Genomic DNA, 144,179 nt, shown 5'->3' on the forward strand with positions numbered 1-144,179 from the left:
AGGATTTCAGTGGAGATTTTGATACTGTTTCTCACAACAACCTTCTGGACAGAATGTTCTGCATATGGCTAGACAGAAACACAATGTGGTGGGTGAGCAGTTGGCCAGTAGGTCAGTCCCAAAGGATTATAGTCAGTTTTTTCCATCAGGCTGGTAGATTGTCACTGTCGGGGTCCCCAGGGTTCCATTTTGGGGCCACTTTCCTTTCATGTTTATGCAGATGACTTGAATGCAGGACTAGAAGACGTTCTGAGCAAGTTTGCTGATGAGACCAGATGAGGAGGTGCTGTTGCCTCCACTAAGGGTGGAGAGGACTTGCAGAGAGATGTGGACAAGTCAGAGAAGTGGGTACCAGTTGGTACTAAGCACCAAGTGCATAAAGTATAACAAGAACAAGTGCCTGATTGTGCACCTGGGTAGGGGCAATGCTGGACATACACACTGACTGGATATGGGACACTGGAGAGGATTCTGACTGGAAAGGGTTGGGGTGCTGGTCAGCATCACACTGAATGTGAGTCAGCAGTGTGCCAAGGCAGCCAGGAAAGACAACAGTCCCCTGGAGTGCATGAAGCAACTTATTGCCAGCTGGGTGAGGGAAAGGGTTGTCCCTCTGCTCTGCATTGCTACTGCCTCACTATGTTCTGGGCACCACAGAACATAAAGGACTTCAAACTCTGGGAGAATGTGCAAAGGAGGGCACTGAAACCGAGAGATCTGAAGTTCAGAGTTTCACAGGGATTGGCTGCTTGTTCAGACTGGGCCCTTCTCACATCCCTGCTCACATCCTGCAATGAAACATAGGTCTCATATGGGACATGAACCTCACAGCGTCCTTGCACCACATGTAGAGCCTGGGATCTTCTGTCCCCATGTCTTTCATTTAACATCATACAAAATTCCAACACATTGCCCCAGGAAATGCCCAGAGCCAACATGACATACAGGACCTCTCTACCACTGGTCTTGCAATCAGGGCTTGACCTGTCTGCTTTGAAAGGCAAAGGAGAGGTTTCTTAGCATGCCAGTGCCTTTGCCTGCCTGTAGTCATGACTTCCAGTTATCTTCTCTAACAAGTCCCTTGGGAAGCTTACTTGGTAATGTTCCTCAGCGGGCCCATTAATACTCCAAGAAACTTCACTGTTACTTCTGACTTTGTCTTGTTGAGCACTTTGTGCAAACTTCTCTCTGCACTAGAGGCTGATGAACTCAGCATCAAATGCACCCTGGGACCATTATAACCTAAAGAATCTCCTGTGCTTTATGCCATCTTGTTATCTTCTTCAGGTTATCAGAACTTGTTCAGCAAAAAGGAGGGATATCTGGAGAGAGCTTAAAGAATCCAGTATAAATTTATTGTCTATTTATTTATAGTTGGGTTTAAAGAAGACATTAAAGCAGCACTGTGCAACTGATACCAATCCAGGATGTCCCAATGAGTTCTGTACTGTTACTGTGTTGACAAAGGTCCTTCTCAACCTCCCCACCCAATTTCTGCTCACAATGGACCTATGGGACTTGCATCACTTTTCTTCACATCACTCTTCTCCTCTGCATTCATCCGCTCAGTGTTAAAACTGCTTTGCACCAACTCCCACTGGCTTTCCTCAGAGAACCAGCTACACATGGAAAAGGAAAGATTTCTCTTTTTTATCTGGCCAGCAAATGGAAAGAAAGGTGATGCAATTGAATGAACAGTAAAACACAGTGATCAACTGCATGCCATGTTCAAGCTGCATCTATTGAAGTTTGTCTTTCATATGGAATACTTTTAAAAGAAATGATTTATTCTGAGGTAGGATAGGATAGATTGAATCACAGTGAAGTAGTTGACAACAGAGGCCATCAGACTCTGGTAGATAGAGCAAATTCCAGTAATCTCCCTGGGATAGATCAGCCAGGTAGTTGAGAGGTATCAACTTAAAACTGATCAGGACTTGTGAGTATTTCACACATTGAGACGGGTTAACACATTCTCACTGATTCTCAGACTTTGGGGAGATGGAACAAATTCCAGTAATCCCCCTGAAAGTCAGAAATCAGACAGATAATTGGGAGGTATCTGACTGAACAAAGAGCAAGGGATGGAGAAATCTGGAGGGCAGTGGGAGTAGTTTGTGCCCAAATGGCCTGCTGAAAACATGCCCTTAACCATGGCCATTTCTTTAGGAGAGCTGAAAAAACTTGGAGGATGAGACACATCAAATAGGCAGCAGGGAAGAGTAGTGCTGGGCACCGGGCTATAGTCACAGGGCATTGGCACCTGCACCACTGTCTGTGTCTCTGAATCTGAAGACATTTGTGTCCAGCGAACACAGTTCTGGAAAACATTGTAGTTTCAGTAAAAGAAAAAAAAAGACATCAAATCACCTCAAAGATTCATATTTACAACTTAAAATGGAACAAGACTCATGAGAATTTTTCATGTTGAGAAGGGTTAACACAATTTCAATGATTTCCATCTTTGTCTTCAATTATTTGTTTCAGTTTTATTGACATTTATGATCAACTATTAAGCTTACAGCCTCAAAATAAATAAATAAAAAGAGATACATTTGCATCTTGCACGTGGCCTGATGCCCCTTTCACCTTCGCAGTTCCCACAAGTCCTTCCATGCCGGAGAGTATGAGATCCAGCAGAGCACCTCTCCTCTTTGGTTCCTCCACTGCTTGATCAAGAAGCTGCCATCTGTGCTCTCCATGGATCTGCTGGATGCCACATGCCCTGCTGTGCTGTCCCTGCTGCAGATAATGGAGTGACAAAGGCCACCAAATGGGACAAGGGACAGACAACATCAGATTCCCATCTGTCTGCAGAGGGCACCTTCCATTTACTCTCCCTGATCAGGAAGACAGGAAAAGACACTGATGGTCTCCTCTGTTTGCCATTTCCATTAGCTCTGACCTGTCTGCTCTTCCATCCCCAGGCAGAGCTCAGTGCACTCTCACAGAGGGCATTCACCCTTCTTTATCTCCTCGCCCATCCATCCTAAAGACTCGGTATCCCCCTTGTGCTACAGTGCAGTTGTGGAAACCATTAAACTGTGTCCCCATGGTCCAAACAGGAGCTCAGGCCTGCAGCTCTATCAAGATTTCTAGCTTCTTGTGTGTTGGTGTTTGCATTAGTGCAAAACCACAGAAGTAAACATCCTAATTGGAAAGCATCACTGGACATAGCCTGACTGGATAGCTAATCTATGGTATCAGTGTGCAGAAGGTGGCACACAAACATTAGACTGATCGTGGGCCTTGGAGTTGACACAGCAACATGGTCACACCATGGGCATGGCTTTCCTGAAGGCCCTGTGCTGCTCTTGCAGCTGTGAGTGAATTCACCAGACAGCCAGTGCTATCCCCTCTCTGGCCCTCGGCTGATGCCCAGGAAGGAGCTGTCTATCTCAGGGATTTCCCACATGGTTTACAAGCACTGGCACACATCAGGAGCAGCCCAGGCACCTTGGGCATCACCCAGTGTCTGTGTGTGAGCAGCTGCCTCCCAGCTGAAGGTCCGAGGACTCAGAGCAGGAGCTCACATGCAGGCAACTCCTTGTGCTCTTCTGAACTGAACCAGAGGAATCCCAGCTCCTGTGGGTGTGTAGGGAGCTGAATCCCATTTCAGCTCCAGGATTTCTGTCAAGGGATGAGACTCCTGCACTGCCTCAGCTGGATCACTGCCCTGCACAGGGAAAGTCCAAACCTTGCCTTCCTTGTCTGGTTGCCCTTATTGTTTCATCAAACGATCTCTGGGAGCACTCCCCATATGTCTCCAATCAGTCACTGACCACTGGACATGTGGTGGTTAATTGAGCGAATTTCAAAGCACAGTCATGATGCTGTTGTCTTTCAGGAGCTGTTGGCCATGAGGACCCAGGGACATGTCAGGGGAGACAAGTCGGAAAGATAAAAATGACATAATCTGCTGCTTGCCTGTCCAGGCTCCTGGGACACAGGGAGCTCATAAAAGTGTGCAGGGCTGCAGAGAGACAGCTGTGCCCAGGAGCAGCTCTTGTGCACAGCACAGCCTGCAGGTGACAGAAGGAGAGGAGAGAAACTGAAGAGAGCTTGCAGGATGTGTGTGGTGTGAGCGGGCTGTGAGCTCACTGCAAGAGCATTGCTCACAGACCATGACAGGGTAAGTCTCACTGCAGACCATGAGCTGCTTTTCATAGAGGGTCAACTTAATTTGGGACATCCCATAGGAGATCTGGATGCAGGCACTGCATGTTTCTTTACTGTGGAAAAAGCCTTCTGCTCCAGCTGAGGGCTTCCATACTGCAGTATGAAATCACAGCCCTGAGGGCTGCATGTCCCAGCACGGCTGCAGGCTGTGCAGCCGGGGCTGCAGGCGGGTGCCCAGGGCTGTCCTGCAGAGCAGGGTCCCTGCTGTGCCCCAGGGGCTGTGTGCCGGGTATGGGACTCTGCCGCCTGCCAGGCTCAGCACTCAGCCTGCCCGGGGAGCTGCCCAGGGTGCTGCAGGGAGACGGGTGAGGGGAAGGAGCCCCCCGGCAGGGCTTGTGCTGCCACAGCTGCTGCCTGGGGCAGGGGATCACAACTCCACTGCACAACGGAATGTTTCTGAGGGCACTTTGCAAGAGGAGAGCCAAGGCAGGGGGTTTCCATTTCCTGTTCTGAGGCAAAGAGGTTTGGAGTCAGAAATCTAAAAGGGGCAATAAGAGTTCTGAGAATTTTTCATCAATCAATTGCTTGTTTTGTGAACACTCACACATGATGTGCTTTCAGTCTCCCCTTTCTCGAAGGATGGAATTATCATCATTTTCTGTAGGCATGAATAATTCACTTATCCTACAAACAGGCAGCATTTTCTAACTGAAACTGAAGGCCACAGAAGCTCGGGTAGGGGGCTCTAAGAGCACTTGGGGTAAAGATATGAGACATGAAACAGATGAAAATATCCAGGGAGAAGGCATAAGAAAATAAAAGGAAGGTTAGAGCTCCATATGCTGCTTCTGCTTAAGGAATGCTGAAATACATGAAATTAAATGCAAGTAATGGTGCTAAATGTACACTGTTGTAAGAGAATAAAAACATTTAATATTATAGCAGGAGGAGTGTGTCTGAGAATGGTCTGGACTTGTCATTATCTTCTGCACTCTGAGCAGGACTCCAAGCCCAACAACAGCAGATGTCCAACAGCAGCTCCATCAGCGAGTTCCTCCTGCTGCCGTTGGCAGACACGCGGCAGCTGCAGCTCCTGCACTTCTGGCTCTTCCTGGGCATCTACCTGGCTGCCCTCCTGGGCAACGGCCTCATCAGCACAGCCGTAGCCTGCGACCGCCGCCTGCACACCCCCATGTACTTCTTCCTCCTCAACCTGGCCCTCCTCGACCTGGGCTGCATCTCCACCACTCTCCCCAAAGCCATGGCCAACGCCCTCTGGGACACCAGGGCCATCTCCTACACAGGATGTGCTGCCCAGCTCTTTTTCTTTTCCTTCTTCCTCTCAGCAGAGTATTCCCTTCTCACCATCATGTCCTATGACCGCTACGTTGCCATCTGCAAGCCCCTGCACTACGGGACCTTGATGGACAGCAGAGCTTGTGCCACCATGGCAGCAGCTGCCTGGGGCACTGGGGTTCTCTATTCCCTGCTGCACACTGCCAGTACGTTTTCACTGCCTCTCTGCTAAGGCAATGTTGTCAACCAGTTTTTCTGTGAAATCCCACAGATCCTCAAGCTCTCCTGCTCTGGCTCCTACCTCATGGAATTTGTATTTCTCTTTTTTGGTGTCAGTTTAGGCTTTGGTTGCTTTGTTTTCATAGTTGTGTCCTATGTGCACATCTTCATGGCTGTGCTGAGGATGCCCTCTGAGCAGGGACGGCACAAAGCCTTCTCCATGTGCCTCCCTCACCTGGCTGTGGTCTCCCTGTTTCTCAGCACTGGTGCTTTTGCCTACCTGAAGCCCCCGTCCATTTCCTCCCCACTCCTGGATCTGACAGTGGCACTTCTGTATGCAGTGGTTCCTCCAACACTAAACCCTATTATCTACAGCATGAGGAACAGGGAGATCAAGCACGCTTTCAGGAAGGTGTTGCAATAAGCACTATTCCAGCTACAATAAAATGCACAACTTCCTCAATAGGATTCCCAGTGGTGGTTCTTTATGTTTTATGCATCTTTGTCTGTTTGATTATGTGAGATATAGGAATGTGCAAAAAAAAAAATGTTATTGAACTTATAAATAAAAATGTATTTAAATTCTTTCCTACCTAATTTCCATTTTCTCACTCCAAGAACTCATGTAAACATGGAACCAGATTCCCTGAATATGTTATAAGATACCTAAAAAGCTTTCAAAATAGACTTACTTAGATTTTCTTTCTTCCTACTTTGCCTGGATTTGGGGAGGTACAGCCACAGACAGCAGCTCAACGTGCTCTTTTCATTCATGTGCTCTTACCAGTGCTGCAGTGCTCTTGAGTCCTCTCATTTGTGCAGTCCTGAAGGTCTTGTGTGTCTCACAACAGTCCTGTTGCCTCTACAGCAGCAATCCAGGGCTGCAGTCAGTAGCCGGCAATATGAACAGGTCTGTCAGAGCTGGTCTCCTTGCTGGCACTGCCATAACAAGAGGGCCCCTTTAGAGCAGGACCAGAGAACTGGAGGGAGGCCTCTTCCAAAGCTGGTGTAAGGAATATACCTCAGGAGCTGCTCCCTGAGAAAACCTTGAGATCTTCAGGTGCTCTTCACTGTGTGACCAGATCAGATTGAATAGTCCCAAGGAGATCCGTAAGCATCTCAAGGCAGTGCTGTGGTTTAAGGTTTATGGGTTGAGACAAAGAGAAAAAGAAAAGGATAATAATTATGACAAATGTATTTATACATATATAATATATTTAGTGTATTTTCACACATATACAACATATGCAGTTGCAAACATATATGAACTAATCCCTATGCGCATCTGTCTGCAAGTCCAGGATTAGTTGCAGGGGTTTTAACAGCCACAGGGTTCACTGTAGGAGCTGAAGTGGCTGTTGGGCTGTTGCAGGAGTTGAAGTGACCTCAGAGTCCATTGCCAGAGCTGGAACCACCACAGGACCTGTGACTATGTTGGAGCAGCCACTGGGCTCATTGGAGGGGTTGGAGCCACCGCAGGGCTGTACTTCCTCCCTTGGGAGGAATTTGTACCATTTTCTTATTACCATACTTGGAACAGCTACAGGACCCGTAGCAGGAGTAACTGCAGAGCTCATTATGAGGGGTGGAGTGACAGAGGGATCTGCCCAGAGCTTGGAGCAACTGCAGGACGTGTAGCAAAACCTTGGAGCTGCTGCATGGTCTGTGCCAGGAGTTGCAGAGGCTGCAGCACTGTCAGCAGATCCAGCTCTCTGGATCTGGCACACTGCAGTCATTTGTGCCTCTTGGGGGTTACCAGTGCCACAGCAGACCTGCCCCCAATATTCTACCAGTTTCTCAGGATCCTGCAGTTGCTCGGAAATGAAGTTCCAAAGCCCTGGGGGTGCCCACCACTCCAGGCAGCTGCCCAGACCGTCCCACACCCTCTGCCATGCAGAGCCTTCTCACCTTGGGGCAGATCTCTCACTGATATTCCTGAATACTTGTTTAACCTCAATCATAGATTCATAGAATCACCAAGGTTGGAAAAGGCCTAAAAGATCATCCAGTCCAACCGTTCACCTATTACCTATAGCTCCCACTAAACCATGTCCCTCAACACAATATCCAGTACACCCCCGGACTCACAGAGGCGACAATGTAAATTGTGTAATTCCTAATCATATGGACAATATTACTTCCAAAACCCAAAGATGACCGCAGAGCTGAATGTGCACAAAACTTCACTTTGTCAGCTGCCAATTTTATCGTGGTACAAACTGAGGTCAAACAGCATAGCAAAATAAATACCCTAATGCAGCATCCAAGCACCAAGTAAGGAGCTGTGCAGTGAAGCTTCATGAGAAGACTCAACAAGCTCCACACATAGGGAGCACATCCACACATATCAGCACCATGGCCTGCACTTCTCCAGCTCCCACAAAGCCCTGTCCGCTCTGGACAGATGTGCTGCTATCTCAACCCTTGGAGCCTCACATCAGGCACCAAAATGACAGTGGTTGTTGAACCCAACATGTGGCTCAGCAGCACACAGTGCTTTGTGCACTGCCCAATTCCCAGTGGGATGGGGATGAGAACTGGGAAAAAGAGTACAACTTCTGGGATGTAACAAAGCAGTTTACTAAGAGAGATAAAAGAAGTGGAGTAATAGTTATCACTATATATCCGTTGATATGGAATTGTATGTAACAACTGATGCACAAGCACTTGCTCAGCACCACCAGACTGATGCTCAGCTGGACCCTGGGCAGTGAAGAGACTGAGATGAACTCCCACCCCTTTCAATACAATTTCTGCTTGCTGTCAGCTGATAGAGAACGTCCCTTTGGCCACTATCAGTCAGCTGTTCTCACTCTGTTCCCTCCCAGCTCCATGTGCCCTCCACTGACCATGGCCTTGGCTCTGTACAACACTGCTTAGCAGCAGTTGTAAACATCAGAGTGTTATCAATGGTTTTCTCCTAGAACCAAAACACTGCACCACAGCAGACAGTCTGAAGAAAACAATTCCATTCCAGCTGTAACTCAGATTCCTGCCTGTCCCCTCTTCTTGTTCTTCCTGATCAGGAAGCAAGGAACAGAATCTGCCGCTCTCCTCTCTGAGCCCTTTCCATCTGTTCTCAGCTGGCTCCTCTGCCATCCCCAGGCAGAGCTCAGTGCCCTCTCATGGATGGCAGCAGCCTTTTCTCTTCTTCCTTGCCCATCCGTCATGCAGAATCTGTACCCCATTTGCTACAGTACAGAGCTGAGAATCAACCCACCATGTCTCTGTGAACCAAACAAGACCCTAGGCCTGCAAAGGCACAGAGATTTGGAGTTCGCTGAGTGAATGTTTGTGGTCCTCTCATTAGTGTAACGACTCTTCAGAAAGGATCCCCTTCCAGAAGCATGTTTTGATTTTGCCTGGCTGGGCCTTGCATCTACACCGTGCTACTGGTGTTCAGAAGATGGCACACAGGTACGAGACCCATTGTGGGGCTCACAGTTGTCCAGTGAACATTGTCACTACCCAGGGCATGTCTTTCCTAAAGGTCCTCAGTGGCATTTGCCAGCTGGCTGGGGGTGTGCTGGAGACCCCAGGGAACTGCCATTCTGTTGTAATACAAGAAGAATTTTACAGAGCAGCAGCCATGGATCAAGATAAACACTTTACAGAGCAGCAGCTGCAGAGCAGGATAAACAGCATGAGAACCAAGGACACCTCTAGCAAAAGAGTGAAAGGCTCGTGGCTTTGAAGCGGGGTTTTAGGGTTCTTATTGCAGAAGCTTTCTTCCAATTAGTACGTGTGATTTTTGAACACCCTTGTTTGTTTGCTATAAAAGTACGGCTCTTCAGGCAATAGATGGACACAGCTATATTTAACTATATTGGTGTGTGGTTGTTTGTCCTAGAACGCTGACTTTTGCCTTCAGGTTCGCCAACACATGGGGGCCCGCAATGTCATGGGATTTAACTCTTGAACACCTGTGGGATCCCGAGAAACTAAGCCAGTATTTGAGTCAGGGATGGCGCAGCCTAGATAGATCTAAGGGGGTATGATTTATTTGGGGCTTGGCTTGTGCTTACCGTGCTCTATATAACACTGTTCCGAAAAGAGAGAATTTCCAAGCTGAGGTTCTAGCCAAAAAGGGAAATCCCCAAGTCAATTTTGATCAGTCACAGGAGGCACCAGTAACAATATCAGTTGCCCTTGTGGAAGGCAAGAAATGGAAATGGGTGTCCTCACGTCTAGAACGGAAAAAAGAAGTGGAGGAGGAGGCAACAGAAGATCCAGGTGACAGGTCTGGATAAGTACCGAGAAAGGAAAAAGGAAAAGTGTCATGAAGAAGAGAGTGATGAGGAGGAAATCTCTGTTACTGTTTGTCGATCCCTGAAGATGACTGAAATCGAAGGCGCAAGAAAGGAGTTCACACGGCACCAGAATGAATCTCTTGTTACCTGGTTGCTTCGCTGTTGGGACAGCTGGGACGGTAGCTTGTTGTGATGTGACAGGCCCTTCCCCATATTCTGGAAGAATCTTAGTGTAATACAGTGGGTGTAGACAAAAAGGCGTAGGTTATATAAGGATGTGTCTGTTTCAATAAATCGCCATTTTGCCACTTCATCTCCTTGGTGTCACTTGGTAATTGGCCTAGCTGCTGCTTCAGTTGAAGGCGAGAGATCGTAAAGAAATTAACGACCATAAAGCCTTCATGTGTATCATTAAAATTCTCAGCTATTAGACACAAGCGCTTTCCAGATTGAGCAAGGAACAACAGTAAATTGCACTGTGTGTTTCCTTGTGGTGTTACCTACGTGACCACAGAGAAGACACGAGGAAGTGGCATGACCAGCCTACTCCTGTACTATGAGCACGGGTGAGGGAACTACAAAACAGTCCAACCACCAGTATGGCTGCTCCAGTTATCACAGGTAACCAATAGAGGGGCCCTGCCCTCATTCAAGGGAGTGGAAGGGATAATAGAGTTTATTGGACTGTGTGGATTTGATGGCCTAGCACATCAGAACCACAGAAATATAAGGCACTGGTGGATACTGGTGCACAGTGCACCCTAATGCCCTCCAGTCATGAAGGGACAGAATCAATCCATATTTCTGGATATCTCTCAAGAATTGACTGTGTTGGAGGCTGAAATAAGCCTCACTGGTAAAGACTGGAAAAAACATCCTATGTGAGTGGTCCAGGGTTTCCGTTCATACTTGGTATTGAGGATACCTCAGAAGAGGGCATTTCAAGGATACTAAGGGGTATCACTGGGCCTTTGGAATCGCTGCTGTAGATATGGACAACATTAAGCAGCTGTCTGTTTTGCCTGGCCTGTCAGAGGACCCGTCTGTTGTGAGGCTGCTACGAGTAAAAATAAAAGAGCAGCAGGTACCGATTGCTACAAAGACAGTGCACAGACGGCAGTATCGCACCAACAGGGATTCCTTGCTCCCCATTCATGATTTGATTCGCCAGTTGGAGAATCAGGGAGTGATCAGTAAAACTCACTCACCTTTTAACAGCTCCATATGGCCAGTGCGTAAAGCCAGTGGAGAATGGAGGCTGACAGTAGACTACCGTGGCCTGAATGAGGTCACACCCCCACTGAGTGCTGCTGTGCTGGAGAGCAAATAATTCAAATTCTTCTATGAGCCAGTTTTGCTATTAAGTGAAGCAAAGTAAAAGGGCCTGCCCAGGAAATTCAGTTCTTAGGTATAAAGTGGCAGGATGGATGTCATCACATCCCAACAGTGATTGACAAAATCACTGCCATGTCTCCACCAACTAGCAAGAAAGAGACACAATCTTTCCTGGGTGCAGTGGGCTTTTGGAGGATGCACATTCCAAACTACAGCCTCATTGTAAGCCCCCTTTATCAGGTGATGCAGAAGAAGAATGATTTTGCATAGGGCCCAGAGCAGCAGCAGGCTTTTGAACAGATTAAACAGGAGATAGCCTGTGCCATGGACCTGGGGCCAGTACGGACTGGACAGGATGTAAAGAACATCCTCTATACTGCTGCTGGAGAGAAAGGTCCCACTTGGAGTTTGTGGCAAAGAGCCTCAGGAGGGACCCAAGGCCGACCCCTGGGATTCTGGAGCTGAGCGTACAAGGGGTCTGAAGAGTGCTACACTCCAACTGAGAAGGAGATCTTAGCCGCGTATGAGGGGGCTCGGGCTGCTTCCGAAGTAGCTGGTACTGAAATGCAGCTCTTTCTGGCACCTCGACTGTCAATGATGAACCGGATGTTGAAAGGGGAGGTTCTCTTCACCCATCATGCTACCGATGCCACCTGGAGCAAGTGGATTGCACTGATTAGACAACAAGCGCGGATGGGGAACCTCAATCGTCCAGGAATTTTAGAAGTGATCATGAACTGGACTGAAGATAAAAAGTTTGGAACATCACCAGGAGAAGAGGTGTCATGTGCTAAAGCGGCCCCACCATACATCGAACTACCAGAAAATGAAAAGAAATATGCTCTTTTCACTGATGGATCATTTCATATTGTAGGGAAGCATCGGAGATGGAAAGCTGCTGTTTGGAGCCCCACACGACAGGTCGCAGAGGCCACTGAAGGTAAAGGAGAATCAAGTCAGTTTGCAGAGGTAAAAGCTGTCCAGCTGACCTTAGATGTGGCTGAACGGGAGAGGTGGCCAATGCTTTATCTTTATACTGACTCATGGATGGTGGCAAATGCCTTATGGGGGTTGTTACAGCAGTGGGAACAAAATAACTGGCAACGGAGGTGTAAACCTATTTGGGCTGCTGAACTGTAGAAAAACATAACTGCTCAAAAAAAAGATATGATTGTAAAGGTGTGTCACGTGGATGCACACTTGCCCAAGAGTCGGGCTATTGCAGAACAACAAAACAACCATCAGGTAGGTCGAGCTGCCAGAATTGAGGTGGCTCAAATAGACTTGGACTGGCAGAACAAGAGTGAATTATTTCAAGCTTGATGGTTCCATGAGACCTCAGGCCATCAAGGAATGGACATAACATATAATTGGGCTAGAGACTGAGGGGTGGACTTAACTATGGATGCTATTGCACTGGTTATTCATGACTGTGAATCATGTGCCATAATTAAACAAGCCAAGAATATGAAGCCTCTCTGGGGGGAAGGCCAAGGCAAAAGTATAAATATGGGGAGGAGTGACAGGTGAATGATGTCACCTTGCCAGGATCTCATAATGATAAGCGTTTTGTGCTTACCATGGTGGAAGCAACCACTGGGTGGCTTGAAACATACGCAGTACCCCATGCTACTGCCAGAAACACAATATTGGGTTGTTAGAAACAAGTCCTATAGAGACATGACACCTCAGAAAGAACTGAGTCTCATAATGGGACACATTTCAAAAATTCCCTTAATAAATACTTGGGCCAAAGTTCATGGCATTGAGTGGATTTATCATATCCCCTACCATGCACCAGCTTCTGGTAAAATTAAAAGATACAATGGGGTGTTGAAAACTATGTTGAAAGCAATGGGTGGTGGAACACTGAAGCACTGGGAAAAGCATTTGCATGTGGTGCAAGGATGCTGTTAAAGTTCATATCCCACATGTGCCCTGTGTCTCATCACAGGATGTGGGGTGTGAGAAGGGCCCAGTCTGAACAAGCAGTCAATCCCAGTGAAACTCTGAACTTCAGATCTCTCAGTTCCAGTGCCCTCCTGTGCACACTCTCCCATAGTTTGATGTTCTTTATGTTCTGCATTGCCCAGAAGTGCACCCAGTGCTCCAGGTGAGGCAGTAGCAATGCAGAGCAAAGAGGGACAAACCTTTCTCCCACCCAGCTGGCAATAAATTGCTTGATGCACTTTAGGGGACTGTTGGCCTTCTTGGCTGGCTGGGCACACTGCTGACTCACTTAAAATTTTATGTTGAGCAGGACCCCCAATCCTTTTCAGTCAGACGTCTCTCATGTGTCCAATATACAGACAGTGTTTATGTCCAGGGTTGCCCATACCCAGGTGCACAATCAGGCACTTGTTCTTGTTATACTTTATGCACTTGGTGCTTAGTACCAACTGGTACCCACTTCTCTGACTTGTCCACATCTCTCTGCAAGTCCTCTCCACCCTAAGTGGAGGCAACAACACCTCCTCATCTGGTCTCATCAGCAAACTTGCTCAGAACATCTTCTAGTCCTGCATGCAAGTCATCTGCATAAACATGAAAGGAAAGTGGCCCTAAAATGGAACCCTGGGGAGCTCTGACAGTGACCATCTACCAGCCCAATGGAACCCACTGACTATAATCCTTTGGGACAGAACTACTGGCCAACTGCTCACCCACCACTGCTGGTGAACCTGAAAGGCAAAATGTCAGCGTGCTGGGTCAAACAGAGAAACACCAATATAGTTACATATAGCTGCATCAATTTATTGCCCGAAAGCCAGACTTTTATAGGAGACAGACAAGGGTGTCCAAAAATCACACACGCTAGTTGGAGGAAAGCTACTGCAATAACAACCCTATAACCCCCCTTCAAAGCCACGAGCCATTCATTCTTTTCCTAGAGATGTCCTTTGTTCTCATGCTGTTTATCCTGCTCCGCAGCTGCTGCTCTGTGAACTCCTTATCTCAATCCATGGCTGCTGCTCTGTAAAATTCTTCTTGTATTACAACACACCACGTTCTGTTTCTGTCTAGCTGTATGCAGGAATTTCTGTCCAGAAGGGTGCTGGAGAAATAGTATCAAAAGCTCTACTGAAATCCTCAAGGATTACATCAACTGCCTTCCCTTGTTCAGCTCAATGGATAAAGGTGTCATAAAAAGACCTGAAATTAAATAGGACCTTCCCCTCTGTATCTTGTGTTGTCTGTGACCTGTCCTTCAGTTGTTTTTCCATAACTCCCACCATCATTTTCTCCATAATTTTACCAAGCACTGTAGTGAGACTGACAGGTCCATAGTTGCCCGTGTCATCTTTCTTGCTCTTCCTTACAATGAGACAACATTTGCCAGCTTCCTGTCAACAGGTATGACCCTAGATTTATTAGATGCCATTGAAATGCGAGCCCAGAGCATGCTAAAGTGTCATCAGTGCAAGAACGTAGATGTGCCATAGCTTTGCAATGCCTTGAAATCCAGACTATGCCACAGATGGAGCAGAGAGGAAGATCTGCCTCTTCTGTTCTGAGCTCATCCTTTTGATAAGCTGAATATCACTACATACTCCATGGGGTCAGGTGCAAAAGACACAATGGGTGCCCTAAGCACGTGGCTGAGGTGGTATTTAGGATGGCCAAGAATACCTCCCTTCTGGCCCTCAGCTGATGCTCCAGAAGGAGGTGTCTATCTCATAGATTTTCCGTCACAGTTTACAAGCACTAGCACAAAACTAGGATCACCCAAGGCATCTTGGGCATCACTGAGAGACTGTGTATGAGTAGTGCAGTCCCTGTGGAATAAAAACCAAGGATTCAGATGAGGGACTCACACACAGACACCTCACTGTGCACATCTGAACTCAGCTAGGTGAACTTGTAGCTCCTGTGGTTCTTTGAAAAACTGATCCCAATTCAGCCCCAGGGTTTCCATCTGAGGATGAGATGCCTAACGCTAGAATAAGGATGGGATGGTCTGTTGATAACAGGACAAATGGAAACGGATTTAAATTAAAAAGGGGAGACATAGGTTAGATGTGAGGAACCTATATTTTTACACAGCAACACTGGAAAAAGTTGCCCTCAGAGGCTGTGCATGCCCAATGGATGGGATCCTGGGTTTACTCTGGGTTTACCCTCACGTCAGTCCATGTTTCTACTCATACTTTTGTCTAGGTGAACTCTCACTTTACTCAAGGTTTTACTCACAGTTTACCATCAGGGAGTGTGATCGGGAGATGGGCTGGTGGAGTGACTTGCTGGCATCCCCGAGGGAAGGCTGCCAGGCAGATACCCCCAGAAAAGTGGTTGACTCCCTGCCCTGTCACAGTCAGACAGACCTGACTGATGAGAAGGGTTGGAAGAGAGTCCCAACTCAACATCACAGGAGCCCCCCCATGCCTGCCTAGCCCTCGACCCCTGATCCATCTAAGCAACAGGTTTGACACTCTGAAATCTGAAGGAGATAAGAATGGGGAGGCAATGGAGGATCTGCCTAGGAGGAAACCTAATGCAAGGCAGTCACTACCAAGCCTTGTGACTTCCTCTGCCATGAAAGAAAGAAGGGTGGCCGTGGTGGGTGACTCCCTTCTCAGAGGAATAGAGGGCCCCATTTGCAGACTGGACCCCAGTTGTCAGTAAGTCTGCTGCCTTCTTGGTTTCAGGTCAGGGACATAATGAGGAAACTCCCAATGCTGGTTAGGTCCACTGATTATTTTCCACTACTCATAGTTTAGGTGGGCAGTGATGAAATTTCTTAGATAAGACTACAAACTATAAAAAGAGATTTCAGGAATTTAGGCCATTTAGTTCACAAAGTGGGAGATCAAGTGATTTTTTGTTCTATACCTTCAGTGGCAGTGAGGGACACAGAGCAGGCTTGGAAAGCAAAGCAATGAACAATTGTCTCAGAGGTTGGTACTGAGCCAGAAACTTTGAGTTCTTTGATCACAGGACAGTTTACTTGGCCCATGGTCTGTTATCCATGAATGGAACCCAACTGTCTCAAAGGGGGAAGTGAATCCTAGCATAGACGGTAGCGGGGCTTATCGAAAGAGCTTTAAACTAGCTACGATGGGGGAGTGGACAAAACAGGGCTTACCAGAGATAAGCCTAGGGAAATGCTGTTTGAGCTGGGAGAGAGGCAGATGCCTCAGCTGAAGTGCATCTACACCAACGCACGCAGCTTGGTCAACAAGCAAGAGGAGCTGGAAGCAACTGTGCATCTGACAAACCATGACCTAGTTGCTATTACCGACCCATGGTGGGACCACTGCCATGACTGGAGTGCTGTGATGGATGGTTACAAGCTCTTCAGAAGGGATAGAGGAGGAAGGAAGGGTGGTGGTGTGGCCCTTTATATTAAAGAGAGTTTTGATGTTGAAGAGCTTGGGCTTCAGAATGAAGTGCATGTTTGTAAGGATCGGGGGAAAGGCCTGTAAGTGTGACATCTTGCTAAAGGTTTCTTATAGACCGCCTAATTGATGGGTGAGGCATTCTATGAGCAGCTTACTGAAGTCGCAAGATTGCCAGCACTCATTTTCTTGGGAGACTACAACTTCTCTGATATATGCTGGGAATATAATAAATAGCAGAGGAATCAGTCCAAGAGGTTTATAGATTGCATGCAAGACAGCTTCCTTACACAGCTGGTATGAAGTCCTACCAGGGGTGGTTCCTTGCTAGACCTGCTCTTCACTAACAGTGAAGGACTGGTAGGAGTTGAGAAGGTTGGGGACTGTCTTGGGCAGAGTGGCCATGAAATGGTAGAATTCTCTATTCTTGGAGATGTCAGAAGGGTGACTAGCAAAACTACTATCCTGAACTTCTAGAGGGCGGACTTTGACCTGTTCAGGACACTTGTAGCACAGGTCCCTTGGGAGTCGCTCCTTATGGGTAAAGGGGTCCAGGAAGCCTGGACACTCCTCAAGATGGAAATCTTAAAGGCACGAGATCAGGCTGTCCCTGAATGCCATAAGGTGAGCCATAGGGGAAGAAGACCAGTGCAGATGAACTGGGAAAAACTATTGAGACTCAGGAAGAAAAAGAGAATCTCCGTCCTCTGGAAGAAGGGGCTGGGTACTTGGGGAGATTACAAGGAAGTTGCTAAGGCATGCAGGGAGGAAGTTAGGAAGGCACATTAATTCCCTGTCCCTTAATCCATGCCCAGAGCTTCTCAGCCATGTCACTGCCAACTGTAAGCTCCATGCAGAGTTCAAGTGGGACACAGAGGGCACAGCCTTCTGCTGGGTGGATGCAAGTGTTGGTGGAACCAGATGGGACAAAGCCCTCCCACCATGCCCTCCTGGGAAAATGGCCACCCCAAGAATGGCAGTCTGCCTCCTCCATGACCCCATCTGAAATGCTCCTGCACTGATTGATTATAGGGCTTTAAACCAGGTCCAAATGGGGAAGGGTGGGGAATTGGATGTGACAGAGAAGGGCTGAGGGATATTGTTGCTGTTGGAGATTGAATGGAAAGCCTCTGAGTTGTTCTATAGGATTGTGTGAGGATTCCTCAGAGAAAGTCTTGTTGCCAATACCCCGTCCTAAATCTTACTGTGTACCCTCTGGGGGTAACCCCAACCTACTGCTGCCCTAAAGTGCCTGTAGACCAGTGCGGGTAGCATGGGAAATAAACGGGACAAATCAAGAGAAAACCACAGAGCTTTTCCTTTCATGCAGGCTGCTGATTCTGAGCAAGGCCCTGAACATCAGTACCACAGTGTAGATGCAAGACCCAGACAGGCTAAATCAAAGCATGCTTCTGGAAGGGGATGCTTTCTGAAGAATCCTTACACTAATGAGAGGACCACAAACATTCACTCAGCGAACTCCAAATCTCTGTGCCTTTGCAGGCCTAGGGTCTTGTTTGGTTCACAGAGACACGGTGGGTTGATTCTCAGCTCTGTACTGTAGCAAATGGGGTACAGATTCTGCATGACGGATGGGCAAGGAAGAAGAGAAAAGGCTGCTGCCATCCATGAGAGGGCACTGAGCTCTGCCTGGGGATGGCAGAGGAGCCAGCTGAGAACTGATGGAAAGGGCTCAGAGAGGAGAGCGGCAGATTCTGTTCCTTGCTTCCTGATCAGGAAGAACAAGAAGAGGGGACAGGCAGGAATCTGAGTTACAGCTGGGATGGAATTGTTTTCTTCAGACTGTCTGCTGTGGTGCAGTGTTTTGGTTCTAGGAGAAAACCATTGATAACACTCTGATGTTTACAGCTGCTGCTAAGCAGTGTTGTACAGAGCCAAGGCCATGGTCAGTGGAGGGCACATGGAGCTGGGAGGGAACAGAGTGAGGACAGCTGACTGATAGTGGCCAAAGGGACGTTCTCTATCAGCTGACAGCAAGCAGAAATTGTATTGAAAGGGGTGGGAGTTCATCTCAGTCTCTTCACTGCTCAGGGCCCAGCTGAGCATCAGTCTGGTGGTGCTGAGCAAGTGCTTGTGCATCAGTTGTTACATACGATTCTATATCAACGGATATATAGTGATTACTATTACTCCTCTCCTTTTATCTCTCTTAGTAAACTGCTTTGTTACAACCCAGAAGTTGTACTCTTTTTCCCAGTTCTCATCCCCATCCCACTGGGAATGGGGCAGTGCACAAAGCACTGTGAGCTGCTGAGCCACATGTTGGGTTCAACAACCACAGTCATTTTGGTGCCTGATGTGAGGCTCCAAGGGTTGTGGTAACAGCACATCTGTCCAGAGTGGACAGGGCTTTGTGGGAGTTGGAGATGTGCAGGCCATGGTGCTGATAGTTTCCCTATTTGTGAAGCTTGCTGAGTCTTCTCATGAAGCTGCATTTCACAGCTCCTTGCTTGCTGCTTGTTTTCCCTGCTGCATCATTTGTCAACTCTGGATGCTGGATTAGGGTATTTATTTTGCTATGCTGTTTGACCTTGGTTTGTACCACGATAAAATTGGCAAAGTGAAGTTTTGTGCACATTCAGCTCTTTGGACATCTTTGGGTTTTGGAAGTAATATTGTTGGTATGATTAGGAATTACACATTTTACACTGTCGTCTCTGGGAGACCAGGGGTATTCAAGGAGAGACTGGATATTGTGTTGAGGGACATGGTTAAGTGGGAGCTATTGGTAATAGGTGAACGGTTGGATTGGATGATCTTTCAGGCCTTTTCCAGCCTTGGTGATTCTATGATTCTAGGATTGAGGTTAAACAATTATTCAGGAATATCAGTGAGAGATCTGCCCCAAGGTGAGAAGGCTCTGCATGGCAGGGGGTGTGGGACAGTCTGGGCAGCTGCCTGGAGTGGTGGGCACCCCCAGGGCTTTGGAACTTCATCTCCGAGCAACTGCAGGATCCTGAGAAACTGGTAGAATATTGGAGACAGGTCTGCTGTGGCACTGGTAATCCTAAAAAGGCCCAAATGACTGCAGTGTGCCAGGCCTGGCCCACACCTACTGAGCTGTCTTCAACACTATTCAGCATCTTCAAGGGGAAGAGAGCTGGATCTGCTGACATTGCTGCAGCCTCTGCAACTCCTGGCACAGTCCCTGCAATAGCTCCAAGTTTTTGCTACACATCCTGCAGTTGCTCCAAGCTCTGGACAGATCCCACTGTCACTCCACCCCTCATAAGGAGCTCTGCGGTCACTTATGCTACAGGTCCTGTAGCTGTTCCAAGTATTGAGATAAGAAAATTAAGCAAACCACTGAGTGCTGCTGTAGAGACGACGGGACTGCTGTGAGACACACAAGACCTTCAGGCCTGTAGAAATGAGAGGACTCGAATCCTCTGTGCACTGTATCAGTGTAAAGAGAGGAGGAATGAAAAGAACTAGTTGTGCTTCTATCTGTGGCTGTACCTTCCCCAAATCCAGACAAAGTTGGATAAGAGAAGAGCTAAGGAAAAGCGTATTTTGAATGCTATTTATTTATCTCTTAACCTATTCGGGGAATCTGGTTCCATGTTTACATGAGCTCTTGGAGTGAGAAAATGGATAGTAGGTGTGAAAGAAGTGAAACAAATTTTTATTTATAAGTTCAATAACATTTTTTTGCACGTTGCTATATCTCACATAATCAATCAATCAAAGATGCATAAAAGATGAAGAACCATCACTGGGAATCATGCGATGAAGATGTGCACTTTATTGAAGCGGGAATAGTGAGTATTGCAACACCTTCCTGAGAGCGTGCTTGATCTCCCTGTTCCTCATGCTGTAGATAATAGGGTTCAGTGTTGGAGGAACCACTGAGTACAGAAGTGCCACTGTCAGATCCAGGAGTGGGGAGGGAATGGAGGGGGGCTTCAGGTAGGCAAAAGCACCAGTGCTGAGAAACAGGGAGACCACGGCCAGGTGAGGGAGGCACGTGGAGAAGGCTTTGCGCCGTCCCTGCTAAGAGGGCATCCTCAGCACAGCCACGAAGATCTGCACATAGGACACAACTATGAAAACATAGCAGCCTAGGTCTAAACTGATAGTAAAAATGAGAAACACAACTTCCCCGAGATTTGATTCTGAGCAGGAGAGCTTGAGGATCTGGGGAATTTCACAGAAAAACTGGTTCACAACATTGCCTTGGCAGAGAGGCAGTGAAAACGTACTGGCAGTGTGCAGCAGGGAATTGAGAACCCCAGTGCCCCAGGCAGCTGCTGCCATGGTGGCAAAAGCTCTGCTGTCCATCAAGGTCCCGTAGTGCAGGGGCTTGCAGATGGCAACATAGCGGTCATAGGACATGATGGTGAGAAGGGAATACACTGCTGACATGAAGAAGGTAAAGAAAAAGAGCTGTGCAGCACATCCTGTGTAGGAGATGGCCCTGTTGTCCCAGAGGGCGTTGGGCATGGCTTTGGGGAGAGTGGTGGAGATGCTGCCCAGGTCGAGGAGGGCCAGGTTGAGGAGGAGGAAGTACATGGGGGTGTGCAGGCGGCGGTCGCAGGCTACGGCTGTGCTGATGAGGCCGTTGCCCAGGAGGGCAGCCAGGTAGATGCCCAGGAAGAGCCAGAAGTGCAGGAGCTGCAGCTGCCGCGTGTCTGCCAACGGCAGCAGGAGGAACTCACTGATGGAGCTGCTGTTGGGCATCTGCTGTTGTTGGGCTTGGAGTCCTGCTCAGAGTGCAGAAGATAATGACAAGTCCAGACCATTCTCAGAGGCACTACTCCTGCTATACTATGAAATGTTTTAATTCTCCTACAACAGTGTACATTTAGCACCATTACTTGCATTTAATTTCATGTAGATCAGCATTCCTTAAGCAGAAGCAGCATATGGAGCTCTAACCTTCCTCTTATTTTCTTATCCCTTCTCCCTGGATATTTTCATCTGTTTCATGTCTCATATCTTTACCCCAAGTGCTCTTAGAGCCCCCTACCCGAGCTTCTGTGGCATTCAGTTTCAGTTAGAAAATGCTGCCTGTTTGTAGGATAAGTGAATTATTCATGCCTACAGAAAATGAAGATAATTCCATCCTTTGAGAAAGGGGAGACTGAAAGCACATCATGTGTGAGTGTTCACAAAACAAGCAATTGATTGATGAAAAATTCTCAGAACTCTTATTGCCCCTTTTAGATTTCTGACTCCAAACCTCTTTGCCTCAGAACAGGAAATGGAAACCCCCTGCCTTGGCTCTCCTCTTGCAAAGTGCCCTCAGAAACATTCAGTTGTGCAGTGGAGCTGTGATCCCCTGCCCCAGGCAGCAGCTGTGGCAGCACAAACCCTGCCGGGGGCTCCTTACCCCACACGTCTCCCCGCAGCGCCCTGGGCAGCTCCCCGGGCAGGCTGAGTGCTGAGCCTGGCAGGCGGCAGAGTCCCATACACGGCACACAGCCCCTGGGGCACAGCAGGGACCCTGCTCTGCAGGACAGCCCTGGGCACCCGTCTCAGCTGGAGCAGAAAGCTTTTTCCACAGTAAAGAAACATGCAGTGCCTGCAGTCAGATCTCCTATGGGATGTCCCAGTTATAGTTACCCCTTAATTAAAAGCAGCTCATGGTCAGCTGTGAGACTTACCTTGTCATGGTCTGTGAGCAATGCTCCTGCAGTGAGTTCACAGCCCGCTCACACCACACACATCCTGCAAGCTCTCTCCAATTTCTCTCCTCTCCTTCTGTCACCTGCAGGCTGTGCTGTGCACGAGATCTGCTCCTGGGCACAGCTGTCTCTCTGCAGCTCTGCCCACTTTTATGAGCTCCCTGTGTCCCAGGAACCTGGACAAGCAAGCAGCAGATTATGTCATTTTTATCCTTCCCACTCATTTCCCCTGACATGTCCCTGGGTCCTCATGGCCAACAGCTCCTGAAAGACAACAGCATCATGACTGTGCTTTGAAATCCGCTCAATTAACCACCACATGTCCAGTGGTCAGTGACTGATTGGAGACATATGGGGAGTGCTCCCAGAGATCGTTTGATGTAACAATAAGGGCAACCAGACAAGGAAGGCGAGGTTTGGACTTTCCCTGTGCAGGGCAGTGATCCAGCTGAGGCAGCGCAGGAGTCTCATCCCTTGACAGAAATCCTGGAGCTGAAATGGGATTCGGCTCCCCACAGAACCACAGGAGCTGGGATTTCTCTGGTTCAGTTCAGAAGTGCACAAGGAGTTGCCTGCATGTGAGCTCCTGCTCTGAGTCCTCGGTCCTTCAGCTGGGAGGCAGCAGCTCACACACAGACACTGGGTGATGCCCAAGGTGCCTGGGCTGCTCCTGATGTTTGCAAGTGCTTGTAAACCGTGTGAGAAATCCCTGAGATAGACACCTCCTTCCTGGGCATCAGCTGAGGGCCAGAGAGGGGATAGCACCGGCTGTCCGGTGAATTCACTCACAGCTACAAGAGCAGCACAGGGCCTTCAGGAAAGCCATGCCCATGGTGTGTCCGTGCTGCTACGTCACCTCCAAGACCCACGATCGGTCTAATGTTTGTGTGCCACCTTCTGCACACTGATTCTATAGATGAGCTATCCAGTCAGGCAATGTCCAGTGATGCTTTTCAATTAGGATATTTACTTCTGTGCTTTTGCACTAATGCAAACACCAACACACAAGAAGCTAAAAATCTTGGTAGAGCTGCAGGCCTGAGCTCCTGTTTGGACCATGGGGACACAGTTTAATGGTTTCCACAACTGCACTGTAGCACAAGGGGGATACCGAGTCTTTAGGATGGATGGGCGAGGAGACAAAGAAGGGCGACTGCCCTCTGTGAGAGTGCACTGAGCTCTGCCTGGGGATGGAAGAGCAGACAGGTCAGAGCTAATGGAAATGGCAAACAGAGGAGACCATCAGTGTCTTTTCCTGTCTTCCTGATCAGGGAGAGTAAATGGAAGGTGCCCTCTGCAGACAGATGGGAATCTGATGTTGTCTGTCCCTTGTCCCATTTGGTGGCCTTTGTCACTCCATTATCTGCAGCAGGGACAGCACAGCAGGGCATGTGGCATCCAGCAGATCCATGGAGAGCACAGATGGCAGCTTCTTGACCAAGCAGTGGAGGAACCAAAGAGGAGAGGTGCTCTGCTGGATCTCATACTCTCCGGCATGGAAGGACTTGTGGGAACTGTGAAGGTGAAAGGGGCATCAGGCCATGTGCAAGATGCAAATGTATCTCTTTTAATTTATTTATTTATTTTGAGGCTGTAAGCTTAATAGTTGATCATAAATGTCAATAAAACTGAAACAAATAATTGAAGACAAAGATGGAAATCAATGAAAATGTGTTAACCCTTCTCAACATGAAAAATTCTCATGAGTCTTGTTCCATTTTAAGTTGTAAATATGAATCTTTGAGGTGATTTGATGTCTTTTTTTTTCTTTTACTGAAACTACAATATTTTCCAGAACTGTGTTCGCTGGACACAAATGCCTTCAGGTTCAGAGACACAGACAGCGGTGCCAGTGCCAATGCCCTGTGACTGTAGCCTGGTGCCCAGCACTACTCTTCCCTGCTGCCTATTTGATGTGCCTCATCCTCCAAGTTTTTTCAGCTCTCCTAAAGAAATGGCCATGGTTAAGGGCATGTTTTCAGCAGGCCATTTGGGCACACACTACTCCCACTGCCCTCCAGATTTCTCCATCCCTTGCTCTTTGTTCAGTCAGATACCTCCCAATTATCTGTCTGATTTCTGACTTTCAGGGGGATTACTGGAATTTGTTCCATCTCCCCAAAGTCTGATGGAATGTGTTGTCAACTCCTTCACTGTGATTTGATCTATCCCTTCCTATCTATTCTTTTTCTTTTTCTTCTTATACTTTTTCTTTTTCTCAATCACTGTCTCTTTTTTATTAAGGCACGAAGTCTGAAAGATGTTCATTAATGTCAGTAAAAGTGAAAAACAGAGTTGGAGACAAAGATATAAATCAATGAGAATGTGTTAACCCATCTCAATGTGTGAAATACTCACAAGTCCTGATCAGTTTTAAGTTGATACCTCTCAACTACCTGGCTGATCTATCCCAGGAAGATTACTGGAATTTGCTCCATCTCTCAGAGTCTGATGGCCTCTGTTGTCAACTACTTCACTGTGATTCAATCTATCCTATCCTACCTCAGAATAAATCATTTCTTTTAAAAATATTCCATATGAAAGACAAACTTCAATAGATGCCGCTTGAACATGGCATGCAGTTGATCACTGTGTTTTACTGTTCATTCAATTGCATCACCTTTCTTTCCATTTGCTGGCCAGATAAAAAAGAGAAATCTTTCCTTTTCCATGTGTAGCTGGTTCTCTGAGGAAAGCCAGTGGGAGTTGGTGCAAAGCAGTTTTAACACTGAGCGGATGAATGCAGAGGAGAAGAGTGATGTGAAGAAAAGTGATGCAAGTCCCATAGGTCCATTGTGAGCAGAAATTGGGTGGGGAGGTTGAGAAGGACCTTTGTCAACACAGTAACAGTACAGAACTGATTGGGACATCCTGGATTGGTATCAGTTGCACAGTGCTGCTTTAATGTCTTCTTTAAACCCAACTATAAATAAATAGACAATAAATTTATACTGGATTCTTTAAGCTCTCTCCAGATATCCCTCCTTTTTGCTGAACAAGTTCTGATAACCTGAAGAAGATAACAAGATGGCATAAGGCACAGGAGATTCTTTAGGTTATAATGGGCCCCAGGGTGCATTTGATGCTGAGTTCATCAGCCTCTAGTGCAGAGAGAAGTTTGCACAAAGTGCTCAACAAGACAAAGTCGGAAGTAACAGTGAAGTTTCTTGGAGTATTAATGGGCCCGCTGAGGAACATTACCAAGTAAGCTTCCCAAGGGACTTGTTAGAGAAGATAACTGGAAGCCATGACTACAGGCAGGCAAAGGCACTGGCATGCTAAGAAACCTCTCCTTTGCCTTACGAAGCAGACAGGTCAAGCCCTGATTGCAAGACCAGTGGTAGAGAGATCCTGTCTCTCATGTTGGCTCCTGGCATTTCCTGGGGCAATGGGTTGGAGGTCCGTATGATGTTAAATGAAAGACATGGGGACAGAAGATCCCAGGCTCTACATGTGGTGCAAGGACGCTGTGAGGTTCATGTCCCATATGAGACCTATGTTTCATTGCAGGATGTGAGAAGGGATGTGAGAAGGGCCCAGTCTGAACAAGCAGTCAATCCCTGTGAAACTCTGAACTTCAGATCTCTCAGTTCCAGTGCCCTCGTTTGCACATTCTCCCAGAGTTTGAAGTCCTTTATGTTCTGCGGTGCACAATCAGGCACTTGTTCTTGTTATACGTTATGCACTTGGTGCTTAGTACCAACTGGTACCCACTTCTCTGACTTGTCCACATCTCTCTGCAAGTCCTCTCCACCCTCAGTGGAGGCAACAGCACCTCCTCATCTGGTCTCATCAGCAAACTTGCTCAGAACGTCTTCTAGTCCTGCATTCAAGTCATCTGCATAAACATGAAAGGAAAGTGGCCCCAAAATGGAACCCTGGGGACCCCGACAGTGACCATCTACCAGCGTGATGGAAAAAACTGACTATAATCCTTTGGGACTGACCTACTGGCCAACTGCTCACCCACCACATTGTGTTTCTGTCTAGCCATATGCAGAACATTCTGTCCAGAAGGTTGTTGTGAGAAACAGTATCAAAATCTCCACTGAAATCCTCAAGGATTACATCAACTGGCTTCCCTTGGTCAACTAAACGGATAACTGTGTCACAGAATGAGCTTAAATTAAACAGGACCTTCGCCTCACAAACTTGTGTTGGCTGCAACCAATGACAGAATTGTCCTTCAGCTGTTTTTCCATAACTCCCACCATCATTTTCTCCATAATTTTACCAGGCTCTGGACTGACAGGTCCATAATTGCCCATGTCATCTTTCTTGCTCTTCCTTACAATGAGACAACATTTGCCAGCTTCCTGTCAGCTGGCATGACCCTAGACTTCTTTAGATGCAATTGAAATGACAGCCCAGAGCATACTAAGGCGTCATCATTGAAAGAAAGTAGATGTGCCATAGCTTTGCAATGTCTTGAACTCCAGAGTATGCCACAAATGGAGCAGAGGGGAAGATTTGCCTCTTCTGTAGTGAACTCATTCATTTGGTAAGCAGAATAACACTACCTGATACATGAGGACTGTGTCTCTGCTCTGCTCTGCTCAGCTCACAGGGCAGAGGTTCAGGGTGTTGCTCTCATGTCAGTGCAGGTAAACTCACTTTAACCTTTTTTCTTCTGTAAATGCTTCCTCTGTTTGTATGCTCAGATACACTTCCACATTCCCTCAAGTACACTTCCATATATCATTAACAATTACACTTTCTTATACCATCAAAAGTTTGTCAAAACGTACAGTTCTTCAGTTCACATAAACTCCCTTAATACAGTCTGTATTCTTCAGTTATAAACACTGTGCCACAGAACCAGCACTGATTGAACCACCTCCCTCACACACTTCCTCGCAAGCAGTACATAGTATTACATAAATGGGTTGACACTCATTGGTCGGGTGGAATGTACACCTCTCCTCAGGACAATCTTACTAATCTACAGAGTACAAACTCCCGTCTTCTTACATACAAGCAGAAAGTACATATGAGTGGACAGACAACACAGTCTTTCACTTTGTCCGTGTCTGGCCATTTCCCTCACAGGAGGAAGGAAACATGGATCGGGACTCGGCACTCACCCTGCAGCTGTTCTGTGTCTCACTCACACCACACTCACTCTGACATTTAGATCAAAAACCATGGTTTATTCATACTACACAATGCTGACAACGTTTTCTAGCTGGAATCTTAATAACACTCATACTCTGGTCGACCAGTTGCAAACGTTAATGTTTTTCCCAGAGTCGGCTTGACACACGGTACCAAACACTTAAAGCAGATGATAATATTGAACATACAACCTATAACCCCCGTGATTACAACTTGGAGAACCCAGGCTACCATTTGACAGGCTATCCACTATATCCCATACCCGTAGGAGAGACCAACCTAGGTCCCTCCTATTGTCACCCACCTGGGAGAGGGTACTTGTTCTTGTTTCCATTCATATGACATACAGTTCCCTTTCATAGGAACTCACCCAAGGAGTCTTCCTACCCAGCTGGCAACCAAAGCCATGAGCTCTCCTCCCTGGGAGCAGCACGTATGGCTGTAAACTGTGCAGGATGTCTCCTCAAGACATATGGGCTCCACTTACCATACACATACCTGGTCCACCTATGGGTGGTCCTTGTCTGTCCCTGCAGTGATCAGGTGAGGAAGGGAGTCCTTCAGAGAAATCTCAGGGTGCGCCAAAAGTGTCTCCCTCTCAGCTGGTCCTGCAGCAAACAGAGCTGGTCCCACCTGGGCCGCCAAATTGACTACAGGAATTGAACTCTATAACCTCTATAACTGATACAGTCTCCCATGACATCCTTATAACAAAGCTGAGGAAGTATGGGATAGGTGATTGGACAGTGAAGTGGGTCGAGAATTGGCTGACTGGCAGAGTGCAGAGTGTTGTCGTTGGCGGTGCAGTGTCTGGCTGAGGGCCTGTAACGAGCGGCATCCCCCAGGGGTCTGTGCTCAGTCCGGTCTTGTTCAACATCTTCATCAATGACCACCCTCAGCAAGTTTGCTGATGACACGAAGTTGGGAGGATTGGCTGACACACCTGAAGGCTGTGCTGCCATTCAGCGAGACCTGGACAGGCTGGAGAGCCGGGCAGTAAGAAACCGGATGAGGTTTAACAAAAGCAAGTGTAGAGTCTTGCACCTAGGGAGAAATAATTGCATGCACCGGTACAGGCTGGGGGAAGAGCTGCTGGGGAGGAGCTCTGCTGAGAGGGACCTGGGCGTCCTGGTGGACGACAGATTAACCATGAGCCAGCAGTGTGCCCTTGTAGCCAAAAAAGCCAATGGCATCCTGGGGTGCATTAAAAAGAGCGTGTCCAGCAGGTCGAAGGAGGTGATCCTCCCCCTCTACTCTGCCCTGGTGAGGCCTCATCTGGAATATTGTGTCCAGTTCTGGGCTCCCCAGTAAAAAAAAGACAGGGATCTCTTAGAAAGAGTCCAGCAGAGGGCCACTAAGATGGTGAAGGGCCTGGAGCATCTCCCCAATGAGGAGAGACTGAGGGAACTGGGTCTGTTTAGCCTTGAGAAAAGAAGGCTGAGAGGGGACAGGATCCAGGTTCTATAAATATTTGAGGTGTGGGGGGCAAAGTGTTGAGGCCAGACTCTTTTCAGCAGTGTGTGGAGACGGGACAAGGGGAAACAGACAGAAACTGCACCATAGGAAGTTCTGCACTAATGTGTGCAATAACTTCTTTACGGTGAGAGTGACAGAGCACTGGAACAGGCTGCCTAGGGTGGTTGTGGAATCTCCTTCTCTGGAGATATTCAAGACCTGCCTGGATGCTGAGCTGTGCAACGTGGTGTAGGGAACCTGCTTTGGCAGGGGGCTGGACTCAGTGGTCTCTGGAGGTCCCTTCCAACCCCTACAATTCTGTGATTCTGTGAATATCATGGAGTTGTTTGGATGGGGAAAGACTACCCCTTTGAATGACCTTTTGTCAGGGCATGTCCTGGGATTCCTAGGATCCTCAAAATGCAGCACTGCTTCTGTCACTGAAAAATGGGGCCCTGTGTGGGACGGAGGGAGGGTCCATGAGTCCCTGGCCCACCTGACTGAGTATTTCCATGGTCTTAGCAAAGACATACTTACAACTTGAGAATGACAGTTAGCTGTGTTCATGGTGGCATGGCCACTTTTAATGGCCTTGAACTGTCTGAACATAACTGAAGAGGCTCAGGCTGATGCAAATCAGCTATTGAATGATAGTGTTGAAAAACTGGAAAGACAGGTGGCAGTTTTGATGGGGAAAAAACCTAATTCAATCATTCTCCTATGGAAGATCAGGAACATCTCTCTGGAAGACCATGGGGACCCTGTACAAGGGAATCTGTATAAAATGGACTCTGTAAATGAAGGCACTAAAAGGTCAGATTTTGAGGTTCCATTTGGTCTAGATCTATTTGAGATCTGACTGATTGTAACCCAAAAATGAAAAAAAAAAATAAAAAAATGCAGGATAGGCTGGTGGGAGTGCCCTGACCAGTATCCAACCCCCCAAACCCTGCTGCCCATAATACAGCAGCTGAACTGATGGATATAGTACAGTGGTTTAGACAGAAACCAAGAGAGCATGCCAGCATAGCTGCTCTGGTTATGGGACATGGAGGCAGAAAGCGCTGTGGTGAATGGACTGGAAATTTCAAAACTGACATCCATTACTACTCACCCTGCCCTCAGGCAAAGACTGTATGCTCTGTCCAACATAATGAGGATAGCCATTTGATCAGTGAATGATTTATGGCTGTGTGTCATATAACATGGCCAAATAAGAATGACATACCATTAAATATCAGCCTGTGGTCCTCTATGGAGGACTAACAAAATTATATTAGAGAATTAGGCATGAAAGAGGCAATCTATGAAGATGATTTTGAGAGCCCAGTCAATAAATTTTTCATCAGGAACGAGGGATCTCATCCTACAGCCATCACCTTTACATCAGTATGGGTCTATGTTATCCATACTGAACCCCCCAGTGGCCCTCAGGTGCTGTAATACAACAGGCTGCCCAATTGATGGGGAGACAAGAGTGCCTACGGCCAGATGCAGGCTCTGAATGGTGGTGGAAAGGTCTGAGAAAGGCAGAGAACCATCTGCTGCCATGACTTAGGCGTCCAGCCCCTAAGGTAATCCAGTCTGGACCCATTAGGGTCTTGAGACAACAAATGTTTAAAGACCAGATTAGAGCAGGAGTTCAGTTTAAAAAGATCGATGGACAGCATAATCAGGAAAAAATATCTGTTAAACAGGCCCAAGCACTGAGTATTTATAGTCCAACCTTTTCAGCCAAACTAGATGTGAATGTAACTCAAGAAGGGTCTGGATGGGGGCTCTGGCAGAGCCAGAGTTCTTTGTGAACCCCTATGAGGTTTTGGCCACAGGTTTGGCATGGAGCAGAATAAAGATACATCACAGTTGAAAAGCATTTATTGGCTACCTATTCTACACTACAGGTGGTAGAACCAGTAGCTCAGATTTCAGAGGTTATTGTTAAACAACAAGGCCAGTCCAGGGGTGGGTAAAAGATCTAACACACATCTCTATGATGGGGGTGGCCCAATCACAAGCAGTGGTGCGCTCAGTTGTTCTGCTTGCCTGCTCCTCAAGGAGTTAAGAGAAATCTATGCCTGTTGCGTGTTCGAGTGCATGCGCAATGCCATGTGGAGGGCTTATCACAATAAAGATTGGCGGATTTGCTGCGTAGACCGGTCAGAACTCAGATCTGCGTTGTGCTTCCTGTGGCACCAAACGCCCAACAGTGGCAGTTCCGTGTATTGGCCAGCAGGTGGCAGCAGAGACCACGGAAAGAACGTCTGCGGGACAGACCCTGGGGATCCGTTCTCTTTTGATTATAGGGGAAGAACACAAAGATGGAAGAGGAGGGAAGGGGGAAAAAAAAAAGAAAAAAAGAAAAAACCAAACCACAGCAAACAAATAAAAACTTCTCCAAACGTAGCAAACTTGAATGTCTGTCAATAAATAAATGAGTAATTGAATTGATGTCCGTTTCAGACAGTCCCCTGTAGAATCAGGGTAAGGGTTAGGATTAGAGTTACATTGCAGGTTAATGCTGTTATCTTTACAGCTCCTGTGAGGGTTGGGGTCTGGGTCAGGTGTTTAAAAAATGAAATGAAAAAAGAATTAAAAAAATATATTGAAAGCTTCAGATTTCCTTAATCTTTGTGGGAATCATATAATGTGCAACTCAGATCTACCTCTTCGTACCTCTTTTGTGGTGTAGGGAACCTGCTTTGGCAGGGGGACTGGACTCAGTGGTCTCTGGAGGTCCCTTCCAACCCCTACAATTCTGTGATTCTGTGAATATCATGGAGTTGTTTGGATGGGGAAAGACTACCCCTTTGAATGACCTTTTGTCAGGGCATGTCCTGGGATTCCTAGGATCCTCAAAATGCAGCACTGCTTCTGTCACTGAAAAATGGGGCCCTGTGTGGGACGGAGGGAGGGTCCATGAGTCCCTGGCCCACCTGACTGAGTATTTCCATGGTCTTAGCAAAGACATACTTACAACTTGAGAATGACAGTTAGCTGTGTTCATGGTGGCATGGCCACTTTTAATGGCCTTGAACTGTCTGAACATAACTGAAGAGGCTCAGGCTGATGCAAATCAGCTATTGAATGATAGTGTTGAAAAATTGGAAAGACAGGTGGCAGTTTTGATGGGAAAAAACCTAATTCAATCATTCTCCTATGGAAGATCAGGAACAACTGTCTGGAGGACCATGGGGGCCCTGTACAAGGGAATCTGTATAAAATGGACTCTGTAAATGAAGGCACTAAAAGGTCAGATTTTGAGGTTCCATTTGGACTAGATCTATTTGAGATCTGACTGATTGTAACCCAAAAATGAAAAAAAAAAAAAAAAAAAAATGCAGGATAGGCTGGTGGGAGTGCCCTGACCAGTGTCCACCCCCCAAACCCTGCTGCCCATAATACAGCAGCTGAACTGATGGATATAGTACAGTGGTTTAGACAGAAACCAAGAGAGCATGCCAGCATAGCTGCTCTGGTTATGGGACATGGAGGCAGAAAGTGCTATGGTGAATGGACTGGAAATTTCAAAACTGACATCCATTACTACTAACCCTGCCCTCAGGCAAAGACTTTATGCTCTTGTCTGGAGGGCTTATCGCAATAAAGATTGGCGGATTTGCTGCGTAGACCGGTCAGAACTCAGATCTGCGTTGTGCTTCCTGCGGCACCAAACGCCCAACAGTGGCAGTTCCGCTTATTGGCCAGCAGGTGGCAGCAGAGACCACGGAAAGAACGTCTGCGGGACAAACCCTGGGGATCCGTTCTTTTGATTATAGGGGAAGAACACAAAGATGGAAGAGGAGGGAAGGGGGAAAAAAAAAAGAAAAAAAAAAAATCAAACCACAGCAAACAAATAAAAACTTCTCCAAACGTAGCAAACGTGAATGTCTGTCAATAAATTAATGAGTAATTAAATTGATATCCCTTTCCCCCCCCCCCCCCCCCCCCCAACTTCTGAGATGAAAAAAAAACACTTCTTTTAGAAGAAAACAGAGTAGTAACAACTTCTGTACCTACATTCACCACTCTGAGATCCTGTCTGGGTCTCCCAAGGCTTGTAAATAACCACTGGGTCGGTTCTGATGTCGCGTGATTTGTTGTCAGTTCTCTCATGGTTCTCCGGTCAGTTCTCCGGTGCCAGGATCTGCCACAGGGCATTCTGACCACGGGCATCATGTTTCTACGCTGCCGCCTGCATTTAACAGGCAATGGGACTGCCCAGCATGTGCAAGGCAGCACCTCTTTCACACCACCAGAATGTTTAAGGCTGTTGGGATTGTTGTTAGCGTCCCATTAACACTGAGGCTAGAGATACCCTTAGGATTGACATTACTATTAGCATTACTTTGATGGTGCCCTATCTGGGTCATTTCCAGGGGATGTCAGGAGTAAGGCACAGTGTCAGGAGAAAAAGAACAGACTCTGTTACTTTATAAACGTGATAATAGAGAGAGTTCATTGGAAAAAAATACAACTCTTAAATAATGCAAAGCATGCTTCTGATTGGATGCAGGCATCATCTGGGCTCTGATTAATATTACTCTTAAGGTAAAGATTATTGTTACCATAATGATTTTTTTTTTGGATTATGATCAGGGTTAAGGTTCCTTTTGCTACAAACTTCTAGCATCATTTTTGTTGTTGCATTTGGAGTTAGGGACGATTTTAGAATCAGGGTAAGGGTTAGGATTAGAGTTACATTGCTGGTTAATGCTGTTATCTTTACAGCTCCTGTGAGGGTTGGGGTCTGGGTCAGGTGTTTAAAAATGAAATGAAAAAAGAATTAAAAAAATATATTGAAAGCTTCAGATTTCCTTAATCTTTGTGGGAATCATATAATGTGCAACTCAGATCTACCTCTTCGTGCAGTGACTGCCTGTAAATTTGCTGGAGCCTAATATAATATGGCCTTGTGCTTTCCACTAACTCACCTTCATTTCATTTTCATTACATTTGCTTGGTAGTCAGATTTTGGTGTGTGGATATTTTAAAACAATCTAACTGACATTAGCAAAAAATTAAAAATAAAATTAAAAAAAATGCACAACAGCATCGTATCAATTTTTATAGATAAGATAAAGAAGAGCAGTTTCCCTTAGTTTTCTGTGCCTCTTTACTTTCTTACCCTCTCCCCTTGTGTGAGAAACTCTCAAAGTCAAAGATTTCTAGTTAGGCAAAGATGGCAGCGATAGCAGCAGTGCTTATTCATTATTGCAATACTGCGCGCACATCCCCTATTGGCAAGGGAGAAACTGCACACCAGTCAGTGAAATCAATTCTGTTCTGTGCCCTAAACCCACTGCAGGTGATGCTCTCATGGCTCTCATTGGTTGAGCATCTCAGGCTCACAGACTCCTCGAGACTGTGGCTAGGATTCATTTCCATAGAAGGTCAATTACCAACCTCTTGTTTTTAGGTCTGCCTTGTACTTTTCTGCGGACAGAGAAGGGCAATGTTTCCAAAAGTCAGTACATTCATTCTGTCCTGTGCTGGGCTCTACCCACCCTGTATTTATCTTGTGCTTGTCTCAATTCTCCCCATGTCAGAATGCCCCCAGTCTGAACTTAATTCTGTTCAGCAACTTTCTTGGTGGAAAAACTACTTATACAGCTGTTTTACAAGAGGGTTATACATTCAGTTAGGGCCTACACTATGTACTGAAAATACTGGAAACTTCCACTGCAAAAACACAATCTACCTCTCCCATCTGTGCAGCCTTGCAGACCCAGAGCATGCCAGGTTATTTCTGCTTTCATAGCATTTGCATGCTGTAGGGTGAGCACAAGGTTCTGCTGCTTGATTCTTCTGCAAGAGCTGCCTACCGGCAAATGGTTGCAGGGATGGAGGATGTGACAGAAAGCATTTGTCTCCACAAGAGCAGAGTTACATTCAGTGCAGAGTGTGAGAGTCAGGTTGGTGTGGAAAAGCACTGACACGCTGGGGATGATGCAGTGCTCACATGTCTAACACTCACAGACATTACTGTCAGAAGGATGGTGCTGTGTTGTGCTTCTACCTTTGGCAGCCCCTGGAGAAATGCTATGGCACACAGAACACCTTTGTATTGCACTGACTGCTGCCATGCAGCATGGATTTAACACACCAAATCCAGAGGAGCATGACTGCATCTAACTGCCCTGAGAAAAACTACTGTAGCTGAAGAGATGAGGAGGCAGCTGCTCATCTGCAGAACAAGCAGTACTGCCAGACATTGGGCCAGGTGAGCACCTCCTGCTGCAGCGTGATGATGACAGGGCTGGAGATGATCTGCAAAGCCAGCTTAAAAGTGGGAGACGTGAGTCAACATGGCAGGAGGGCAGAGGTGTTAGGGAGCAGCCAAGGCATCAAAGAGTATCAGAAGGCTTTGAAAAGTATCACAAAGTGACAGCCAGGAAGACTGGGATATATCATGAGCAGCAACCTGGATGCTAGAGATTATTTGCTCCCATACAAAATGGTAGAGATCTTGCTGCAGACATCCCAAAGCCAGGCAAAATGGGAACCCAGAGCTCTGCCTGCACGAACCCCACAGCCATAGCATTGCAAGCTGAGCTGCCTTGCTGTTTGTTGCATTCATCCCAATCCCTGTGATTGAAGACTCAGAATGCAGTCGAGGCGATGACTGAGCATGAGAGTGACTTTATTCAATAAAAGACAGGAGGGCTTGAGAGGTCAAGGGTGAAGATGGGACTCCTCTTGTCAAGATGAGAGTGGCTCAGAGCTGGTGCTGCTGCCTGGTGCCTGGGACTGGCAGCCTGACTCTAAGTCCCCATCTAAGATGCTCAGCTTCACCTCACTGATGCTGCCCTGCTCCTGCATGGTGGTGCTGCTGCTGGGACACTCGGGCTGTGCTTGGGATGGGCAGCACTGCAAAGGCGCTGGGTCACAATCCAGGCAGGTGACTGCTGTGTCTGGCAGGCTCAGGTCAGGAGCTTCAGCAGAGCCAGGAGATATGAGAGCATGAACGTGGATGAGCCCCTTGTGTCCATCACTGTTACCATGTGGAAGGCTGTCATCCGAATTGCAGCGATTCATGCTTAATAAGAACTCTCCATTGATGGAAAGACACTGCTTGGTTTGGATCTTTGGGGTTGACAAGGGCTCGAATCACCTAGGAAGGCATAGAAACACAAGGGTTAGTTTCAAACATTTGCAAGTTGAATCATGAAAGGTTGTTGATACTTGGTAATAGAGTGGCGGCAGGAAGAAGCAAGTAGGCTTGAAGCAGCATAGCCACTGTCTTGAAAGTGATCCTCATTCAGGTCCAGCTCGTGTGTTGTTTCACTGTAATCTGCTTCTTTGGGTCTACCTAGTGGGCAGCAACACTCGAGCTGTTACTGATATCATTGAAAAGAACTGGAGACAATTGTTCTATTCCTAAGAGCTTCAAGGTGCCTAGAAGCACAAATAGAAACCAGCAGTATTTCATCACTTCACCAAAAGGAAGGTCAAACACCTGAGCTGTGAAGAGCAGTTACAGAACCTATGCATAAGATCACACCAGACATACTTTGTTCTAACAACAGTTATGGCACATAGTCCATTTCCTTCAATATTCCCAAAATGAAATGATGTGGAGCATTACAGGGAAAGAAACACTGCACACAGACACTATGACCCTGATTAGACTCAAGCAGCAGACTTAAAACAAGTCAGAGTTTTTGATTCCAGGATATTTCAGGACCTATCGTGTGAAATTCAGTTACACAACAGTGCCTAGGTGCCTGCGTTTCAAGCAACTTTCAGATCACAGCCATGTAAAATAAAAACAAATTCAGTGCAGAAATAGCAAGCCTGTACCTTAATACTCATGAGATTATCCATTTTTTACAGCACTCTGACTAAGTTCTAAAACTTGCTCATCCCAGTTCACTTCAGCAAGTTCCACCAATTCAAGCAACGCAGTTCTGAGATCCTGTGTATGTTGTGCAGATAGAATTGAACAGTGCAGAAATAATCTCTGACAGCTTTAAGAGCTCTGTTCTGCTTACAAACTCTCAGTCCAAAACTATTCTCAGTTTTAAGGAAATGAACACCTGAAGCAGTTGGATCATCTGCCATTTGCCGCATTCTGCTTCTTGGCATCATGATTAGCACAAAGGGTTTTCTGCTGTCCTGCAGAGATGGACAAAGTCCTGCTTACAAATGGACCAAGTTTCAGTGTACAGCAGAGTTTGTACCAGACTAAAAAGCCACGCCATTCAATTCATGTGCTCAGGTTGTTATGCACTCCGAAAGGAAACAGAACTAACTGTTGGATTCTGAAGGCAATCTGTGGGGTCCTACATTACCTCCTGATTCTGGAAGAGGAAATTCTAATAGCAAATGCAGAACTTTGATCTTTGTAGACATGAGAAGAGCTGGCATTTAGGAACATTCATTTCAGGGAAATCAAATGATGTGTCTGTATTTTTTACTACAGATAGTATAGGGAGCAGCCAGTTGAAGAACCAGATACAAAAAATCCAGCCCATTGGCAAGAAAATACTTCTCCTTAAATTCTGTATGCTATCATGGTACAGAATTAGGCTACAGTGCCACATAGGCCAACCAAGTGTAGAACCAAATCCACAAAATACTGGTAGACAAAGCAGCAAAAACAGGGACAATATTCAGCAGACAGGCCTTTCTACCCACAGCTCAGCATGTTCTGCCATCCGAAAAGCAAGGCCTCTTGTCAAGCTCAGCTATTTCCCTTCTCAGTGTATTCTAGCACCACTGATACCCACTGGTATCCTCCTGTAGAGTGCCATCATATTGTCATCATCCAAAGGGAAAACCCACACAGCAGAGCATACAGCACTACACCCATGCTCCAAACATCCGCCTGAAAAACAAAAAGACAAGCTTACAAACCTGAAGCACCTCAAATGGCTTCCTGACAGACTGGATTGTCTGCCCTTGCCAAAGCCCACATATAGCCCATGAAAAGCTGGCTCTTTCCCTCAGGAAATAAAACCTTATCGTCCCAGAGAAAGCATATAACCCTCATTCAATTGCCCTTCCACTCAGCTTAGAGCACTACTAAAACCAGCATCTTCACCTTAGCTCATCACACTGCTGCACTTCCTTTTACAAGGATTTCACTGGCAAAAATGAAATCAAAGCCGTCACAAGGGATTTAGCACAGTTACGTGTTACTGGCTACGAGAGCTGTCAGCACAGTCACCTGTCTGGCTTTGCTGCTGTTCGGTTCTCTTTATGTAGAGGCACAACAAGGTTCAGACACAGTGCAGTTCTCACTTTGACTGTAAAGAAAAAGGAGGCTTGAAAAGCAGTGTGTGGAAAACAAAGAAACAAGAATTAGAACAACAGTGGGGCCATGGCACTTGTAGGAATTGCTCCGCCTTTAACAGCGATTCAAGAAGTACGAGGGCATTCCAAACCAGACCAGTTTGGACAGATTAACAACTGCAAGTAGTGGGTTCCAAAATTCCAGACATGAAATCAAAGCTGGAAAAACTCTTCACATTTTCATCTCTCAATTTTTAGTACATTGTGCATTACAATGGAAACAATTCTTCACATACAACTTGGAAGCTAAAGACAAGTCTGACAAAACAGACTGCACAGAAATGATGGATAATTAACAGAGCAAATTGCTCTTTCAAACACTTAGTAATAGAAAGAGATCTCTGAAGTTGCTGTTCTGTAGAGCACCAAAGCAGTCGCTTGAGGCAGTTCAGGATTAGCCTGAGACGAACCAGCCAGCTGTGAACTGAGACCAATTGCACTTTTCTAGTCTGTGGCCACTGACAGCTTCTGAGAGCTACCAAGCGATGCAACCTAGCAGAATTCAGAAGGGAAACCAAGAGAGCCTACCTGAGCTCCACTGCCTTTAAATGCTCTGTGGAGAGGGAAGGGAAAGAGGGGAAAACAAACACCGCTCTACATCCCTCTGAGCCAATAGACACTTTGCCCTGGATTAGCTCTGGTGCTGCATAAGCTGGGCTTCCACAGCATGTGTTCAGGCGGTAATCAAGGCCTGCCTGGAATAACACAAAAAATAGAGAGAAACGTTTGCTTTAACAGAGTTTATGTCTTCTGGTCATAACACTTGAGAAGCCTCAGAGGCTTCTTCTCCTGTGCATATTTTCATTCATCTTAGAGTTTGCTTTCATTCAATGTGACCTCTCTAGGCAAATATTGTCTAAGACCATGAGCATCACATAAATGTGCAGATCTCAAGCTGCTCACTTATCTAGTACCCTTCGCATGATGCTTTATTTTCCTCAGCTGATCATCTAGATTGTGTCTGTTGATTGTGTAACAACAGCCTGTTGATCTCGATTACCTGTGAGAGGCTCTAACTTTGGCCAGGAAAAATCATTTGAGGATAAGTAATTATCTGGGACTCAGTAAGTCTTCCCATGCTTTCATAACAGCAGAGATACACACACACACAAACTCGTGGAACCCCACTGCTTTGCACAATCCTGTGCACACTCACGTGTGTCATGCACTGATTTCCCAGCCAGTCCTCATAGGGTCTCTTACTTAGGACGGGAGTGTAGGGGAGCAGCCAGAAGCTGTTTGCATTCCCTGCTGTCTGCTGGGCAGCTTTGCTGGAGATGCTTGGGTTGCTTTGTTTTTCCTTGGGAGGTGGGAAGGAGCTTTGGGTTGGAGGCACATCCCGTGCCAGAGCATCCCAATGGCACGTGTGGGGCACTGATCTGCAGCAGATGAAGGGGAGGAGGTCCCAGCACAGCTCTGCACCATGCTCTGCCACACTGGGCAGCTTGTTCCTGGCTCAGCAGCGTCATCAGACAAGAAGCAGGGAAGGAAATCAAGGATGGGGGGTACCATCAAACGCAGTTAGTGCATGCCTGTGCAAGACAAACAGACCCAGAGCTTGCAGGTTGTTCCTGCTTTTGTAGCATTTGTGTGCTGTAGCTGAGCAAAAGGTTCTGCTGCTTGAATCTTCTTCTGCAAGAGCCACCTACCGGTAAATGTCTGCGGGGATGTAGTCGGTGTGCACGTCTGAAGCCATTTGAGAACCTAGTCGTTCTTGCTGCAGGACCCCTGTCTTCTGTTAAAAGCTGAACGGTCCCCAGAGCACCCGTTTCCATCAGCTACCACCATCCAAAGCAGCCAGCCTTCTTACAGTCACCTGGCCCAAACATTCCTTTTGCTCTACACTTGATTCCTGCAAGAGATGGGAGCTCGGCACGCACACCATCCTTCCAACACCCCATCCCTGCAGCAAGGGATCACAGCGCTGGCACAGCTGAAACAAAAAGGGTGTGCGAGTTTCCTGTTAGCACTCAGTGTGAACCAATCTACCACTGAGCAACACCGTGAGTCCCCACTCACCTCAGCACAGGTCAACCTGTAACCCCAACCTTCCCCTATCCATGTGCACACGCACACCCATTCACCACCCTGCCTGCTTTGCACACCCCCATGCACACTCTGCATCGTGTGCCCTCCTTTGCATTCACAGACGTGTGCAAACCATCCCTGGGAACACCTACGTGCCTACACCTTCCACAAACACCCCTTTGTGTGCACCTGTGTGCAACCCAACTCCTCAGCACACGCACGCGTTTGTGCCACCCTGTCCATGCACTCACCACGTGCCCTCCAGCAACCAAAGATTGCAGAGATGCTCCAGACTGTGCCAGAGATGGAATCTCAGAGTGCTGGGACATTATTGATCACTAAGGAAAACACTTGGAAGCATATTCAATCTGCAGAAGCTGTAATTACTGGGCACAGTTAGCTTTCCTATGGCTCAGCTGGAGGAGGCGGGTGCTCTCATACATCTGAGACACTCGCACAATGTTGGGATCATTCTGATGGAAACTATGTCTTCAGATATCATGGTTAAAACCATCCAAGATGATCATGCAGAGCCTTAGCTCTTGAGCAGCACTTCCTCCCCACCCTTCACTACTCCAAGCAGCTCCAACAAACTTCTCAGAAGAAATCCAGGCCAGCACAGACCTGGCAGACCAGAACCAAGTGCAGCTTGTGGGACGGCAGTGCCCACTCCTTGCTTCCACCCTGCTCCAGCAGGTTAAGGAGTCTGAGCCTCACTGGCCTTTGACAACTCAAGACTTTCAGCACCTCATGCCAACATTTCTCACTAAGATACACCTAAGGCATTGAATTCTCTTCTCACTACCTCCTCCCAGTCCTCCCCTAGGAACAGAAACAATTCAGATTCTACAGCAAACTACAGCATCTGCACTGCAAGAGCACACTGAACCACCTGCAACAATGAAACATGGTTTTGGAGAGTGGGTATGAAAACACACCTTTAGACAGCTGTCTCCCTGTAGCCAAAAGGAAACCAAGAAGGAAAAGTCCAGCCTGAAACATGCCCATGCTACTAGCCCAGGTTTTTCACAGTCAATGCAGAATCCATCCTGTTCTTGAGGTAACAAACGACCAGTGAGTCTCCCGTCTCTCCACCCCTTCTCCTTCAAAGCCTGAAAAAGAAAGAATAAACAAGCAGAAGAAACCCAGACGTACCTTTCCACACACAGAGCAGAAAGTGGAACAGCAGTTGTCTCCTTCCTGAGACATGGTGGGGAGCATCCCAGAGGAAGCCCAAGTTCTTTGCTTCTCTCCACAGGGACTTCAAGCACTCTTGGCAAGAGCTGCTTTGGTTCTTTCTTCAATTGCTTCCATCACCAGAATCTCCTTTGGAAAAGGAACCCGAATGAAAGAATCAGCAAATGAAAAAGAATGAGCAATAGCCACTTTACCAGCTTTCTTCTGACACTCAATTTAGACTCTTGACTCGGGCAAGGTCTTAAAATCAACTGGTTACAAGAACTGTCCCAAAATATATCCAGCTTCTGTACAGCTGCCATTCTTTCTGACAGCGAGTGTAATCACAGAATCATAGAATGGCCCGGGTTGGAAGGGACCTCAAGGATCATGAAGATCAATCACCTCCCTGTCCCTGCTGGCCATCCCCTCTTCTGATGGAGCCCAGGGGACCATTTGCTCTCTGAGCTGCAAGAGCACGCTGATGGCTCACGTTCTGTTTTTCATCCACCAGGACCCCCAGGTCCTTCTCTGCGGGGCTTCTCTTAAGGACTGCTCCTCCCAGTCTGTAGAAATGCCTGGGATTCCTCCAGCCCAAGTGCAAAACCTTGCACTTTGCTGTGTTCAACCTCATTAGATTCACGTAGGCCAACCTCTCGGTTGAGCTCCCTCTGAATGGCATCCCTTCCTTCCACTGCGTCAGCCGCACCACTCAGCAAACAGCAGAAGGTGCACTCCATTGCATCATTGGTGTCTCTGATAACCATGTAAAAAAGCACTGGTCCCAAGACAGACTCCTGGATGACACCACTTGTTATCGGCCTCCACCTGGACATAGAACCATGAATCACCACCCTCTGTCTGTGGCCTTTCAACCAATCCCTTATCCACCAGGTGGTCCACCTGTCAAATCCACATCCCTCCAGTTTAGAGATAAGGATGTGGTGGAGGGCAATGTCAAAGATCTTGCTCAAGTCCAGGTCAATGACATCTGTTACCTTCCTTTTGTCCACAAATGCCGTCACTCCATCATAGAAGGCCACCAGACTGGTTAGGCATGGCCTTCCCCTGCTAAAGCCACGCTGCCTGTCTTGGATCACATGCTCATTTCTTATGTGATCAAGCATGTCTTTGAGGCAGATCTGTTCTTCACCATCTACATCAGTTACACATTTGAATCAAATAATTGGTGTTCCTGTCACCAAGAAAACCTCTTTGTCTTCTACTCCTGCTGCACTTCTGTGCTTTCATCAGAAGCAAAGGAAGAGACCACCTCCTAGATCCAAATTTTAAGAAACCAACACCCAATAGGTGTCATCTGAAGTAAAATAGCAGAGAAATTAAGATGACTCTTCTGCATCCAGCTTGGATCACTCCCTCACTCAGGCACACCACCATCAGATCAAGGAGATGCTGCCTTCAGCTTAGAGACTGTATGGGAAATCACAGCTTGAACCTCTGATTAATCAGCTGAGGCAAGTATTGGGTCAGCTGCGGGAGCACAGGTGAGAGTAATCTAGCTGTGCTCCCAGAAGGGGTGGACCTCGACTCAACCTCCTCTGAGACCTCATTTAAAGGCTGACCACCACTGAGACAGCATGTCTTAGAGATTGCTCCCTAGTTGAGGCTGCCTCAGCTTTCTAGTCAAGGTATCGATATTGGTGAGTTTCCCTTTGCTAATAACCTTAGGCTATTTACCACCATCTTGGTTAATATCTTTTTATTAACCACCCTTACAGAGACCATAAGGGTTTGGGCTTCCAAACTCTCAGCAAGCATTTGGATCAGCCAGCTTCCTGCCGAGGAGCCCCCTGCATCACTGCTGCCTATTCTGGTACCGGACCCGCAGATGCTTCAGAGCTCATTAGCATGGACTTCCTTCCTCCCCTCAGCAGCTGCTCCTGCACTCACCTTCATTCCTACTCAGATACCGGCCGCTTCCAGCACCAGCTGACCTGCAAGACACAGAAAGGAAAGGTGGGAGTCATGCAAACGCACAAGCCCAAGGCTGTGTCACCACCACACATGGCAGCCTCGGGAAGTCAGCTGAAACTACAGCCTTTGTCAGAATGGAAACAGGCACCGTCAATTAAGTGTGACCTCTGAACTCATTGCCACCATCAGAAATAGGCACTGAAATCGCTCACTTCACTGCAGCTGGTTAACACCAAATTCTTTTGCTTTTGGGAAAATGCGGACACGGAATTGAAGGACACCAGAAAAACGACATCTACTTCATTGTAGGTGGTTAAGCTTGGAAGCAGGACTTGAGCAAGAAATGCTTCTCAGCTCCTTGAAAGGCACTAATCCTGACCTCTGCCACAGGTGGCTGAGTGACACAAAAGTTGAGCTGCCCATTCAGAAGCACATGGAGCAGGCCATGGAGCGGTTACATACCAACACATGAACAGGCACTTTCCCATTGGAAGGGAAATCCCTTCTCCCTGCCATGCCATGCCCACACCGCTCCTCAGGGCTGCACTGACAGCACAGACAGAATTGAAACATCTTTTGTCATCATTGTGGTTTTTCACAGACCCAGACAATGAGATACTGGGTTGCTGTGTGGGTTCCCAGGCGGCACTGCCATTTCCAAGCCATTGCTTCCTAGGGGCACAGAAAGGAAAACTCCTGAACAAAATTTCACCCAGAGATTGCTATTTTACCATTCTTCCATGCAAAACAGGAGGACAGTACAGCGGATTTGTGCAGCTGCATCAACACCCTGGGTGCTAAAGGAATGCAAAGACAGAAATATCAAAACTACAAGGAGGGAAGCTATGTTTAGTAATATCTTTTCTCATTTACAACAGGCAGTTGGCACTACTAAAGGAAAATCCCAGGCCTCAGGTTCTGACAGTGCGACGATCTGGCACGGACTCAGATGTGAGTGATCCAAATGGTTTATTCCAGGTTCTAATACCACTTCTGTGAATTCACACGTTTTCTCTCTTAACTTTCCCACAGCCTTCACATGTCCACAGAACATCCCACAAACTCTCCTTTACGGCGCACGTAGGCACTCATCCCACCAGAGCCATCAGTCATTCCTAGCCATGTGCTTCTCCTCCAGTCACGGACAGTATCACACGGCCATCATGCATCTTAAATGACTTAGTTTTTCTGTTCTTTCTGGAGGTGTCCTTGGTTCCTAGCCTTACCTTCTCATGCCGTTCATCTTCCTCTGCAGCTCCTGCTCTGAAGAGTCTTCTTATGTTCCCACATGACAGGAAGAAAATGAAGACACAACCCCTGCCACCAAGGTCAGCTCTGCAGCACACGTTACCTGAGGAGCACTTGGCTACTCATGCAAACTGCACAGTGCCAGGAAGATTGTTACATGTTGCACTTCTTCTTCTCCTGGCTCAGAAATTAAATTTTCTACCTAGAAAATGGAAAACAAACAAACAAGCAAACAAAAAACAACAACAACAAAAAACACCTCACCTGACATAAAGGAGACATGATTGTTACTATGGAATTCCGGAGGGCAAGGTATTTGCCCTCTCTATGAAGAAGCTGACTGCAAAGGACTAAGAACAGCCACGATCACGTTGAGAACTTGCGGGTAAAATTCGGGACTGAACCAATAATGGGCTTCTGGAGGTGAGGGTCTGCTCCAGGCCGCCTGGTCAAGGGAGCCTGTTGATGGGCCCTGCTTACTGCAGCTACCAGAAGCACCGCGCTCACTGACTCTCAACTTGATGGGGGATTCCAGTCAGGCTGGGAAATCAGCATGGCTGGCTGCAAGCTGTCTGAGAGACTGCTGGACTGCACTGGGAATAACTTTGTGGGCCAAGCATTAAGCACACCAAGCAGAAGGGAAGGTATTGGACAGACCGACCAGAGGTCAAGCGTTGCTGGACCTGCTGCTCACCAACGCTGAGGAGATCATCAAAGGCGTCAAGGTTGGAGGCTGCCTGGGCTCCAGCGATCATGCCCTGGTTGAGTTTGTGATCTCAAGCGATGTGGGCCTGGCAAAGAGCAGGACCAGGATGCTCAACTTTAGAAGAGCAGACTTCAAGCTACTCAATGGAATGCTGGCCAAGATCCCCTGGCGCGCTGCCCTCAAAGATAAGGACGTTGAGGAGAGCTGGCTACTGTTCAAGGATGCCCTCCTGGCAGCACAAGAGGTCTCCATTCCCCTGATTAAGAAAGTGGGCAGGAGAGGTAGAAAACCGGCATGGCTCAGCAAGGACCTGCTAAGAGAACTGAGGGTGAAGAAAGGGGTGTACAAGCTCTGGAAACAAGGCTGTGTCACCCGGGAAGAATACAGGGATGCCGTCCGAACTTGCAGATGTGGGATCAGGAAAGCCAAGGCTCAGGCAGAACTGAACTTGGCGAGGGATGTGAAAAACAACAAGAAAACCTTCTACAGGTACATTGGCCAGAAGAGACAGGCCAAAATGGGCGTGCCTACTCTGGTAAATTTAAAAGGAGAAATGGCTTCAACAGATGAAGAGAAAGCTGAGGTGCTGAATGAGTTCTTCACCTCGGTCTTCACTGGTGGCCAGGATTCTAGTCTTTTTCACGTCCCTAAGTCTTGCACCCCCATACCTCCATGTGGGGACCAAGGAGGTAAATCCCTCCCCACTGTAAGGGTAGAGCAAGTCCGAGAGTGCCTCCTTAGACTGAATGAGTATAAGTCTATGGGGCCAGATGGCGTGCATCCCAGGGTCCTGAAGGAGCTGGCTGAGGTGGTTGCTGAGCCGCTCTCCATCATATTTGAGAAGTCGTGGCTGTCAGGTGAGGTCCCGGATGATTGGAGGAAGGGTCACGTCACTCCCATTTACAAGAAGGGGAGCAGGGACGACCCGGGTAACTACAGGCCGGTGAGTCTCACCTCTGTGCCTGGGAAGATTATGGAACAGATCCTCCTGGACAACATGCTTGATCGCATAAAGAACAAGCATGTGATCCGAGACAGCCAGCATGGCTTCACCAGGGGAAGGTCATGCTTAACTAATCTTGTGGCCTTCTATGATGGAGTGACGGCGTTGGTGGATGAAGGGAAGGCGACCGATGTCATTTACCTGGACCTGAGCAAGGCCTTTGACATGGTCCCCCATCACATCCTCATCTCCAAATTGGAGGGAGGTGGATTTGATGGGTGGACAACTAGATGGATAAGCAATTGGTTGAAAGGCCGCAGACAGAGGGTGGTGGTCAATGGCTCTATGTCCAGGTGGAGGCCGGTAACGAGCGGCATCCCTCAAGGGTCTGTCTTGGGACCGGTGCTCTTTAACATCTTTATTAATGACATCGATGAGGGAATGGAGTGCACCCTCAGCAAGTTTGCTGATGACACCAAGCTGAGTGGTGCAGTCGATACGGTGGAGGGAACAGATGCCATTCAGAGGGACCTTGACAGGCTGGAAAGCTGGGCTCGGGTGAACCTAATGAGGTTCAACACAGCAAAGTGCAAGGTTTTGCACTTGGGCCGGAAGAACCCCAGGCACCTGTACAGGCTGGGAGGAGTTGTCCTTGAGAGCAGCTCGGCTGAAAAAGACCTAGGGGTCCTGATAGATGAGAAACTTAACATGAGCCAGCAGTGCGCTCTGGCAGCCCGGAAAGCAAATGGGATCCTGGGCTCCATCAGGAGAGGGGTGGTCAGCAGGGATAGGGAGGTGATCGTCCCTCTCTACTCTGCTCTTGTGAGGCCCCATCTGGAGTACTGTGTCCAGGTGTGGAGCCCTCAGTACAAAAAAGATATGGAAATTTTGGAAAGGGTCCAGAGGAGGGCCACAAAGATGATCAGGGGGCTGGAGCACCTCCCCTATGAGGACAGGCTGAGGGAGTTGGGTTTGTTCAGCCTGGAGAAGAGAAGGTTGCGAGGTGACCTCATTGCAGCCTTTCAATACCTGAAGGGAACTTACTCCCAGGAGGGGAGTAAACTCTTCGAAAGGGCTGATAATAGCAGGACTAGGGGAAATGGTTTTAAGTTGAAGGAGGGAAGATTTAGGTTGGATGTTAGGGGAAAGTTCTTTACTAGAAGGGTGGTTAGGTCCTGGAACAGGCTGCCCAGTGAGGTTGTGGATGCCCCGTCCTTGGAGGAGTTCAAGACCAGGTTGGACAGGGCCCTGGGCAACCTGATCTAGTAAATGTGTATGTTTGGTGGCCCTGCTAGGCAGGGGGGTTGGAACTACATGATCCTTGAGGTCCCTTCCAACCCGGGTAATTCTGTGATTCTGTGAAGGGAAGCATTACTGGACATGCTCCACAGCAGGGGTTAAGACTGGAGGTGGTCAGGGCTGTAGTGACCATGCCCTCCTAGAGTTCCTCATCTCAAGGAATGCGGGCCTGGCAAAAAGCAAAGTCAGGACCCTGAGCTTCAGGAGAGTCAGCTGCAGGCTGTTCAAAGAATTCTTGGACGAGAGACACTGGAAAACTGTTCTTAGGGGCAAAGGGTTCAAACATCCCTTTGTGTGCACCTGTGTGCAGCCCAACTCCTCAGCACAGCCCTGTGCAAGCACACATTTGTGCCACCGCATCCACGCACTATGTGCTCACACACACTCACACAACCACATCCCTTAGTGCAGCCCTGTGCGCACACACACTCACACATGTGTAACCCCTTCCTTTCACTCCCAAAGTGCACGCACACACCGGTACCACAATGTCCTTGTGCAGCTCCAACACTCTGCACACCCCTGTGCACGTACATATATGTGCATGCTCGTCCTTGCACACATACCCACAGACCTACACACACCTGAGCAACACCACTGGTTTGTACACTCATGGACACAAATGTGTGTACAACACCATCCATGCACAAATACACACACACACACACACATGGATCCCCACTGCTTTGCACAATGCTGTGCACACTCACGTGTGTCATGCACTGATTTCCCATCCAGTCCTCGAGGGGTCACTTACTTAGGACAGGAGTGCAGGGGAGCAGCCAGAAGCTGTTTGCATTCCCTGCTGTCTGCTGGGCAGCTTTGCTGGAGATGCTTGAGTTGCTTTGCTTTTCCTTGGGAGGTGGGAAGGAGCTTTGAATTTGAGGCACATCCCGTGCCAGAGCATCCCGATGGCACAAGGGGGATCAGGGCCCCTCTATTGGTTACCTCGGTGGCTTGCAGCAACTGGAACTTTTTGCCTATTGAGAAAGCTAAAAAGTGTGAGTTCCTCCTGACCCATATCAACAAAAATCTCAACCATAAAAAAGAGACGTCTTCGTATTCAAGCAAATGACAACAGTAAGACCATGCATGTTGTTTTGTTGTATTTCCTCTGTAATCATGGGGAGGATATGAAGAAGTGGTATAATTCATCCACTTCTGCACTTCAGGCACAAGTTCCTTAGAATTGGAAGAGACCCTTAAAGGCCATCTAGCCCAGCTCCCCTGCAATAAAAAGGGACATTCACAGCTAGATCAGGTTGCTCACAGCCTGGTCATTAGTCATCCCAGAGGCAAAACACACACTGAATGATCTCTCCTTGAGTCATAAATCCTTGGAGACAACAGCATTGACACTGCATGTTACTGAAGCAGTAAAAGAAATTGCTCCTGTAACTCTCCTTGTGTTAAGTAAAATGATGATAAAAAGCAATGGAATGCTTTGGCAGGACACCAAAACCATCCTCCTTCCTTGATATCTGCTGCAATGGAACCTTCCACTGGAAGAAAGCCTCTGATGACTTGTCACCCCAGAGAGGTCAGCTTTAGAAGCAGGACTGCTGCACAATAGAATGAACTGGAGCTCCTTAGCATCTCTTACATCCAGGAGGGGTGTGATCAGACCCACCTATCACCTTCAGGTGCGCTTTCTGACACCTTGTCTGACTTCACTGTCACTGTGCCAGCATCCTCAGGCTTAACCTGCTTCATTGTCAGTGTGCAGCAATTGCCAACGTTCTTGATGTCATTGTAATTGTTGGTGTAAAGGAGGTTGCCATTCAGGAACCATTCCACGTCCTCGTCATTATGGGACAGCTCGCAGGAGAAGACAGCAGAGCTCTCTTCTTCAATTTCTACATCCTGCAGGTGCTTCGTTACTTCTACATTGCGGGCTGTGGGGAAACAAGGTGAACTGTTACCACTGTTACTATAAATCATACTGGGATGTGGTAGAATGCTTGGACTAGATGATCTTTGTGTAATCATCTATGTGAAGATAATACATGTATAAAGTTAGCAGGAGAGAACGGCAGAAGTCAACCTCAAGAAGAGAAATCTGAGGTGAAATAGGACATGGAAGAGGCCACCCTCCCTGCTCATACCTTCAGCTGTCAGCGTGGCCTCAGTCTCTGCAATTCCTGCCTTGCACTTGTACACACCAGCATCATCGGGCTTCAGCTTCAGAATTCTGAGCTCTACTGAATGCTTATCCCTCTTGATCTTGTACTTCTCAGAGGGCTCGATGGGTGTGCGGCCCTTGAACCATTTCACAACCTTTGGAGAAGGCCTGAAGTCACAGGACAGGATGACAGAATGACGTTCCAAAGCTGTCTTGTCCTCCAACTTCCTGGTGATTTCTATATGGTAATCTGCAAAGCAGGGGTGGAAGAGAAGAAAGGATGAGGACAATTGGAAGAAGAGGAAAGTCTCTTGCGTGTATTCCATTCCAATTAATGTCAAGTTCACAATGGTTCTTTGAACGACTCTAAAGATAAAACAAACGATTGTCTATAGGGAATGCCATTGACTACATTTCTATGAAGTAATACTGTACAGTATCTACCAAATGCAAGGTCCAGCTCTTGTTCTGTGCTTATTAAATTGCTCCCAATTGTTGAGGCTTTTATTCAAATAAGAGTGAGTTGAAAATATAACAAGTACTTTAGGATGTGAATGGATAATCTTACACTGGGGACAACAGCAGATAAAAAGCCTGCAAGTTTCTTTCAGATGAAATCAATGACAAACCGCACCAAATTTAGGTGCTACCAAACTTAAACTTGTCTAGTTCAGAAATACAATTAATTTCACCTGATTTGACTTCTTTGCTATAGCCAAGGACAAAACCTCAGCTCTGTAAATCTGAATAGTAAGCACATCACAGCTATTCAAACACATCTTTTACTGAGATGCAGCTGTCTCATTTAGTGTCCAACGACTTTGAACTGGAAATGGAGCAGACCAAAGCAGAATCTAAACATGGCTTCTACAAGGACTGATCAAATGCGGCCACCGTCAAATTCAAAGTATCTGATACAGAAGGATCACACTCACTGTCAGACAAAACCTCTTTGGAGAGGTGAACTGACTGCCCTGTTCACCCCCACTTTGGAAATAACTGCACTCATTTCCTACCTGCTCCCAGCAGTGTGGGATGGTGGGATAGCATCACACGTCCCACACTAAGCATCCCACCATGTCACTTGTTCCACCTAAACCTCAGTCCCAAAACAAAAGGGGAACTCGCTTCTGAACCCTCTTCACTTCATTTCAGATGTCTTATATGCTTGATCTCCAACCCACCCCCCACTCAGGAGAAAGACCCCCCGCTTACACCCTACCATCTTGTTGCATTCTGATGTTGTCATCAGCCTTCAGCTTGTTGTCCTCTTTGTACCACTGGGTCTGAACCTCATCGTGTGAAATCTCACAGACAAAAGATGCACTCCCATATTCATTCACTTCCACATCTTCCAGTGCTTTAACAATCTTGATATCTCCAGCTGTGAAACAGTAGAGATATATTTGTCAGGGTATTTCCAGAACTGAGTGCAGCATCTTTTCCTTACACATATTTGCATAGAAAATAAGTAGGATTATGTTTTATTCTAAACCATCATCCATTCCTGAGTCATTTCTCTCTTCAACACAGTCAATGCATTATTGCCCTTGAACTTAAAGACAGACCTACTAGCTACAATGGAGCTCCCTGCAAACAGTTTTCATGGAAACCAGAATCTCATTTATTCTAAAACCTTTCAAGCAAAATTAAGGGTAGAAAAACAATAGAACTGACTGAATCTTTAAGGTCATTTAGTTCCAGTCCCCCTGCTATAGGCAGGGACACCTCCCTCCACACCAACTCTTCTCCTCAGGGTCAAGGCTTCTCTCAAATCATTCTCCTCTAAGCCTGTGCCTGTGCTTGGGATTGCCCTGACCCAGGTGCAGGGCCTTGTACTTGGCCACACTCAAGTTCATGAGGCTGCCAAGGGCCCACCTCTCCAGCCTGTCCAGGTCCCTCTGAGTAGCATCCCTTCCCTCTAGCACATCAACAGCACCGCTCAGCTTGGTGTCATCTGCAAACTTGCTGAGGCTGCATTTGATTCCACTCTCCATGTTGCCTACAAAAATGTTAAATAACACTGGTCCCAACACCACCCTCCACCTGGACACTGAGCTATTGACTGCAGCTCTCTGAGTGTGACCATCCAGACAGTTCCCTATCCTGCAACTGGTCCATCCATCAAAATCATTTTTCTCCAGTTTGGTGACCAGGATGTCATGCAGGACGGGATCAAATGCTCTGCACAAGTCCAAGTAGATGATGTCAGTTGCTCTCCCATTATCCACTGATGCTGTTACTCCATCATGAAAGGCCACCAAGTTTGTCAGACATGGCTTGACCTTGATGAAGCCATATTGGTTACCACCAATTACCTCATCTTTATTTTCCAAACTATGCCAAGGAGAACTAGACAGAACTCTACAGTGTTGTGTCACTACAAACCTGTCTGAACCATTGGCTTCTCTGCATGCTCATCACTAGTCTCTCCTTAGCTTGTGTGCCTACAAACAATGTATGGGGAATGTCAGCCACAAATCTTACCTAGGGGACATCTTTGCTTCAAAATCCTTTGAACATCACACAATCCCTTTTAACTCTCCAGGTCTGCATTTAGTTATGTCAGAATCAGGCCATATTTCTGTGCTGCTATATCCCTTTCCTTCTGAAGGGCCTGGATACAACTTGGATTAACCTCAGGAGAAGAGTTCCTGCATAGAATCATAGATTTACCCAGGTTGGAAAAGACATTGAAGATCATTAAGTCCAACCGCAGCCTAACCAGTACCCTAACTCTAAAAACCCTACACTAAATCATATCCCTGAGTACCACATCCAAAAGGCTCTTAAACACAACCAGGGATGGTGATTCAACCACCTTTCTGGGGAGCCTATTCCAGTACCTAAAATCTCTAGTATCTAAATCTCTCTAAAAAAGCACAGGTATTAATCTGACCAGAAAGGTTCCTGTTTGTTCATAAAATGAGCCTTTTCCGCTCCATCTTGCATAGGCCACTGGGCACAGGGTAGCTGGGAGACCACAGAAAAAGTGGTTCTGTGAGCAATAGGGAAACTACTGCCTAATCCAACTCCTCCAATCTCTGCGCTCTGCCAGCATGTCTAAATAGGGTGGCAGATACACACAGGAGATAAATATTTCCACTTCCCTCAGCCAACACTGCTCTGAATTTCTATGGGACACACAGTTAGATGAAAAGGCATTTGACAAAGAAGGAAATGAAAGAGTTTAATCTGCTGTGTCATTCTCTCGGTAGCCAGAATAACTAACCCTTGCCAGTGTTAGTTCAAAGAATAGGCAGATTTTATCTCCTGACATGAGCAGTAATTCAAAGAAGCTGGTATATGATCCAGTATCCTGCATATTCACTGCAGGCAGGCAAAGACATTATGAGATAAGGGAGATCTACACATCACTTGTTATGAACACCTCATAAAGATAAAACCACACACAAGAGGAGAGTTTAGGAAGAGGACCACTCTTGGACTACTTTCCAAGAGGCATCAATTAGTAACTCTCTTCGCTCATTTTTCACACTACTCCACAGTGTCCTACTGAGCCCCCTTACTCCTGTTGCCAACTGCTGATGCAGGGAATCCTGAGGAACCAAGGATTCATAGTTGTTCCATCAGTAGTCCTTGGTCAGCTCTCCCTCCCTGCCCCTTCTGTTTTGATCCCACTAACCAAATTTTAGTTAGTCTGAAAAGAGGATGGAAACCTCCGCAGCAATTAGTTTCTAAATATCTTGCAATGGGCAGCTTGTAGGAGCCCCATCTCAATGCCCACAGCACAGGAGGCAGGACTGCTTAGCCCATGCACTAGTGCATTTACCAGCACAGATGTAAGCCCAGATCTATGCACACCAAATACAGGCTCTCAGTTTGCACAAGGAGGCATCCATGGAGCTGAAGTATTAGGCAGATATTGTGGTGGGGCAGCAGTTATTGAGACGCCAGACAGAAAGGACACAGATAACGTGGCAACTCAGCTTTACCATTATGACTGATGATGGAACATCTAATTTCACTGCTCAAAAGAGAACTTCCATATAACTGGAAAGAATGAAATTCACAGGGGAAACCACACACAGACACACACAAAAGCAATACAAAGGAGATGAAGGATGGTTCACATACTAGTGATTCACTCTGAGACGCAAGCAAATGAAAGAGTATCCCCAACCATTTGCCTCCTGAAATGCTAAGTATATAAACTCATTGCTGTGATAACTCTGCCAGACGTGAGTCATACACTGTAAAACCTTATGGGGTCAATCAGTTTAACTTCATAAATTCATTACACCAACAAAAACAGACCATCGTGTCCAGGCTGGTTCATTTCAGCTCTTCAAAGCTGTTGGTAAAACTGCCTGAGAGCTGAAATGCTTACCAGCAAAAGCTAAAAACTGTAAATCAAATGTAATAGGCTGGCTTTGTCTACTGTATAGAAATGATGCCTGAAAAAAAGAAAATAAAAAAGAACGTAAACCAGAACAAATGGAATGGCTACATAAAACAGCCAGTACTGAAACAGCAACCCAACCTGGTTGCAGAATGAGGGAGAAAATGAGAGTTCACCAAAGTCATGGGACAGGACACATGTTCATGTTCATGCTAACACTGAACCCAAGTGGCCACATGAGGACAGCATCTAGTAGGAAATCAGAAAAAAGCATCATTTCATACGTCCCTTGGGAAGGTGGCATCTACCAGGGCACAGCAGACCCGTGTGTTCAGTAACAAGTCTGATGCTTCAGAGCCCAATGATGAGCTACAAACTGGGGTTTAACCAATGCAACACATGGAGGGAAAATCTGTCTTGAGCATAAAGAAGAAAGAGAAAGGTATCCAAAAGGACTAACCAAGAAATGCCCAAACTGCCCATGAAGCATTTCTTCCCGTGGTGCAAAATACCACAAGAGGATTTATTTGCTCTTTCAGTTAAACATAAAATGAACCTTTAGGGTAGCTGATGTCTTGTCTTAGGCTGCTCAGCATGTGGATGTTCCCTGATCTTCATATTCACACTTGTGAATAATGAGACTTCTCTTATTTCCCTGGGAAGTAATGCCCACTTTTTTACTTTGACAGAGCTCCTTCCCATCCTAGAAGGGAAAATATCAAGTCAGATCTCCATTAGTCCTTCCATCTCTGCACTCAGCAAAGGGAGCCTTCAGATCTATGCTTAATTCACCCACTCCCCTAGAATTAATGGAACTGTGCTTACTGGAACATATGCTGAAGCTTAAGCACAGTGCAGTGTTTTCAACATGAAGGAATGGCTATAGAACATGCATAAATTCTGGCTGACCTATGACAGCTTAAAGCACTGCGGAGGACTGTTAACAAGCCTGTTTGGACATCACCTTGAATAAATGACGTTATCCCCAAGTAAGGGAAGGAACAGCTGAGCACCGTGGAGGTACACAAAGTGCCAGAGCAAATTCTCACACTGTCAGGTGCAAAGAAAACTGAGATTTCACCCCAAAAACCCAGTTCACAACAAGGCTACAAAATCCCGGCTGAGAATTTCTGTGTTAGACTTGAAGCTCAAGACTGTACTGTAGTTCAACCAACAATATTTTGTGCAGCATGACCTAAAAAGTTCACAATAAAACCAAAACAAACTTCAATTTCAACTTGATAAATGAACTCAGGACATAATAACAAAGAGTGCTGATCTGGGCAAATAAAAGAGCATAAAGAAAAGAGAGCAGTGAAAAAGCTATCAAGGAAAAGCTCAGACTCGCATCCCTTGGAAGTGAAATTAAAGGCTCTCATTCATTTCCAGAGAAGTCAGAAAGGAAAATACCATTACATGCCATACCTTGAACCACTTGACGTCCATGTTGGGCCTGGACAGCTCACACTCAAATGTGACCTTGTCCTTCTCAATGACGCTACTGTCTGCCAATGGTTTGCTGATTTTCACAGGCAATTCTGAGAAGGAGAAAGAAGAATGTGGATTTAGTTGGGAACTTAGTTTTGTTCATAACCAGGTCCATGGGTGCTGTTAAATGGATCCTTCCAGATGGAAAAAACATTTCAGGTGGCCTCCTAGATTTTACCCCTTTTTGTGTTGCACGCAAGACTGAAAAAAAAAATTACTTCTGCAAAGTTCTTCTTGTCATAAGGAAACAAATATTTGGGGAATGGCAGAACCAGGTAAAATTTTCCTTCACGTCAAGAAAGTATAAATTTCACTCTCATGCTCTTGGTGTGGTTTCTGCTATGATTATTTGGACTAATTAAGCTTCTCCCTGATGAAAGCCTAGAAGTATATCACAAGAAGGACCAACTTACCCGTGACCTTTTATTTGTCTTACTCAAGCATCTCCTCCTGACCAAAACTGACAATAAAAGATTCAGCCAGACTACAGGTTTGAGCAGCTGAGTTGTTTCTAGGATCTCCTGCAATCTCAAGCTTGGAACACACACTTGTCTTTTGACTAAGTGTCTCTTATAGTGCAGTAAAACAACAGGTTTTCACACGGCGATTCCTCATTTACCTTGATCTGAAATCATTCTCAAACCATGTGGGATCAGTCCAGGGAGAAGGGGAGGAGAGGGGAAGGGAAAGGGGAAGTCCACAGTCCTCTAAAATCAGGCTTCTTAGCCTAAAGCGCAACAGCAAATAGCAGTCCACTTCCCCACATTGCTAGACTCCGAGCATTTAAAGAACATCAGCTGACCTCATTATGAGCTCTAACATAGCCAAAGGAATTCATATATTCAAATATTCTCTTGAGTGATGAGAAATATGGAGCATAACTTCAGACTTCTGCTGTTAAACTCTCACTTCTATCATAAACCAGAGTAAGAGTTCAATGCTGTTTTAGATGGAGGACTCATATTTTAAATAACTCATCTCATTAAGGCTTGGATTCCCTACTACAATTAGTTAAATTCCAGTTTGGATCATGCTTCACCTTGGATCACTTAGGGCTTCAGCCACTTACTGGAACTAACTCAATTTGTCTACAGAGAAGCTGTTTTCTATAGCAACAATAAGCTGTGATTGCAACTGGATGTCGGGAGAGCACAAATCCCGCAGTTATCCTGTACCAACATCCTCTCCTTCCATCAGAACAGCAAGTTTTTAAACCAGACTCATGCAAGCTTGCATGACACACCTTGTGTAAAACTGTTGGCAGCCATCAGGACAGCCAGTTGCTTCCTGTATAGACACTGTTCCATCAGTTTTGGTTTTTTGTCTCGCTAGAACAACAGCCAGTGTCTGAAAACTCCCACAACTGAAGCAACCACGCTGATATACCGCAGTCACTGGAGGTGCTCAAGAGCCACGGGTATGTGGCACTGGGGACGTGGTTAGTAAGTCCAGTGAGGGTGGGCTGGGTTGGACTCAGCTATCTCAGTGGTCTTTTCCAGCCTTGGGTGCAACTTGTAAGAGGGAATGAAGCAGCAAACTGCCCAGCACTGAGCTGCATTCTTCTGACACATGGTATCAGTGAACTGCTGTATTTCCCTATCTTCTCTGGAGCTATTGATCTAACCTAACTGAAAAAGTAAGCCTGAACCTAGATATAAATCAGGATCATAGTCACCCATGGTTGCTTATATATTCAGAAAGACACTCCAGAGGGTAATTCAGCGCATCTAGAAATTAAAGTAGAAGTTCCTTAGTCAAAAATATTCCACAGCCAGATTTTCACCTCGCTACCACTACATTAAAAAGGAGAATCCAACTTGTGGTGTGGGTCATTGATGTTGTTCCGGGGGGAATTGTGGCTGTTCCATGCCCACAGGGTAGAAGACAGCCAGTCTTCCTCTAAGCCACATAAAAAGCTGCTTAGTGCTCCCAAAGCGAATGCTCACCAGTTGATTCCAACTTGAAGGTCATCTTCTGGCCAGCAGCCTCGCAGATGTATTCTCCAGCATCTTTCTTCTCCAGCTGCTCCACAACCAGACGCCGTGTTTTGCCCACAGATTCCATTCTGAACTTTCTGGAGGAGGCAAGCAGTCTTCCATCCTTGTACCATTTTACTTCGGTTGGATCCTGTGCTACTTCACAGCTGAGGGAGGCACTTGCTGCCAGGGCAGCACTCACCTCTTTCTGCACCTGCTCCTGGTTTATAAACACAGGTTTTGGCTCTGAGGGAAGAAAAGAAAAAGTATTGACTGAGGGACCGAAATGAGACCAACTTGCAGGTTTGTATGTACAGGTTGGAACAGGTTTAGGTTACCACTTGTGCCCAAACTAATAGCCTTCACTAGAGAATATCAGCTCTTCTGTTGAAACAAAGTGTCAAATCTAGGCAAGAAAGAACCTAGGAACTGAAGGAACCAAGAGGGTCCTTGAACACCAGTCCCATGGTTGCAAGTCACTATGCAAACATATTGAACCCAAAAGAACATCTGTCCTGCAGGCAACCAAAACCTGAGTTCCTTTTACTTAAGACCCACTGTGAAACATCAAAACACATAAACATGTGATAGTCAAACCACTGGCTGCCTTTTCATGACCCAGAACAGTACTCCTGGCTTCCTGAACAGACTCCTCATGGCCTCTACCATTGCCACAACTGTGACTGTCAAAGGCACAAAGGAAATATGCTCACCAACGCAGTCCTTTGTTCTTTGTGTGTGATTTGCAGATATCTATCTTACTTTGAGCTCTGGCAATAGTCAGCTCTACCAGGTCTCTTACTGGGAGTAGCAGACTCACCTATCCAGATGCAGCCTCCAACATAAAGGCATAGTAAAAAGGCAGTGTACTACTAGGAGAAGTTCCTGCTTCTCCTGCCATGAAAGGCTGCACGTAGAACATGCACTCCAGCCTCACTGCACATACTTATCTTAGTCAAATGTTTAGGTGAACAAGAATTACAGTTTGGGATCTCAGGCACAGGAGAGATTTGAATAATATCTTGAATATTGCTTCCACTGTACATATATTACTAATTATTGCTCTACAGACAGACTGAAACAGGTCTTTGTGTCATACTGAAACCAAATACTTTCTACAAACCCAGGCAATCAAGTCTAGGGAAAAAACCTCAGCACAGACTACAGTGATCCAGGTGCAGTATAATAGAAACTAGATTTTACTTTACTGTTCTCTGCTGTATTTCATACAACACCTGTCTTACCTGTGACATGAATCTTGAAGGTGAGTTTCTGGCCAGCAGCCTCGCAGCTGTACTCCCCTGCATCTTTCTTCTCCACCTGGCTCACCACCAGCCGACGCTGTTTGCCCTCTGACTCTACCTTGAACTTCTTGCTCGAGGTGATCAGTTTCCCCTCCTTTTATCACTTGACCTCTGTGATAAAATGTTTGCTCATTAAGACCGGGATGTGGTAGCATTGTGGTGGAGTGCTTGTTCATTAGGACCGGGATATAATGGTGGAATATGGAGGCCACAAAGGTTGCAGAACACTCTAATTTTATGGGTAGATTGTGTACTCTGCGTAGTTACAGGCAAAGCGCGCCCCGATGGATACAAAGTTCCACGGAAGGACCAACCAAGGAACGACACACCAAGTCGCACGATCACAACCAACCAATTAAAGGACAATACGCTCGGGATGGACAATACAAAAGAAGTTGCAAGGGACGGGACGGCGCGGCAGTTGGAGGAACAATAATCCCCCTGTCGCCCAGCGCTGAATTGCCTTTTAGTTTTACCCGCTACAATTAATAAAAGTTTATAATTGGAACATTATTGGCTCATTGCTTATAAATTGATGACAACCTCCATCTTCTCCTGGGCCACCTCACAGCTCAGCGTGGCATTTTTCTGTTGTTGCAGCCTTCACCACCTTCTGTACCTTCTCCTTGTTTGTAAATACAAATTCTGGCTCTGAAAAGAGAGAGATACATTAGTTTGGCCTCTTGAAAGAAGAGCAGGTTTTGGGGAAGGAGTCAGAAAAATGAATCAGTTCTCCCAGTCTGATGCCCCAAGAGAATGATGTGGAGAGAAGTTGTGCAATTTATGGATGCCCCATCCCTGAAAACATTCAAGTCTAGGCTGGATGGGTGTTAGAGCAACCTAGTCTCAAAGAATGTGTTCCTTTCCAGGACAGAGATTGGAACTGGATGATCCTCCAGGTCCCTTCCAACAAAAGGCATTCTGTGATGCTTCTTGTATGACTCTCATGACTCTTTCGTCCCCTAGCTGCCATTTACTTATGTCTTCAAAACATCAACTTATACAAAACATTCCTGTAGTATTCTCTCCCATGCTAAATGAGCCCTTCCAAGACAAAAACATGTTACATAGAGCACACCCCCTAGTGCTTGACACAAAGCCCCTGTTCTGAAACTTCCTGAGACGCAGCTGCATTGCAGAGTTGTTCTAGTGGTACAGGCACGTGGGAATGGAGAAGTGCAATCAGAACTTTCTTGTCTATGGCCTCATTCCCACAGCAAAAGGAAATTCCTGAAGATTTTAAAAGATGGAGCTGCCTCACAACTGTATTTAGAATAATTTGTTCAATTTCCTCATCAGAAATTACCCACCCCAAGGTTCAGCTCCAAAAATTTTAAGCATAGCAGGGAAAACTTACAAACTAATGACCGTTTTCTAAAACATTCTAGAATGAAAGGCCAAAATGTGTTCTCTCTCACCTGTGACATGAATCTTGAAGGTGAGTTTCTGGCCAGCAGCCTCGCAGCTGTACTCCCCTGCATCTTTCTTCTCTACCTGGATCACCACCAGCCGACACTGTTTGCCCTCTGACTCCAACTTGAACTTCTTGCTCGAGGTGATCAGTTTCCCCTCCTTGTACCACTTCACCTCCATCTTCTCCTGGGCCACCTCGCAGCTCAGCGTGGCATTTTGAGTCAGTGCAGCCTTCACCTCCTTTTGTACCTTGTCCTTGTTTGTAAACACGTCTTCTTTCTCTGCAGGGACATCACAACAGTCACACCATTTTGCTGTAGTCTGCTGCAGAGCTTACTCCAGTTCCCCATTTTCATTATACTTGCCCTTCACAGGGACCATCATGATGCCTCATTAAGACAGGAAAATACTTTCCCCTCTATTTTGCCTTGGGAAATGAATAGGCATATCATTTCATATCATATCATAAATCTAAACATTTCGCAGTCTGATAGCAGATTTGGACATGAGATTTAGAACACCTGCATGCACTGCTGAACCTCCTCCCTTCTCTTTGTTTCTTCTGATGTCTCTCTACATTTCCAGTAAATCAGAAGGGAATGGCCCTCTAGAACAGGTTGCCCAAGGAGACTGTGGATGCTCCATCCCTGCAGGCATTCAAGGCCAGGCTGGATGTGGTTCTGGGCAGCCTGGGCTGCTGGTTGGCAACCCTGCACATAGGAAGAAGGGGGTTGGAACTGGATGAGCACTGTGGGCCTTTGCAACCCAGGCCATTTATGAGTCTGATTAGTGGCACTTTCCACCTCATTGTGTCATTCAAATTTTGTAACCAGATCTCATCAAACACCTCCCCTTTTCTCACTCCTTGCATGCCTGGTGTGCTCTTGCACTGTAACCCTGCAGACACCAGCTGACTACAAGAGCTGCACAAGTTACCCTCTTTGCCTATTGTTTGTTGCAGTAATTCATTCCTGGATGGAAAAGCACATGTAGAAAAGTGTTGCTATGACACTAGATGACAAAGAAAGTCCTATAGCCAAAATGTTTTGCACCAGAGAGGCTGTAAGTTGATCCTCCAAATGCAAGACACACAAAATGAAGTGTTCCTTTATCTCTGGGATTCCAAGCATTTTCTCACCTCTGACTTTCACTTGGAATGTTGCTTTGTCATCTTTTGTTTCACAGCTGTAGCTCCCTTGGTCTTTCAGGGTCACATTTTTGACCATGAGCTTGCGGTGCGTCCCCTGGGAGATGATGGTTGTCCTCTGGTCCTGCTTCACCTCTATTTGATCTTTCTTCTATACGACAGCTCCGCTTGCAGCTGACACCTCACACACCAGCTCCAGGTCTTCAGAAGGACTGACTGATATTTCTGGAGTCGTTTTGGACTTGCTGACAAAATTAATGGCTTCATCTGAAGAAAAAAAGAGAAAGTGGTTTACATCCTGACTCAGGCTTATTCAGCACAGCATTAAGATACAGTTAGAACTGATTGTAATGTCTCTGCTCATTACATCTGGGGGATCAAGTTTCACCTCTGGAGGTACTCACATACAAACGTGTGCTTGATTCTCCTGTGTAAGGAAAGAGTAAGTTCTATGCAGACAGTTCTTATTTCTTCTAATCAATTCTGTATTCTGCACATGTTCTTCTGAAGCTAAAATGAAGGCAGCTAAGTAACCTGTTTGCAATACATGAACAAACCAATTCAACACCTTGTCTCTAAGCTAACAAGCAGCGTTTGATGAGCACATCAGTATTTCATGCCCTTCATTCCATCCAGACTGTATTGGCAATAACTATGCTGGTATTAACAAGGATAGCAATTACAAGCAAAATGGTAGAAATACAGAAGATATAAGGAAAAGGGAACTCACCAGAGCTGAGGCGATCCTCCCTGGTGAGCGATCTCCAAGAGATGCTGCCTCAGTGAGGGTCAGCCCTTAAATGAGGTCTCAGAGGAGGTGGAGTCGAACTCCACCCCTCCAGGGAGCACAGCTACATAACTTTCACCTGTGCTCCCACAGCTGACCCCACACTTGCCTCAGCTGATCAATCAGTGGTTCACATTGTGATCTCCCATACACTCCACCCCTTCACAACGTGAACCAATGATTAGGTGAGTTCCCCTTATTACAGAGACCCAATCACGACGCTGATACAATCTCCCGTCGCATTAGATGTTGATATTATTCAAATGATGATGATTGGATGGGTGTTTATGATCTTCCATGGGCCAGTGCTTGATAGATGTTACCAGAGACAAATCATCTTGAAGTGCAGGTCCGTCTGCGTTTCATCAGTCCAGAGTAATGGTCCTAGAGGCTTAGAATCAATCTTAAGGGGAGTAATATAGATGTTTCAAGGGTACTAGGAGGGGAAGATCCGCCCTCCAGGGCAAGATACAGGCCGTATTCTTATCTTGGGTCAATACTTCTGCTTGTACTGGATTATGTCCCGGCCTCCGATACCATACCCTCTGGCCAGATATCTGTGGCTGTATAACTATATCTGGCACCAGAGGAGGAGTCTTGATCTGCCATAGGGACATAATAGGTGTTCCTTTAGCAAAAAAGGCCGGAGTATTGACCACGATGTCAGTAGGCCATGTACCTATCACCGAGGGGGTGACTGAACCTCCCACCTCCAATAATCTCCCCCAAGATGCAAGTAGGCCACACCATTTGGGTCCTACCTGCACCTTCCAAGGCCAATTTATCTTATGGATTCCCGGTTCTAAATTCTCAGGGGCAGGGAGCAGAAGATTATTTTCAGTACCAACCTGCGGTTTTACCTTATTATCGGTGCCTGTAATTTGGATCCTAAGAGGGGAGGCCCATATAGTTTGTAACATTTTCAGGGCACTGGGTCTGCCATCCCGAGGTCTTTCATTCAGGTCCCGCACGGTTTCATATAATCTTTTTGTCCACCCCTGCAGGGACTGAGAGTCTGTTTTCAGGGCAGCCTTAAGGATACCATTATAACGTTCAATAAGGCCTGCCCCTGTTGGGTTATATGGCAGGTGGAATCGCCATTCAATGTTGTTTTCTTCTGCCCAGCGCTGTATCATCGCTCCAGTGAAGTGAGTCCCTTGGTCACTCTCGATAACTTGAGGTGTCCCGTATGCAGACATCAGTTTAGTAAGTGCCTTAATTGTGTATGCTTGATTTGCCTTTGGTACAGGATAGGCTTGCAGCAGTCCACTTACAGTGTCAACGCAGGTCAGGGCATATCTCGCCCCCTCAGACCGAGGGAGGGGCCCAATGTAGTCGACCTGCCATCTCTGAAGAGGACTATATCCTCTAGCAATGTGGGATGTTGTTTCAGGCAACGGTCTCGGTCTCATCTTTGAGCAAGCATCGCAATCCTGACATGCTTGAACGATATCAGATAGTTGTACAGGCAGCCCCCATGCTTTAGCAGCTGCCCACATTATCTTCTGTCCAGCATGCCGTAGCTTCTGATGTAACCAACGGGCAATATTTTCAGATTGTGAATTCTCAATCCATCGGATTCGGGCCAGTGTGTCAGCTTCATCATTTCCTGGTGACTGCAAGGGTTGATGACCAGAGACATGGTAGACACATACTGTCCTGTGTTTGACCGTATTCCAAATGTCTACCCACATGTCTTTACCCCAAATCGGTCGGGCGTGGATAGTCCATTCCTGGGTAGCCCATTGCGTAATCCACAGAGTGAGCCCCCGGTACACAGCCCAACTATCTGTACAGATGTTCAGGACGCCGTCACCAGGTTCTTTAGTTATAACCATCCACACGGCTCGCAATTCTGCCCATTGGCTGCTTTGACCATCCCCCTCATCAAACCAGATGGTCTCAGTAGAGGGATGGTATGCTATTGCTCGCCACTTGCTCGGGTTGCCTCTGCTGGACCCATCCGTATACCAGGCATCTTCAGGAATAGGATATCTTCCTTCCTGAACGGGACTCTTCTCTGGTGGAGCAACCATCGGTTCTTTTGATGTATCACTGTGATACGTCACTGGGCCTAGGATCTTCTGTAGTTCTTCTTTAAGTGGAGATGAAGACAGACTGCTTCTCTGGCTTAGATAGGCGACCCATCGTGCCACCGTTTGTGCTTGGGCCACCCCCGTCTTAGGAAGGTGAGTCAAATCTCTCACCCACCCCTGGATTGGTAATGAAGTCTTAACTATGACCTCTGCTGTTTGCGTTATCGGCTCTACTGCTTGTAATGCCGAATAGGCAGCCAATAACTGTTTCTCAATCATGCTATATCGTTCTTCTGCTCCGTGCCAAACCTGAGACCAGAATCCAATGGGGGTTCGAACAGAACTCTGGCGTTGCCACAGGCCCCAGCCAAAACCATCTTGAGTAACATGAACATCTAGTTCAGCTGGGAGGGTCGGATCAAATATACCCAACGCTTGAGCTTGTTTAACTGCCAGTTTTGCCTGTTGGAAAGCATCCTGTTCTATCTTTCCCCAATTCCATGATTGACCCTTCTTTGTAAGCTTGTATAATGGCCTTAATAGCTGAGCTAAATGAGGTATAAAGGAGCGCCAATACCCCAATATACCCAAACATTCTTGCAATTGTTTTGATGTTGTAGGGACTGGAAACGCTTGGACTTTATCTACTACCGCACTGGGTAGTACTTTGGTTTTCCCAGACCAAATTACTCCCAGGAATTTTACAGATAGCCCCGGACCTTGCACCTTCTGTGGGTTTATAGCCCACCCTCTTTTCTGCAGGTAAGCTATCAACAAATCTGCTGCTTGTCTCACCGCCTCTAACGAATCGGATGTTAACAGGAGGTCATCAATATAATGATATAAATTGACATTATTTGGCTTTTCCCACTTAGCCAGATCACGTGCCACTAAATTATGACAAAAAGTGGGCGAATGTACGTACCCTTGGGGTAGGACCTGGAAAGTCCATTGCCTCCCTTCCCATGTAAATGCAAACTGATCTCGCGATTCTTCACTGATTGGAATACTGAAGAATGCATTCGCCAAATCCAAGACACAGTGATATGTTTTGATTTCCCTGCTTAGTGTGTCCATTAGGGAGGCAATATTGGGTACAGCTGCATGAACAGGTGGCGTGACCTTATTTAATTCCCTATAGTCTACTGTCATCCTCCATGTTCCATCCGGTTTTCGCACTGGCCATATTGGGGAGTTATATGGGCTATGTGCAGGCCTTATAATACCCACTCTTTCTAATTCCTGCACCGTCTTTGTTATTTCATCCTGCCCACCCGGGAGTCTGTACTGTTTCACATTAGTAATCCGGCGTGGCTTCGGCAAACAAATAGGCTCATGTTTTGCATGGCCTCTCAATATTGTCTGGATTGCCTGGATACTAATGCATCTCTGCCGCAATCGGAACTCTCCCACTGTTGTATGGAGAGCCAGACCCCACAGGATATCAATTCCTAATATATACTCTGGAATTGGGGCAATGGATACCTTGTACTTCCGTGGTGGAAGACGCCCGACCCCCAGTTTTACCCAGGTTTGGGTGACCGGAATGGTTTGTCCCCCAAAACCTCCAGTCATCACTCTATTACCTTTAAATTTAGTTGGGTCTCCATATATTATAGATGTCTCTGCCCCGGTATCAACTAGGGCCATAACCTTCTGTATATTCTTTCTGGACCAGTATATCGTCAGTTCCACATAGGGCCTCCGGTCCCGTCTAGAGGCCCTAGGAGGACTGACATCCCTCGTCAAGCCATGAACTGAGCCAGATTCAAGTCTTTTACCTCCGATACCTCCGGTGTCATAACCCGAGGCACATGAGGTGGCTTCTTTTTCCTATTTGGAACTATAAAATCTTCTAAATTCCATGTTGTTGTTGGTCGCCGCTCTATAAATCTTATCCCTGGCCTTTTGGGTTTATTCTGAAATTTTTGTTCATCCTTCAGTTGCTTCCACAACTGAAGGAGAACCTGATTGGGCTGCCCATCAATTTTTGAAAACTGAACGCCTGCCCGGAGCAGATCATTAAACATTTGTTTCCGGGATACCCTAACAGGTCCTGCCCGAGAAGTTCGCGGGGCCGATCTTCTGGCTCGCACTATTGGAAAAGCCTCGGCATCCTCAATCACCCTGATATTGCGCTTAGCTCGTAAACGCTCAGTTTCTCCGAGGTCTGCTACCAATTGGGCGGCTTGTTGGACTACTGCCTCTGCGGATACTACTGGATTAAGTATGGAAACCAAGGTTCCATACATATGAGAGGGTGCTTACTGTAAAATTAGGTCCCTCATTCCCGCAGAAAATTTAACCATATCAGGGCTATCGAATGTGTCTTCGTAGATAGCCTCTCTCATACCTAATTCGCGTATATAATTTTGAAGGTCTTCCATAGAAGACCACATCCCTGTGTTTACTGGCATGTCAGTTTTATTTGTCCACACCATGCAGCAAGCAGCCATTATCCATTCTACAATTGAATGGTTTTCTTCAGGGAACTGAGTCCCAGCATACAGTCTCTGCTGAAGGGCAGGATGTACTGTTATTGTGGCCAACTTAGATACTTCGGGGCCACTAACCAGTACACTATCTGCCCCTGAATCCCATAACCGTAATAACCAAGCCGGAACACTTTCCCTTGGCCTTTGCCTAAATCGTTGCACTAGGTCCATGAGTTCAGTAGGCGTATATGGACGGGCTGTTACATGTAAAACAGATTCGGCAGGGGGCCATTGATCAGGAGGCACTCCTGCTGGTCGATCTTGAATTTTCTTTGTTTTTTGAGTTATTACTGGACGGACTTCTAGTGAGTCCGTCTCAGATGGTTTTTCTAGATCAGATTTAGTGATCTTATTTTGATTCATTTCTTCAGGATCTTGATCGTCATTAAATGAAATGTATCTAATTTGAGGGTTGGAGGAAGAAAATGACGGTTTTTTTCCTGTCAATAGATTGATCTCACCCTCCAATTTTTCAATACGGGCCTTTAACAATTCATTTTCATGTGCAATGTTGTTTGATTTTATCTCTGCCCGATTTAAAGCATTTAATAATGGCCAGGCTGCCATAGATGCAGCCATTCGCTTTTCTTTTGTAATTAAGATATCTTTTTGTAGTCCTAGAAAGTAATCAGTTAGACAATAGGCGTCCATGTTATTTGGTACTCTTAAAGGGCCCCATTGTTCAATAATTGTTGCTAATTGGTAATATGGGGACGCCTCAAAACCTGGAATTTGTCCAGGAAGGCATGTCCCTAAGGGGGTGGTCTTCTCCCCCTTGTACCAATTAAAGATTTTCCACACAAAGGACATTTTTTTTTTTCCTTATATTTCTAGATGCCAAGTCAGTGGCTCCTGCCTGGCTTGCCAAATGTATTGGCAATAACTATGCTGGTATTAACAAGGATAGCAATTACAAGTAAAATGGTAGAAATACAGAAGATATAAGGAAAAGGGAACTCACCAGAGCTGAGGTGATCCTCCCTGGTGAGCAATCTCCAAGAGATGCTGCCTCAGTGAGGGTCAGCCCTTAAATGAGGTCTCAGAGGAGGTGGAGTCGAACTCCACCCCTCCAGGGAGCACAGCTACATAACTTTCACCTGTGCTCCCACAGCTGACCCCACACTTGCCTCAGCTGATCAATCAGTGGTTCACATTGTGATCTCCCATACACAGACAGAACCTGCCTGAGGAGCAAGCTGATGGCTGTCAGCTACAGGCAGACCTAGCTTTGTACTGCATTTCTTAGAGCAACAACTGTTGCTTTCAGTCACTGAATATACCAAGGCCAATTACTATGCCAGGAACATTTATGGCATCAGTGAACAAAAAATGCGTTAAAAATTGTAATAGACAGGAGCCATTTATTCTTTTATAACTAGGTGACCAAAGAACAACAGTCCTTCTAGAGTCAAGCTGTTAAGAACTAATAGCATCAATCAATATCACATAGATAGATTACTTCCCTGCCCTAAGACCATCTTGCGACCATTTGGTGCTCCTAATTAAGCCCTCTTGATGGCATTTTGTCTGAGCCATGCGACATTTTGTGATAGGAGTTACTGCTAGTGTTCCCTTAACCCTACACCAAAGTAGGATTAAGGTATCCATTCTCAGGGAATCATGCAGGCTTCCTCTGTATTTGATGCTCAGAGACAGCCCCAGAACTTTTTAAATCTTAGCTTAGCTCTCATCCAATAATGTTCATCAAACAGTGCAACTTGTCCTTTGGGGATGCCTTTGTTCTGCATCAACCAGTTCCAACGGAGTCTTCTTGGCTTGTTTTAGATCAGTTTTTCAACAGATAAAGCCAGGGTCTTTGAATTACAAAGTGAAATTGCAGAATGCATGATTCTCAACCAAACAGAACAGCAGGTGGGATGCAGGGTGAATACCTGAACCAACACCACCTGCAAGCAATCCTTCAATATCTTAGGAATCTCTAGCCACCCCAAATCCAGTGTTGTGCTTGATCTATCATCTCTGCTGAGTTTTTAGCTAAGCTGATGGTGAGCATCACGGTGGTGATGGGTGAGCAGTCAGACTAGAGGGTCTTAATCAACCGTAAGGATCCTGTGATCAGAGGAACGTGAATGTGCTGTTAAAGGTCACAAGCGCTGCACTGCAGCATGAGCATACACAGCGAAAGGCTTTCAGTAGAGCTTCAGTTCATAAATGAGGACTGGGTTATGGAAAATAGGCTCAAGATATAAAACAGAAAACAGATCTTAACGCCAGGTTCTGTGAATGCAACCAGCTGAATTTCACAGATATTGAATTTCAATGACAATTTCTTGTGTTATTTTACCCTCCAGCTCCACCCTGAACAGGAACATGTCAGTGACAAGCATTACTCCTCCAGGCTTGACCTAACAGTGCTTTACTTGCACTATGAGCTAATGGCTGTGCTTACAGCACCTCAGGGAGACACCTCAGAGATCACAATGTCCTTCGGGTACAGCAGGAGACACTCAACTCTCCAAATGTGGAGTTTAATTTGTCCAAAGAGGAGACAGGATTCCCATGCTAATAACTTAGGACCATTTCAGTCATAGGTTTAAAGATGATGTAAGTGCTGAGGCAATACATGAACTAGATGAATGAAGCCCAGATGTCAGGGCTCAAGTCGTGACTCCAGCCCCAGCTGGAGCTAAGGCTGTCTTGAATTCATCACAACACAGTTACATTATTTGCTCATACTGTGGATTTGCATAGGGACAACAGGAAGGTCAGAATTGCTTCAATAGAGCTATGCAATCTTTGTCCTAAATACTGGAAACCCACAGCGTTGGACAAATAAAATGAATTAAGTCTGAAGTGCTTTACATGGATTGTGATCCTATGTTTTCCTCACAAACTTACCTGAGACTTTCCAATCAAAAATCAGAGTGTCATCTCCAATTGTGTAGATGTATGTTCCCTCGTCTTCTTTCGTTACAGCTGAAGCCACAAGCTTATGCAGTTTCCCTTTATCTTCCATTGTGAATTTCTTACTGGTCTTGATTTCTTTGCCATTTTTGTACCACTTCACCATGACATTGGCTTCAGAGGTCTCAGAAACAAATTCAGCTTGTTTTCCAGCAACGGCCCTGATTACTCCTCCACTTGTCTCTTTGATTACGAAGTTTGCCAGTGCTGAAACAAAATATGAAGACACAAAATACATATGATGGTAAAGAACTGCAGGGACATTGGTGACCATGAGGCATTCATTTATCATAAGATCAAACGTGCACGTTTAATCCTAGTTCTAATTGCTAGATTCTAATTCAGAAGCTGGCAAATTGGCAGCTTTTATAAACCACGTACCAGATTACCTTATCTCCACAAGTTGAAGGACGTACACTGTACAGGGGACAGAGCCAAAGGAAGAAGCCCAAGGCTTCAAGAAAATGTCTAAAATAGGAAAACTGAGGAAAGAATTGGAACAAGCAAACTAGAAGGAAATCAATGGAGGGGGTATCTATTACTGCACTGTAACCCCCTGGCAAACAAATCAAGCCTAAAAGATAGAGATATCACTTAGGACTGAAAAGAAAAAAGAAAAAAAAGAATTCCTTTATGGAAATTAATTGGAGTGCAAAAGTTAGATGATAAAACTGGCCCTTATTAACACACAGTGGAATAATTGACTTCAAAGATTCAAAATCTCACCACTGTCTTAGCCAAAAGTTCAAGCCTAAGTCCACGGTCCTATTTTACTGAGGGTAATTGAGCTTGTTTTCCAACTTCTTGTTAACATATCATTTCAAAACAGCGCACACAACTGAGTTGGGTCTGTTGAGACAGCGCAGTCAGAGCTGCTAAAATCAAAGTCTGGATTATGCATGCATTTGTTCTGCAGTTCCAAGAACACGCATGTATAATACAAATTCAACAACGTTCTACAGAATGCCTGTATTTAGGAGCTCGAGAGCCAGCTGATGGACACTGGGATGACTGAGATCCTGTCAATACATTTAACTCCATCCTATCATACAGTCAAATTTCATTCATTTTTTCAGGAACTGTCTCTTATCATTGTAGTCCCGTCACCACTGCTGGATGTGAGCCCAACCACACAAAAGCAGGTGCTGGTTTTCACTGCAGATACTGCAGTAAGGAGAAACAGCCTCCAGACTGGACCAGCTGAGCGTGGCCCTACCAGGATTTGCTCCAAAGGTCTTATTACCAGTAGTGCTTCCCGATGAAATACATGGGGGTCCTCCTTTGATTCCAACCCCAACCCACCCCACCATGCCCCCTGATAACATCCATCAGGGCCACATCTCGACAGCTCCTGAACACCTCCAGGGATCCCACCACCTACCTGGGCAGCCTGTGCCAGTTAATTCTATGGGCAGACCTGCCAGTATGAAATATTATGCTAACATGACAAAGAGAGAGAAGAAAAGCAAAATTAAGACTAGCTGACAAGCCTTGGCAGGAAGTTCTGCTCTCCATCAATTTAGTCCCTGTGACTCTTCACAGGTGTTTTCTACATTTGGGATCACTGCTACAAAAAGAGATGTTGACATCATCTCTTGTGGCCACCCTGACAGAAGAGCAGGAAGGCTGGGATGCTCTTTTTCCTGTCTTTCCCTTGATTTCCTCTATATCTTAGGGACGAATCACAGGACAGAACACAGAAATCAAATGGCTCTACAAAGCAGATTGGCCAGTTCAAGTCAAAACAGCCACTGAAAACACCCCAGATGCTGTCTGACAACAGCTGGACTGTCGGGGAGTCAGGTGAATGCAGTCTGCTGGCCCTGGGCAGGAAGAGGACAGCCCAGACTGTCACATACCTTTCACTGAAAGCTGATAGAGCATTTTATCCCCCTCACAGATGCACTGATAACTTGCAGCATCATCCATTGAGTCGTTGTGAATTTTCAGGGTGTGTTTCTTCCCCACAATTTGCAGTTCATAATTTTCACTGGCCTTGAGCTCCTTCCCATCCTTCATCCACTCCACAGTAGCGCCTGTGTCTGAAAGCTCAGCCTGCAGTTTGGCTTCCTCACGCAGCCAAGCGCAGATCTTTTCTACATCTTTGCTCTTCTTGGTAAATCTCACTGCAGCACCTGTCAGGAGCAAAGGCCTCGTTATTTCAATTTATATCAGGCTAACGTGGTCAATGTTTGCTGCAACATCTCTGAAAAAGTATCACCTTCTGTTCCTGCACTCATCATTGTGTCAGTGCTGAGCAATTCACGATATTTCATTTGGTCTTCTTGCTGGATTTACTAAGTAAAAATCAACCAAACATCTCCTTCTACTGATTAATAATGCTCTAAACATGCTTCTGCAGAGGTTTCCACCCAATGACAAACAGGTCCTCCCATCATGAATGTTTATTTGTTCTACTTTGTCATGCAAAGCTGATTGATAGAGATATTATTGGAATGATTGCTCCCCTACTTCTAAACTATTCCAGTGCAATCAGAAAGGCTGTCTGAACCTGCAGCTGAAAGTACTGCTCTATGGTCATGCAGTGGTAAACCTGGTGACTGAATGCACTGGCCAATAGCTGTGAACTGCAGACATTCATCAGCTGGCATGCTTGCACGTTGTTGTAAGGTCAATAGTAAACATGGCATCCCCTCCAGGTACAGCTTCACCAGTTGTTAGGGGGGATTTCACAGCCAGGACTGGGTCTGAGGAAGAACATGTATGTCTTAATGCTCTTTAGATGCAAGTCTGGTATCTCATTTAGAGATGGAAGATTAAATCATAGGTACATTTCTACTTCTCCCTTTGCATGAGTGCTAGAAGAAGCACTTCTGTGCTTAAGATCTGTTACAGAAAGTTCTGCCTCTTGCACATGTGAGATATCAAAAGATAAGGATATTCATGTCTCTGTCACAGAAACAACTCGTATCACTTTAGTGGTAGCTGGAGGTTGATAGGAGATAGGAGAACTAGGAATAAAGGAAAGCCTTTGGTGTGTTAATGCACTGCTAACCTTAAAGTCAAAGGAAGCATCTTTAGGGAACCAACACAGCTGCTCAGCACACACTGACCCATTTCCATTGGGGTTTTTGTGCTTACCAAGGTGCACGCTCCCTGGGAATTCCAGAGACGGGCTCTGTCCATGCGCATTGACTGCAGACACTCGGAACTGATCATCAGCCTCTTCAGACAGATTGCTCACCGTGAACTCTGGGACGGGGACATGAGACTCGTGGCACCTCACCCAGGTGAAGCCAGTTAGTTTCTTGCATTCCACAATGTAGCCATCGACTGGAATGGGGCGGTGCATCTTCGGAGGGGACCATGCCAGCGTCACTGAGGTTTCTGTTTTATTTTTCACCACGGGGTCAGTTGGGGGCTGGGTGGGAGGTTTTCTGGGAGCTGAACAGAAATAAATTTCAGAAATATTAGCATAAGGTCATGTAGGCTGGAAAAGACCTTCAAAAGACCTTCAAAATCAGCAGACTCAACTTTCAGCATGACCTACTGAGTCCCACCATTAACTACTGTGGTACCTGAGGACATACATGACAAGCTTATTCCTGCAGGTATTTACATAGTGAATATATTCACCCTCTGGTTGCTTTGGAACATTTTAGAGGTTAAAATCCCATCAGACTTTTTCACTGTGTGCAGCCACTGATACAGGCAGGAGGCTGGGAATTACCTGATGGGCTCTAGTTACAGACTACTGACACAGTAAAGGATTGATTTCATTTAATTTTGGCCATCAGAAAGTTTGGTGTCTGGTTTCAGTCACCCATCTGGACTCCAATTATAATCATATGGAGAACAGCACATTCAGGAGAACTCATCTCAATAAACCTGAATGAAATCACAGAATCATAGGATCATGGGAGGGCTTGGGTTGGAAGAAACCTTCAAGATCATTAAGTGCTAGATGCCAAAGGTCCCACTAACACAGTATTAAGCCAAAAGCTAGATGCTGGAATCAGATCTCCTGACCTTACCATCAGAAACTGAGATGTCATATTTTGCTCAGAGGTGCCTGCTTGTAGGAGGGACAGCTTCCGAGCTTTTTCTGCTCCAGGAACCAGCTCGAGCTTCAGAATTTAAACAGCAGTCAGAAATTAAACTGAGCTTTGTCACCTCCATCAAATAGAAGGAGTGGTTGGGTGGTACAGCTTTCCAAATCGCTTAGAAACTGTCACAACAATCAGATGCCTACCTTTTCTTTTTTAACTTGTTAATACATAGAGCTTAATAGCATCAGAATGCCCCAAGCACTTCAGACAACAGGACAGCTGTAAACCCTTCTTTAAGGATTCCTTTGTTTAACCACTGAGTAACTGTAATTCAGTGGTGCTGGTAGGAGAAGGGAAGTCCTAATCTTCCCAGATGGTGAACAGAGTTGATGTTCACATGCAGACTGGTGCTGCAGCAGAGCCAGAAACCACTCATTTGGGAAACACAGCACCAAGAAAATAATGGGAATAGCTTCATAAAATCAGGAGCTTCACTCAAATTTCATGTCAGATCTATAATTCTTCCTATTTTCAGGAAGAAATGATTTCCCTTTTTCTTGTAGTTTTATTTTCTTTTCCTTTCCAGCAAGCAGCTTTGTAGCTTACAAATTGTTTTCTAATCACCTCCTGGTGTGGACAAATCACACAGGTCTGACTCCATGTTTTACATAGTTAGCATATTATATTTGTTCCACTATGGAACTGTACAGTCATAGAATGGCCTGGGTTGAAAAGGATCCCAAAAATCATCCAGTTCCAACCCCCTGCTATGTGCAGGGACGCCATCCACCAGACCAGGCTGCCCAGAGCCACATCCAGCCTGGCCTTGAATGCCTGCAGGGATGGGGCATCCACAGCCTCCTTGGGCAACCTGTTCCAGTGCGTCACCACCCTCTGAGTGAAAAACATCTTCCTAAGATCCAACCTGATCCACAACCCCTACACACCCTCAGAGCCCCCTAGAGCCCCTAGTCCTCCTATTGCCCACCACAGCCCCATATGCCCACTAGAGTCCCCCTCAACTCTCTTTACAGGCCCTGCACAGCTCTATATAACAGTCTTATAGAACTACCTCTAGTAGAAGCAATCTCCACACAGAGATCCTTTCCCAGCACACTGCGCCACGGGGGGAGCAAAACGGGGGGGGGGCACATACACACACAGCGCCGGGGGGGCCCGTAACCGACCCCCACCCATCCTTTAAAGGGGTGGGGGGTCCGTTTTAATGGGGGGGGGGGCGAGATCACCTTCACCCCCCACCCCCCCATCCCCACCCCATCCTTTAAAAGGGGGGTGTCCATTTTGGTGTTGGGGGGCAGTGATAATCCGCCCCCCCACCCCATCGTTTAAAGGAGGGGGGGTCCGAGACCACCCCCCCCACCCCATCTTTTAAGGGGGGGGTCAGGGGCTCATGGGGGGCAGCACATCGTGCACAACATTGTGGGGGCGAGGGCTTTAAAAGGGGGGGGTTACAAAAAGCATAGCTCTCAACTATAGATGGGATTGGGGGGGGCTCAATCGATGGGGGGGGGCCCTTCATGCAGGGGGGGCACAGCGTAAGTAAGCGGCTTTGAGGGGGGGTGTTGGGGCTGTTTGGCCTTTGGGGGGGTTATTGTGTGCCCCACCCCCACCACCCCCACACACAATGGGGTGTTAATGTGGGGGGGGGGGCTTAGATTAGTTGCGTTCCCTATAGCACTGCCCCCCCCCGTCATTAACCCCCCCGCTTTATCCTTACGGCTGAGCCCCCCCCCGACAGCGCCCCATTCATCTTGATGGGGGGGGGGGTTTGTCACACGACCCCGGCGCGGCTTACGGCACATCGTCGACCCCACCCCACCCCCCATAACCCCACCCGGGGGGGGAGGGGGCGATGTGGTGAGTGGGGGGGGGGTTCCGGAGGTGGGGGTGAGCAAAGCGCAATATGGGGGGGGGGTCCTATAACTGGAGGGCAGCGGCTGCACAAAGAGCCCGCGGGGGTCGGAGAGCAGCACTTTGGCTGGGGGGGGTCCACGGGGTCCGGGGGTAATGCTGCCCCACCCCCTCCCCCACCCCCCACTGCCGACCCCCCCCCCGCGTTGCCCCCCCGCCTCAACGTCAGCTCCTGCGGCAGCTCCTCGTCGCTCTCCTCCTCCTCTTCCTCGTCTGGGGGGTCAATATGTGGGGGGGGGGGTCCCATCGGGCAGCGGCAGCTCCGCCGGCTCCGATTGGCTGAGCCGCAGTGCGCGGGAGCGGCTGTTGTGTGCCGGTCGGTGGAGGGGAGGCTCTTCATGGAGCTGCCCCGCAGCCAACAACAGCCTGAATGAGATCCTGGAGTCCCAGACGCTGGAGGATGAGCTGGGAAAGAGCAGAGGCTCCCCACAGAAGGGCAAATCACGTCTGATAACGTGAGTGTGGAGCACAGCCAGCCCCTTCCTCACATGTGTGGGGCTTCCATGTTCCTCTGTGCCCATTGCAATGTGCCACCCCAATCCTGCTGCCCAGCCAGGAGTGGATGGGATGAGCAGGTTGGGATGCACAGAGCAGTGCTCAGACATTGCTGGGACATTTGTGCACTGCTGTTGAGCTTCCCTTTGTGCAGCAGGGGAGAGGATGGAGGTTTACAGGTGGATGGTTGTTATTTCTATGGCATTGCACAGGTGGTAGAACCATGTCCATTCCCAAACTTATTCCAGGGCATGCGGGAATTTGTGCAGTTGTAGTTCCTGAATTGTGCTATTTAAAACCCTCCTATAAATGGGGATGTTTTGTAATGCCTGCTGGGGCTGCAGGCAGCATTGCCTTCCTCCTTAGGGGGCAGGTTTAATCACAAGCCTCCCTATTTCCTATCACAAACGTCCTACAAACCATGTCTGGGCATTGCTGTCTCGGCCTGGATCTCAGCTCCTGAGACTGTCAGATGTGAAGCAGCAGCAGCTGGGACAGGGCTGGCTCTGTGTGCCCTCTCTGGGTCTGTGGGCACAGAGTGGGGCAGAGGGATGACTGTGAGAGGGAGGAATTGCCCAGCCACAAGAAAGAGGAAATCAGCTGAAAAGGGGAGATTTGAGAAGCACTGAGGCTGTGGCTGCTTTGACAGTAAGAAGAAACCAAGCTGTCACTGTGCAGATGGGAACTCCAGTAGGAGAGCTGTGGTGGCTTTACAGATGGCAGACAGCAGCTGGAGTGTAGAGCCAAGGGTAGGGGGGGGATCTTCCTCTTAGCAATGCCATGCAAAGAATGATGCAGACTCCTGCAGGGTCGGCTTTGCTGTGTGACCCTGGGTGGAAGCAGCTGGAAGGTCTCAGCCCTTCTGCATTATCCCAGGAGCTGGGGCAGTGCTCGGTCTCATCCCACCTCTGCTAATAGCAAATGCAGAATCCCTTATCTGAGTGCCCTTTTCTCTCATGTAGAGTCACCAGCCCTGGGAAGTTCACAAAAAGTCTGGGTGTTGTGTTGAGGGATGTGATTTAACTGGGAAGTATTGGTGATGGTTGGACTGGATGATCATAAGATCATCCAGATCATAAGATCTGAGATCATAAGATCATAAGATCATCCAGGTCTTTTCCAACCTTGAAAATTCTATGGAGTTGTAGCAGATTGTGGGGGTGTAGGTGTGGTATATATATGTACACAGATGGGAATATCCGTATGGAAAAGATAGATCCATGTGTGTTCTGGGCTGCACTGAAAAAGGGGTGGCCAGCAGGAGAGGGAGGTGATTGTCCACTCCTGCTCAGCTCTTGTGAGGCCATATTTGCAGCACTGTGTCCAGGCCTGGGAAGGATGTGGAGCTGTTGGGGGGGGTCCAGAGGAGGGCCACTGTGATGATCAGAGGGCTGGAGCAGCTCTCCTATGAGGAAAGGTGGAGGGATCTGGGCTTGTTTAGCCTGGAGAATGGAAGGCTGTGGGGAGACCTCATTGTGGCCTTTGAGTACTTGAAGGGAGCGTATAAACAGGAGGGGGAATGGCTGTTTATGAGGGTGGATAATGATAGGACAAGGGGGAATGGTTTAAAACTGAGACTGGGGAGGTATAGGTTGGATCTTAGGTAGATGTTTTTTGCTCAGAGGGTGGTGACACACTGGAACAGGTTGCCCAAGGAGGCTGTGGATGCCCCATTCAAGGCCTGCAGGCATTCAAGGCCAGGTTGGATGGGCTCTGTCCATGAGCATTGACTGCAGACACTTGGAACTGATCATCACCCTCTGCAGACAGATTTACAGCCCCTGCACAGCTCTATATAACAGTCTTATAGAACTACCTCTAGTAGAAGCAATCTCCACACAGAGATCTTTTCCCAGCGCCCCTTTGTGACATCATAATGCCCCTTTGTGACATCATAACACCCTTTGTGACATCATAATGCACCTTTCTGATGCCATAATGCCCCTTTCTGACGTCATAATGACCCATTGTGATGTCTTAATGCCCCTTTGTGACGTCATAATGCCCTTTGTGATGTCATAATGCCATTTGAGACGTCATAAGGCTCCTTTGTTTTCATAATGCCTCTTTGTGACGTGATAATGCCTCTTTGTGACGTCATAATGCCCTTTGTGACGTCTTAATTCCCCTTTGTGATGTCTTAATGCTCTTTTGTGATGTCACAATACCCCTTTGTGATGTCATAACACCCCTTTGTGACATCACAATGCCCCTTTCAGACGTCATAATGACCCTTTTTGACGTCATAATTCCCCTTTGTGATGTCATAATGCTTCTTTGTGGTGTCATAATGCTTCTTTGTGATGTCATAATGCTACTTTGTGACGTCATAACGCCCTTTGTGACGTCATAATGCCCTTTGAGACGTCATAATGCTCCTTTGTGATGTCATAATGCTCCTTTGTGATTCATAATGCCCTTTGTGATGTCATAATGCCCTTTCTGACGTCATAATGCCCCTTTGTGGTGTCATAATGCTTCTTTGTGAGGTATCTGTGTTGCCATTGATAATGAAGTGTGATGAACTGGAAGGCTTTCAGTAGAATTGCAGCCCTAACATAAACAATGACTTGAACTCTGGAATTCTGTGTAAAATCATTAGCTAGCTTGTGGTCCGGGTCTTCAAACCAAAGGCTGTGAGGTGCTGCTCTTGTTGACGCAGGCTGTGAAAGATGACTTGAGCTCTAAGAGTAATTTCCCTTCTGCTCTTTATATGAACGTCAAATCCACAATTAGAATATTAAGAAGATAATATAAAATTTTGTGCTGCTGGACTGAGGACTTCCATTAGCTGTTAGCCATAGTTTGGAACTTGCAAAGCAATCATATTGGAGCCTTGCTGGGCAACCTGCTCCAGTGTCTCACCACACCCACAGTAAAGCATTTCTTCCTAATATCCAATCCTAATCTACCTTCTTCCCATGTAAAGCCATTTCCCCTCATTCTGTTGCTACCTGCCCTTATGAAAAGTCCCTCCCCAGCCTTCCCTGTAGGCCCTCTTCAGATACTGGAAGGCCACTCTAAGGTCTCCTTGGAGTCTTCTCCAGGCTGAAGAGCCCCATCTCTCTCAGCCTGTGCACATAGTAGAGGTGCTTTCAGCCCTCTCTGATCACCTTCATGGCCCTCCTCTGGACCTGCCTGAACATCTCCAAGTCCTTCTTGTGTTGAGGGCTCCAGAACTGCGTGCAGTGCTCCAGATGGGGTTTCAATGAGAGGAGTGTGGAGGGGCAGCACCACCTCCCTCGACCTGCTGGTCATGCTTCTGTGCTTTAAGCTTATGCTTTAAGGTCCTATATGCTTTAAGGTTTAGATAGTGCAGTCGCCTCACCTCTTCAGGTTTATCTGTGAAGGTCCCTTCCAAGTGAACCGTGCTGATCCAGACAGTTCGGATTGCTCATTAAAGTGTTTTAGTAAGTTGGGCTGGTCCTACGAAGCAGTATGACTGCAGTAAGCAGTGTACATGGTGCGCTGTGAGTACTGCACACATTCCTCTTGGCAGCTTGTGGAACAGAAACTGTGCATTGTTTGGATTGTGTAAGTATTCCTGTTGGTCTCTTGTGATGCTTACCTTCTTAGAGCACCTTTCCTCGTTTGGCTCTACATATTTTGGTACCTTACTTGTTCTGTTTGGCTTAGCAGGGAAGGTCTTCTTCTGAAGCATCCTCAGTCTTGGTCTGGGCAGCATACTTAGAAATGACATGGACGTTACATGAATGGGTGGTCAAAGGGGGGAAGAACTCACCTTTCTGATCTGTTTCCTTTTAGAACACAGTCCTGGAGAGGATTTGCTTTCCTTGTTTCCTGGAGACTTGGATTCTTAGATGGTTTTGACTGCAGCTATTTCTGATGTTAATTCCTTTTTCTGTACTTTAGTAGCCAAGTGCAAGTGGAGTGCTTTGGGAATTGTCTGAAGTTGCCAGGTTGCGTGTGATCACATATGTAACGTGGAGTTATGTGTGGTGCCAGTGATAATTAAGTGTGATGAACTTGAAGGCTTTCAGTACAATTTCAGCCCTAATGTAAACAGTGACTTGAACTCTGGAATTCTGTGTAAAATCATTAGCTAGCTTGTGGTCCAGGTCTTGAAACCAAAGGCTATGAGGTGCTGCTCTTGTTGACGCAGGCTGTGAAAGATGACTTGAGCTCTAAGAGTAATTTCCCTTCTGCTCTTTATATGAACGTCATATCAACAATTAGAATATTAAGAACATAATATAAAAGTTGTTGCTGCTGGCCTGTGGACTTCCATTAGCTGTTAGCCATAGTTTGGAACTTGCAAACCAATCTTATTTAGACTTTAGTGGTGAAATCTTCTGATGAAATCTTCCTTCTAATTCTGCAAAAGAATCTCGGTGGAACATTTCTGTCTGAAAAGGCTCTGGCATATGAAGATGTGCCAGACTGCAGCCATGTGCCAGATGCGTTTGGATCCATGGAATTTTCTGATGTAGCTTCAGTGTTTGAAGAATCTCCACTCGATCTAAATACTCAGAAAACAAAGCAGGTGTGTGAAGATGTACAGCTAGTTTCTTACAGAAAAAATACAGCTCTTAATCTAGAAATCTGCTTCTCATTGTATCTAGTGCTTACTCCATATTTAAGTATCTAGTGGACCTTGACCAAAGGAAGATAAAGATAGAGCAAAGAAGTATGTTAAGCATAAATTTTGTTGCCTTCTACCTGTAGGCCATGGTTGGTTTGACGTGATCCCTAACTCCAGTGTTTGGTTTGCACAGAAACAGCAAGCAAGGGAACAAGTAAAGGAGTCAGTGAGGATTTTAAAACACAATGGGAAGAGATAAGGCACAGTTAATAAGATTCTGGAGTTAGGCTGGAGGTAGGCAGAGGTTGAAAGGTACCGAAAGAAATTCAATCTTACTGTGTTGGACAACAAAATCCACTGTGATATTATTCAAATTTTTAACTAAACCAAGTGATAATTCATATTTATGTTTAGATAAGCTGGTGAAGGTTAATCCTCAATGGAGAATTGAGATGAACAAATAAAAAAATGGTGTTTGACAGTCTATAAGAAACGAACTTATTCTAGGAGAGAATCAGAGTTTTCAACTGTTTTGTTCAATAGCCAAATAATGTATGATATTTTTATAAGCATTGTGTCTGACCTTCTCAGCTGTTAGAATTTCTTTGACAGTAACTTCTCCGGCTGTGATCAGAAAACCTTTTGTTCCGTCTCTGGCACCATTCGAGGCATGATACTCAACTGGGTGATATGGAATTCACACTGTCAACTCCAGTGACAAGAAAAGTGGCATCTAAGAAGCGTGCAAACACAGAGAATGTTGATGCAGAGTCAGTGTTAAGAAATGAGCTGCCCTTTGCATTTCCTGCTCCAAAGGCCTTCTTTTCGAAGAGCCAGACAGAGAAGCAAGTAGAAGGCATATCTTTTTAGGCGCCTACTTCCAAAGGTATGTTGTATCTAACAAATGGAAACCTAGAACATGTGTAGCTTAGGAATTTTTTACTTTTAATATGAATGCAGTACTTGTAGGTCCTAAAATTCTGAAAGGTTTCAGTGTGGGGTTTATTTGGTCACAGCACATACAGCTGCCATCCTGTACATCTGACAGTGCACTGCAAGCGGTTTAACCATATATCAGGGCATGGTACACGTCTGTTAATGATAGAAGTTCTCACAGTTTCACAAGGAGCATGCCTTGAGATGCATTCAGATAATGAGATAAGTGCTGTGTTCCTAAAACTAGCATGTGTCTCCACTCTCCATCGAGATTTAGTAGATAATTTCTTTAACAATTATGATGAGAGTTTTGTTTTGTTTTTATTTTTTTCTGGGCTATTATTTTGAGTGAAAGAAAAGGGTATGCTTTTATTTAAGCGAGCTTTTGATTGCATCATGCTTCTAAATTAAATGTAACCTACTGAATTCCTCATGATAGCATACGAGTACTTGCGTGTATCTGTTCTCCCTAATAGAGGGAGAAGAGACTCAGTGAACCTGGACAGTGTTACCCAGGGTTGTGAGAACAGCTAAATGATTGTTGAGAACTGGTCAACTCGTGAGCCTGAGACCTGGGATCCTCCATCCTAGGGTGGAACTTTCCTGGAGCACGTGGGTGCCACAGCAACAAAAGGACTGTGTACAATAGACTGAGAGTTTGCTGAGTTTCTTGGTTTACAGAAAGCACAACTAACTCAGCAGCAAGTGACGTATTTGGGATAGGAGATGACAGCTGGACTTTGAACCTTAAGGACTGCCAAGAAAGAAGCCATCTGCTCAACCCCTGAGCTGCAAACTGCCAAGGAACTCCATACGTTGCCAGGAATGACAGGAGGGTGCCAACCATGGATACACAGCTACGGACTGATGGTAAACTTGAAACAGCTTGAAGTGAGTAAGGGATATCCAGGGTGCACTGTTGCTCAATATTCAAGAAGCCCATCAATCTACACTGGGCCAAAGGATACCAGTTTTAATATCTCATGCAGTGTTTACTGTATTGGAGGCAAAAGGGGGACATTGGCTTTCACCCCACAGAATCACAGAATCACAGAATTACCCGGGTTGGAAGGGACCTCAAGGATCATGTAGTTCCAACCCCCCTGCCTAGCAGGGCCACCAAACATACGCCTTTACTAGATCAGGTTGCCCAGGGCCCCGTCCAACCTGGTCTTGAACACCTCCAAGGACGGGGCATCCACAACCTCACTGGGCAGCCTGTTCCAGGACCTAACCACCCTTCTAGTAAAGAACTTTCCCCTAACATCCAACCTAAATCTTCCCTCCTTCAACTTAAAACCATTTCCCCTAGTCCTGCTATTATCAGCCCTTTCGAAGAGTTTACTCCCCTCCTGGGAGTAAGTTCCCTTCAGGTACTGAAAGGCTGCAATGAGGTCACCCCGCAACCTTCTCTTCTCCAGGCTGAACAAACCCAACTCCCTCAGCCTGTCCTCATAGGGGAGGTGCTCCAGCCCCCTGATCATCTTCCTGTCCCTCCTCTGGACCCTTTCCAAAATCTCCATATCTTTTTTGTACTGAGGGCTCCGCACCTGGACACAGTACTCCAGATGGGGCCTCACAAGAGCAGAGTAGAGAGGGACGATCACCTCCCTATCCCTGCTGACCACCCCTCTCCTGATGGAGCCCAGGATCCCATTTGCTTTCCGGGCTGCCAGAGCGCACTGCTGGCTCATGTTAAGTTTCTCATCTATCAGGACCCCTAGGTCTTTTTCAGCCGAGCTGCTCTCAAGGACAACTCCTCCCAGCCTGTACAGGTGCCTGGGGTTCTTCCGGCCCAAGTGCAAAACCTTGCACTTTGCTGTGTTGAACCTCATTAGGTTCACCCGAGCCCAGCTTTCCAGCCTGTCAAGGTCCCTCTGAATGGCATCTGTTCACCCCAAAGATTCCCGAAATACCAGGCCATCCTGGTAGAGCAGGGTGATATAGAAATAATTGTAACTACTATTGCCAACCCAGTATCTTTCCTTAGCGGAACTCCCCTGGTGGAGAACCAGGATGACATCACTGCTTTGAAACAACTGATGCTGCACATTACATCCAGTCGGTCGGAGCTGAAGGACGAACCCTTAGAAGATGCAGAAGACGCCTGGTTTACCAGCAGCTGCAGTTTTGTGAGACAAGGAGGCTGTAAGGCAGGACATGCAGTAACTGCTACTGAGCAGGGAATGGAAGCACAACCATCAGCCGTGGGGACTACCCCTCAGAAGGCTGAAATAACTGCCTTGACGAGAGCCTTAATGATATGGACAGATGCTAACTATGTGTTTGGGGTGTCACACGCTCATAGTACCATCTGAAAAGAGCAAGGATTGCTCACACACAAGGAAAAGAGCATGATGTAAATGTACCTATGTTGTAGGGCACAGTTCTCTATCCAGGCCCAAGTCTGTGTGGGTGTCTCCTCTATCCACAAAGCTGCTCACACTGCAGGAGGCACAGGCTGAGAGGAGAGGCCAGAGCAGCTCTCCCACTGTGACACGGAGCAGCAGGATACAAGTAAAGGAAGGCCCCGCAGCGGTACTGGGAAGGTTCCACACAGTCATCAATTTTTCATCTGAAAGGTAAAGAGGAATTCCCTTTTCTGCCCCTATCATCATTGGTCGGGTGAGTAGCAATGATGCCCGGTGTGCTTCCATCAATGGAGCAGAATAGGCGGAAGGCTGGGGTGCAGGCTCTCCTCTGCTGAGGTGAGTGGGGGCTCAGGGTGTTGCTCAGTGGTAGATTTGTTCACACTGAGTTCTAACAGGAAACTTGCTCAACATCGAAGGCCTTGCAAAAGTCTGGCTGAGTGATGTCAGTTGCTTTTCCTTTCCCTACTGATGCTGTCACTCCACTGTAGAAGGCCACCAAAGCGACCAGGCTGCATGTCTCCGTTTCCGCTGTTTCTCCATTTCCTTCTTGTTGCTCCCTGTAACCAGCAGGTTCAGCCATGCTGCTTTCCTGCCTCCTCTGCTGTGTTTCATGTGGTCGGGATGGAGCTCAGAGCTCCAGCTCTGAGAAAGGTTTTCTGAGAAAGTTACCATCTCTTTTCCATTCCTTTACCCCTAAAAACAGTTTTCCAGTGTCTCTCATGCAAGAATTCTTTGAACAGCCTGCAGCTGACTCTCCTGAAGCTCAGGGTCCTGACTTTGCTTTTTGCCAGGCACACATTCTTTGAGATGAGGAACTCTAGGAGGGCATGGTCACTACAGCCCTGACCACCTCCAGTCTTAACCCCTGCTGTTCAGCATGTCCAGTAATGCTTCCCTTCTGCTTGGTGTGCTTAATGCTTGGCCCACAAAGTTATTGTCAGTGCACTCCAGCAGGCTCTCAGACAGTTTGCAGCAACTGGGATTGGTGCTGGGTGGTTGCTGGGAGGTGTCTCAGCAGAAAAGCTGGGCTGGGGTGGGCGTGCTGTGTCAGTCCTCATCGCAGCTGGCAGAGAGAGTTAGAGGAGGGTGATGGGTGCTGCCTGCTCTCAATGCTGCTGCACTGAATTTGGGGCACAGCAGCACACTGGTGAGTGAGCTGGGAGGGAGACGGACTGCTGCTGTGCATGGCTAGGCCAGAGCTGGAGGATTGTCAAACACGTGAGTCATGCTGGTGCAGCCATTGCAGCTGCAGCAGGAGTAGAAGACAAAGAGGTTTTGTAGAGGACAGAGGGTGGTGACTCATGGTTTGATGTCCAGGTGGAGGCCGATAACAAGTGGTGTCATCCAGGAGTCTGTCTTGGGACCAGTGCTTTTTTACATGGTTATCAGAGACACCAATGATGCAATGGAGTGCACCCTCTGCTGTTTGCTGAGTGGTGCGGCTGACGCAGTGGAAGGAAGGGATGCCATTCAGAGGGAGCTCAACCGAGAGGTTGGCCTAGGTGAATTTAATGAGGTTCAACACAGCAAAGTGCAAGGTTTTGCACTTGGGCTGGAGGAATCCCAGGCATTTCTACAGACTGGGAGGAGCAGTCCTTAAGAGAAGCCCCGCAGAGAAGGACCTGGGGGTCCTGGTGGATGAAAAACAGAACGTGAGCCATCAGCGTGCTCTTGCAGCTCAGAGAGCAAATGGTCCCCTGGGCTCCATCAGAAGAGGGGATGGCCAGCAGGGACAGGGAGGTGATTGATCTTCATGATCCTTGAGGTCCCTTCCAACCCGGGCCATTCTATGATTCTGTGATTACACTCGCTGTCAGAAATAACGGCAGCTGTACAGATGTTGGATATATTTTGGGACAGTTCTTGTAACCAGCTGATTTTAAGACCTTGCCCGAGTCAAGAGTCTAAATTGAGTGTCAGAAGAAAGCTGGTAAAGTGGCTATTGCTCATTCTTTTTCATTTGCTGATTCTTTCATTCGGGTTCCTTTTCCAAAGGAGATTCTGGTGATGGAAGCAATTGAAGAAAGAACCAAAGCAGCTCTTGCCAAGAGTGCTTGAAGTCCCTGTGGAGAGAAGCAAAGAACTTGGGCTTCCTCTGGGATGCGCCCCACCATGTCTCAGGAAGGAGACAACTGCTGTTCCACTTTCTGCTTTGTGTGTGGAAAGGTACGTCTGGGTTTTCTTCTACTTGTTTTTCTTTCTTTTTCTGGCTTTGAAGGAGAAGGGGTGGAGCAAGGGGAGACCCACTGGTCATTTGTTAACTCAAGAGCAGGATGGATTCTGCATTGACTGTGAAAAACCTGGGCTAGTAGCATGGGCATATTTCAGGCTGGACTCTTCTTTTGCTGCTTGGTTTCCTTTTGGCTACAGGGAGACAGCTGTCTAAAGGTGTGTTTTCAAACCCACTCTCCAAAACCATGTTTCATTGTTGCAGGTGGTTCAGTGTGCTCTTGCAGGGTAGATGTGTTTGCTGTAGAATCTGAATGGTTTCTGTTCCTAGGGGAGGACTGGGAGGAGGTAGTGAGAAGAGAATTCAATGCCTGAGGTGTATCTTAGTGAGAAATGTTGGCATGAGGTGCTGAAAGTCTTGAGTTGTCAAAGGCCAGTGAGGCTCAGACTCCTTAACCTGCTGGAGCAGGGTGGAAGCAAGGAGTGGGCACTGCCGTCCCACAAGCTGCACTTGGTTCTGGTCTGCCAGGTCTGTGCTGGCCTGGATTTCTTCTGAGAAGTTTGTTGGAGCTGCTTGGAGTAGTGAAGGGTGGGGAAGAAGTGCTGCTCCAGAGCTATGAGACGTGCAGCTCCTTCTGAAGTGCTCCTGAGAAGGACGGAGCGCATTTGCTGCAGCTTTCTCTGCAGATGTGCTCCTCACCTTGAAATCCTCGTGGTTTGTCCTCAGCTCCTGACCACGGCCTGTACTCTGTTTTGCAGGCTGATAACATGCAGAAGCCGCAGCTGGTGCGTGCTATGTCATCTTTAAACGTACCAGCATTTGCGGCAGCCCATGTTATTAAGAGCCACGTCGCCCAGGGGCCAGATGAGCTCTCTCTGGAGGTAAGCAGTTCCAGGCGTTCCGTGTTGTCGTGCATAGAAGAGGGCAGTCCTTTCTGCTTTGTTTTCCTACCAGATTTGCTGAATCTGGGATTGATGTTTCAATCTCTTTCAGGTCGGAGATCTGGTGAGCATTGTTGATATGAGGACATATCAACAGGCTGAGCCCCTGGTGGAGAGGCAAGCGTGGCTTTGAGGTAGGCACACGTTTTTGACTAGAGAGCACAACTTCAGTAGAGTTGGGAATCTCAGCTTGGAGCTGCTCTGCCTGCACAGGATGGCTGCTGGATGCAAACAGTTGCCCTGTGTCACTGTCAGTGGACCTTCCCTTTGGCTCTGGGCTCGGGCTAATGCTCACCTGTCTTTTTGTTCTAATTACAGGTTGGGCTTTTCCCTGGTGAGTGCATGGAACTCATCAGCGGAAAAGTTCCCGATTCCCTCCTCAATTCATTGCCAAAGCCAGGTGCGTAATTTACATTTGACAATGCGAGTTAGTCAAATAGGGTCAGAACGTTACTTTCAGGGGGTTTGTTTATGCCCAAGTTCAGCAAGCTTAGAAAGAGAACTACAGTAATCTCCTTGGGCACCTCCAGGGATGGGGAAAATCCATTCTTGCGTGTCCTTGTTGGGAATGTTCTTCCCGTTGTTACATGCTCTGTCGAATGCATTGCGCTCAGCTTCGTCCAACCGAGCCAGGCCTGAAATGAACTGGTTTCTTTGTTTTGTTGCGCAGAGCCAAAGAAATGGGGCAAGCTCATCAACGGCCTTTGTTCCCTGGTGAAGGTCAGCCCTGGGAGAGCAAAGCAGCCTGAGCCTCCGACATTCTCTGGATCCATGTCCTTGCTTGACATCGTTGAGAGGTATTTAGCCTTCAGGACTTGAGGGCTGAGCTGTAGGAATGGAAGCATCCTCTGCTGTTTGAAACAGAGGGCGTTTCTAAGCTGTGTTTCAGCAGAAAGCAGGCAGTGCCCAGAACAGGCAACTTTTGGCCAGGGCTCGGTGCAGCTCTTCCATCACCCTGCACCACGTCTGACAGCATGCTCTGTTTTCTCTGCAGAATGAGTTCTCCCAGGAAGAGGGCAGAGTCAGCAGCTGGCAGTTGGTGTTCCTGCTTCTGCCTGGGCAAACCATCCCCTGTGGCCAAACACCAACTGCAGAGCAGTGCCAGGGAGCCCTCTGAAGCAGAAGTCTTGGTCCTGGCAGGTAAGGGTGCAAGTCCAGCTTACAAAACACTGCTTGTCAGCAACACAGGTAGAATTCATGCTTTCAGTGGGCTTGTACCTCCTTCTGGCGTTCAAGCCCGTGCCTGACATCTTCAGTTGATCCCTGTCTTTCCCAAATGAGTCTCTTGTCAACACAAGAGCTGGACCTGCACGTGGATCACTTTCAAGACAGTGACACTGTTGCTAGAAGCCTATTTGCTTCTGCCCACCACCACTACATAGCCAAATGTCAAGAATCTCCATGGTTCATCTTGCGAACGTTCGACACTAACTGCTGTACATCTGCTCCTTCCTAGGTGACCCGAGCCCTTGTATATCCCCAAGACGCAGGGCATGTTACGATGACGCATCTTCCATCAATGAAGAGTTGTTACTAAGCACAGAATGCTGCAGTTCAGATGAAAGCCTTCCGTATAACATCAGCTATCAAGCGAAGAAGGTCATCATCGTTGAAGCCTTCATTCATCCCATCCCTACTGAAGCTGCTGACCTGAGCCCACCAGACATTTCAGGCACCAGCCTGGACTCAATGTCTCTGCAGTGCAGCCCAGCCCAAGCACAGCCTGAGTGCCCCGACAGCAGCACCACCATGCAGGCTCAGGTCAGCATCACCGAGGAGAAGCTGAGCATCTCGCAGGGGGGCACAGAATCAGGACACGAGTCCCAGGCTCCGGGCAACAGCACGGTCTCTGAGCAGCTCTCATGATTACAAGAGAGGATGAGTCCCATCTTTCCTCCAGACCTCACACCCCCTCCTTTCTCCTATTGAATAAAGGCACGCTCGTGCTCAATCAATGCCTTGACTGAATTCCGAGTTTTCATTCGCAGAGATTGGGATGAGTGCAAGAAACTGCAAGGCAGCTCAGCTTACAACACTCTGGCTGTGGGGTTTGTGCGGCCGAGCTCTGGGTGTGTTCCCATTTTGCCTGACTTTGGGATGCCTGCAGCGAGAGCTCTGCTGCCGTTGTGTATGGCAGCAAATAGTCTCTAGCATCCTGGATGCTGCTCATGAAAACCCCAAGCTTCCTGGCTGTGGCTGTGATGCTTTTCAGGGCCTTTTGATGCTCTTTGATGCCGTGGCTGCTCCCTAACACCTCTGTCCTCCCGCCGTGTCCATTCCTGGCTCCCACCTGTGAGCTGCCCCTGCAGATCATCTCTAGCCCTGCCATCATCGCGCTGCAGCAGGAGGAGCTCGCCCTGACCAACATCAGGCAGTGCTGCCTGCCTCTCTCACTCTCTAGACCAAGTGTAACTACGCTGTCATGGAGACAAATGCTTTCTGTCACATCCTCCATCCCTGCAGACATTTACCGGTAGGTGGCTCTTGCAGAAGAAGATTCAAGCAGCAGAACCTTTTGCTCAGCTACAGCACACAAATGCTACAAAAGCAGGAATAACCCGCAAGCTCTGGGTCTGTTTGTCTTGCACAGGCATGCACTAACTGCGTTTGATGGTACCCCCCATCCTTGATTTCCTTCCCTGCTTCTTGTCTGATGACGCTGCTGAGCCAGGAACAAGCTGCCCAGTGTGGCAGAGCATGGTGCAGGGCTGTGCTGGGACCTCCTCCCCTTCATCTGCTGCAGATCAGTGCCACACACGTGCCATCGAGATGCTCTGGCACGGGATGTGCCTCCAACCCAAAGCTCCTTCCCACCTCCCAAGGAAAAGCAAAGCAACCCAAGCATCTCCAGCAAAGCTGCCCAGCAGACAGCAGGGAATGCAAACAGCTTCTGGCTGCTCCCCTGCACTCCTGTCCTAAGTAATAGACCCCATGAGGACTGGCTGGGAAATCAGTGCATGACACATGTGAGTGTGCACAGGATTGTGCAAAGCAGTGGGGTTCCATGAGTTTGTGTGTGTGTGTATCTCGGCTGTTATGAAAGCATGGGAAGACTGCCTTACTGAGTCCCAGATAATTACTTATCCTCAAATGATTTTTCCTGGCCAAATTTAAAGCCTCTTACAGGTAATCGAGACCAACAGGCTGTTGTTGCACAATCAACAGGCACAAACTAGATGAATAGCTGAGGAAAATAAAGCATCATGCCAAGGGTACTAGATAAGTGAGCAGCTTGAGATCTGCACATTTATGTGATACTCATGGTCTTAGACAATATTTGCTTAGTGAGGTCACATAGAATGAAAGTAAAATAGAAGAAGTGCAATTGGTCTCAGTTCACACAGCTGGCTGGTTTGTCTCAGGCTAATCCTGAACTGCCTCAAGCGACTGCTTTGGTGCTCTACAGAACAGCAACTTCAGAGATCTCTTTCTATTACTAAGTGTTTGAAAGAGCAATTTGCTCTGTTAATTATCCATCATTTTTGTGCAGTCTGTTTTGTCAGACTTGTCTTTAGCTTCCAAGTTGTATGTGAAGAATTGTTTCCGTTGTAATGCACAATGTACTAAAAATTGAGAGATGAAAATGTGAAGAGTTTTTCCAGCTTTGATTTCATGTCTGGAATTTTGGAACCCACTACTTGCAGTTGTTAATCTGTCCAAACTGGTCTGGTTTGGAATGCCCTCATCCTTCTTGAATCGCTGTTAAAGGCGGAGCAATTCCTACAAGTGCCATGGCCCCACTGTTGTTCTAATTCTTGTTTCTTTGTTTTCCACACGCTGCTATTCAAGCCTCCTTTTTCTTTACAGTCAAAGTGAGAACTGCACTGTGAGGTGTCTGAACCTTGTTGTGCCTGTACATAAATAGAACAGCAGCAAAGCCAGACAGGTGACTGTGCTGACAGCTCTCGTAGCCAGTAACACGTAACTGTGCTAAATCCCTTGTGACGGCTTTGATTTCATTTTTGCCAGTGAAATCCTTGTAAAAGGAAGTGCAGCAGTGTGATGAGCTAAGGTGAAGATGCTGGTTTTAGTAGTGCTCTAAGCTGAGTGAAAGGGCAATTGAATGAGGGTTATATGCTTTCTCTGGGACGATAAGGCTCTTTTTCCTGAGGGAAAGAGCCAGCTTTTCATGGGCTATATGTGGGCTTTGGCAAGGGCAGACAATCCAGTCTGTCAGGAAGCCATTTGAGGTGCTTCAGGTTTGTAAGCTTGTCTTTTTGTTTTTCAGGCGGATATTTGGAGCATGGGTGTAGTGCTGTATGCTCTGCTGTGTGGGTTTTCCCTTTGGATGATGACAATATGATGGCACTCTACAGGAGGATACCAGTGGGTATCAGTGGTGCTAGAATACACTGAGAAGGGAAATAGCTGAGCTTGACAAGAGGCCTTGCTTTTCGGATGGCAGAACATGCTGAGCTGTGAGTAGAAAGGCCACAGCACAGTCTGCTGAATATTGTCCCTGTTTTTGCTGCTTTGTCTACCAGTATTTAGTGGAATTGGTTCTACGCTTGGTTGGCCTATGTGGCACTGTAGCCTAATTCTGTACCATGATAGCATACAGAATTTAAGGAGAAGTATTTTCTTGCCAATGGGCTGGATTTTTTGTATCTGGTTCTTCAACTGGCTGCTCCCTATACTATCTGTAGTAAAAATACAGACACATCATTTGATTTCCCTGAAATGAATGTTCCTAAATGCCAGCTCTTCTCATGTCTACAAAGATCAAAGTTCTGCATTTGCTATTAGAATTTCCTCTTCCAGAATCAGGAGGTAATGTAGGACCCCACAGATTGCCTTCAGAATCCAGCAGTTAGTTCTGTTTCCTTTCGGAGTGCATAACAACCTGAGCAAATGAATTGAATGACGTGGCTTATTAGTCTGGTACAAACTCTGCTGTACACTGAAACTTGGTCCATTTGTAAGCAGGACTTTTTCCATCTCTGCAGGACAGCAGAAAACCCTTTGTGCTAATCATGATGCCAAGAAGCAGAATGCGGCAGATGATCCAACTGCTTCAGGTGTTCATTTCCTTAAAACTGAATAGTTTTGGACTGAGAGTTTGTAAGCAGAACGGAGCTCTTAAAGCTGTCAGAGACTATTTCTGCACTGTTCAATTCTATCTGCACAACATACACAGGATCTCAGAACTGCGTTGCTTGAATTGGTGGAACTTGTTGAAGTGAACTGAGATGAGCAAGTTTTAGAACTTAGTCAGAGTGCTGTAAAAAATGGATAATCTCATGAGTATTAAGGTACAGGCTTGCTATTTCTGCACTGAATTTGTTTTTATTTTACATGGCTGTGATCTGAAAGTTGCTTGAAACGCAGGCACCTAGGCACTGTTGTGTAACTGAATTTCACACGATAGGTCCTGAAATATCCTGGAATCAAAAACTCTGACTTGTTTTAAGTCTGCTGCTTGAGTCTAATCAGGGTCATAGTGTCTGTGTGCAGTGTTTCTTTCCCTGTAATGCTCCACATCATTTCATTTTGGGAATATTGAAGGAAATGGACTATGTGCCATAACTGTTGTTAGAACAAAGTATGTCTGGTGTGATCTTATGCATAGGTTCTGTAACTGCTCTTCACAGCTCAGGTGTTTGACCTTCCTTTTGGTGAAGTGATGAAATACTGCTGGTTTCTATTTGTGCTTCTAGGCACCTTGAAGCTCTTAGGAATAGAACAATTGTCTCCAGTTCTTTTCAATGATATCAGTAACAGCTCGAGTGTTGCTGCCCACTAGGTAGACCCAAAGAAGCGGATTACAGTGAAACAACACACGAGCTGGACCTGAATGAGGATCACTTTCAAGACAGTGGCTATGCTGCTTCAAGCCTACTTGCTTCTTCCTGCCGCCACTCTATTACCAAGTATCAACAACCTTTCATGATTCAACTTGCAAATGTTTGAAACTAACCCTTGTGTTTCTATGCCTTCCTAGGTGATTCGAGCCCTTGTCAACCCCAAAGATCCCAACCAAGCAGTGTCTTTCCATCAATGGAGAGTTCTTATTAAGCATGAATCGCTGCAATTCGGATGACAGCCTTCCACATGGTAACAGTGATGGACACAAGGGGCTCATCCACGTTCATGCTCTCATATCTCCTGGCTCTGCTGAAGCTCCTGACCTGAGCCTGCCAGACACAGCAGTCACCTGCCTGGATTGTGACCCAGCGCCTTTGCAGTGCTGCCCATCCCAAGCACAGCCCGAGTGTCCCAGCAGCAGCACCACCATGCAGGAGCAGGGCAGCATCAGTGAGGTGAAGCTGAGCATCTTAGATGGGGACTTAGAGTCAGGCTGCCAGTCCCAGGCACCAGGCAGCAGCACCAGCTCTGAGCCACTCTCATCTTGACAAGAGGAGTCCCATCTTCACCCTTGACCTCTCAAGCCCTCCTGTCTTTTATTGAATAAAGTCACTCTCATGCTCAGTCATCGCCTCGACTGCATTCTGAGTCTTCAATCACAGGGATTGGGATGAATGCAACAAACAGCAAGGCAGCTCAGCTTGCAATGCTATGGCTGTGGGGTTCGTGCAGGCAGAGCTCTGGGTTCCCATTTTGCCTGGCTTTGGGATGTCTGCAGCAAGATCTCTACCATTTTGTATGGGAGCAAATAATCTCTAGCATCCAGGTTGCTGCTCATGATATATCCCAGTCTTCCTGGCTGTCACTTTGTGATACTTTTCAAAGCCTTCTGATACTCTTTGATGCCTTGGCTGCTCCCTAACACCTCTGCCCTCCTGCCATGTTGACTCACGTCTCCCACTTTTAAGCTGGCTTTGCAGATCATCTCCAGCCCTGTCATCATCACGCTGCAGCAGGAGGTGCTCACCTGGCCCAATGTCTGGCAGTACTGCTTGTTCTGCAGATGAGCAGCTGCCTCCTCATCTCTTCAGCTACAGTAGTTTTTCTCAGGGCAGTTAGATGCAGTCATGCTCCTCTGGATTTGGTGTGTTAAATCCATGCTGCATGGCAGCAGTCAGTGCAATACAAAGGTGTTCTGTGTGCCATAGCATTTCTCCAGGGGCTGCCAAAGGTAGAAGCACAACACAGCACCATCCTTCTGACAGTAATGTCTGTGAGTGTTAGACATGTGAGCACTGCATCATCCCCAGTGTGTCAGTGCTTTTCCACACCAACCTGACTCTCACACTCTGCACTGAATGTAACTCTGCTCTTGTGGAGACAAATGCTTTCTGTCACATCCTCCATCCCTGCAACCATTTGCCGGTAGGCAGCTCTTGCAGAAGAATCAAGCAGCAGAACCTTGTGCTCACCCTACAGCATGCAAATGCTATGAAAGCAGAAATAACCTGGCATGCTCTGGGTCTGCAAGGCTGCACAGATGGGAGAGGTAGATTGTGTTTTTGCAGTGGAAGTTTCCAGTATTTTCAGTACATAGTGTAGGCCCTAACTGAATGTATAACCCTCTTGTAAAACAGCTGTATAAGTAGTTTTTCCACCAAGAAAGTTGCTGAACAGAATTAAGTTCAGACTGGGGGCATTCTGACATGGGGAGAATTGAAACAAGCACAAGATAAATACAGGGTGGGTAGAGCCCAGCACAGGACAGAATGAATGTACTGACTTTTGGAAACATTGCCCTTCTCTGTCCGCAGAAAAGTACAAGGCAGACCTAAAAACAAGAGGTTGGTAATTGACCTTCTATGGAAATGAATCCTAGCCACAGTCTCGAGGAGTCTGTGAGCCTGAGATGCTCAACCAATGAGAGCCATGAGAGCATCACCTGCAGTGGGTTTAGGGCACAGAACAGAATTGATTTCACTGACTGGTGTGCAGTTTCTCCCTTGCCAATAGGGGATGTGCGCGCAGTATTGCAATAATGAATAAGCACTGCTGCTATCGCTGCCATCTTTGCCTAACTAGAAATCTTTGACTTTGAGAGTTTCTCACACAAGGGGAGAGGGTAAGAAAGTAAAGAGGCACAGAAAACTAAGGGAAACTGCTCTTCTTTATCTTATCTATAAAAATTGATACGATGCTGTTGTGCATTTTTTTTAATTTTATTTTTAATTTTTTGCTAATGTCAGTTAGATTGTTTTAAAATATCCACACACCAAAATCTGACTACCAAGCAAATGTAATGAAAATGAAATGAAGGTGAGTTAGTGGAAAGCACAAGGCCATATTATATTAGGCTCCAGCAAATTTACAGGCAGTCACTGCACGAAGAGGTAGATCTGAGTTGCACATTATATGATTCCCACAAAGATTAAGGAAATCTGAAGCTTTCAATATATTTTTTTAATTCTTTTTTCATTTCATTTTTAAACACCTGACCCAGACCCCAACCCTCACAGGAGCTGTAAAGATAACAGCATTAACCAGCAATGTAACTCTAATCCTAACCCTTACCCTGATTCTAAAATCGTCCCTAACTCCAAATGCAACAACAAAAATGATGCTAGAAGTTTGTAGCAAAAGGAACCTTAACCCTGATCATAATCCAAAAAAAAAATCATTATGGTAACAATAATCTTTACCTTAAGAGTAATATTAATCGGAGCCCAGATGATGCCTGCATCCAATCAGAAGCATGCTTTGCATTATTTAAGAGTTGTATTTTTTCCAATGAACTCTCTCTATTATCACGTTTATAAAGTAACAGAGTCTGTTCTTTTTCTCCTGACACTGTGCCTTACTCCTGACATCCCCTGGAAATGACCCAGATAGGGCACCATCAAAGTAATGCTAATAGTAATGTCAATCCTAAGGGTATCTCTAGCCTCAGTGTTAATGGGACGCTAACAACAATCCCAACAGCCTTAAACATTCTGGTGGTGTGAAAGAGGTGCTGCCTTGCACATGCTGGGCAGTCCCATTGCCTGTTAAATGCAGGCGGCAGCGTAGAAACATGATGCCCGTGGTCAGAATGCCCTGTGGCAGATCCTGGCACCGGAGAACTGACCGGAGAACCATGAGAGAACTGACAACAAATCACGCGACATCAGAACCGACCCAGTGGTTATTTACAAGCCTTGGGAGACCCAGACAGGATCTCAGAGTGGTGAATGTAGGTACAGAAGTTGTTACTACTCTGTTTTCTTCTAAAAGAAGTGGTTTTTTTTCATCTCAGAAGTTGGGGGGGGGGGGGGGGGGGGGGGCGGGAAACAGATATCAATTTAATTACTCATTAATTTATTGACAGACATTCACGTTTGCTACGTTTGGAGAAGTTTTTATTTGTTTGCTGTGGTTTGATTTTTTTTTTTTTCTTTTTTTTTTCCCCCTTCCCTCCTCTTCCATCTTTGTGTTCTTCCCCTATAATCAAAAGAACGGATCCCCAGGGTCTGTCCCGCAGACGTTCTTTCCGTGGTCTCTGCTGCCACCTGCTGGCCAATAAGCGGAACTGCCACTGTTGGGCGTTTGGTGCCGCAGGAAGCACAACACAGATCTGAGTTCTGACCGGTCTACGCAGCAAATCCGCCAATCTTTATTGCGATAAGCCCTCCAGACAAGAGCATAAAGTCTTTGCCTGAGGGCAGGGTTAGTAGTAATGGATGTCAGTTTTGAAATTTCCAGTCCATTCACCATAGCACTTTCTGCCTCCATGTCCCATAACCAGAGCAGCTATGCTGGCATGCTCTCTTGGTTTCTGTCTAAACCACTGTACTATATCCATCAGTTCAGCTGCTGTATTATGGGCAGCAGGGTTTGGGGGGTGGACACTGGTCAGGGCACTCCCACCAGCCTATCCTGCATTTTTTTTTTTTTTTTTTTTTCATTTTTGGGTTACAATCAGTCAGATCTCAAATAGATCTAGTCCAAATGGAACCTCAAAATCTGACCTTTTAGTGCCTTCATTTACAGAGTCCATTTTATACAGATTCCCTTGTACAGGGCCCCCATGGTCCTCCAGACAGTTGTTACTGATCTTCCATAGGAGAATGATTGAATTAGGTTTTTTCCCATCAAAACTGCCACCTGTCTTTCCAATTTTTCAACACTATCATTCAATAGCTGATTTGCATCAGCCTGAGCCTCTTCAGTTATGTTCAGACAGTTCAAGGCCATTAAAAGTGGCCATGCCACCATGAACACAGCTAACTGTCATTCTCAAGTTGTAAGTATGTCTTTGCTAAGACCATGGAAATACTCAGTCAGGTGGGCCAGGGACTCATGGACCCTCCCTCCGTCCCACACAGGGCCCCATTTTTCAGTGACAGAAGCAGTGCTGCATTTTGAGGATCCTAGGAATCCCAGGACATGCCCTGACAAAAGGTCATTCAAAGGGGTAGTCTTTCCCCATCCAAACAACTCCATGATATTCACAGAATCACAGAATTGTAGGGGTTGGAAGGGACCTCCAGAGACCACTGAGTCCAGTCCCCCTGCCAAAGCAGGTTCCCTACACCACGAAAGAGGTACGAAGAGGTAGATCTGAGTTGCACATTATGATTCCCACAAAGATTAAGGAAATCTGAAGCTTTCAATATATTTTTTTAATTCTTTTTTCATTTCATTTTTTAAACACCTGACCCAGACCCCAACCCTCACAGGAGCTGTAAAGATAACAGCATTAACCTGCAATGTAACTCTAATCCTAACCCTTACCCTGATTCTACAGGGGACTGTCTGAAACGGACATCAATTCAATTACTCATTTATTTATTGACAGACATTCAAGTTTGCTACGTTTGGAGAAGTTTTTATTTGTTTGCTGTGGTTTGGTTTTTTCTTTTTTTCTTTTTTTTTTTCCCCCTTCCCTCCTCTTCCATCTTTGTGTTCTTCCCCTATAATCAAAAGAGAACGGATCCCCAGGGTCTGTCTCGCAGACGTTCTTTCCGTGGTCTCTGCTGCCACCTGCTGGCCAATACACGGAACTGCCACTGTTGGGCGTTTGGTGCCACAGGAAGCACAACGCAGATCTGAGTTCTGACCGGTCTACGCAGCAAATCCGCCAATCTTTATTGTGATAAGCCCTCCACATGGCATTGCGCATGCACTCGAACACGCAACAGGCATAGATTTCTCTTAACTCCTTGAGGAGCAGGCAAGTAGAACAACTGAGCGCACCACTGCTTGTGATTGGGCCACCCCCATCATAGAGATGTGTGTTAGATCTTTTACCCACCCCTGGACTGGCCTTGTTGTTTAACGATAACCTCTGAAATCTGAGCTACTGGTTCTACCACCTGTAGTGTAGAATAGGTAGCCAATAAATGCTTTTCAACTGTGATGTATCTTTATTCTGCTCCATGCCAAACCTGTGGCCAAAACCTCATAGGGGTTCACAAAGAACTCTGGCTCTGCCAGAGCCCCCATCCAGACCCTTCTTGAGTTACATTCACATCTAGTTTGGCTGAAAAGGTTGGACTATAAATACTCAGTGCTTGGGCCTGTTTAACAGATATTTTTTCCTGATTATGCTGTCCATCGATCTTTTTAAACTGAACTCCTGCTCTAATCTGGTCTTTAAACATTTGTTGTCTCAAGACCCTAATGGGTCCAGACTGGATTACCTTAGGGGCTGGACGCCTAAGTCATGGCAGCAGATGGTTCTCTGCCTTTCTCAGACCTTTCCACCACCATTCAGAGCCTGCATCTGGCCGTAGGCACTCTTGTCTCCCCATCAATTGGGCAGCCTGTTGTATTACAGCACCTGAGGGCCACTGGGGGGTTCAGTATGGATAACATAGACCCATACTGATGTAAAGGTGATGGCTGTAGGATGAGATCCCTCGTTACTGATGAAAAATTTATTGACTGGGCTCTCAAAATCATCTTCATAGATTGCCTCTTTCATGCCTAATTCTCTAATATAATTTTGTTAGTCCTCCATAGAGGACCACAGGCTGATATTTAATGGTATGTCATTCTTATTTGGCCATGTTATATGACACACAGCCATAAATCATTCACTGATCAAATGGCTATCCTCATTATGTTGGACAGAGCATACAGTCTTTGCCTGAGGGCAGGGTGAGTAGTAATGGATGTCAGTTTTGAAATTTCCAGTCCATTCACCACAGCGCTTTCTGCCTCCATGTCCCATAACCAGAGCAGCTATGCTGGCATGCTCTCTTGGTTTCTGTCTAAACCACTGTACTATATCCATCAGTTCAGCTGCTGTATTATGGGCAGCAGGGTTTGGGGGGTTGGATACTGGTCAGGGCACTGCCACCAGCCTATCCTGCATTTTTTTTTTTTTTTTTTTTCATTTTTGGGTTACAATCAGTCAGATCTCAAATAGATCTAGTCCAAATGGAACCTCAAAATCTGACCTTTTAGTGCCTTCATTTACAGAGTCCATTTTATACAGATTCCCTTGTACAGGGTCCCCATGGTCTTCCAGAGAGATGTTCCTGATCTTCCATAGGAGAATGATTGAATTAGGTTTTTTCCCCATCAAAACTGCCACCTGTCTTTCCAGTTTTTCAACACTATCATTCAATAGCTGATTTGCATCAGCCTGAGCCTCTTCAGTTATGTTCAGACAGTTCAAGGCCATTAAAAGTGGCCATGCCACCATGAACACAGCTAACTGTCATTCTCAAGTTGTAAGTATGTCTTTGCTAAGACCATGGAAATACTCAGTCAGGTGGGCCAGGGACTCATCCTCCGTCCCACACAGGGCCCCATTTTTCAGTGACAGAAGCAATGCTGCATTTTGAGGATCCTAGGAATCCCAGGACATGCCCTGACAAAAGGTCATTCAAAGGGGTAGTCTTTCCCCGTCCAAACAACTCCATGATATTCACAGAATCACAGAATTGTAGGGGTTGGAAGGGACCTCCAGAGACCACTGAGTCCAGTCCCCCTGCCAAAGCAGGTTCCCTACACCACCTTGCACAGCTCAGCATCCAGGCAGGTCTTGAATATCTCCAGAGAAGGAGATTCCACAACCACCCTAGGCAGCCTGTTCCAGTGCTCTGTCACTCTCACCATAAAGAAGTTATTGCACACATTAGTGCAGAATTTCCTATGGTGCAGTTTCTGTCTGTTTCCCCTTGTCCCTCCTCCACACACTGCTGAAAAGAGTCTGGCCTCACCTCTTTGCCCCCCATACCTCAAATATTTATAGACCTGGATCAGGTCCCTTCTCAGCCTTCTTTTCTCAAGGCTAAACAGACCCAGTTCCCTAAGTCTCTCCTCATAGGGGAGATGCTCCAGGCCCTTCACCATCTTTGTGGTCCTCCACTGGACTCTTTCCAAGAGATCCCTGTCTTTTTTGTACTGGGGAGCCCAGAACTGGACACAATATTCCAGATGAGGCCTCACCAGGGCAGAGTAGAGGGGGAGGATCACCTCCTTCGACCTGCTGGACACGCTCTTTTTAATGCACCCCAGGATGCCATTGGCTTTTTTGGCTACAAGGGCACACTGCTGGCTCATGGTCAATCTGTCGTCCACCAGGACGCCCAGATCCCTCTCAGCAGAGCTCCTCTCCAGCAGCTCTTCCCCCAGCCTGTACTGGTGCATGCAATTATTTCTACCCAGGTGCAAGACTCTACACTTGCTTTTGTTAAACCTCATCCGGTGTCTTACTGCCCAGCTCTCCAGCCTGTCCAGGTCTCGCTGAATGGCAGCACAGCCTTCAGGCGTGTCAGCCAATCCTCCCAACTTCGTGTCATCAGCAAACTTGCTGAGGGTGGTCACTATCCCCTCATCAAGGTCGTTGATGAAGATGTTGAACAAGACCGGACCCAGCACAGACCCCTGGGGGACGCCGCTAGTTACAGCCCTGCAGCCAGACACTGCACCGCCAACGACAACCCTCTGCACTCTGCCAGTCAGCCAGTTCTCGACCCACTTCACTGTCCAATCACCTATCCCATACTTCCTCAGCTTTGGTATAAGTATGTCATGGGAGACTGTATCAGTTATAGAGGTTATAGAGTTCAATTCCTGTAGTCAATTTGGCGGCCCAGGTGGGACCAGCTCTGTTCGCTGCAGGACAAGCTGAGAGGGAGACACTTTTGGCGCACCCTGAGATTTCTCTGAAGGACTCCCTTCCTCACCTGATCACTGCAGGGACAGACAAGGACCACCCATAGGTGGACCAGGTATGTGTATGGTAAGTGGAGCCCATATGTCTTGAGGAGACATCCTACACAGTTTACAGCCATACGTGCTGCTCCCAGGGAGGTGAGCTCATGGCTTTGGTTGCCAGCTGGGTAGGAAGACTCCTTGGGTGAGTTCCTATGAAAGGGAACTGTATGTCATATGAATGGAAACAAGAACAAGTACCCTCTCCCAGGTGGGTGACAATAGGAGGGACCTAGGTTGGTCTCTCCTACGGGTATGGGATATAGTGGATAGCCTGTCAAATGGTAGCCTGGGTTCTCCAAGTTGTAATCACGGGGGTTATAGGTTGTATGTTCAATATTATCATCTGCTTTAAGTGTTTGGTACCGTGTGTCAAGCCGACTCTGGGAAAAACATTAACGTTTGCAACTGGTCGACCAGAGTATGAGTGTTATTAAGATTCCAGCTAGAAAACGTTGTCAGCATTGTGTAGTATGAATAAACCATGGTTTTTGATCTAAATGTCAGAGTGAGTGTGGTGTGAGTGAGACACAGAACAGCTGCAGGGTGAGTGCCGAGTCCCGATCCATGTTTCCTTCCTCCTGTGAGGGAAATGGCCAGACACGGACAAAGTGAAAGACTGTGTTGTCTGTCCACTCATATGTACTTTCTGCTTGTATGTAAGAAGACAGGAGTTTGTACTCTGTAGATTAGTAAGATTGTCCTGAGGAGAGGTGTACATTCCACCCGACCAATGAGTGTCAACCCATTTATGTAATACTATGTACTGCTTGCGAGGAAGTGTGTGAGGGAGGTGGTTCAATCAGAGCTGGTTCTGTGGCACAGTGTTTATAACTGAAGAATACAGACTGTATTAAGGGAGTTTATGTGAACTGAAGAACTGTACGTTTTGACAAACTTTTGATGGTATAAGAAAGTGTAATTGTTAATGATATATGAAAGTGTAGTTGAGGGAATGTGGAAGTGTATCTGAGCATAGAAATAGAGGAAGCATTTACAGAGGAAAAAGGATTAAAGTGAGTTTACCTGCATTGACATGAGAGCAACACCCTGCCAGACCGCTGCCCTGTGAGCTGAGCAGAGCAGAGCAGAGACACAGTCCCCATGTATCAGGTAGTGTTATTCTGCTTACCAAAAGAATGAGTTCACTACAGAAGAGGCAAATCTTCCCCTCTGCTCCATCTGTGGCATACTCTGGAGTTCAAGGCATTGCAAAGCTATGGCACATCTACTTTCTTTCAATGATGAAAACTTAGTGTGCTCTGGGCTCTCATTTCAATTGCATCTAAAGAAGTCTAGGGTCATGCCAGCTGACAGGAAGCTGGCAAATGTTGTCTCATTGTAAGGGAGAGCAAGAAAGATGACATGGGCAATTATGGACCTGTCAGTCCAGAGCCTGGTAAAATTATGGAGAAAATGATGGTGGGAGTTATGGAAAAACAGCTGAAGGACAATTCTGTCATTGGTCGCAGCCAACACAAGTTTGTGAGGCAAAGGTCCTGTTTAATTTAAGCTCATTTTGTGACACAGTTATCCGTTTAGTTGACCAAGGGAAGCCAGTTGATGTAATCCTTGAGGATTTCAGTGGAGATTTTGATACTGTTTCTCACAACAACCTTCTGGACAGAATGTTCTGCATATGGCTAGACAGAAACACAATGTGGTGGGTGAGCAGTTGGCCAGTAGGTCAGTCCCAAAGGATTATAGTCAGTTTTTTCCATCAGGCTGGTAGATGGTCACTGTCGGGGTCCCCAGGGTTCCATTTTGGGGCCACTTTCCTTTCATGTTTATGCAGATGACTTGAATGCAGGACTAGAAGACGTTCTGAGCAAGTTTGCTGATGAGACCAGATGAGGAGGTGCTGTTGCCTCCACTGAGGGTGGAGAGGACTTGCAGAGAGATGTGGACAAGTCAGAGAAGTGGGTACCAGTTGGTACTAAGCACCAAGTGCATAACGTATAACAAGAACAAGTGCCTGATTGTGCACCGCAGAACATAAAGGACTTCAAACTCTGGGAGAATGTGCAAACGAGGGCACTGGAACTGAGAGATCTGAAGTTCAGAGTTTTACAGGGATTGACTGCTTGTTCAGACTGGGCCCTTCTCACATCCCTTCTCACATCCTGCAATGAAACATAGGTCTCATATGGGACATGAACCTCACAGCGTCCTTGCACCACATGTAGAGCCTGGGATCTTCTGTCCCCATGTCTTTCATTTAACATCATACGGACCTCCAACCCATTGCCCCAGGAAATGCCAGGAGCCAACATGAGAGACAGGATCTCTCTACCACTGGTCTTGCAATCAGGGCTTGACCTGTCTGCTTCGTAAGGCAAAGGAGAGGTTTCTTAGCATGCCAGTGCCTTTGCCTGCCTGTAGTCATGGCTTCCAGTTATCTTCTCTAACAAGTCCCTTGGGAAGCTTACTTGGTAATGGCCCTCAGTGGGCCCATTAATACTCCAAGAAACTTCACTGTTACTTCTGACTTTGTCTTGTTGAGCACTTTGTGCAAACTTCTCTCTGCACTAGAGGCTGATGAACTCAGCATCAAATGCACCCTGGGACCATTATAACCTAAAGAATCTCCTGTGCCTTATGCCATCTTGTTATCTTCTTCAGGTTATCAGAACTTGTTCAGCAAAAAGGAGGGATATCTGGAGAGAGCTTAAAGAATCCAGTATAAATTTATTGTCTATTTATTTATAGTTGGGTTTAAAGAAGACATTAAAGCAGCACTGTGCAACTGATACCAATCCAGGATGTCCCAATGAGTTCTGTACTGTTACTGTGTTGACAAAGGTCCTTCTCAACCTCCCCACCCAATTTCTGCTCACAATGGACCTATGGGACTTGCATCACTTTTCTTCACATCACTCTTCTCCTCTGCATTCATCCGCTCAGTGTTAAAACTGCTTTGCACCAACTCCCACTGGCTTTCCTCAGAGAACCAGCTACACATGGAAAAGGAAAGATTTCTCTTTTTTATCTGGCCAGCAAATGGAAAGAAAGGTGATGCAATTGAATGAACAGTAAAACACAGTGATCAACTGCATGCCATGTTCAAGCGGCATCTATTGAAGTTTGTCTTTCATATGGAATATTTTTAAAAGAAATGATTTATTCTGAGGTAGGATAGGATAGATTGAATCACAGTGAAGTAGTTGACAACAGAGGCCATCAGACTCTGAGAGATGGAGCAAATTCCAGTAATCTTCCTGGGATAGATCAGCCAGGTAGTTGAGAGGTATCAACTTAAAACTGATCAGGACTTGTGAGTATTTCACACATTGAGATGGGTTAACACATTCTCATTGATTTATATCTTTGTCTCCAACTCTGTTTTTCACTTTTACTGACATTAATGAACATCTTTCAGACTTCGTGCCTTAATAAAAAAGAGACAGTGATTGAGAAAAAGAAAAAGTATAAGAAGAAAAAGAAAAAGAATAGATAGGAAGGGATAGATCAAATCACAGTGAAGGAGTTGACAACACATTCCATCAGACTTTGGGGAGATGGAACAAATTCCAGTAATCCCCCTGAAAGTCAGAAATCGGACAGATAATTGGGAGGTATCTGACTGAACAAAGAGCAAGGGATGGAGAAATCTGGAGGGCAGTGGGAGTAGTGTGTGCCCAAATGGCCTGCTGAAAACATGCCCTTAACCATGGCCATTTCTTTAGGAGAGCTGAAAAAACTTGGAGGATGAGGCACATCAAATAGGCAGCAGGGAAGAGTAGTGCTGGGCACCAGGCTACAGTCACAGGGCATTGGCACTGGCACCGCTGTCTGTGTCTCTGAACCTGAAGGCATTTGTGTCCAGCGAACACAGTTCTGGAAAATATTGTAGTTTCAGTAAAAGAAAAAAAAAGACATCAAATCACCTCAAAGATTCATATTTACAACTTAAAATGGAACAAGACTCATGAGAATTTTTCATGTTGAGAAGGGTTAACACATTTTCATTGATTTCCATCTTTGTCTTCAATTATTTGTTTCAGTTTTATTGACATTTATGATCAACTATTAAGCTTACAGCCTCAAAATAAATAAATAAATTAAAAGAGATACATTTGCATCTTGCACATGGCCTGATGCCCCTTTCACCTTCACAGTTCCCACAAGTCCTTCCATGCCGGAGAGTATGAGATCCAGCAGAGCACCTCTCCTCTTTGGTTCCTCCACTGCTTGGTCAAGAAGCTGCCATCTGTGCTCTCCATGGATCTGCTGGATGCCACATGCCCTGCTGTGCTGTCCCTGCTGCAGATAATGGAGTGACAAAGGCCACCAAATGGGACAAGGGACAGACAACATCAGATTCCCATCTGTCTGCAGAGGGCACCTTCCATTTACTCTCCCTGATCAGGAAGACAGGAAAAGACACTGATGGTCTCCTCTGTTTGCCATTTCCATTAGCTCTGACCTGTCTGCTCTTCCATCCCCAGGCAGAGCTCAGTGCACTCTCACAGAGGGCAGTCGCCCTTCTTTGTCTCCTCGCCCATCCATCCTAAAGACTCGGTATCCCCCTTGTGCTACAGTGCAGTTGTGGAAACCATTAAACTGTGTCCCCATGGTCCAAACAGGAGCTCAGGCCTGCAGCTCTACCAAGATTTTTAGCTTCTTGTGTGTTGGTGTTTGCATTAGTGCAAAAGCACAGAAGTAAACATCCTAATTGAAAAGCATCACTGGACATTGCCTGACTGGATAGCTCATCTATAGAATCAGTGTGCAGAAGGTGGCACACAAACATTAGACCGATCGTGGGTCTTGGAGGTGACGTAGCAGCACGGACACACCATGGGCATGGCTTTCCTGAAGGCCCTGTGCTGCTCTTGTAGCTGTGAGTGAATTCACCGGACAGCCGGTGCTATCCCCTCTCTGGCCCTCAGCTGATGCCCAGGAAGGAGGTGTCTATCTCAGGGATTTCTCACACGGTTTACAAGCACTTGCAAACATCAGGAGCAGCCCAGGCACCTTGGGCATCACCCAGTGTCTGTGTGTGAGCTGCTGCCTCCCAGCTGAAGGACCGAGGACTCAGAGCAGGAGCTCACATGCAGGCAACTCCTTGTGCACTTCTGAACTGAACCAGAGAAATCCCAGCTCCTGTGGTTCTGTGGGGAGCCGAATCCCATTTCAGCTCCAGGATTTCTGTCAAGGGATGAGACTCCTGCGCTGCCTCAGCTGGATCACTGCCCTGCACAGGGAAAGTCCAAACCTCGCCTTCCTTGTCTGGTTGCCCTTATTGTTACATCAAACGATCTCTGGGAGCACTCCCCATATGTCTCCAATCAGTCACTGACCACTGGACATGTGGTGGTTAATTGAGCGGATTTCAAAGCACAGTCATGATGCTGTTGTCTTTCAGGAGCTGTTGGCCATGAGGACCCAGGGACATGTCAGGGGAAATGAGTGGGAAGGATAAAAATGACATAATCTGCTGCTTGCTTGTCCAGGTTCCTGGGACACAGGGAGCTCATAAAAGTGGGCAGAGCTGCAGAGAGACAGCTGTGCCCAGGAGCAGATCTCGTGCACAGCACAGCCTGCAGGTGACAGAAGGAGAGGAGAGAAATTGGAGAGAGCTTGCAGGATGTGTGTGGTGTGAGCGGGCTGTGAACTCACTGCAGGAGCATTGCTCACAGACCATGACAAGGTAAGTCTCACAGCTGACCATGAGCTGCTTTTAATTAAGGGGTAACTATAACTGGGACATCCCATAGGAGATCTGACTGCAGGCACTGCATGTTTCTTTACTGTGGAAAAAGCCTTCTGCTCCAGCTGAGGGCTTCCATACTGCAGTATGAAATCACAGCCCTGAGGGCTGCATGTCCCAGCACGGCTGCAGGCTGTGCAGCCGGGGCTGCAGGCGGGTGCCCAGGGCTGTCCTGCAGAGCAGGGTCCCTGCTGTGCCCCAGGGGCTGTGTGCCGGGTATGGGACTCTGCCGCCTGCCAGGCTCAGCACTCAGCCTGCCCGGGGAGCTGCCCAGGGTGCTGCAGGGAGACGGGTGGGGGGAAGGAGCCCCCCGGCAGGGCTTGTGCTGCCACAGCTGCTGCCTGGGGCAGGGGATCACAACTCCACTGCACAACGGAATGTTTCTGAGGGCACTTTGCAAGAGGAGAGCCAAGGCAGGGGGTTTCCATTTCCTGTTCTGAGGCAAAGAGGTTTGGAGTCAGAAATCTAAAAGGGGCAATAAGAGTTCTGAGAATTTTTCATCAATCAATTGCTTGTTTTGTGAACACTCACACATGATGTGCTTTCAGTCTCCCCTTTCTCGAAGGATGGAATTATCATCATTTTCTGTAGGCATGAATAATTCACTTATCCTACAAACAGGCAGCATTTTCTAACTGAAACTGAATGCCACAGAAGCTCGGGTAGGGGGCTCTAAGAGCACTTGGGGTAAAGATATGAGACATGAAACAGATGAAAATATCCAGGGAGAAGGCATAAGAAAATAAAAGGAAGGTTAGAGCTCCATATGCTGCTTCTGCTTAAGGAATGCTGAAATACATGAAATTAAATGCAAGTAATGGTGCTAAATGTACACTGTTGTAAGAGAATAAAAACATTTCATATTATAGCAGGAGGAGTGTGTCTGAGAATGGTCTGGACTTGTCATTATCTTCTGCACTCTGAGCAGGACTCCAAGCCCAACAACAGCAGATGTCCAACAGCAGCTCCATCAGCGAGTTCCTCCTGCTGCCGTTGGCAGACACGCGGCAGCTGCAGCTCCTGCACTTCTGGCTCTTCCTGGGCATCTACCTGGCTGCCCTCCTGGGCAGCGGCCTCATCAGCACAGCCGTAGCCTGCGACCGCCGCCTGCACACCCCCATGTACTTCTTCCTCCTCAACCTGGCCCTCCTCGACCTGGGCTGCATCTCCACCACTCTCCCCAAAGCAATGGCCAACGCCCTCTGGGACACCAGGGCCATCTCCTACACAGGATGTGCTGCACAGCTCTTTTTCTTTTCCTTCTTCCTCTCAGCAGAGTATTCCCTTCTCACCATCATGTCCTATGACCGCTACGTTGCCATCTGCAAGCCCCTGCACTACGGGACCTTGATGGACAGCAGAGCTTGTGCCACCATGGCAGCAGCTGCCTGGGGCACTGGGGTTCTCTATTCCCTGCTGCACACTGCCAGTACGTTTTCACTGCCTCTCTGCCAAGGCAATGTTGTCAACCAGTTTTTCTGTGAAATCCCACAGATCCTCAAGCTCTCCTCCTCTGGCTCCTACCTCATGGAATTTGTATTTCTCTTTTTTGGTGTCAGTTTAGGCTTTGGTTGCTTTGTTTTCATAGTTGTGTCCTATGTGCACATCTTCATGGCTGTGCTGAGGATGCCCTCTGAGCAGGGACGGCACAAAGCCTTCTCCATGTGCCTCCCTCACCTGGCTGTGGTCTCCCTGTTTCTCAGCACTGGTGCTTTTGCCTACCTGAAGCCCCCGTCCATTTCCTCCCCACTCCTGGATCTGACAGTGGCACTTCTGTATGCAGTGGTTCCTCCAACACTAAACCCTATTATCTACAGCATGAGGAACAGGGAGATCAAGCACGCTTTCAGGAAGGTGTTGCAATAAGCACTATTCCAGCTACAATAAAATGCACAACTTCCTCAATAGGATTCCCAGTGGTGGTTCTTTATGTTTTATGCATCTTTGTCTGTTTGATTATGTGAGATATAGGAATGTGCAAAAAAAAAATGTTATTGAACTTATAAATAAAAATGTATTTAAATTCTTTCCTACCTAATTTCCATTTTCTCACTCCAAGAACTCATGTAAACATGGAACCAGATTCCCTGAATATGTTATAAGATACCTAAAAAGCTTTCAAAATAGACTTACTTAGATTTTCTTTCTTCCTACTTTGCCTGGATTTGGGGAGGTACAGCCACAGACAGCAGCTCAACGTGCTCTTTTCATTCATGTGCTCTTACCAGTGCTGCAGTGCTCTTGAGTCCTCTCATTTGTGCAGTCCTGAAGGTCTTGTGTGTCTCACAACAGTCCTGTTGCCTCTACAGCAGCAATCCAGGGCTGCAGTCAGTAGCCGGCAATATGAACAGGTCTGTCAGAGCTGGTCTCCTTGCTGGCACTGCCATAACAAGAGGGCCCCTTTAGAGCAGGACCAGAGAACTGGAGGGAGGCCTCTTCCAAAGCTGGTGTAAGGAATATACCTCAGGAGCTGCTCCCTGAGAAAACCTTGAGATCTTCAGGTGCTCTTCACTGTGTGACCAGATCAGATTGAATAGTCCCAAGGAGATCCGTAAGCATCTCAAGGCAGTGCTGTGGTTTAAGGTTTATGGGTTGAGACAAAGAGAAAAAGAAAAGGATAATAATTATGACAAATGTATTTATACATATATAATATATTGAGTGTATTTTCACACATATACAACATATGCAGTTGCAAACATATATGAACTAATCCCTATGCGCATCTGTCTGCAAGTCCAGGATTAGTTGCAGGGGTTTTAACAGCCACAGGGTTCACTGTAGGAGCTGAAGTGGCTGTTGGGCTGTTGCAGGAGTTGAAGTGACCTCAGAGTTCATTGCCAGAGCTGGAACCACCACAGGACCTGTGACTATGTTGGAGCAGCCACTGGGCTCATTGGAGGGGTTGGAGCCACCGCAGGGCTGTACTTCCTCCCTTGGGAGGAATTTGTACCATTTTCTTATTACCATACTTGGAACAGCTACAGGACCCGTAGCAGGAGTAACTGCAGAGCTCATTATGAGGGGTGGAGTGACAGAGGGATCTGCCCAGAGCTTGGAGCAACTGCAGGACGTGTAGCAAAACCTTGGAGCTGCTGCATGGTCTGTGCCAGGAGTTGCAGAGGCTGCAGCACTGTCAGCAGATCCAGCTCTCTGGATCTGGCACACTGCAGTCATTTGTGCCTCTTGGGGGTTACCAGTGCCACAGCAGACCTGCCCCCAATATTCTACCAGTTTATCAGGATCCTGCAGTTGCTCGGAGATGAAGTTCCAAAGCCCTGGGGGTGCCCACCACTCCAGGCAGCTGCCCAGACCGTCCCACACCCTCTGCCATGCAGAGCCTTCTCACCTTGGGGCAGATCTCTCACTGATATTCCTGAATAATTGTTTAACCTCAATCATAGATTCATAGAATCACCAAGGTTGGAAAAGGCCTAAAAGATCATCCAGTCCAACCGTTCACCTATTACCTATAGCTCCCACTAAACCATGTCCCTCAACACAATATCCAGTACACCCCCGGACTCACAGAGGCGACAATGTAAATTGTGTAATTCCTAGTCATATGGACAATATTACTTCCAAAACCCAAAGATGACCGCAGAGCTGAATGTGCACAAAACTTCACTTTGTCAGCTGCCAATTTTATCGTGGTACAAACTGAGGTCAAACAGCATAGCAAAATAAATACCCTAATGCAGCATCCAAGCACCAAGTAAGGAGCTGTGCAGTGAAGCTTCATGAGAAGACTCAACAAGCTCCACACATAGGGAGCACATCCACACATATCAGCACCATGGCCTGCACTTCTCCAGCTCCCACAAAGCCCTGTCCGCTCTGGACAGATGTGCTGCTATCTCAACCCTTGGAGCCTCACATCAGGCACCAAAATGACAGTGGTTGTTGAACCCAACATGTGGCTCAGCAGCACACAGTGCTTTGTGCACTGCCCAATTCCCAGTGGGATGGGGATGAGAACTGGGAAAAAGAGTACAACTTCTGGGATGTAACAAAGCAGTTTACTAAGAGAGATAAAAGAAGTGGAGTAATAGTTATCACTATATATCCGTTGATATGGAATTGTATGTAACAACTGATGCACAAGCACTTGCTCAGCACCACCAGACTGATGCTCAGCTGGACCCTGGGCAGTGAAGAGACTGAGATGAACTCCCACCCCTTTCAATACAATTTCTGCTTGCTGTCAGCTGATAGAGAACGTCCCTTTGGCCACTATCAGTCAGCTGTCCTCACTCTGTTCCCTCCCAGCTCCATGTGCCCTCCACTGACCATGGCCTTGGCTCTGTACAACACTGCTTAGCAGCAGCTGTAAACATCAGAGTGTTATCAATGGTTTTCTCCTAGAACCAAAACACTGCACCACAGCAGACAGTCTGAAGAAAACAATTCCATTCCAGCTGTAACTCAGATTCCTGCCTGTCCCCTCTTCTTGTTCTTCCTGATCAGGAAGCAAGGAACAGAATCTGCCGCTCTCCTCTCTGAGCCCTTTCCATCAGTTCTCAGCTGGCTCCTCTGCCATCCCCAGGCAGAGCTCAGTGCCCTCTCATGGATGGCAGCAGCCTTTTCTCTTCTTCCTTGCCCATCCGTCATGCAGAATCTGTACCCCATTTGCTACAGTACAGAGCTGAGAATCAACCCACCATGTCTCTGTGAACCAAACAAGACCCTAGGCCTGCAAAGGCACAGAGATTTGGAGTTCGCTGAGTGAATGTTTGTGGTCCTCTCATTAGTGTAACGACTCTTCAGAAAGGATCCCCTTCCAGAAGCATGTTTTGATTTTGCCTGGCTGGGCCTTGCATCTACACCGTGCTACTGGTGTTCAGAAGATGGCACACAGGTACGAGACCCATTGTGGGGCTCACAGTTGTCCAGTGAACATTGTCACTACCCAGGGCATGTCTTTCCTAAAGGTCCTCAGTGGCATTTGCCAGCTGGCTGGGGGTGTGCTGGAGACCCCAGGGAACTGCCATTCTGTTGTAATACAAGAAGAATTTTACAGAGCAGCAGCCATGGATCAAGATAAGCACTTTACAGAGCAGCAGCTGCAGAGCAGGATAAACAGCATGAGAACCAAGGACACCTCTAGCAAAAGAGTGAAAGGCTCGTGGCTTTGAAGCGGGGTTTTAGGGTTCTTATTGCAGAAGCTTTCTTCCAATTAGTACGTGTGATTTTTGAACACCCTTGTTTGTTTGCTATAAAAGTACGGCTCTTCAGGCAATAGATGGACACAGCTATATTTAACTATATTGGTGTGTGGTTGTTTGTCCTAGAACGCTGACTTTTGCCTTCAGGTTCGCCAACACATGGGGGCCCGCAATGTCATGGGATTTAACTCTTGAACACCTGTGGGATCCCGAGAAACTAAGCCAGTATTTGAGTCAGGGATGGCGCAGCCTAGATAGATCTAAGGGGGTATGACTTATTTGGGGCTTGGCTTGTGCTTACCGTGCTCTATATAACACTGTTCCGAAAAGAGAGAATTTCCGAGCTGAGGTTCTAGCCAAAAAGGGAAATCCCCAAGTCAATTTTGATCAGTCACAGGAGGCACCAGTAACAATATCAGTTGCCCTTGTGGAAGGCAAGAAATGGAAATGGGTGTCCTCACGTCTAGAACGGAAAAAAGAAGTGGAGGAGGAGGCAACAGAAGATCCAGGTGACAGGTCTGGATAAGTACCGAGAAAGGAAAAAGGAAAAGTGTCATGAAGAAGAGAGTGATGAGGAGGAAATCTCTGTTACTGTTTGTCGATCCCTGAAGATGACTGAAATCGAAGGCGTAAGAAAGGAGTTTACACGGCACCAGAATGAATCTCTTGTTACCTGGTTGCTTCGCTGTTGGGACAGCTGGGACGGTAGCTTGTTGTGATGTGACAGGCCCTTCCCCATATTCTGGAAGAATCTTAGTGTAATACAGTGGGTGTAGACAAAAAGGCGTAGGTTATATAAGGATGTGTCTGTTTCAATAAATCGCCATTTTGCCACTTCATCTCCTTGGTGTCACTTGGTAATTGGCCTAGCTGCTGCTTCAGTTGAAGGCGAGAGATCGTAAAGAAATTAACGACCATAAAGCCTTCATGTGTATCATTAAAATTCTCAGCTATTAGACACAAGCGCTTTCCAGATTGAGCAAGGAACAACAGTAAATTGCACTGTGTGTTTCCTTGTGGTGTTACCTACGTGACCACAGAGAAGACACGAGGAAGTGGCATGACCAGCCTACTCCTGTACTATGAGCACGGGTGAGGGAACTACAAAACAGTCCAACCACCAGTACGGCTGCTCCAGTTATCACAGGTAACCAATAGAGGGGCCCTGCCCTCATTCAAGGGAGTGGAAGGGATAATAGAGTTTATTGGACTGTGTGGATTTGATGGCCTAGCACATCAGAACCACAGAAATATAAGGCACTGGTGGATACTGGTGCACAGTGCACCCTAATGCCCTCCAGTCATGAAGGGACAGAATCAATCCATATTTCTGGATATCTCTCAAGAATTGACTGTGTTGGAGGCTGAAATAAGCCTCACTGGTAAAGACTGGAAAAAACATCCTATGTGAGTGGTCCAGGGTTTCCGTTCATACTTGGTATTGAGGATACCTCAGAAGAGGGCATTTCAAGGATACTAAGGGGTATCACTGGGCCTTTGGAATCGCTGCTGTAGATATGGACAACATTAAGCAGCTGTCTGTTTTGCCTGGCCTGTCAGAGGACCCGTCTGTTGTGAGGCTGCTACGAGTAAAAATAAAAGAGCAGCAGGTACCTATTGCTACAAAGACAGTGCACAGACGGCAGTATCGCACCAACAGGGATTCCTTGCTCCCCATTCATGATTTGATTCGCCAGTTGGAGAATCAGGGAGTGATCAGTAAAACTCACTCACCTTTTAACAGCTCCATATGGCCAGTGCGTAAAGCCAGTGGAGAATGGAGGCTGACAGTAGACTACCGTGGCCTGAATGAGGTCACACCCCCACTGAGTGCTGCTGTGCTGGAGAGCAAATAATTCAAATTCTTCTATGAGCCAGTTTTGCTATTAAGTGAAGCAAAGTAAAAGGGCCTGCCCAGGAAATTCAGTTCTTAGGTATAAAGTGGCAGGATGGATGTCATCACATCCCAACAGTGATTGACAAAATCACTGCCATGTCTCCACCAACTAGCAAGAAAGAGACACAATCTTTCCTGGGTGCAGTGGGCTTTTGGAGGATGCACATTCCAAACTACAGCCTCATTGTAAGCCCCCTTTATCAGGTGATGCAGAAGAAGAATGATTTTGCATAGGGCCCAGAGCAGCAGCAGGCTTTTGAACAGATTAAACAGGAGATAGCCTGTGCCATGGACCTGGGGCCAGTACGGACTGGACAGGATGTAAAGAACATCCTCTATACTGCTGCTGGAGAGAAAGGTCCCACTTGGAGTTTGTGGCAAAGAGCCTCAGGAGGGACCCAAGGCCGACCCCTGGGATTCTGGAGCTGAGCGTACAAGGGGTCTGAAGAGTGCTACACTCCAACTGAGAAGGAGATCTTAGCCGCGTATGAGGGGGCTCGGGCTGCTTCCGAAGTAGCTGGTACTGAAATGCAGCTCTTTCTGGCACCTCGACTGTCAATGATGAACCGGATGTTGAAAGGGGAGGTTCTCTCCACCCATCATGCTACCGATGCCACCTGGAGCAAGTGGATTGCACTGATTAGACAACAAGCGCGGATGGGGAACCTCAATCGTCCAGGAATTTTAGAGGTGATCATGAACTGGACTGAAGATAAAAAGTTTGGAACATCACCAGGAGAAGAGGTGTCATGTGCTAAAGCGGCCCCACCATACATCGAACTACCAGAAAATGAAAAGAAATATGCTCTTTTCACTGATGGATCATTTCATATTGTAGGGAAGCATCGGAGATGGAAAGCTGCTGTTTGGAGCCCCACACGACAGGTCGCAGAGGCCACTGAAGGTAAAGGAGAATCAAGTCAGTTTGCAGAGGTAAAAGCTGTCCAGCTGACCTTAGATGTGGCTGAACGGGAGAGGTGGCCAATGCTTTATCTTTATACTGACTCATGGATGGTGGCAAATGCCTTATGGGGGTTGTTACAGCAGTGGGAACAAAATAACTGGCAACGGAGGTGTAAACCTATTTGGGCTGCTGAACTGTAGAAAAACATAACTGCTCAAAAAAAAGATATGATTGTAAAGGTGTGTCACGTGGATGCACACTTGCCCAAGAGTCGGGCTATTGCAGAACAACAAAACAACCATCAGGTAGGTCGAGCTGCCAGAATTGAGGTGGCTCAAATAGACTTGGACTGGCAGAACAAGAGTGAATTATTTCAAGCTTGATGGTTCCATGAGACCTCAGGCCATCAAGGAATGGACATAACGTATAATTGAGCTAGAGACTGAGGGGTGGACTTAACTATGGATGCTATTGCACTGGTTATTCATGACTGTGAATCATGTGCCATAATTAAACAAGCCAAGAATATGAAGCCTCTCTGGGGGGAAGGCCAAGGCAAAAGTATAAATATGGGGAGGAGTGACAGGTGAATGATGTCACCTTGCCAGGATCTCATAATGATAAGCGTTTTGTGCTTACCATGGTGGAAGCAACCACTGGGTGGCTTGAAACATACGCAGTACCCCATGCTACTGCCAGAAACACAATATTGGGTTGTTAGAAACAAGTCCTATAGAGACATGACACCTCAGAAAGAACTGAGTCTCATAATGGGACACATTTCAAAAATTCCCTTAATAAATACTTGGGCCAAAGTTCATGGCATTGAGTGGATTTATCATATCCCCTACCATGCACCAGCTTCTGGTAAAATTAAAAGATACAATGGGGTGTTGAAAACTATGTTGAAAGCAATGGGTGGTGGAACACTGAAGCACTGGGAAAAGCATTTGCATGTGGTGCAAGGATGCTGTTAAAGTTCATATCCCACATGTGCCCTGTGTCTCATCACAGGATGTGGGGTGTGAGAAGGGCCCAGTCTGAACAAGCAGTCAATCCCAGTGAAACTCTGAACTTCAGATCTCTCAGTTCCAGTGCCCTCCTGTGCACACTCTCCCATAGTTTGATGTTCTTTATGTTCTGCATTGCCCAGAAGTGCACCCAGTGCTCCAGGTGAGGCAGTAGCAATGCAGAGCAAAGAGGGACAAACCTTTCTCCCACCCAGCTGGCAATAAATTGCTTGATGCACTTTAGGGGACTGTTGGCCTTCTTGGCTGGCTGGGCACACTGCTGACTCACTTAAAATTTTATGTTGAGCAGGACCCCCAATCCTTTTCAGTCAGACGTCTCTCATGTGTCCAATATACAGACAGTGTTTATGTCCAGGGTTGCCCATACCCAGGTGCACAATCAGGCACTTGTTCTTGTTATACTTTATGCACTTGGTGCTTAGTACCAACTGGTACCCACTTCTCTGACTTGTCCACATCTCTCTGCAAGTCCTCTCCACCCTCAGTGGAGGCAACAACACCTCCTCATCTGGTCTTATCAGCAAACTTGCTCAGAACATCTTCTAGTCCTGCATGCAAGTCATCTGCATAAACATGAAAGGAAAGTGGCCCCAAAATGGAACCCTGGGGAGCTCTGACAGTGACCATCTACCAGCCCAATGGAACCCACTGACTATAATCCTTTGGGACAGAACTACTGGCCAACTGCTCACCCACCACTGCTGGTGAACCTGAAAGGCAAAATGTCAGCGTGCTGGGTCAAACAGAGAAACACCAATATAGTTACATATAGCTGCATCAATTTATTGCCCGAAAGCCAGACTTTTATAGGAGACAGACAAGGGTGTCCAAAAATCACACACGCTAATTGGAGGAAAGCTACTGCAATAACAACCCTATAACCCCCCTTCAAAGCCACGAGCCATTCATTCTTTTCCTAGAGATGTCCTTTGTTCTCATGCTGTTTATCCTGCTCCGCAGCTGCTGCTCTGTGAACTCCTTATCTCAATCCATGGCTGCTGCTCTGTAAAATTCTTCTTGTATTACAACACACCACGTTTTGTTTCTGTCTAGCTGTATGCAGGAATTTCTGTCCAGAAGGGTGCTGGAGAAATAGTATCAAAAGCTCTACTGAAATCATCAAGGATTACATCAACTGCCTTCCCTTGTTCAGCTCAATGGATAAAGATATTGTTCAGCTCAATGGATAAAAAGACCTGAAATTAAATAGGACCTTCCCCTCTGTATCTTGTGTTGTCTGTGACCTGTCCTTCAGTTGTTTTTCCATAACTCCCACCATCATTTTCTCCATAATTTTACCAAGCACTGTAGTGAGACTGACAGGTCCATAGTTGCCCGTGTCATCTTTCTTGCTCTTCCTTACAATGAGACAACATTTGCCAGCTTCCTGTCAACAGGTATGACCCTAGATTTATTAGATGCCATTGAAATGTGAGCCCAGAGCATGCTAAAGTGTCATCAGTGCAAGAACGTAGATGTGCCATAGCTTTGCAATGCCTTGAAATCCAGACTATGCCACAGATGGAGCAGAGAGGAAGATTTGCCTCTTCTGTTCTGAGCTCATCCTTTTGATAAGCTGAATATCACTACATACTCCATGGGGTCAGGTGCAAAAGACACAATGGGTGCCCTAAGCACGTGGCTGAGGTGGTATTTAGGATGGCCAAGAATACCTCCCTTCTGGCCCTCAGCTGATGCTCCAGAAGGAGGTGTCTATCTCATAGATTTTCCGTCACAGTTTACAAGCACTAGCACAAAACTAGGATCACCCAAGGCATCTTGGGCATCACTGAGAGACTGTGTATGAGTAGTGCAGTCCCTGTGGAATAAAAACCAAGGATTCAGATGAGGGACTCACACACAGACACCTCACTGTGCACATCTGAACTCAGCTAGGTGAACTTGTAGCTCCTGTGGTTCTTTGAAAAACTGATCCCAATTCAGCCCCAGGGTTTCCATCTGAGGATGAGATGCCTAACGCTAGAATAAGGATGGGATGGTCTGTTGATAACAGGACAAATGGAAACGGATTTAAATTAAAAAGGGGAGACATAGGTTAGATGTGAGGAACCTATATTTTTACACAGCAACACTGGAAAAAGTTGCCCTCAGAGGCTGTGCATGCCCAATGGATGGGATCCTGGGTTTACTCTGGGTTTACCCTCACGTCAGTCCATGTTTCTACTCATACTTTTGTCTAGGTGAACTCTCACTTTACTCAAGGTTTTACTCACAGTTTACCATCAGGGAGTGTGATCGGGAGATGGGCTGGTGGAGTGACTTGCTGGCATCCCCGAGGGAAGGCTGCCAGGCAGATACCCCCAGAAAAGTGGTTGACTCCCTGCCCTGTCACAGTCAGACAGACCTGACTGATGAGAAGGGTTGGAAGAGAGTCCCAACTCAACATCACAGGAGCCCCCCCATGCCTGCCTAGCCCTCGACCCCTGATCCATCTAAGCAACAGGTTTGACACTCTGAAATCTGAAGGAGATAAGAATGGGGAGGCAATGGAGGATCTGCCTAGGAGGAAACCTAATGCAAGGCAGTCACTACCAAGCCTTGTGACTTCCTCTGCCATGAAAGAATGAAGGGTGGCCGTGGTGGGTGACTCCCTTCTCAGAGGAATAGAGGGCCCCATTTGCAGACTGGACCCCAGTTGTCAGTAAGTCTGCTGCCTTCTTGGTTTCAGGTCAGGGACATAATGAGGAAACTCCCAATGCTGGTTAGGTCCACTGATTATTTTCCACTACTCATAGTTTAGGTGGGCAGTGATGAAATTTCTTAGATAAGACTACAAACTATAAAAAGAGATTTCAGGAATTTAGGCCATTTAGTTCACAAAGTGGGATATCAAGTGATTTTTTGTTCTATACCTTCAGTGGCAGTGAGGGACACAGAGCAGGCTTGGAAAGCAAAGCAATGAACAATTGTCTCAGAGGTTGGTACTGAGCCAGAAACTTTGAGTTCTTTGATCACAGGACAGTTTACTTGGCCCATGGTCTGTTATCCATGAATGGAACCCAACTGTCTCAAAGGGGGAAGTGAATCCTAGCATAGACGGTAGCGGGGCTTATCGAAAGAGCTTTAAACTAGCTACGATGGGGGAGTGGACAAAACAGGGCTTACCAGAGATAAGCCTAGGGAAATGCTGTTTGAGCTGGGAGAGAGGCAGATGCCTCAGCTGAAGTGCGTCTACACCAACGCACGCAGCTTGGTCAACAAGCAAGAGGAGCTGGAAGCAACTGTGCATCTGACAAACCATGACCTAGTTGCTATTACCGACCCATGGTGGGACCACTGCCATGACTGGAGTGCTGTGATGGATGGTTACAAGCTCTTCAGAAGGGATAGAGGAGGAAGGAAGGGTGGTGGTGTGGCCCTTTATATTAAAGAGAGTTTTGATGTTGAAGAGCTTGGGCTTCAGAATGAAGTGCATGTTTGTAAGGATCGGGGGAAAGGCCTGTAAGTGTGACATCTTGCTAAAGGTTTCTTATAGACCGCCTAATTGATGGGTGAGGCATTCTATGAGCAGCTTACTGAAGTCGCAAGATTGCCAGCACTCATTTTCTTGGGAGACTACAACTTCTCTGATATATGCTGGGAATATAATAAATAGCAGAGGAATCAGTCCAAGAGGTTTATAGATTGCATGCAAGACAGCTTCCTTACACAGCTGGTATGAAGTCCTACCAGGGGTGGTTCCTTGCAAGACCTGCTCTTCACTAACAGTGAAGGACTGGTAGGAGTTGAGAAGGTTGGGGACTGTCTTGGGCAGAGTGGCCATGAAATGGTAGAATTCTCTATTCTTGGAGATGTCAGAAGGGTGACTAGCAAAACTACTATCCTGAACTTCTAGAGGGCGGACTTTGACCTGTTCAGGACACTTGTAGCACAGGTCCCTTGGGAGTCGCTCCTTATGGGTAAAGGGGTCCAGGAAGCCTGGACACTCCTCAAGATGGAAATCTTAAAGGCACGAGATCAGGCTGTCCCTGAATGCCATAAGGTGAGCCATAGGGGAAGAAGACCAGTGCAGATGAACTGGGAAAAACTATTGAGACTCAGGAAGAAAAAGAGAATCTCCATCCTCTGGAAGAAGGGGCTGGGTACTTGGGGAGATTACAAGGAAGTTGCTAAGGCATGCAGGGAGGAAGTTAGGAAGGCACATTAATTCCCTGTCCCTTAATCCATGCCCAGAGCTTCTCAGCCATGTCACTGCCAACTGTAAGCTCCATGCAGAGTTCAAGTGGGACACAGAGGGCACAGCCTTCTGCTGGGTGGATGCAAGTGTTGGTGGAACCAGATGGGACAAAGCCCTCCCACCATGCCCTCCTGGGAAAATGGCCACCCCAAGAATGGCAGTCTGCCTCCTCCATGACCCCATCTGAAATGCTCCTGCACTGATTGATTATAGGGCTTTAAACCAGGTCCAAATGGGGAAGGGTGGGGAATTGGATGTGACAGAGAAGGGCTGAGGGATATTGTTGCTGTTGGAGATTGAATGGAAAGCCTCTGAGTTGTTCTATAGGATTGTGTGAGGATTCCTCAGAGAAAGTCTTGTTGCCAATACCCCGTCCTAAATCTTACTGTGTACCCTCTGGGGGTAACCCCAACCTACTGCTGCCCTAAAGTGCCTGTAAACCAGTGCGGGTAGCATGGGAAATAAACGGGACAAATCAAGAGAAAACCACAGAGCTTTTCCTTTCATGCAGGCTGCTGATTCTGAGCAAGGCCCTGAACATCAGTACCACAGTGTAGATGCAAGACCCAGACAGGCTAAATCAAAGCATGCTTCTGGAAGGGGATGCTTTCTGAAGAATCCTTACACTAATGAGAGGACCACAAACATTCACTCAGCGAACTCCAAATCTCTGTGCCTTTGCAGGCCTAGGGTCTTGTTTGGTTCACAGAGACACGGTGGGTTGATTCTCAGCTCTGTACTGTAGCAAATGGGGTACAGATTCTGCATGACGGATGGGCAAGGAAGAAGAGAAAAGGCTGCTGCCATCCATGAGAGGGCACTGAGCTCTGCCTGGGGATGGCAGAGGAGCCAGCTGAGAACTGATGGAAAGGGCTCAGAGAGGAGAGCGGCAGATTCTGTTCCTTGCTTCCTGATCAGGAAGAACAAGAAGAGGGGACAGGCAGGAATCTGAGTTACAGCTGGGATGGAATTGTTTTCTTCAGACTGTCTGCTGTGGTGCAGTGTTTTGGTTCTAGGAGAAAACCATTGATAACACTCTGATGTTTACAGCTGCTGCTAAGCAGTGTTGTACAGAGCCAAGGCCATGGTCAGTGGAGGGCACATGGAGCTGGGAGGGAACAGAGTGAGGACAGCTGACTGATAGTGGCCAAAGGGACGTTCTCTATCAGCTGACAGCAAGCAGAAATTGTATTGAAAGGGGTGGGAGTTCATCTCAGTCTCTTCACTGCCCAGGGTCCAGCTGAGCATCAGTCTGGTGGTGCTGAGCAAGTGCTTGTGCATCAGTTGTTACATACGATTCTATATCAACGGATATATAGTGATTACTATTACTCCTCTCCTTTTATCTCTCTTAGTAAACTGCTTTGTTACAACCCAGAAGTTGTACTCTTTTTCCCAGTTCTCATCCCCATCCCACTGGGAATGGGGCAGTGCACAAAGCACTGTGAGCTGCTGAGCCACATGTTGGGTTCAACAACCACAGTCATTTTGGTGCCTGATGTGAGGCTCCAAGGGTTGTGGTAACAGCACATCTGTCCAGAGTGGACAGGGCTTTGTGGGAGTTGGAGATGTGCAGGCCATGGTGCTGATAGTTTCCCTATTTGTGAAGTTTGCTGAGTCTTCTCATGAAGCTGCATTTCACAGCTCCTTGCTTTCTGCTTGTTTTCCCTGCTGCATCATTTGTCAACTCTGGATGCTGGATTAGGGTATTTATTTTGCTATGCTGTTTGACCTTGGTTTGTACCACGATAAAATTGGCAAAGTGAAGTTTTGTGCACATTCAGCTCTTTGGACATCTTTGGGTTTTGGAAGTAATATTGTTGGTATGATTAGGAATTACACATTTTACACTGTCGTCTCTGGGAGACCAGGGGTATTCAAGGAGAGACTGGATATTGTGTTGAGGGACATGGTTAAGTGGGAGCTATTGGTAATAGGTGAACGGTTGGATTGGATGATCTTTCAGGCCTTTTCCAGCCTTGGTGATTCTATGATTCTAGGATTGAGGTTAAACAATTATTCAGGAATATCAGTGAGAGATCTGCCCCAAGGTGAGAAGGCTCTGCATGGCAGGGGGTGTGGGACAGTCTGGGCAGCTGCCTGGAGTGGTGGGCACCCCCAGGGCTTTGGAACTTCATCTCCGAGCAACTGCAGGATCCTGAGAAACTGGTAGAATATTGGAGACAGGTCTGCTGTGGCACTGGTAATCCTAAAAAGGCCCAAATGACTGCAGTGTGCCAGGGCCTGGCCCACACCTACTGAGCTGTCTTCAACACTATTCAGCATCTTCAAGGGGAAGAGAGCTGGATCTGCTGACATTGCTGCAGCCTCTGCAACTCCTGGCACAGTCCCTGCAATAGCTCCAAGTTTTTGCTACACATCCTGCAGTTGCTCCAAGCTCTGGACAGATCCCACTGTCACTCCACCCCTCATAAGGAGCTCTGCGGTCACTTATGCTACAGGTCCTGTAGCTGTTCCAAGTATTGAGATAAGAAAATTAAGCAAACCACTGAGTGCTGCTGTAGAGACGACGGGACTGCTGTGAGACACACAAGACCTTCAGGCCTGTAGAAATGAGAGGACTCGAATCCTCTGTGCACTGTATCAGTGTAAAGAGAGGAGGAATGAAAAGAACTAGTTGTGCTTCTATCTGTGGCTGTACCTTCCCCAAATCCAGACAAAGTTGGATAAGAGAAGAGCTAAGGAAAAGCGTATTTTGAATGCTATTTATTTATCTCTTAACCTATTCGGGGAATCTGGTTCCATGTTTACATGAGCTCTTGGAGTGAGAAAATGGATAGTAGGTGTGAAAGAAGTGAAACAAATTTTTATTTATAAGTTCAATAACATTTTTTTGCACGTTGCTATATCTCACATAATCAATCAATCAAAGATGCATAAAAGATGAAGAACCATCACTGGGAATCATGCGATGAAGATGTGCACTTTATTGAAGCGGGAATAGTGAGTATTGCAACACCTTCCTGAGAGCGTGCTTGATCTCCCTGTTCCTCATGCTGTAGATAATAGGGTTCAGTGTTGGAGGAACCACTGAGTACAGAAGTGCCACTGTCAGATCCAGGAGTGGGGAGGGAATGGAGGGGGGCTTCAGGTAGGCAAAAGCACCAGTGCTGAGAAACAGGGAGACCACGGCCAGGTGAGGGAGGCACGTGGAGAAGGCTTTGCGCCGTCCCTGCTCAGAGGGCATCCTCAGCACAGCCACGAAGATCTGCACATAGGACACAACTATGAAAACATAGCAGCCTACGTCTAAACTGATAGTAAAAATGAGAAACACAACTTCCCTGAGATTTGATTCTGAGCAGGAGAGCTTGAGGATCTGGGGAATTTCACAGAAAAACTGGTTGACAACATTGCCTTGGCAGAGAGGCAGTGAAAACGTACTGGCAGTGTGCAGCAGGGAATTGAGAACCCCAGTGCCCCAGGCAGCTGCTGCCATGGTGGCACAAGCTCTGCTGTCCATCAAGGTCCCGTAGTGCAGGGGCTTGCAGATGGCAACATAGCGGTCATAGGACATGATGGTGAGAGGGGAATACTCTGCTGACATGAAGAAGGTAAAGAAAAAGAGCTGTGCAGCACATCCTGTGTAGGAGATGGCCCTGTTGTCCCAGAGGGCGTTGGGCATGGCTTTGGGGAGAGTGGTGGAGATGCTGCCCAGGTCGAGGAGGGCCAGGTTGAGGAGGAAGAAGTACATGGGGGTGTGCAGGCGGCGGTCGCAGGCTACGGCTGTGCTGATGAGGCCGTTGCCCAGGAGGGCAGCCAGGTAGATGCCCAGGAAGAGCCAGAAGTGCAGGAGCTGCAGCTGCCGCGTGTCTGCCAACGGCAGCAGGAGGAACTCACTGATGGAGCTGCTGTTGGGCATCTGCTGTTGTTGGGCTTGGAGTCCTGCTCAGAGTGCAGAAGATAATGACAAGTCCAGACCATTCTCAGAGGCACTACTCCTGCTATACTATGAAATGTTTTAATTCTCCTACAACAGTGTACATTTAGCACCATTACTTGCATTTAATTTCATGTAGATCAGCATTCCTTAAGCAGAAGCAGCATATGGAGCTCTAACCTTCCTCTTATTTTCTTATCCCTTCTCCCTGGATATTTTCATCTGTTTCATGTCTCATATCTTTACCCCAAGTGCTCTTAGAGCCCCCTACCCGAGCTTCTGTGGCATTCAGTTTCAGTTAGAAAATGCTGCCTGTTTGTAGGATAAGTGAATTATTCATGCCTACAGAAAATGAAGATAATTCCATCCTTCGAGAAAGGGGAGACTGAAAGCACATCATGTGTGAGTGTTCACAAAACAAGCAATTGATTGATGAAAAATTCTCAGAACTCTTATTGCCCCTTTTAGATTTCTGACTCCAAACCTCTTTGCCTCAGAACAGGAAATGGAAACCCCCTGCCTTGGCTCTCTTCTTGCAAAGTGCCCTCAGAAACATTCAGTTGTGCAGTGGAACTGTGATCCCCTGCCCCAGGCAGCAGCTGTGGCAGCACAAACCCTGCCGGGGGCTCCTTACCCCACACGTCTCCCCGCAGCGCCCTGGGCAGCTCCCCGGGCAGGCTGAGTGCTGAGCCTGGCAGGCGGCAGAGTCCCATACCCGGCACACAGCCCCTGGGGCACAGCAGGGACCCTGCTCTGCAGGACAGCCCTGGGCACCCGTCTCAGCTGGAGCAGAAAGCTTTTTCCACAGTAAAGAAACATGCAGTGCCTGCAGTCAGATCTCCTATGGGATGTCCCAGTTATAGTTACCCCTTAATTAAAAGCAGCTCATGGTCAGCTGTGAGACTTACCTTGTCATGGTCTGTGAGCAATGCTCCTGCAGTGAGTTCACAGCCCGCTCACACCACACACATCCTGCAAGCTCTCTCCAATTTCTCTCCTCTCCTTCTGTCACCTGCAGGCTGTGCTGTGCACGAGATCTGCTCCTGGGCACAGCTGTCTCTCTGCAGCTCTGCCCACTTTTATGAGCTCCCTGTGTCCCAGGAACCTGGACAAGCAAGCAGCAGATTATGTCATTTTTATCCTTCCCACTCATTTCCCCTGACATGTCCCTGGGTCCTCATGGCCAACAGCTCCTGAAAGACAACAGCATCATGACTGTGCTTTGAAATCCGCTCAATTAACCACCACATGTCCAGTGGTCAGTGACTGATTGGAGACATATGGGGAGTGCTCCCAGAGATCGTTTGATGTAACAATAAGGGCAACCAGACAAGGAAGGCGAGGTTTGGACTTTCCCTGTGCAGGGCAGTGATCCAGCTGAGGCAGCGCAGGAGTCTCATCCCTTGACAGAAATCCTGGAGCTGAAATGGGATTCGGCTCCCCACAGAACCACAGGAGCTGGGATTTCTCTGGTTCAGTTCAGAAGTGCACAAGGAGTTGCCTGCATGTGAGCTCCTGCTCTGAGTCCTCGGACCTTCAGCTGGGAGGCAGCAGCTCACACACAGACACTGGGTGATGCCCAAGGTGCCTGGGCTGCTCCTGATGTTTGCAAGTGCTTGTAAACCGTGTGCGAAATCCCTGAGATAGGCACCTCCTTCCTGGGCATCAGCTGAGGGCCAGAGAGGGGATAGCACCGGCTGTCCGGTGAATTCACTCACAGCTACAAGAGCAGCACAGGGCCTTCAGGAAAGCCATGCCCATGGTGTGTCCGTGCTGCTACGTCACCTCCAAGACCCACAATCGGTCTAATGTTTGTGTGCCACCTTCTGCACACTGATTCTATAGATGAGCTATCCAGTCAGGCAATGTCCAGTGATGCTTTTCAATTAGGATATTTACTTCTGTGCTTTTGCACTAATGCAAACACCAACACACAAGAAGCTAGAAATCTTGGTAGAGCTGCAGGCCTGAGCTCCTGTTTGGACCATGGGGACACAGTTTAATGGTTTCCACAACTGCACTGTAGCACAAGGGGGATACCGAGTCTTTAGGATGGATGGGCGAGGAGACAAAGAAGGGCGACTGCCCTCTGTGAGAGTGCACTGAGCTCTGCCTGGGGATGGAAGAGCAGACAGGTCAGAGCTAATGGAAATGGCAAACAGAGGAGACCATCAGTGTCTTTTCCTGTCTTCCTGATCAGGGAGAGTAAATGGAAGGTGCCCTCTGCAGACAGATGGGAATCTGATGTTGTCTGTCCCTTGTCCCATTTGGTGGCCTTTGTCACTCCATTATCTGCAGCAGGGACAGCACAGCAGGGCATGTGGCATCCAGCAGATCCATGGAGAGCACAGATGGCAGCTTCTTGACCAAGCAGTGGAGGAACCAAAGAGGAGAGGTGCTCTGCTGGATCTCATACTCTCCGGCATGGAAGGACTTGTGGGAACTGTGAAGGTGAAAGGGGCATCAGGCCATGTGCAAGATGCAAATATATCTCTTTTAATTTATTTATTTATTTTGAGGCTGTAAGCTTAATAGTTGATCATAAATGTCAATAAAACTGAAACAAATAATTGAAGACAAAGATGGAAATCAATGAAAATGTGTTAACCCTTCTCAACATGAAAAATTCTCATGAGTCTTGTTCCATTTTAAGTTGTAAATATGAATCTTTGAGGTGATTTGATGTCTTTTTTTTTCTTTTACTGAAACTACAATGTTTTCCAGAACTGTGTTCGCTGGACACAAATGCCTTCAGGTTCAGAGACACAGACAGCGGTGCCAGTGCCAATGCCCTGTGACTGTAGCCTGGTGCCCAGCACTACTCTTCCCTGCTGCCTATTTGATGTGCCTCATCCTCCAAGTTTTTTCAGCTCTCCTAAAGAAATGGCCATGGTTAAGGGCATGTTTTCAGCAGGCCATTTGGGCACACACTACTCCCACTGCCCTCCAGATTTCTCCATCCCTTGCTCTTTGTTCAGTCAGATACCTCCCAATTATCTGTCTGATTTCTGACTTTCAGGGGGATTACTGGAATTTGTTCCATCTCCCCAAAGTCTGATGGAATGTGTTGTCAACTCCTTCACTGTGATTTGATCTATCCCTTCCTATTTATTCTTTTTCTTTTTCTTCTTATACTTTTTCTTTTTCTCAATCACTGTCTCTTTTTTATTAAGGCACGAAGTCTGAAAGATGTTCATTAATGTCAGTAAAAGTGAAAAACAGAGTTGGAGACAAAGATATAAATCAATGAGAATGTGTTAACCCATCTCAATGTGTGAAATACTCACAAGTCCTGATCAGTTTTAAGTTGATACCTCTCAACTACCTGGCTGATCTATCCCAGGAAGATTACTGGAATTTGCTCCATCTCTCAGAGTCTGATGGCCTCTGTTGTCAACTACTTCACTGTGATTCAATCTATCCTATCCTACCTCAGAATAAATCATTTCTTTTAAAAATATTCCATATGAAAGACAAACTTCAATAGATGCAGCTTGAACATGGCATGCAGTTGATCACTGTGTTTTACTGTTCATTCAATTGCATCACCTTTCTTTCCATTTGCTGGCCAGATAAAAAAGAGAAATCTTTCCTTTTCCATGTGTAGCTGGTTCTCTGAGGAAAGCCAGTGGGAGTTGGTGCAAAGCAGTTTTAACACTGAGCGGATGAATGCAGAGGAGAAGAGTGATGTGAAGAAAAGTGATGCAAGTCCCATAGGTCCATTGTGAGCAGAAATTGGGTGGGGAGGTTGAGAAGGACCTTTGTCAACACAGTAACAGTACAGAACTCATTGGGACATCCTGGATTGGTATCAGTTGCACAGTGCTGCTTTAATGTCTTCTTTAAACCCAACTATAAATAAATAGACAATAAATTTATACTGGATTCTTTAAGCTCTCTCCAGATATCCCTCCTTTTTGCTGAACAAGTTCTGATAACCTGAAGAAGATAACAAGATGGCATAAGGCACAGGAGATTCTTTAGGTTATAATGGGCCCCAGGGTGCATTTGATGCTGAGTTCATCAGCCTCTAGTGCAGAGAGAAGTTTGCACAAAGTGCTCAACAAGACAAAGTCGGAAGTAACAGTGAAGTTTCTTGGAGTATTAATGGGCCCGCTGAGGAACATTACCAAGTAAGCTTCCCAAGGGACTTGTTAGAGAAGATAACTGGAAGCCATGACTACAGGCAGGCAAAGGCACTGGCATGCTAAGAAACCTCTCCTTTGCCTTACGAAGCAGACAGGTCAAGCCCTGATTGCAAGACCAGTGGTAGAGAGATCCTGTCTCTCATGTTGGCTCCTGGCATTTCCTGGGGCAATGGGTTGGAGGTCCGTATGATGTTAAATGAAAGACATGGGGACAGAAGATCCCAGGCTCTACATGTGGTGCAAGGACGCTGTGAGGTTCATGTCCCATATGAGACCTATGTTTCATTGCAGGATGTGAGAAGGGATGTGAGAAGGGCCCAGTCTGAACAAGCAGTCAATCCCTGTGAAACTCTGAACTTCAGATCTCTCAGTTCCAGTGCCCTCGTTTGCACATTCTCCCAGAGTTTGAAGTCCTTTATGTTCTGCGGTGCACAATCAGGCACTTGTTCTTGTTATACGTTATGCACTTGGTGCTTAGTACCAACTGGTACCCACTTCTCTGACTTGTCCACATCTCTCTGCAAGTCCTCTCCACCCTCAGTGGAGGCAACAGCACCTCCTCATCTGGTCTCATCAGCAAACTTGCTCAGAACGTCTTCTAGTCCTGCATTCAAGTCATCTGCATAAACATGAAAGGAAAGTGGCCCCAAAATGGAACCCTGGGGACCCCGACAGTGACCATCTACCAGCCTGATGGAAAAAACTGACTATAATCCTTTGGGACTGACCTACTGGCCAACTGCTCACCCACCACATTGTGTTTCTGTCTAGCCATATGCAGAACATTCTGTCCAGAAGGTTGTTGTGAGAAACAGTATCAAAATCTCCACTGAAATCCTCAAGGATTACATCAACTGGCTTCCCTTGGTCAACTAAACGGATAACTGTGTCACAGAATGAGCTTAAATTAAACAGGACCTTCGCCTCACAAACTTGTGTTGGCTGCAACCAATGACAGAATTGTCCTTCAGCTGTTTTTCCATAACTCCCACCATCATTTTCTCCATAATTTTACCAGGCTCTGGACTGACAGGTCCATAATTGCCCATGTCATCTTTCTTGCTCTTCCTTACAATGAGACAACATTTGCCAGCTTCCTGTCAGCTGGCATGACCCTAGACTTCTTTAGATGCAATTGAAATGACAGCCCAGAGCATACTAAGGCGTCATCATTGAAAGAAAGTAGATGTGCCATAGCTTTGCAATGTCTTGAACTCCAGAGTATGCCACAAATGGAGCAGAGGGGAAGATTTGCCTCTTCTGTAGTGAACTCATTCATTTGGTAAGCAGAATAACACTACCTGATACATGAGGACTGTGTCTCTGCTCTGCTCTGCTCAGCTCACAGGGCAGAGGTTCAGGGTGTTGCTCTCATGTCAGTGCAGGTAAACTCACTTTAACCTTTTTTCTTCTGTAAATGCTTCCTCTGTTTGTATGCTCAGATACACTTCCACATTCCCTCAAGTACACTTCCATATATCATTAACAATTACACTTTCTTATACCATCAAAAGTTTGTCAAAACGTACAGTTCTTCAGTTCACATAAACTCCCTTAATACAGTCTGTATTCTTCAGTTATAAACACTGTGCCACAGAACCAGCACTGATTGAACCACCTCCCTCACACACTTCCTCGCAAGCAGTACATAGTATTACATAAATGGGTTGACACTCATTGGTCGGGTGGAATGTACACCTCTCCTCAGGACAATCTTACTAATCTACAGAGTACAAACTCCCGTCTTCTTACATACAAGCAGAAAGTACATATGAGTGGACAGACAACACAGTCTTTCACTTTGTCCGTGTCTGGCCATTTCCCTCACAGGAGGAAGGAAACATGGATCGGGACTCGGCACTCACCCTGCAGCTGTTCTGTGTCTCACTCACACCACACTCACTCTGACATTTAGATCAAAAACCATGGTTTATTCATACTACACAATGCTGACAACGTTTTCTAGCTGGAATCTTAATAACACTCATACTCTGGTCGACCAGTTGCAAACGTTAATGTTTTTCCCAGAGTCGGCTTGACACACGGTACCAAACACTTAAAGCAGATGATAATATTGAACATACAACCTATAACCCCCGTGATTACAACTTGGAGAACCCAGGCTACCATTTGACAGGCTATCCACTATATCCCATACCCGTAGGAGAGACCAACCTAGGTCCCTCCTATTGTCACCCACCTGGGAGAGGGTACTTGTTCTTGTTTCCATTCATATGACATACAGTTCCCTTTCATAGGAACTCACCCAAGGAGTCTTCCTACCCAGCTGGCAACCAAAGCCATGAGCTCTCCTCCCTGGGAGCAGCACGTATGGCTGTAAACTGTGCAGGATGTCTCCTCAAGACATATGGGCTCCACTTACCATACACATACCTGGTCCACCTATGGGTGGTCCTTGTCTGTCCCTGCAGTGATCAGGTGAGGAAGGGAGTCCTTCAGAGAAATCTCAGGGTGCGCCAAAAGTGTCTCCCTCTCAGCTGGTCCTGCAGCGAACAGAGCTGGTCCCACCTGGGCCGCCAAATTGACTACAGGAATTGAACTCTATAACCTCTATAACTGATACAGTCTCCCATGACATCCTTATAACAAAGCTGAGGAAGTATGGGATAGGTGATTGGACAGTGAAGTGGGTCGAGAATTGGCTGACTGGCAGAGTGCAGAGTGTTGTCGTTGGCGGTGCAGTGTCTGGCTGCAGGGCTGTAACTAGCGGCGTCCCCCAGGGGTCTGTGCTCAGTCCAGTCTTGTTCAACATCTTCATCAACGACCTTGATGAGGGGATAGTGACCACCCTCAGCAAGTTTGCTGATGACACAAAGTTGGGAGGATTGGCTGACACGCCTGAAGGCTGTGCTGCCATTCAGCGAGACCTGGACAGGCTGGAGAGCTGGGCAGTAAGACACCGGATGAGGTTTAACAAAAGCAAGTGTAGAGTCTTGCACCTGGGTAGAAATAATTGCATGCACCAGTACAGGCTGGGGGAAGAGCTGCTGGAGAGGAGCTCTGCTGAGAGGGATCTGGGCGTCCTGGTGGACGACAGATTGACCATGAGCCAGCAGTGTGCCCTTGTAGCCAAAAAAGCCAATGGCATCCTGGGGTGCATTAAAAAGAGCGTGTCCAGCAGGTCGAAGGAGGTGATCCTCCCCCTCTACTCTGCCCTGGTGAGGCCTCATCTGGAATATTGTGTCCAGTTCTGGGCTCCCCAGTACAAAAAAGACAGGGATCTCTTGGAAAGAGTCCAGTGGAGGACCACAAAGATGGTGAAGGGCCTGGAGCATCTCCCCTATGAGGAGAGACTTAGGGAACTGGGTCTGTTTAGCCTTGAGAAAAGAAGGCTGAGAAGGGACCTGATCCAGGTCTATAAATATTTGAGGTATGGGGGGCAAAGAGGTGAGGCCAGACTCTTTTCAGCAGTGTGTGGAGGAGGGACAAGGGGAAACAGACAGAAACTGCACCATAGGAAATTCTGCACTAATGTGTGCAATAACTTCTTTATGGTGAGAGTGACAGAGCACTGGAGCAGGCTGCCTAGGGTGGTTGTGGAATCTCCTTCTCTGGAGATATTCAAGACCTGCCTGGATGCTGAGCTGTGCAAGGTGGTGTAGGGAACCTGCTTTGGCAGGGGGACTGGACTCAGTGGTCTCTGGAGGTCCCTTCCAACCCCTACAATTCTGTGATTCTGTGAATATCATGGAGTTGTTTGGATGGGGAAAGACTACCCCTTTGAATGACCTTTTGTCAGGGCATGTCCTGGGATTCCTAGGATCCTCAAAATGCAGCACTGCTTCTGTCACTGAAAAATGGGGCCGTGTGTGGGACGGAGGGAGGGTCCATGAGTCCCTGGCCCACCTGACTGAGTATTTCCATGGTCTTAGCAAAGACATACTTACAACTTGAGAATGACAGTTAGCTGTGTTCATGGTGGCATGGCCACTTTTAATGGCCTTGAACTGTCTGAACATAACTGAAGAGGCTCAGGCTGATGCAAATCAGCTATTGAATGATAGTGTTGAAAAATTGGAAAGATAGGTGGCAGTTTTGATGGGAAAAAACCTAATTCAATCATTCTCCTATGGAAGATCAGTAACAACTGTCTGGAGGACCATGGGGGCCCTGTACAAGGGAATCTGTATAAAACGGACTCTGTAAATGAAGGCACTAAAAGGTCAGATTTTGAGGTTCCATTTGGACTAGATCTATTTGAGATCTGACTGATTGTAACCCAAAAATGAAAAAAAAAAAAAAAAAAAATGCAGGATAGGCTGGTGGGAGTGCCCTGACCAGTGTCCACCCCCCAAACCCTGCTGCCCATAATACAGCAGCTGAACTGATGGATATAGTACAGTGGTTTAGACAGAAACCAAGAGAGCATGCCAGCATAGCTGCTCTGGTTATGGGACATGGAGGCAGAAAGTGCTATGGTGAATGGACTGGAAATTTCAAAACTGACATCCATTACTACTAACCCTGCCCTCAGGCAAAGACTTTATGCTCTTGTCTGGAGGGCTTATCGCAATAAAGATTGGCGGATTTGCTGCGTAGACCGGTCAGAACTCAGATCTGCGTTGTGCTTCCTGCGGCACCAAACGCCCAACAGTGGCAGTTCCGCTTATTGGCCAGCAGGTGGCAGTAGAGACCACGGAAAGAACGTCTGCGGGACAAACCCTGGGGATCCGTTCTTTTGATTATAGGGGAAGAACACAAAGATGGAAGAGGAGGGAAGGGGGAAAAAAAAAAGAAAAAAAAAAAATCAAACCACAGCAAACAAATAAAAACTTCTCCAAACGTAGCAAACGTGAATGTCTGTCAATAAATTAATGAGTAATTAAATTGATATCCGTTTCCCGCCCCCCCCCCCCCCCCCCCCCCCAACTTCTGAGATGAAAAAAAACCACTTCTTTTAGAAGAAAACAGAGTAGTAACAACTTCTGTACCTACATTCACCACTCTGAGATCCTGTCTGGGTCTCCCAAGGCTTGTAAATAACCACTGGGTCGGTTCTGATGTCGCGTGATTTGTTGTCAGTTCTCTCATGGTTCTCCGGTCAGTTCTCCGGTGCCAGGATCTGCCACAGGGCATTCTGACCACGGGCATCATGTTTCTACGCTGCCGCCTGCATTTAACAGGCAATGGGACTGCCCAGCATGTGCAAGGCAGCACCTCTTTCACACCACCAGAATGTTTAAGGCTGTTGGGATTGTTGTTAGCGTCCCATTAACACTGAGGCTAGAGATACCCTTAGGATTGACATTACTATTAGCATTACTTTGATGGTGCCCTATCTGGGTCATTTCCAGGGGATGTCAGGAGTAAGGCACAGTGTCAGGAGAAAAAGAACAGACTCTGTTACTTTATAAACGTGATAATAGAGAGAGTTCATTGGAAAAAAATACAACTCTTAAATAATGCAAAGCATGCTTCTGATTGGATGCAGGCATCATCTGGGCTCTGATTAATATTACTCTTAAGGTAAAGATTATTGTTACCATAATGATTTTTTTTTTGGATTATGATCAGGGTTAAGGTTCCTTTTGCTACAAACTTCTAGCATCATTTTTGTTGTTGCATTTGGAGTTAGGGACGATTTTAGAATCAGGGTAAGGGTTAGGATTAGAGTTACATTGCTGGTTAATGCTGTTATCTTTACAGCTCCTGTGAGGGTTGGGGTCTGGGTCAGGTGTTTAAAAATGAAATGAAAAAAGAATTAAAAAGATATATTGAAAGCTTCAGATTTCCTTAATCTTTGTGGGAATCATATAATGTGCAACTCAGATCTACCTCTTCGTGCAGTGACTGCCTGTAAATTTGCTGGAGCCTAATATAATATGGCCTTGTGCTTTCCACTAACTCACCTTCATTTCATTTTCATTACATTTGCTTGGTAGTCAGATTTTGGTGTGTGGATATTTTAAAACAATCTAACTGACATTAGCAAAAAATTAAAAATAAAATTAAAAAAAATGCACAACAGCATCGTATCAATTTTTATAGATAAGATAAAGAAGAGCAGTTTCCCTTAGTTTTCTGTGCCTCTTTACTTTCTTACCCTCTCCCCTTGTGTGAGAAACTCTCAAAGTCAAAGATTTCTAGTTAGGCAAAGATGGCAGCGATAGCAGCAGTGCTTATTCATTATTGCAATACTGCGCGCACATCCCCTATTGGCAAGGGAGAAACTGCACACCAGTCAGTGAAATCAATTCTGTTCTGTGCCCTAAACCCACTGCAGGTGATGCTCTCATGGCTCTCATTGGTTGAGCATCTCAGGCTCACAGACTCCTCGAGACTGTGGCTAGGATTCATTTCCATAGAAGGTCAATTACCAACCTCTTGTTTTTAGGTCTGCCTTGTACTTTTCTGCGGACAGAGAAGGGCAATGTTTCCAAAAGTCAGTACATTCATTCTGTCCTGTGCTGGGCTCTACCCACCCTGTATTTATCTTGTGCTTGTCTCAATTCTCCCCATGTCAGAATGCCCCCAGTCTGAACTTAATTCTGTTCAGCAACTTTCTTGGTGGAAAAACTACTTATACAGCTGTTTTACAAGAGGGTTATACATTCAGTTAGGGCCTACACTATGTACTGAAAATACTGGAAACTTCCACTGCAAAAACACAATCTACCTCTCCCATCTGTGCAGCCTTGCAGACCCAGAGCATGCCAGGTTATTTCTGCTTTCATAGCATTTGCATGCTGTAGGGTGAGCACAAGGTTCTGCTGCTTGATTCTTCTGCAAGAGCTGCCTACCGGCAAATGGTTGCAGGGATGGAGGATGTGACAGAAAGCATTTGTCTCCACAAGAGCAGAGTTACATTCAGTGCAGAGTGTGAGAGTCAGGTTGGTGTGGAAAAGCACTGACACGCTGGGGATGATGCAGTGCTCACATGTCTAACACTCACAGACATTACTGTCAGAAGGATGGTGCTGTGTTGTGCTTCTACCTTTGGCAGCCCCTGGAGAAATGCTATGGCACACAGAACACCTTTGTATTGCACTGACTGCTGCCATGCAGCATGGATTTAACACACCAAATCCAGAGGAGCATGACTGCATCTAACTGCCCTGAGAAAAACTACTGTAGCTGAAGAGATGAGGAGGCAGCTGCTCATCTGCAGAACAAGCAGTACTGCCAGACGTTGGGCCAGGTGAGCACCTCCTGCTGCAGCGTGATGATGACAGGGCTGGAGATGATCTGCAAAGCCAGCTTAAAAGTGGGAGACGTGAGTCAACATGGCAGGAGGACAGAGGTGTTAGGGAGCAGCCAAGGCATCAAAGAGTATCAAAAGGCTTTGAAAAGTATCACAAAGTGACAGCCAGGAAGACTGGGATATATCATGAGCAGCAACCTGGATGCTAGAGATTATTTGCTCCCATACAAAATGGTAGAGATCTTGCTGCAGACATCCCAAAGCCAGGCAAAATGGGAACCCAGAGCTCTGCCTGCACGAACCCCACAGCCATAGCATTGCAAGCTGAGCTGCCTTGCTGTTTGTTGCATTCATCCCAATCCCTGTGATTGAAGACTCAGAATGCAGTCGAGGCGATGACTGAGCATGAGAGTGACTTTATTCAATAAAAGACAGGAGGGCTTGAGAGGTCAAGGGTGAAGATGGGACTCCTCTTGTCAAGATGAGAGTGGCTCAGAGCTGGTGCTGCTGCCTGGTGCCTGGGACTGGCAGCCTGACTCTAAGTCCCCATCTAAGATGCTCAGCTTCACCTCACTGATGCTGCCCTGCTCCTGCATGGTGGTGCTGCTGCTGGGACACTCGGGCTGTGCTTGGGATGGGCAGCACTGCAAAGGCGCTGGGTCACAATCCAGGCAGGTGACTGCTGTGTCTGGCAGGCTCAGGTCAGGAGCTTCAGCAGAGCCAGGAGATATGAGAGCATGAACGTGGATGAGCCCCTTGTGTCCATCACTGTTACCATGAGGAAGGCTGTCATCCGAATTGCAGCGAATCATGCTTAATAAGAACTCTCCATTGATGGAAAGACACTGCTTGGTTTGGATCTTTGGGGTTGACAAGGGCTCGAATCACCTAGGAAGGCATAGAAACACAAGGGTTAGTTTCAAACATTTGCAAGTTGAATCATGAAAGGTTGTTGATACTTGGTAATAGAGTGGCGGCAGGAAGAAGCAAGTAGGCTTGAAGCAGCATAGCCACTGTCTTGAAAGTGATCCTCATTCAGGTCCAGCTCGTGTGTTGTTTCACTGTAATCTGCTTCTTTGGGTCTACCTAGTGGGCAGCAACACTCGAGCTGTTACTGATATCATTGAAAAGAACTGGAGACAATTGTTCTATTCCTAAGAGCTTCAAGGTGCCTAGAAGCACAAATAGAAACCAGCAGTATTTCATCACTTCACCAAAAGGAAGGTCAAACACCTGAGCTGTGAAGAGCAGTTACAGAACCTATGCATAAGATCACACCAGACATACTTTGTTCTAACAACAGTTATGGCACATAGTCCATTTCCTTCAATATTCCCAAAATGAAATGATGTGGAGCATTACAGGGAAAGAAACACTGCACACAGACACTATGACCCTGATTAGACTCAAGCAGCAGACTTAAAACAAGTCAGAGTTTTTGATTCCAGGAAATTTCAGGACCTATCGTGTGAAATTCAGTTACACAACAGTGCCTAGGTGCCTGCGTTTCAAGCAACTTTCAGATCACAGCCATGTAAAATAAAAACAAATTCAGTGCAGAAATAGCAAGCCTGTACCTTAATACTCATGAGATTATCCATTTTTTACTGCATTCTGACTAAGTTCTAAAACTTGCTCATCCCAGTTCACTTCAACAAGTTCCACCAATTCAAGCAACGCAGTTCTGAGATCCTGTGTATGTTGTGCAGATAGAATTGAACAGTGCAGAAATAGTCTCTGACAGCTTTAAGAGCTCCGTTCTGCTTACAGACTCTCAGTCCAAAACTATTCTCAGTTTTAAGGAAATGAACACCTGAAGCAGTTGGATCATCTGCCATTTGCCGCATTCTGCTTCATGGCATCATGATTAGCACAAAGGGTTTTCTGCTGTCCTGCAGAGATGGACAAAGTCCTGCTTACAAATGGACCAAGTTTCAGTGTACAGCAGAGTTTGTACCACACTAAAAAGCCACGCCATTCAATTCATGTGCTCAGGTTGTTATGCACTCCGAAAGGAAACAGAACTAACTGTTGGATTCTGAAGGCAATCTGTGGGGTCCTACATTACCTCCTGATTCTGGAAGAGGAAATTCTAATAGCAAATGCAGAACTTTGATCTTTGTAGACATGAGAAGAGCTGGCATTTAGGAACATTCATTTCAGGGAAATCAAATGATGTGTCTGTATTTTTTACTACAGATAGTATAGGGAGCAGCCAGTTGAAGAACCAGATACAAAAAATCCAGCCCATTGGCAAGAAAATACTTCTCCTTAAATTCTGTATGCTATCATGGTACAGAATTAGGCTACAGTGCCACATAGGCCAACCAAGTGTAGAACCAAATCCACAAAATACTGGTAGACAAAGCAGCAAAAACAGGGACAATATTCAGCAGACAGGCCTTTCTACCCACAGCTCAGCATGTTCTGCCATCCGAAAAGCAAGGCCTCTTGTCAAGCTCAGCTATTTCCCTTCTCAGTGTATTCTAGCACCACTGATACCCACTGGTATCCTCCTGTAGAGTGCCATCATATTGTCATCATCCAAAGGGAAAACCCACACAGCAGAGCATACAGCACTACACCCATGCTCCAAATATCCGCCTGAAAAACAAAAAGACAAGCTTACAAACCTGAAGCACCTCAAATGGCTTCCTGACAGACTGGATTGTCTGCCCTTGCCAAAGCCCACATATAGCCCATGAAAAGCTGGCTCTTTCCCTCAGGAAAAAGAGCCTTATCGTCCCAGAGAAAGCATATAACCCTCATTCAATTGCCCTTTCACTCAGCTTAGAGCACTACTAAAACCAGCATCTTCACCTTAGCTCATCACACTGCTGCACTTCCTTTTACAAGGATTTCACTGGCAAAAATGAAATCAAAGCCGTCACAAGGGATTTAGCACAGTTACGTGTTACTGGCTACGAGAGCTGTCAGCACAGTCACCTGTCTGGCTTTGCTGCTGTTCTATTTATGTACAGGCACAACAAGGTTCAGACACCTCACAGTGCAGTTCTCACTTTGACTGTAAAGAAAAAGGAGGCTTGAATAGCAGCGTGTGGAAAACAAAGAAACAAGAATTAGAACAACAGTGGGGCCATGGCACTTGTAGGAATTGCTCCGTCTTTAACAGCGATTCAAGAAGGATGAGGGCATTCCAAACCAGACCAGTTTGGACAGATTAACAACTGCAAGTAGTGGGTTCCAAAATTCCAGACATGAAATCAAAGCTGGAAAAACTCTTCACATTTTCATCTCTCAATTTTTAGTACATTGTGCATTACAACGGAAACAATTCTTCACATACAACTTGGAAGCTAAAGACAAGTCTGACAAAACAGACTGCACAAAAATGATGGATAATTAACAGAGCAAATTGCTCTTTCAAACACTTAGTAATAGAAAGAGATCTCTGAAGTTGCTGTTCTGTAGAGCACCAAAGCAGTCGCTTGAGGCAGTTCAGGATTAGCCTGAGACAAACCAGCCAGCTGTGTGAACTGAGACCAATTGCACTTCTTCTATTTTACTTTCATTCTATGTGACCTCACTAAGCAAATATTGTCTAAGACCATGAGTATCATATAAATGTGCAGATCTCAAGCTGCTCACTTATCTAGTACCCTTGGCATGATGCTTTATTTTCCTCAGCTATTCATCTAGTTTGTGCCTGTTGATTGTGCAACAACAGCCTGTTGGTCTCGATTACCTGTAAGAGGCTTTAAATTTGGCCAGGAAAAATCATTTGAGGATAAGTAATTATCTGGGACTCAGTAAGGCAGTCTTCCCATGCTTTCATAACAGCCGAGATACACACACACACAAACTCATGGAACCCCACTGCTTTGCACAATCCTGTGCACACTCACATGTGTCATGCACTGATTTCCCAGCCAGTCCTCATGGGGTCTATTACTTAGGACAGGAGTGCAGGGGAGCAGCCAGAAGCTGTTTGCATTCCCTGCTGTCTGCTGGGCAGCTTTGCTGGAGATGCTTGGGTTGCTTTGCTTTTCCTTGGGAGGTGGGAAGGAGCTTTGGGTTGGAGGCACATCCCGTGCCAGAGCATCTCGATGGCACGTGTGTGGCACTGATCTGCAGCAGATGAAGGGGAGGAGGTCCCAGCACAGCCCTGCACCATGCTCTGCCACACTGGGCAGCTTGTTCCTGGCTCAGCAGCGTCATCAGACAAGAAGCAGGGAAGGAAATCAAGGATGGGGGGTACCATCAAACGCAGTTAGTGCATGCCTGTGCAAGACAAACAGACCCAGAGCTTGCGGGTTATTCCTGCTTTTGTAGCATTTGTGTGCTGTAGCTGAGCAAAAGGTTCTGCTGCTTGAATCTTCTTCTGCAAGAGCCACCTACCGGTAAATGTCTGCAGGGATGGAGGATGTGACAGAAAGCATTTGTCTCCATGACAGCGTAGTTACACTTGGTCTAGAGAGTGAGAGAGGCAGGCAGCACTGCCTGATGTTGGTCAGGGCGAGCTCCTCCTGCTGCAGCGCGATGATGGCAGGGCTAGAGATGATCTGCAGGGGCAGCTCACAGGTGGGAGCCAGGAATGGACACGGCGGGAGGACAGAGGTGTTAGGGAGCAGCCACGGCATCAAAGAGCATCAAAAGGCCCTGAAAAGCATCACAGCCACAGCCAGGAAGCTTGGGGTTTTCATGAGCAGCATCCAGGATGCTAGAGACTATTTGCTGCCATACACAACGGCAGCAGAGCTCTCGCTGCAGGCATCCCAAAGTCAGGCAAAATGGGAACACACCCAGAGCTCGGCCGCACAAACCCCACAGCCAGAGTGTTGTAAGCTGAGCTGCCTTGCAGTTTCTTGCACTCATCCCAATCTCTGCGAATGAAAACTCGGAATTCAGTCAAGGCATTGATTGAGCACGAGCGTGCCTTTATTCAATAGGAGAAAGGAGGGGGTGTGAGGTCTGGAGGAAAGATGGGACTCATCCTCTCTTGTAATCATGAGAGCTGCTCAGAGACCGTGCTGTTGCCCGGAGCCTGGGACTCGTGTCCTGATTCTGTGCCCCCCTGCGAGATGCTCAGCTTCTCCTCAGTGATGCTGACCTGAGCCTGCATGGTGGTGCTGCTGTCGGGGCACTCGGGCTGTGCTTGGGCTGGGCTGCACTGCAGAGACATTGAGTCCAGGCTGGTGCCTGAGGTGTCTGGTGGGCTCAGGTCAGCAGCTTCAGTAGGGATGGGATGAATGAAGGCTTCAACGATGATGACCTTCTTCTCTTGATAGCTGATGTTATACGGAAGGCTTTCATCTGAACTGCAGCATCCTGTGCTTAGTAACAACTCTTAATTGATGGAAGATGCGTCATCGTAACATGCCCTGTGTCTTGGGGATATACAAGGGCTCGGGTCACCTAGGAAGGAGCAGATGTACAGCAGTTAGTGTCGAACGTTCGCAAGATGAACCATGGAGATTCTTGACATTTGGCTATGTAGTGGTGGTGGGCAGAAGCAAATAGGCTTCTAGCAACAGTGTCACTGTCTTGAAAGTGATCCACGTGCAGGTCCAGCTCTTGTGTTGACAAGAGACTCATTTGGGAAAGACAGGGATCAACTGAAGATGTCAGGCACGGGCTTGAACGCCAGAAGGAGGTACAAGCCCACTGAAAGCATGAATTCTACCTGTGTTGCTGACAAGCAGTGTTTTGTAAGCTGGACTTGCACCCTTACCTGCCAGGACCAAGACTTCTGCTTCAGAGGGCTCCCTGGCACTGCTCTGCAGTTGGTGTTTGGCCACAGGGGATGGTTTGCCCAGGCAGAAGCAGGAACACCAACTGCCAGCTGCTGACTCTGCCCTCTTACTGGGAGAACTCATTCTGCAGAGAAAACAGAGCATGCTGTCAGACGTGGTGCAGGGTGATGGAAGAGCTGCACCGAGCCCTGGCCAAAAGTTGCCTGTTCTGGGCACTGCCTGCTTTCTGCTGAAACACAGCTTAGAAACGCCCTCTGTTTCAAACAGCAGAGGTTGCTTCCATTCCTACAGCTCAGCCCTCAAGTCCTGAAGGCTAAATACCTCTCAACGATGTCAAGCAAGGACATGGATCCGGAGAATGTCGGAGGCTCAGGCTGCTTTGCTCTCCCAGGGCTGACCTTCACCAGGGAACAAAGGCCGTTGATGAGCTTGCCCCATTTCTTTGGCTCTGCGCAACAAAACAAAGAAACCAGTTCATTTCAGGCCTGGCTCGGTTGGACGAAGCTGAGCGCAATGCATTCGACAGAGCATGTAACAACGGGAAGAACATTCCCAACAAGGACACGCAAGAATGGATTTTCCCCATCCCTGGAGGTGCCCAAGGAGATTACTGTAGTTCTCTTTCTAAGCTTGCTGAACTTGGGCATAAACAAACCCCCTGAAAGTAACGTTCTGACCCTATTTGACTAACTCGCATTGTCAAATGTAAATTACGCACCTGGCTTTGGCAATGAACTGAGGAGGGAATCGGGAACTTTTCCGCTGATGAGTTCCATGCACTCACCAGGGAAAAGCCCAACCTGTAATTAGAACAAAAAGACAGGTGAGCATTAGCCCGAGCCCAGAGCCAAAGGGAAGGTCCACTGACAGTGACACAGGGCAACTGTTTGCATCCAGCAGCCATCCGTTGCAGGCAGAGCAGCTCCAAGCTGAGATTCCCAACTCTACTGAAGTTGTGCTCTCTAGTCAAAAACGTGTGCCTACCTCAAAGCCACGCTTGCCTCTCCACCAGGGGCTCAGCCTGTTGATATGTCCTCATATCAACAATGCTCACCAGATCTCCGACCTGAAAGAGATTGAAACATCAATCCCAGATTCAGCAAATCTGGTAGGAAAACAAAGCAGAAAGGACTGCCCTCTTCTATGCACGACAACACGGAACGCCTGGAACTGCTTACCTCCAGAGAGAGCTCATCTGGCCCCTGGGCGACGTGGCTCTTAATAACATGGGCTGCCGCAAATGCTGGTACGTTTAAAGATGACATAGCACGCACCAGCTGCGGCTTCTGCATGTTATCAGCCTGCAAAACAGAGTACAGGCCGTGGTCAGGAGCTGAGGACAAACCACGAGGATTTCAAGGTGAGGAGCACATCTGCAGAGAAAGCTGCAGCAAATGCGCTCCGTCCTTCTCAGGAGCACTTCAGAAGGAGCTGCACGTCTCATAGCTCTGGAGCAGCACTTCTTCCCCACCCTTCACTACTCCAAGCAGCTCCAACAAACTTCTCAGAAGAAATCCAGGCCAGCACAGACCTGGCAGACCAGAACCAAGTGCAGCTTGTGTGACGGCAGTGCCCACTCCTTGCTTCCACCCTGCTCCAGCAGGTTAAGGAGTCTGAGCCTCACTGGCCTTTGACAACTCAAGACTTTCAGCACCTCATGCCAACATTTCTCACTAAGATACACCTCAGGCATTGAATTCTCTTCTCACTACCTCCTCCCAGTCCTCCCCTAGGAACAGAAACCATTCAGATTCTACAGCAAACACATCTACCCTGCAAGAGCACACTGAACCACCTGCAACAATGAAACATGGTTTTGGAGAGTGGGTTTGAAAACACACCTTTAGACAGCTGTCTCCCTGTAGCCAAAAGGAAACCAAGCAGCAAAAGAAGAGTCCAGCCTGAAATATGCCCATGCTACTAGCCCAGGTTTTTCACAGTCAATGCAGAATCCATCCTGCTCTTGAGTTAACAAATGACCAGTGGGTCTCCCCTTGCTCCACCCCTTCTCCTTCAAAGCCAGAAAAAGAAAGAAAAACAAGTAGAAGAAAACCCAGACGTACCTTTCCACACACAAAGCAGAAAGTGGAACAGCAGTTGTCTCCTTCCTGAGACATGGTGGGGCGCATCCCAGAGGAAGCCCAAGTTCTTTGCTTCTCTCCACAGGGACTTCAAGCACTCTTGGCAAGAGCTGCTTTGGTTCTTTCTTCAATTGCTTCCATCACCAGAATCTCCTTTGGAAAAGGAACCCGAATGAAAGAATCAGCAAATGAAAAAGAATGAGCAATAGCCACTTTACCAGCTTTCTTCTGACACTCAATTTAGACTCTTGACTCGGGCAAGGTCTTAAAATCAGCTGGTTACAAGAACTGTCCCAAAATATATCCAACATCTGTACAGCTGCCGTTATTTCTGACAGCGAGTGTAATCACAGAATCATAGAATGGCCCGGGTTGGAAGGGACCTCAAGGATCATGAAGATCAATCACCTCCCTGTCCCTGCTGGCCATCCCCTCTTCTGATGGAGCCCAGGGGACCATTTGCTCTCTGAGCTGCAAGAGCACGCTGATGGCTCACGTTCTGTTTTTCATCCACCAGGACCCCCAGGTCCTTCTCTGCGGGGCTTCTCTTAAGGACTGCTCCTCCCAGTCTGTAGAAATGCCTGGGATTCCTCCAGCCCAAGTGCAAAACCTTGCACTTTGCTGTGTTGAACCTCATTAAATTCACCTAGGCCAACCTCTCGGTTGAGCTCCCTCTGAATGGCATCCCTTCCTTCCACTGCGTCAGCCGCACCACTCAGCAAACAGCAGAGGGTGCACTCCATTGCATCATTGGTGTCTCTGATAACCATGTAAAAAAGCACTGGTCCCAAGACAGACTCCTGGATGACACCACTTGTTATCGGCCTCCACCTGGACATCAAACCATGAGTCACCACCCTCTGTCCTCTACAAAACCTCTTTGTCTTCTACTCCTGCTGCAGCTGCAATGGCTGCACCAGCATGACTCACGTGTTTGACAATCCTCCAGCTCTGGCCTAGCCATGCACAGCAGCAGTCCGTCTCCCTCCTAGCTCACTCACCAGTGTGCTGCTGTGCCCCAAATTCAGTGCAGCAGCATTGAGAGCAGGCAGCACCCATCACCCTCCTCTAACTCTCTCTGCCAGCTGCGATGAGGACTGACACAGCACGCCCACCCCAGCCCAGCTTTTCTGCTGAGACACCTCCCAGCAACCACCCAGCACCAATCCCAGTTGCTGCAAACTGTCTGAGAGCCTGCTGGAGTGCACTGACAATAACTTTGTGGGCCAAGCATTAAGCACACCAAGCAGAAGGGAAGCATTACTGGACATGCTGAACAGCAGGGGTTAAGACTGGAGGTGGTCAGGGCTGTAGTGACCATGCCCTCCTAGAGTTCCTCATCTCAAGGAATGTGTGCCTGGCAAAAAGCAAAGTCAGGACCCTGAGCTTCAGGAGAGT

The sequence above is a fragment of the Coturnix japonica genome, chromosome 10 (assembly GCF_054131305.1).
Source record: "Coturnix japonica strain WE chromosome 10, WE-NBRP24, whole genome shotgun sequence".
Classification (NCBI taxonomy): Eukaryota; Metazoa; Chordata; class Aves; order Galliformes; family Phasianidae; genus Coturnix; species Coturnix japonica.